The 144,179-nt window shown below is 38.6% G+C and overlaps 3 protein-coding genes across 3 annotated transcripts; 1 reads left to right on the top strand and 2 right to left on the bottom strand.

Annotated features, from left to right (window-relative positions):
- Nucleotides 1–40,872: 40,872 nt before the first annotated feature.
- LOC119262924 (snake venom serine protease pictobin-like) lies at nucleotides 40,873–48,243 on the bottom strand. Its single transcript, XM_037536378.1, has 5 exons — nucleotides 48,201–48,243; nucleotides 47,893–48,109; nucleotides 42,630–42,901; nucleotides 42,403–42,554; nucleotides 40,873–41,022 (listed from the first exon to the last, which is right to left on the bottom strand). The coding sequence occupies exons 1-5, from the start codon at nucleotides 48,241–48,243 to the stop codon at nucleotides 40,873–40,875; spliced, it is 834 nt and encodes a 277-aa protein (XP_037392275.1).
- Nucleotides 48,244–55,709: 7,466 nt separating this feature from the next.
- On the top strand, nucleotides 55,710–61,332 carry LOC119262922 (kallikrein-7-like). Its single transcript, XM_037536351.1, has 5 exons — nucleotides 55,710–55,775; nucleotides 56,314–56,470; nucleotides 57,866–58,107; nucleotides 60,287–60,444; nucleotides 61,052–61,332. Exons 1-5 carry the CDS (start codon nucleotides 55,730–55,732, stop codon nucleotides 61,214–61,216), a joined length of 768 nt encoding a protein of 255 aa, XP_037392248.1. The 5' UTR covers nucleotides 55,710–55,729; the 3' UTR covers nucleotides 61,217–61,332.
- Nucleotides 61,333–62,670: 1,338 nt separating this feature from the next.
- Nucleotides 62,671–114,656, bottom strand: LOC108424829. The gene is made up of 12 exons (XM_017693089.2): nucleotides 114,416–114,656; nucleotides 114,109–114,369; nucleotides 113,696–113,923; nucleotides 111,916–112,047; nucleotides 77,816–77,925; nucleotides 75,289–75,408; nucleotides 74,673–74,792; nucleotides 73,469–73,585; nucleotides 68,902–69,006; nucleotides 66,079–67,987; nucleotides 64,291–64,413; nucleotides 62,671–63,644 (listed from the first exon to the last, which is right to left on the bottom strand). The coding sequence occupies exons 1-12, from the start codon at nucleotides 114,654–114,656 to the stop codon at nucleotides 63,385–63,387; spliced, it is 3,726 nt and encodes a 1,241-aa protein (XP_017548578.2). The 3' UTR covers nucleotides 62,671–63,384.
- Nucleotides 114,657–144,179: the final 29,523 nt, after the last annotated feature.

The raw sequence follows: 144,179 nt of genomic DNA, 5'->3' as shown, positions 1-144,179 counted from the left end.
TCAATTCCACAGCTGTTGTGCAAATGGAACAGACAACAGGTGGAAATTATTGGTGATTAGCAAGACACACTCAATAAAGGAGTGGTTCTGCAGGTGGGGACCACAGACCACTTCTCAGTACCTTTCTGGCTGATGTTTTGGTCACTTTTGAATGTTGGTGGTTCTTTCACACTTGTGGTAGCATGAGACGGACTCTACAACCCACACAAGTGGCTCAGGTAGTGCAGCTCATCCAGGATGGCACATCAATGCGAGCTGTGGTAAGAAGGTTTGCTGTGTCTGTCAGTGTAGTGTCCAAAGCCTGGAGGCGCTACCAGGAGACAGGGCAGTACACCAGGAGACGTAGAGGAGGCCATAGGAGGTCATACAGGCACGTGGAGGCCACACACAATACTGAGCCTCATTTTGACTTGTTTTAGGGACATTACATCAAAGTTGGATCAGCCTGTCGTGTGTTTTTCCACTTTAATTTTGTGTGTGACTCCAAATCCAGTCCTCCATTGGTTAATAAATTAGATTTCCATTGATGATTTTTGTGTATTTTTGTTGTCAGCACATTCAACTTTGTACAGAACAAAGTATTCAATGAGACTGATATAAAACATAATGTAGTTGCAGAACAAAGGAAACCTTTTATCCACTCCCACAGCTAGAACTAGAGAAGATTATCTCTTCTGCCAATTGTACAACTTGCACACTTGATGCAATTCCATCAAAATTACTCAAAAAGTACTGCCAGTCATTATAAACCCTCTTTTAACTATAGTAAACACGTCCCTTAGCCTGGGCTATGTACCCAAAGCTTTTAAACTAGCAGTTATTAAACCTCTGTTCAAGAAACCAAATCTTGATGTTAGCATATTTTCTAATTACAGGCCTGTTTCTAAACTACCATTTATATTTAAGATCTTAGAAAAAGCTGTAGCCCCACAACTTCATATCTGCATAAGAACCACAATTATGAAAAATTCCAATCTGGATTCAGGCCACACCACAGCACTGAGATGGCTCTAGTTAAGATAACTAATGATCTTCTTCTTGCCTCTGATCAAGGCTACGTATCCCTGTTAGTGCTACTTGACCTCAGCGCAGTTTTCGATACGATAGACCACAATATTCTCCTAGAAAGGTTAGAAAGCATGGAGTCACAGGGACGGCCCTGTCGTGGTTCAAATCTTACTTAGTACAATGTTATCAGCTCGTAAAGGCAAATTATTTATCTTCCAATTATTCAAAGATAAGATTTGGGGTTCCTCAAGGCTCTATTTCAGGACCATTTCTATTTACACTATACATGTTACCGTTCAGTTATAAGTAACCATGGCATTAACTTTCATTGTTACGCAGACGATACGCAATTGTACATATTAGCCAAGCCTGATGACAAATACAGATAAAAGAAAATAGAGGACTGTGTAAAAGACGTGAAAGGCTGGATGTAACGTAATTTCCTCCTTCTAAACAGTAAAAAAAACCAGAGGTTCTCCTTCTGGGTCCAAAAGTGGCAAGAAATAAATTACTGGCTCAGCAGCTAAAAATCTTGGCATCATAACTGACTCAGATTTATCATTTGATCAACACATAGGCAGCATCACTAGGACAGCTTTTCTGCATCTTCACAACATTGCAGAGATAAGAAATGCCGTGTCCCTGCGTGATGCAGAAACACTAGTGCATGTCTTTATTACTTCTAGGCTAGACTACTGTAACGCACTACTGTCAGGATGTACGAGCAGGAATTTAAGTAAACTTCAACTAGTCCAAAACACCAGGGTCCTCACTAAAACTAGAACATTTGATTATTGTGTATTATTTGATTAAATTCCGTATTGATTACAAAATTCTTTTATTGACGTATAAAGCCCTACATGGGCTCATGAGTCCTGAAGACCTTATTTCCTATTACAAGCCACCACTATTACTCAGATCACAGAGTGCTGGCTTTTTAATAGTTCCCAGAATTCAGAAGGTTTCAGCTGGGGGAAGAGCTTTTCTTATAAAGCCCCCAAACTCTGGAATGATCTTCCAGAAAATGTTCGGGACTCAAATCTTCAAATCTAGGCTAAAAAAACTCACCTGCTCAGTTTAGCTTTCGGTAGTTAATTGTTCCCCCTTTGATAAAGGCAGCAGATCCAGGGGTCCATGGACACAGGGAATTATAGTAAACTGAGTGCTGTCGTCCCGCTGCTCGCACGCGATCACTCAGGTTTGTGGACGGTGGACTGGAGGGGTGCCAATTGTTTCAGGGTGCTCCTGTGTCTGTGTGTCCTTCTGGTTCTCTCCTTTTAGTTAAGCTGTTATTAGCTACAATCTGGAAATGTCCACATTCTCTGTTTTACATACACCCAAACAGAACAAAACTAATTCCATCTCCTTACCTTTTTTCCGAGTATACAACCGCTCACTTGTCCGGGCCGGACAAGATGAATGACTGACTGTTGAGCTCTCCTGCTACTCGCTTCAGACCAGCTGCCCACGCCCCAGCTACCGCCATTTGTCCTCTACTAGCTGTCCACCCCACATTGAAGTTTCTCATGAACTCCTAACTATTACTACTACTACTACTACTATTATTATTATTATCATTATTATTATAATTATCATCAACATCATTGCTTACATTATATATACTATGACTATATCAGTACACATGAGCATAACAGCAGACCTATGTGATGTATAGGGTCCTTCTTTTGTCAATAATGTGTAGGTAGTTTGACCAGAGGAGGATGGGTCCCCCCTGGTGAGCCTGGTTCCTCCCAAGGTTTCTTCCTCAGCTCTGAGGGAGTTTTTCCTTGCCACTGGTGCCCCAGGCTTGCTCACCTGGGGTTTTTACATTAATGTTAAAACTTTGTCTTTACTGGAATTCTGTGAAGCTGCTTTGCGATAATGTCAGTTGTAAAAAGTGCTACAAATAAATTTGATTTGATTCCTAAGAAAAAAATATAAATTCAGCAAAATTTTACATCTGATTAGAATGAATAATTAAGTGAAAATATGTTAGCACATCCTGTCAGTAAAAACAGTAATTAAAATGTGCAGGTTTTTTTCTTTTCTGCAGGGCCCCTGTGCTGCTGAACACCATGTCAGACACACTGTCCTGTGCCCTCACATACTGTGGTCAGTTAGTGAGATCCAGAATCCAGTTTGGTAGGTGGTGACCCCTGTGTTCTCCAACTTGTCCCTCAGGAACCTAGTCTTATGGTGTTAAAAACACAAAGGCTGAATAGTAGAAAACCACTATTAACACTCGGTGGCTCAACAAAACCAAAAAAGAACAATAAATAAAAAAGGAAAAGCAGCAGCGTACAGGCACCTTGGCCTTGAACCACTATAAGAAAAATGTAAAAAGCACAATACTTTAATCTTGAATGGCATTTACAAAATATTGAAAAATATTCATATTAATTCCAGCTATCCTTAATACATAGTACATATACAGGTTCAAACACATAAAAAATATTCAAATATAACTTCAATCAACTTCATTGTGCCCATACATGCTCTTTGGCAACTTTACACTCAAAATTCATAGTTTTAAGTTCATAGTAAAGCATCAAACACATACATTCACGCTGGCGTGTACCTAACTAATACACAGTGGTGCACACAATGGAGCAGTGCCTGGAATGTCAACACCAAACTCCTGAGCGTGTTGCTGTCCACAGAATGGCATCGCTTTCTCACAAGGATGGCTAAACATTTCCCAACGTTGCTTAATGCAATTCAAGCAATCTCGCAAAATATAACAGACAAAGTGAGTCACTTTCATTTACCACCACAAAAAGCAATCGTGATAACATGACGCCTACCAATAATCCAGCCTAGATGTCAGTATGTATTCCATCCACCGAGACAAGTACTCGTATAATAATCATCTGAAATGAACTTAAGAAACCTACTAGATTTCATTCCTCCTGTTTCAACCGCAACCACTGGCCAAACTAGACGACAGGTACATCCATCTCAGTACAGGGACTTATCTTCCTTGTCAAACTCTGTCCGGAAGGTAATTTCCTTATAATTCCACCAGATAGCAGCACTGATTCAATTTAGTCTTTCCCACCGACCCTATCACAGCACTAAATACATCCCACAGCAGTACGTTCCTTCAACGTATTATTAAGGACATTTTTGTGTGTTTTCAAAATAAATAAAACACATTTGTGTATCTCAAAGTGCACATAACCAGAAATGCAAACTATTTCATGTTCAAATTGGAACAACTCCAATTCCATGTGTTGTTGATAACTTATCAGGAAAATGAATATTTATTTCTAATTTTATTTGCGAGGCTATTGGAGGGTTCCCCAGGAAGAGTTGCCTGCGGTCCAACACCCCTGTGGGTTTATCTGTGGTTTTTAAACCTATATGTTCTAAATTAAACTCATTTACTTAAAACAATTTATTCTTCTTGCATTTTCTTACCTTTTCCATGACTTTCACCTAACACGTTAAAGCTGCACTTTGTATGTTTTTGGGATTTGCAGGCATGTCTGTTGGAAATGTGTAACTGCACACAAATTGCAGATGAACATTTAGTATTGTGGGTCATGCACCGGACCCCCTTGCTGAAAGAATAAATCTGATGATTGAAAGAATTCAAAGAGCGCGTGTGTCCTCTGAGAATTTGATTGTGTTCATATCTTTATCAGTATACTGTTATTGTTTCCTCCGGTTTCTCTGGTTTCCTCCCACAGTCCAAAGACATGCAGTCAGGCCAATTGGAGATGCTAAATTGCCCCTGAGTGTGAGTGACTGTCTGTGTCTGTCTGTCTGCCCTGCGATGGACTGGCGACCTGTCCAGGGTGTATCCTGCCTTCCGCCCGATGACCGCTGGGATAGGCTCCAGCACATCCCCCCCGCGACCCTGAGGGAGAAACGGCTTGGAAAAAGGATGGATGGGTTTCCTAGGTCTATCGAAATTGATCACAGATCTGCCCACTCAAATGGAAAAAGAATATTTGGTATGCTGAATATTTTAAAATAATTTTTTTCTGTGTGCTGCCATTTTATTATTCCCAAGGGAATCATTACACTCTCTGTCTGTTCTTTTGCTACAAAGAAATCATATGGGCTTTGTAAAAATGTGCAAGGGTCACATGGTAAGCAGACATACATGCTTTGCTGTTATGGGGGCTGCAGTATTGTCTGTGTTAATGTAAATCCAATATTCCAGTCAACTGCTATTGTTTTGTATCACCACAGAGTGCCAGTGTTGGAGTAGGTAGGGTGATGACTGCACTGCTGATAGACTGAGGGCATTTGGAAATTCTATCTATCAAGTTGGCCCTCACAGTGAAGGCCTTCACAACAATTTATTTCTGCCTAAACCACAGTTCCTTTGGTAACAATTGCAATTTTAACTCCAAAATGATGCATCTTTTCGTTTAGCAGCTGTAAAGCATATATAGACTATATATATATAGGCTATATATATAGGCTGCAAAACCACTAATAACTGTTGATTGCTAAACTACTCACTGCTACTATGCCCAATACATACTCAAATGGTGTGTTTTGAATACCAAAGGCTACAGATAATATGATATTTTGAAAAAGAAATGCCAGTAACTGCTTAAATGGTTTGCTTTTTGCCAACATTTATCTTGCTAACATTGCTTTCTGCATCCAAAGAAGCCTTGGGCACCGTCCCTGTGCTCCTTGTGGCTGTCCTCATTTTCCTGCCAATTCTTACAGCTGACATCCTCGTCCTGCTGTCACTCGTGGCCGTTGGTGGAGTTGGGCGACTGGCACAGATGGAAAATATCAAGATCTAAAAGATGGAGAAATCCAAACTGATTTCATTGGAGCTTATTCCAGTGCTCATGGGTTGGTTTCTGCAAGTTTGCACATTTTCATCATACAAGCCATCAGAGTTAAGTTGTTGTGTGTGTGTGTGTGTGTGTGTGTAACACATTTGTCAAACTGAGGCACATACATATTTTGCCTTTTGTGGATTGACAGCTGACATGTTTTCCTTTAATATTGTGAAAAATGTGAGCAGAAACCAAAGCTCAGGATGGTGATGTATGATTTGACCGCACACCAGGTGCTGGGTAAAGTAATGTGCTCTCAGGTATGACAGGAGCAAATCAGGCAGGGAGCACAGCTCAGGTAGCAACACCCCAGCACATTAGCTAATATGACAATTCATCTCAGACATTTCAAACTAAGCACAATGATGGACATTTTTTAACAGAAACACATGAATCTACACATTTTTTTTGATTGGACTACATATTCAAGCAAATGCCACCAAGGTTAGATGAAACAACTTTTCTTTCCAGTAGAGAAGTTTGTCAGCTACTTTCACATTCTTAACACACCGCATGCATTGCCCTGGAGACTTGGTGGGCAGACTTTGGCTGAGCTTGTTGTATGCTGTACTTGATGTGCATTCAACAGATACAGTGTTTTATGCACACACTTCAAAATCTGAGCCAGAGCACCCTTCACTCCAGATGTCTGGAGTGGAGCTCTGACTCCACCAACTCATTTCCACTCCTGACTGCTCACCTCAAACCATCCAGTGAAGTGATGTATTAATAACCCAGTTCCGCTTAAACTGAGGAGCTGACAACCAATTTTCTAAAGAACTAAAAGAAAGATGGCTAAATATTAAAGATATTACATAAATCCCACTATCTATAAGGTGACTATAAGGTTTCTGCACTAAACACTGTAATAGGATATGACAAATAACTAAAAGCTATTAAAATGAACTGATAGAAATTTCCAAGCAATGAGCATCTGACTGCTTTTGCCCTTCTTCAGCAAGTCATAGTGCTTGGTAACAATAGCCTAAAAACTGCATTTATTAGTGGAAGAAATATGTATTATTTATTCTAACAAACATTTATTGAAAATGGGTGATTTCTATGAACATTGCAGTTTTATAAACAAGCTGCTTGATGCTGTGGATTACAGTGACTATATATAATCATATTGCTTTGTTTTAATGTCATTTTTAACATGGGTCAGCCAGTTAGAAGTGCATGTTTATCAGGTGTTTATTAGGTGCTTTAAATAAAAGTCAGACCAAGCCTATTTATTAAGTTTATCTAATTTACTCATCTACAAAAAACTAAGCTTTAAGTACTGCGCTGCTGAAAAGAACAGATGACTTCATATTTTATGCCGTCTTAAGTATGGCATCGTGTAGAAGCAATAAATAATAAACAAACAAAAAATGACAATGATAATAATTTATAACTCATTAGTTCAAAATCAAACTAAAAAGACAAGGAAGACTCAGCAGGACTCTCGACTGTCTAAGAGTTCTCACAGTTTAATCTTAGCTGCAGGCATGTGTGTGTGGTAATTACCTTAATATAGATGGAGTGTGGTCCGCTTGTGTTGTCCTGTTATTAGTGACCATACAGCTTTGCTGCAATTGCAAATTCAAAATATACCCATCTTTGTACAGCATATAAAGACAAACTAGATCACAGATCATCATCATCATCACTTGTATTTATATAGCGCCTTTCCAATGCTCAAAGATCAAAGAGCATCAACACATTAAACATCAACACATTAAACAAAAGGACACACAGGTAAACAGTCAAGTATAACGATGACACAGTGAAAACAAGTAAGTCTTTAACAGAGACTGAATGTGGAATGTAATGTGCAGCCAGTGAAGACTGAAGAACAGGCGTGATGTGGTCATTCTTCTTGGAAAAAGGTGACAATCCTAGCAGCGTCATTTTGAACATAGTGTAACCTAGTGAGGGTTTTGACAGGGAGGCCAGAATAAAGAACACTGTGATGTGGAGCGAGGAGGTGGACGCATGTGCTGAGATAAGCGACTTTTCCTGTGGGCAAGTCCAGGGTCATAGTCATAACAGTCCAGGGTCAAACAGCCAACATGGAGAGAAGGAGGGACCGACGTGACAAAATGAAAACAGGATCAACAAACAATGGAGGCCGGAAGAAACAAACACCAAACAACATCAAAAACTTCAAACAGTACAACCATAACAGTACAAAGACCAGCACTAGACTAAGGAAAACACAGGGCTTAAATACAAGAGGGCTAACGAGGGTTCACAAAACACAGGTGGAAAACACAGGTGGGAACAATCAGGGGCGGAGTAACCAAACAAGGGGCCGGACTGGGATCAAAACAAAAAGCACATGGACTAAAACACAAACCAAACCAAAAACAAGGACAGAATTGCAGTGAATTTAAACCAGTTGTGTAGTCCTAAGGAAAAACAGATGAGTTTACTACAAATTAGTGCCAGCTTAAAACATATATCATTATGAGACACACTGTAATTTGCAGAGTTTGATGTATTGGAAGGAAACTAAACATAAAATGTGCCGTAACTTTTGCACAGGTCACATTTTATTGTTTTTTTTTTTTTTATCAATATGTTAAATTCAATAAATAAAGACTAATTGTGCATTAAACTGTGCAGAAGTGTGTTCTCTGTAGAGGACGTATTCTCTTATTTTCACTGAAAAATCAACAACAACATGGAATTGGACCATGAGTACCCAAATATTTGCATTCAACCTTATGCAAAATGTTCAAGACAGTTTCAACATTAGAATAAATACTAATGACCGTAAATACAGTAAAGTGGAATCTTTTTAAAAATAAATATGTGAACTATTGAGGAGAACAAAGGTTTGGCAACCCTGGCTATTACATTTGTCCAATGTCATCAACATTTTGACATCATGAAGAAACAGTGAATCAGTAAAACAGCAGAATTCCCAAATAAAGAAATGCTACGTTTGATTATGGAAATAATCTCCAATTCATTGGTTCAGTGTTCACCATGGACACTACAAAGCTAGACTGAACAGAGAAAGGAGATTCTTACCAGCTCAGCGGGTCTCATCTTTCCTTCTTTCACACCTGCAGGATTTGGTGTTTGTGCAGTAATCATTTTGAAACAGAACCTCTGTGATGTAGGGCACTGTTGTCATTGTCCTGTCATATTAATCAAAATGAAGCCTGGTCTCTCATGCAAATCTCACACAATTATAAATACACCCATCCTCATAAACAGGCCTGAAAATGACACAAAATATATTTAAAAAAAATAGAAGCACCCTATTGTGAAGTTCTTTCTTTTGTTGTTTGTTTGTTTCCACTGTCCATCAGAGGGACTTGGATATTCATTAGTCAAACACTGATATTTAGCAACTTTAAACCATAAAAAATGACCTTATATGCCAAAAAAGACAAAACAAGATGCCATACATCAAGTGATGGAGCTGGTTGAGGAGTGAGGCTGTTTAGGTGCTGTTGTGGCTTATATAACCACCAGACAGGTTTAAATACTATTGAGATTGTGTGGGACAGTGTAGGGAAATGTTCGGAGAAGGGAGATTGTAGCTACTATAGGAGGTCTGCGGACAGCAGCGAAGAATGTGTAGGAAACAGGCCATTTAGAACATTTTAATAAAACATGAAAATTTGATAAAGAGGTTTGAAGCAGACATCAAGGCGAGTGAAGGATGTACAAAATCCCAATAGACACTTCTGTTCTGTCTGTTTACAGTCTAACAGTAAGCAATTTGTTTTTGACTGCCAGTAAACTTCAAAGATATTCTGGCCATGTGTTTCATACTGGGCCATGACAAAGTAATACTGCACACAAGTGCATGCATCGGCCACAAATACGTTTTATGTGCTGACAAAGAAAACGCTTCATTCCTACAAGATGCACACTTGATCCACACATTTAAATGTTATTTAGACAACTGATTTTAATTATGGGGATGTAACCCAGACCACAGCTTCACAGCTCAGTAAAGCAGCTATTGTCTGATAGATCCAGGGTTTGTTTGTGTTTTTGACTTGACACATACATTTAATGATTCCAGTGTAGACATCTGTTGCGATGTGACGCAATACTAAATTTGTATGCTAGCTAGCTGTTAGGGCAGATTGTAAGTGGATACGGTGTTTAAAATCTCCAGCAGTGCTGCTGTCTGATCCACTTATACAGTGCAACACACCACCACAAGGTCAGTGTCCCTGCAGTGCTCAGAGTGGCCCACCACCCAAGTAATACCTGCTCTGTGGTGGTCCTGACTATTGATGAAAGTGTAAATATGGTCTAATTATTGTTTTTATAATTATATTAGATGGACTACAGTCTGTAATTGTAGAACTACAAAATGTATCTATATGGCAAGGTGAGCTGAAAAGAAAAGTGTAGACAAATGCAGATACATGGTAAGTGTATCTAATAAAGTGCCCAGTGACTGTATGTATTGTTTAACTGTGTTTTTTTTTTTTTTTTGTAAATATATGCTTATTCTTAAACTCATGCCTGCAACATATTTCAACAAAAGTTGGCACTAGAGCAGTTTTAGACTAGGAACATTTATAAACTGTTCAGAAAACATTTTAAAAGAGGCAACGTAATCATGATTGGGTATAAAATAGGCATCCAGAGAAGACAGAGTCCCTTATGAGCGAGGTTGGGTCGAGGTTCCCAAGACTCACTTTACCAAAAAAATACATCAGCAAATAGTCCACCTGTTTAAGAACAACAACCATTAGCAAGGATTATATTGTAGGTATTTCATCATCTACAATGCACAATGCTATCAAACGACACTTAGAATCTTGAGAAGTATCGGTACATAAAGGGTTACGTAAAACCACAACTGAATCCCATGACCTTCGATCCCTCAGATGGCTCTGCATAAAAAAATAGCATGTATATCATCGCATGAGCTCAGAAATACTTTGGCAAATTGTGCTGCATGCATAAAGTTGCAAGTTAAGACTGTATTGTGCATAGTGGAAGCCATATTATCGACAACGTCCAGAAAGGCTGCTGTCATCTGTGAACTCGTGCTTATTTGATATGGACTGATGGAAACATGTATTGAGGTCAAGTATGTAATGGCATGAAGTGGTATTAGTGGTTAATCTGCCGATCTTTGAAAGCACCATTGTTGCTTTTCTGGCGTACCACATGCTGCCTTTTAGATGCCGTCTTTTTCAGAACATCCTTTCTTACTTCAACATGACAATGGCCAAAGACATTCTCCACACATTACAACAGCAGTGCAGGTGCAAGTTCCTATTTAAATTGTGTGGCGCGCTGTGAATTTCAAAATATGTCAAAGAAATCCTTGCACAGATGAAAACTTTCAAAACTGGATCCGTTTGTGTCTTCAATCTGCAAGCAATTATTAAGCACTGTTTAAAGGAAAAGCGATGTAGCCCAATAGTAAACCTGCTTCTGTCCCAATTTTTTTGCTTTTTTGTGGCATCAACTTTGAAATGTACATATATTTGCAAAATACAAAGATCATAGATAAAACATCATATCATGTCCTTTTTTAATCATTTTCTGTGTTGCACCATGGGGTTCACCTGGAGTAAGAATCAAACTCATAACCCTTATTTTAGTAGTTGGCAGCACTGTGAGATGAACCACCTGGTGGACACTAGAGGACCTCAAGTGGAGAGCAGCTGAGAGTTGGGAGAAAGGTGCAACGCAGCTTGCCACTAAAGGGGATAATGGCTGTGCTCACTGAAGACTTAAAAGGATGACCCAAACTTAGAGCTCCCCAAAACTGAAAAAACTCCCTTCTTTAACCCTCCTGTCCTCTTCATCTCCCACCCCTTACTATAGTGTTCCTGGTCAAAATTGACCGGTCTGTTTTAACTGCTCTTAAATTAGCACAGAAAACATTTTTCACCACTATATTTTTATTCAACATTGTTTAGCTGTGAACAATGTCTCAAAGTAGTGTTTAACATGAATTTATAGAATTAGACATAAAATAACGAAAATACCAATAGAGTGAGTGAGTTGGGGGGGCGTGTATGAGGATGTTTTCTGTCTGATGGATGGATACAGACTGGATACCCATTCATTTCCTATGGTGGTCACGGGTGTAACAACTGATTGATTAAACACTCAAAATTCAATGAAAGAGGTGATCATTGCTTTTATATGTTCAAGTGCACAGTGTGGAGGAGATCATAAGGCCTTGAGGCGATCAGATGTAAAACACAATATTTATGAGTATTTTAAGTTGTAAATCGGTCAGATTTGACCCGAACACGACAGGAAGGTTAATTTTACCCTCACCTCTTCCTCTTCTAGTGTCCGGAGGTGGCCTAGTAGGTTGCCTGAACATTACAATTTTCAGTTTAATACACGTCAAAGAGAACGTTCTAATCACTGCTTTCTATTTTTATTACCGTTTCACAAACTGTCCCATCTTTTAAAATTGTAATTAATTACAAGAATCCCAGACTAGCCATAAACTCTGGATCTCATCCTTTTGGTCAGTGAAGCTCAATGGTTCACTGACCACACAAATGGTTCACTGACCATAGATTCAAGGTTTGCCATGGTCATCCCAGGCACCTGATGTAAACCCTATAGAAAACCTGTGAGATAAGCTGAAGTGGAGGGTCCCCAAGCGTGAACCTTGTAATCAGATGGATCTGAAGAGATTCTGGGTGAAGGAAAGTTCTCAGATCCCTTGTCATCTGTTCTCCAGTCTCATTATGCATAGCAGGAAAATACTCAGAGCTGTTAACTTTGCAAATGGAGGCTGCACAAGGGAGTGCCAACAATCATGGTACATATAGATTTGAGAAAACTCTTTATTTCATTTTTTTTTTGCTTTCAGTCAAAGTACCTCAAATAAATATAGATTTTTATTACTATTTGAAATCAAAGATCAAAAGCAAAAAACAAACAAACAATAAAAATTGCATAATTCAATTGGAAACCAACATTCTTGAATAGAACCATTTAAATTCTCTCCATTAGTAAAAATTGATTACTTTGGTTTGTTAAGCTTAGATGTAAGATATAGGCATAAGGCATAAAACAATTCAACTTTCAGACCTACCCAGAGCTGATACAACAGGTGGAGAAAGGTGGAGACTGTATTGAAGGCAGTTTACCAGCTCTGTGGAGCACATAGACTGGCTGCAAAAGCCCAATAATTATGTTGAGCGCCAGACTAGTTACTGCTACCATGGCAAATGCATTTTGAGGCACATTGTACTGAATAACAAAGGCTATACACAGTGGTATAGTTTGCAAAAGAAATGCCAGCAAATTAACAAAGACAACTTGAAAGGCCTTCTTTTTGGCAGCATTCATCTCTCCAACATCACTCTCCTTAGGTTTTGGACCTGGATGCTTCAGTTTTCTCAGGATTGACACACAACAGAAGACATCCACAGTCAAAATAATGATGTAAATGTAGAAGAAAACTGTGTAATACACATGACGGTCAATGCATGAGCAGGTAACGCCAATTGCCAGTGAAAGCATCCAGGCTGTGATGGAGCATGCGACCCGGTAACGGAGTGGTTTATACCTCAGGAAGGTTAGGGGGTGGACCACAGCCAGGTAACGCTCCAAACACGTGCAGGACTGGAACACACAGCGAGAGCACAAACTGACACCGAAGAAAAAGTCCAAAGCTGCAAAGATGCACAAGTTCTTGTTTATGCTACAGAGGCTGTGGAAAGGCCCCAAGAGCACAAAGAAAATGTCAGAAATTGCCTGGTTCCAGCTAAAAACATCAGAGGCCTCCATCGCACCACGGCAGGGGAAGAGGAGGACGATGACGTAGATGTTCAGTGTAAGGCTCAGAAAGAAATTGACAATATGGATGGATGTAATCACAAAGGGAATAAAATCCAAGCTGCTTGAGTTTGTGAGGGTGGTGTTCATTTTCAGGTCCTAACAAGAGGAAGAAAGAATGACAAAAAAATAAAGCAGTAAAGCACTTTAGACTTCATGTTGCAGTGATTGACGCATTTGTGCTTTTATTTTATAGAGCTAGGCCTTGAGTTTGGGCCAATACCACTTCTATGATAACGCCAAGTTCTTCTAGTGGCCTTATGGAAGTCTAGTACTATGTTAGCAGTAAACTAACAATGATTTGCATTAACATTTTTTTTCCATTCTAGATTAAACACAGACATTTAAAGCTTGTAGAAGACATTCCATACATTTTGCTTGAAGCTTGTAACAGATGTTACCATATATTCAAGCCTCAAGTGTCTCACTTTTACAGTGACGCTTTCAGTAAGGATTCCTGGCAACACCCAAGTGAAACGTTAGACTATATATTCAGTTACTTTCGTGTCTAGAACATCCAGAAGGACTAGAGTAATGATTTTTCAGAAAGTTGGTCTCACTTTCTTTATTATCTTGGTGGTTAACCTAACATTTAAGGCCTTTAGTACAGCTCCTGAATTCCTATTAATGGGAGAGCTTGATTGGCCTTATCTATCTAGACACCACAGAGATAATAATCCTGATTGGATAATTTTAGGTTTAACCTTGTGGTAATGAGGAGCGATGAGGAGGTGGACGCATATGCAGAGAAAAGCAAGATTTATTGGGCAAATCCAGAATCAGGGTCGAAATGGTCCAGGGTCAGAGAGCCAAAACGGAGAGCCGGAGGGACAGACATATTAAACAGAAACACAGAAATCCAAGCAATATATACACCTCAAACACCAAACAGCACAAACAAAAAAACAGCATGAGAATACAATAAACTTCAAACAATACAAAGACCAGCAAACTCACAGGGGAAAACACAGGGCTTAAATGCAGGGAAACCACAAGGGTTAACAAAAGTCTGAAAACAAGGGGGCAGGACCAGGAAGAACTCAATGAAAACAAGAGCACATGGACAGGACTAGAAGGTAAACAAAAGCACATGGAGGACAGGGAGGGGCCAATCGTGACACCTGAAACTTTTTATTTTGATGGTTCACTGCCCATCCGAAATAAAATTAGAGTATTACTATTTGCACAGTTTAAATACAAAATGCATGATGACTCTATTAAACAAAATAACTTTTTTTTGTCTCGTGGATTATTACTTTATTTTACTTTAACAGGTTTTTTAGCTTTAACTCTGAGCCTAAACAAGGCTTAACTAACTAAGTTAATCACAATAGCCCTGACTCTACACACTGCCCTCTCTCATCTGGACAAAAAGAACATGTATGTAATGCTGCTGCACTACAGCTCAGCATTCATCATCACCATACCCTCAAGGCTCGACATTATGCTTCGGGATCTGGGTCTGAACAGTTGAACAGCTCTGTGCAGCTGGATCCTCCTCCTCCTCACTGACCCTTTACACCGGAGCTCCTCTTGTACTCCCTGTATACCCACAACTGCTCAGTCAGACACAGCTCCAATATTATCATCATATTTTCAAATGATACCACAATTGTTGGCCTGATCTCCAATGACATCGAGGAGGCCTACAGAGATCAGCTTTCTGACACTCTGGTGCCAGGAGAACAACCTCTCTCTCAATGTCAACAAGAACAAGGAGCTCATACTGGACTTCAGGAAGCAAGAGAAAGTGCGTACTCCCCATCACCATCAACAAAGCCAGGGGCAGCAGCTTCAAGTTCCTCTGTGTTCACATCTCAGAGGAACTAACATGGAGCAAACACACACAAAACACAAAGCTGGAGGAGGTACAGAAGCATAAAGTCCAGAACCAGCCAGTTCTGAAACAATTTCTTCCCCTGGGCCACTAGGTTGCTGAACAGCCAGTAGTGCTGGTGTATTGGACTATAGGCCTGTCAGTGCATCTCCACGGACAATCATCACCTCATCCACACCTCAACAGACTCACTCTGATCCTCTGCCCCTTCAATTTAGCAAATCTGTATTTGCACATATAGATTGACTTCTTGTACATCTTCTATCTATATCCTGTACAATCTGGAAGATTTTTTATCAATATTATATCCCAGTGTACCTGCATTTCATTTATTATTTAACTCAAATTAACTGCACATACGGAATGTGAACAGCAGCACATTTCATATTTTTATTTCATAACTTATTACTGTTCAACTGTACATTGGAAAAGTGCAATACTAGTCTATACTGTGTATATTCAGAGTCAGTATATATATATATATATATATATATATATATATATTTCTGTTTCTTCTTAGAAATTTCTATATTTTTGGTACTTAAATTCTATAAGGGGGTTAGGCACCTAAGATTTTCCCCCACTTTCCACCTGTATAAATGTGATGTGAAAATAAAAATTATTTGATTTGAATTGCTGGTCATCCACATAAAAGGCTACATGCATCAGAAATGATTTATTTAAATCCACATGGAAAACAGAGCCAATTTCACATTTTTCAGATTTCATATACATACGTCTGACATCGCAGGCAAAATGTCAAATAATCAGACGCTACATTTGATGTGCCAATATTTCTGTAACTCATTAGTTACAGATTTTCAGACTGAAAAGAGAAAGGAAATTCTTACAGATTCAGCAGGAATATTGACTGTCCGGCGGTTCTTGCAGGCTTCTTTCTCAGCTGTGCGTGTGCTTGTGTCATAATTACCTTTATATAAATGGAACCTCGTCTACTCATGTTATTGTTGTCCTGTCACATCAGTGACCATATAACTTTGTCTTTAATGCAAATCTCACACAGTCAACATCTGCCTGTCCTTGTACAGCCTCTAAACACAAACTAAAGATTACTGATAAAAGAACAAATCCAACTCTCTAAATATTTATTTAGCGCTAATACTATCATTCAGGTGCTTTACCAACAATTCCAAGAAGAAATAAGCAATTATTTGTATTGATGAAATGTTCTGGTCATTTGTTGTATATTTGAGTGATGCATGTGAGATTGTTTTAATGCATGTGAGAGCAATAAATGTTTTACTGTTCTGATCTCTAAGCCTTACTCTATACATCACTATGACAACTGAAGACAACTGTAGTCAGTATTTGCAAAAACGTGCTTCAACATTTGAATTCTGTCTGACTTTGAATCCAGAGGATTGTTGTATTAAAGCGATGCAGTCTGATTGCTTTCTGTTACTTTTGGATCACTTGTCTTTTTAAACTTGTATAGTTAAGTACAGACAACTATAAATAACACAAGACAAACATTGTTGCACTATTTTACTTCTTCTAGGTGAGCAAACGCTGGCCTAGATGTCTGCTGCTGCTGCTCTTTAGTGTTTGTTTCTGTTAAAAATGTTTGTGTTGATGGATTGACACCATTTTTTGAGATCAAGCAGACAATGTATACTCTAGACGCCTATGAGCTGGACTACACAGCAGAATCTTTGAAATATTTACATGAATTTCAGAATTTCTTATTTGGTGGTGTGCCTCCCTTTTAAGATTAAAAGACCCTTATTAGTCCCACAACAGAGAAATTCCAGCTCCGCATTTAACCCATCCGTGAAGTGAAACACCACATAGACTCTAGTGAGCACACACACACTAGGGGCAGTGAGCACACTTGCCCGGAGCAGCGGGGATTATGTGTCTTGCTCAAGGACACCTCAGTCATGGGCTGTCAGCTCTGGGGATCAAACCGATGACCTTCCGGTCACGAGGCTTGTTCCATAACCTCCAGCCCACGACTGCCCCCACCTCATTTTGCGTACATGAGGTGGCATGTGCTCCATACGTTTGTGCAAAAGCCTCTGATGAGCAGATCAGATCCATCTGAAAGTCGTCTGAACGGAAGAGATAAGGAATCTGACTTTACAGTGTCAGTGTCATGAAGCTGCTTCAGTTTGAAGAGAGACCTATAAATGTTTTAAAATGTTCTCATTTTCCTCCTGCGGCTCTTTTCTGGGAAAGTTAGTAAAGATGAACACCATATTATGCATGACCAGTAGAGGGCAGCAGTAGTGTGTTGACTGTGTGCTTCAGCAGAAAATACATGTTCAGACAGTATCAATACAACTATCAGCTTTTATTGACTTGGTAGAGACTCTGAGTCATTAAACTGGCCGAGTAAATGCTGGAATATCACTGACAACAGTGTAAGATATTTGGCCATGTTCTACATTTTTCTTGTATTTTAGTTTTTTTCCCCAAGGTTAACAACATTTGTGTGTTTTATGTACTAATTAATAGGTGCACATCTGTAAAAATGTTACTTTTGTGACAAAAGCAATGAATTCAGAACAAACCGTTTCATTTAGTGTCCACAATAGGACAGTTTGGTCTGTGAAGAGTAAGTTTGGGAACAACGTTTGCATCAAACTCTAATATAATATAATATAAATATAAAATGAATGAGCCTTCTGATGATTTACTTCTTACAGAATTTTCTGATGTTTTGATTTTATGTAAATATTTAATGAATAGGCAAAAGTTTGAGCACTGCAGGTCAAATGACCCGTTTTGTTGATCTTCTAAGTGAAAATAAGTCGTAAACACATCCTGGAACAAACTTACATCTGGGCTTTTTCTGCAAGATCTCCTTCATAACTTTTCTTTATTTGTTGAGATTAACATATCAGAAAAAAATGTACCATAACCGTAAAATTTTACCACTGGATATTTTTATTCAAGCTTCATTAAAGCATCATTTTATTCTATTCGACACTAGATGGTGTAGTAGTCTAGTTTAAAAACCTTAAACCTGTCTTAAAAATCAGCCTCATATAAATAACAAGTTACTTATCTCGTTATCTTGAGATAACGGGTTAATTATCTTGTTACCTCAACAACAAAATTGTAACAGCTCATGGTTTCTCTGGACTTCCATAGAGGTGCCCAAACTTTTAAATATATTTATGTTCACCCGCTGCTTATTTCCTGTTTATCGTAAAGTTTTAAAGTGGTTTTGAAGCAACAGCCAGATCTCCTCCAGAACTCTCTCCACACCTTCTTCTCCATCTCCAGCCTCCATGGTAGAACAAATATTATCATTAAATCTACTTGACATAATCAGTCATTAATAATTGCAACACATTTTAACTACTCGTGTTTGGAATTGAAGACGTCTTAAAAAAGTAAAGAAATTAACTTCATTTCATTCCATTGAATCTGTTCAGCTTCAACGTTGTTTGTAACTGTGAATATTGTTTGTCTGTGGCCAGTCCTGATATTACTTTCTGTGGCTCATCCTTCTGTAATTTCAACAGTTCTTCTCTCAGATTATGTACATGTATCTATTTTGTTTATAAATCATTCTACTAAATGAATTCAAACTGCAGTCCAACTGTAAAAAAAACATAAAGAACCCAGTGAATTTTTCAGAGCTTCTGATTTATTTAAACCCAAGACATTATTAGAGATAGCAATAAGATTAATATATGCAAAATCATCTTTTATAGGCTTTCTTTAGGCATCTGTCCCAAATAATCATTTTGTTGATCCTTTCCAAAGTCGTGCTAATGCTCTTAGTGAGATCTGAGATCTCTTTATTATCACACAGCAGTAGACGTCACCCTGATCTCTGCGCTCACAGACCCGTGTTCTGCTTGATCCAGTTTCTGTACAATGGGTAACAGATATCCATGAAGTACCGTGGACTGCGATTAAGATATGGAGAGCCACCTCGAAGAACTCCATACAGCGTTTTATTCCAGACGAGGCTCCCACCAGAATCACCCTGTAAATACAACAAAAGAAGTAGTTTCTGGATCACCACCATATTAAAGTCAAAACACATGACTGATGTAAGATTGTGAGCAAACATACTGCATTGGTTGAAACATCTCGACGCCAAACACAAACACACTGATGAGCTATTAACGTGCTGTTAAATCTAGGGCATGTATTTAGTTCTCCATCTTGACACTCCACAACTTCGCTGTCTCCAAAACGAAGCCGTGTTGCAGTGAAGGATACTGTGGGTTGAAGATGAGATGTTGGTAATTTGGTTCTACAATCTGATTCATTTGAAAAGCACATCTAAGTGAATCTTACTCATCCTTTGTCCATCTGTTGCATTAAGCTTTGCATCCTTCCAGCCATAAAAACGAACTTCTGTGTTAGCAGGAGGTGCGTTGCACTTTTCAGGAGGGAGATGAATGGTGGTTAAGTTTTCGCGGTTCCCCTTTTTCAGTTTCAGTAACATGAGATCATGATATGTATTGTTATCACGAAGAATCTGTCGGTCATCGATCCCCCGCTCTTCTTCTTTTGTACGGTTGGGATGAGCGTTCACAAATACCTTTAAGCCCCTAACAGCACAGAATGAGAGAACAAGATGGATGATATCAGAATCATATCAGTATTGGCAGATAATGTAACTGAAATTTGACAGGGCAGGCATTTAGATTTAGCTGATATTTGATGATGTCATTACTCTGAAAGACCAGGATGTGTAGGTGATGCTGGACTACAACTGCAGTGTCAGCTGTTTTATTTTACAGTATTTGTTAAATGAATTAGTGAATGTAAACTAAATAAACATATAAATGTTATTTCTCTGTAATGCTAATCCAGTATATCCAGTATAATCCAATGTATTTAGATTCACTTTCTACATTTTAAAAATGTTCACACTACTGTACAAAAGTCAGAGGACCGTTCATTAATTCAGTTTCAAGTCAAAACAGCCACAAAGTAGAAATCATTTATTTTCCAGGAAATATTTGTGAGGAGATTAGATATAAAATAGTCCACTAAGTCACATAACGAAGGGAAAAGGCAGAGTGAAAATAAGTGAAAAAAACAAGAGCTTCCAAAAATTTAAATATACAGTTAAATATGTTTTGGTGAAAGTAAATAAACTTTCTTGCAAGTTTCTTCTTATTGAAAATTCTCACATCACAATACCATACAACTACAACATATACTAATACTGTAATTTAGTCGTAGAACCTCACACATATATATATATAGTCCTCCTGTTGTAGTTCATGCTTTTCATATGAGGACAATGCATAAATTAATTAATTAATTAATAGAGATAAATTAACAGATTAAAAATTCCAGTTAAGAACTTGCACAAAAATATTAAATACAAAAACTTAAATATATAAATAAATATAATTGTAAGCTAAAACAGTTAGAAGTCCTGACCTTCCAATAAAATTAGGTTGACACTTTCTCCATACGAAATCTATCTATCTATCTATCTATCTATCTATCTATCTATCTATCTATCTATCTATCTATCTATCTATCTATCTATCTATCTATCTATAATCACAAATGAGAAATCATTCTGTTGAGTAGAGAGAAGGGAGGGGGGTGTAAAGATCATACAAATGAAGTTTTATATGTAATGCTGCTCGTGCAACTGAGGGGACTCATTGTGATGGTGATGCTGTTAACAAGATCTTTAACCTTAACTAGTTTTTAACTCAAGGCAAGGGGGCTTTGTATGATTTTAGGGGTCCTCTCTCCAAAGCTTGCACATTTACATGTTTAAATAATTCAAGTTATCTGTAAAAATCAATCTAAGACTTGAAATGCTGAAATATCTCTGTAAAAAGATACTATATGATATCTCTCGTGTTAGAAATAGCTAAGTAAGCTAATAACTTACACAGTAACAGAAACAGCCTGTTTCATTGTAAGAGATAAGGACCATATTTGGTACAAAGCACCAGACAAATGCTGTGGACCTAAAGAGGAAAAAGCTAAAATACAAGAAACATGTGAGATTTGAGGCCTTTAACAGAGAAGACTGACACCAAGCAGAGCCGTCTGTAAGACTCTGAGTGACTCATGAATAATTCTTCTGTCTTCCAGAACCAGCCTGAGGCCTCCTGCCTTTCTGGGCACTAGCAGAACTTAGCATATAAGTAACATCCAGTTACAAAGCAAATTAAAGTATTTATTAAATATTGTTCTTACGGGCAGTCACAGTGAGCAGCAGTGATGACCCAGTCTTGATGAATCAGAGAACCTCCACAGAGCACTTCACCAGGACAGCCATGAAGTTCTAGAATCACATGATGCTGACCTTCATTGTTAGACGCATTACCTCCTGGAGCATTATGACCCACGTAAACCCTCTTCTGAACTTCCCCCAGTGCAGCACCTTACAGAGAATTACAGAGAATAAGAGTCAACTGGACTGGAACTTCATCTAAATATTGCTGTAGTAGATGCTTTGATCTGTTTGGACTGAACATCTTTGTAAACCTACATGATCAGGATTTCAGATCAGCACAAACTTCAGTAAACTTTGAGTAATAAATGCAAATGTAGCTGTTACAGATGAAGATCTTACTAACAGATTCCTCTCACACTTTCAACACACACTGAACTTACACCAGCCTCTTGAAGAAGAGTGAAGAGTGAAGAGGGAAGCGTGATCTGACATGCTGAGATTCTGATTACATGTTCAAACTGATTTTATTACAGCAGGTTTTAGCTTTTAATCCCTGTTTCTCAATTTACAGTGGAGTTCAATATTCACACGTGAAAATGACATTTCTATTTTTTTTCCAAGTCAAATCTGAATTTTTACTTCTCAATATTTAATATTTATTAGTGGAATTTTAATAATCTAAAATGATCATCAGAATTTCAGCACAGTGATTTAATTTGTGATTGTGTGAAGGAATGTTAAACTTTAATTAGTAAAATCATGGTCAACATTTTTTTAAAAAATGGTACGAGTGTTATAAAGAAGAAGCAATTGGAATAATTTCCAATGAAAAATGTAGTTTTACTTGCTAAATTATCATCAACATGTTATAATTAGCTTTTTATATACAAGCACAAACATTTTACAGTAAAGAAAGATGATAAAAGCATATTTATCAAACAGTTTTGCATTATTTTTTAGAAATTCTTTGCTTCAAATGAGTTTAAGTTATAGTGTTCATTTGGTCAGCCAATGGAAGCTTCACTTGGCGGGTCTTTAATATGTAGAGCACAGTTACATGTGGGCTTTGATCGACTCTTGTCTTCAACACAGATTAAATACTAGAGCTTTAAAAGACACTGAGACATGAATCGCCACCAGGGGCCTGGACATGTGGGCTACAGCCACTAATATTTTAACCAGCCCAGAACACACACACACACACACACACACACACACACACACACACACACACACACACACACACACAGATAGATTTTTTGATTACTAATAACCCTGTAGAGAATTTGACTTGCAGTGCTCTATTACAATTTATAATATTATCTTTCTCTTATGTGTTTCCTGTTAACGGCTTGGCAACAAAGCAACAAAGTGTATTTTATTACATTCATGCCAATAAAGCACTGTTCAACTGCACTGTGAGAGAGTGAGAGAGAGAGCGAGAGAGAGAGAGAGAGAGACAGAGAGAGAGAGACAGAGAGAGACAGAGAGAGAGAGAGAGAGAGAGAGAGAGAGAGAGAGAGACAGAGAGACAGACAGAGAGAGAGAGAGAGAGGGTGACAGAGAGAGAGAGAGAGAGAGAGAGAGAGAGAGAGAGAGACAGAGAGAGAGAGAGAGAGAGACAGAGAGAGGGTGACAGAGAGAGAGAGAGAGAGAGAGAGAGAGAGAGAGAGAGAGAGAGAGAGAGAGAGAGAGAGGGTGGCACAGAGAGAGAGAGAGAGAGAGAGAGAGAGAGAGAGAGAGAGAGAGACAGAGAGAGGGTGACAGAGAGAGAGAGAGAGAGAGACAGAGAGAGAGAGAGAGAGAGAGACAGAGAGAGAGAGAGAGAGAGAGAGAGACAGAGAGAGAGAGACACACAGAGAGAGAGACAGACAGAGAGACAGAGAGAGAGAGAGAGAGACAGAGAGAGAGAGACAGAGAGAGACAGAGAGAGAGAGAGAGACAGAGAGACAGAGAGAGAGAGAGAGAGAGAGACACAGAGAGAGGGTGACAGAGAGAGAGAGAGAGAGAGAGAGACAGAGAGAGAGAGAGAGAGAGAGAGAGAGAGACAGAGAGAGAGGGTGGCACAGAGAGAGAGAGAGACCGAGAGAGAGACAGAGAGAGGGTGACAGAGAGAGAGAGAGAGAGAGAGAGACAGAGAGAGAGAGAGAGAGAGAGACAGAGAGAGACAGAGAGAGAGAGAGAGAGACAGAGAGAGACAGAGAGAGAGAGAGAGAGACAGAGAGAGAGGGTGGCACAGAGAGAGAGAGAGACAGAGAGAGAGACAGAGAGAGGGTGACAGAGAGAGAGAGAGAGAGAGACAGAGAGAGAGAGAGAGAGAGAGAGAGAGAGACAGACAGAGAGACAGAGAGAGAGAGAGAGAGAGAGACAGAGAGAGAGAGAGAGAGAGAGAGAGAGAGAGAGAGAGAGAGAGAGAGAGAGAGACAGAGAGAGGGTGACAGAGAGAGAGAGAGAGAGACAGAGAGAGAGAGAGAGAGAGAGAGAGAGGGAGAGAGAGAGAGAGACAGAGAGAGAGAGAGACACAGAGAGAGAGACAGACAGAGAGACAGACAGAGAGACAGAGAGAGAGAGAGAGAGAGAGAGAGAGAGAGAGAGAGAGAGAGAGGAGAGAGATTTATGTAATAATATATATATTATGGCAAGCCAAACAGGAAATATTTAATGAACACTGATATATATGGAATGAACACTGATATATATGGAATGAACACTGATATATATGGAATGAACGTTGATATATATAGAATGAACACTGATATATATGGAATGAACACTGATATATATAGAATGAACACTGATATATATGGAATGAACACTGATATATATGGAATGAATGTTGATATATATGGAATGAACTCCGATATGTATAGAATGAACGTTGATATATATGGAATGAACACTGATATATATAGAATGAACACTGATATATATAGAATGAACATTGATATATATGGAATGAACATCGATATATATGGAATGAACACTGATATATATGGAATGAACTCCGATATGTATAGAATGAACGTTGATATATATGGAATGAACACTGATATATATGGAATGAACACCGATATATATGGAATGAACTCCGATATCTATTGAATGAACGTTGATATATATAGAATGAACACTCATATATATGGAATGAACACTGATATATATAGAATGAACACTGATATATATGGAATGAACGTTGATATATATGGAATGAACACTGATATATATGGAATGAACTCCGATATGTATAGAATGAACGTTGATATATATAGAATGAACACTGATATATATGGAATGAACACTGATATATATGGAATGAATGTTGATATATATAGAATGAACACCGATATATATGGAATGAACACCGATATATATGGAATGAACACTGATATATATGGAATGAACACTGATATATATGGAATGAACACCGATATATATGGAATAAACACTGATATATATGGAATGAACGTTGATATATATGGAATGAACGTTGATATATATGGAATAAACACTGATATATATGGAATGAACACTGATATATATGGAATGAACTCTGATATATATAGAATGAACATTGATATATATGGAATGAACACTGATATATATGGAATGAACTCTGATATGTATAGAATGAACACTGATATATATGGAATGAACACTGATATATATGGAATGAACATTGATATATATGGAATGAACGTTGATATATATGGAATGAACGTTGATATATGTAGAATGAACACTGATATATATGGAATGAACACTGATATATATAGAATGAACGTTGATATATATAGAATGAACACTGATATATATGGAATGAACACTGATATATATAGAATGAACACTGATATATATGGAATGAACACTGATATATATGGAATGAATGTTGATATATATGGAATGAACACCGATATATATGGAATGAACACCGATATATATGGAATAAACACTGATATATATGGAATGAACACTGATATATATGGAATGAACTCTGATATATATAGAATGAACATTGATATATATGGAATGAACACTGATATATATGGAATGAACTCTGATATGTATAGAATGAACACTGATATATATGGAATGAACACTGATATATATGGAATGAACGTTGATATATGTAGAATGAACGTTGATATATGTAGAATGAACACTGATATATATGGAATGAACACTGATATATATGGAATGAACTCTGATATATATAGAATGAACATTGATATATATGGAATGAACACTGATATATATGGAATGAACTCTGATATGTATAGAATGAACACTGATATATATGGAATGAACACTGATATATATGGAATGAACATTGATATATATGGAATGAACGTTGATATATATGGAATGAACGTTGATATATGTAGAATGAACACTGATATATATAGAATGAATGTTGATATATATGGAATGAACGTTGATATATATGGAATAAACACTGATATATATGGAATGAACACTGATATATATGGAATGAACTCTGATATATATAGAATGAACATTGATATATATGGAATGAACTCTGATATGTATAGAATGAACACTGATATATATGGAATGAACACTGATATATATGGAATGAACATTGATATATATGGAATGAACACTGATATATATAGAATGAACGTTGATATATATGGAATAAACACTGATATATATGGAATGAACACTGATATATATGGAATGAACTCTGATATATATAGAATGAACATTGATATATATGGAATGAACTCTGATATGTATAGAATGAACACTGATATATATGGAATGAACACTGATATATATGGAATGAACACCGATATATATGGAATAAACACTGATATATATGGAATGAACGTTGATATATATGGAATGAACGTTGATATATATGGAATAAACACTGATATATATGGAATGAACACTGATATATATGGAATGAACTCTGATATATATAGAATGAACATTGATATATATGGAATGAACACTGATATATATGGAATGAACTCTGATATGTATAGAATGAACACTGATATATATGGAATGAACACTGATATATATGGAATGAACATTGATATATATGGAATGAACGTTGATATATATGGAATGAACGTTGATATATGTAGAATGAACACTGATATATATGGAATGAACACTGATATATATAGAATGAACGTTGATATATATAGAATGAACACTGATATATATGGAATGAACACTGATATATATAGAATGAACACTGATATATATGGAATGAACACTGATATATATGGAATGAATGTTGATATATATGGAATGAACACCGATATATATGGAATGAACACCGATATATATGGAATAAACACTGATATATATGGAATGAACACTGATATATATGGAATGAACTCTGATATATATAGAATGAACATTGATATATATGGAATGAACACTGATATATATGGAATGAACTCTGATATGTATAGAATGAACACTGATATATATGGAATGAACACTGATATATATGGAATGAACGTTGATATATGTAGAATGAACGTTGATATATGTAGAATGAACACTGATATATATGGAATGAACACTGATATATATGGAATGAACTCTGATATATATAGAATGAACATTGATATATGGAATGAACACTGATATATATGGAATGAACTCTGATATGTATAGAATGAACACTGATATATATGGAATGAACACTGATATATATGGAATGAACATTGATATATATGGAATGAACGTTGATATATATGGAATGAACGTTGATATATGTAGAATGAACACTGATATATATAGAATGAATGTTGATATATATGGAATGAACGTTGATATATATGGAATAAACACTGATATATATGGAATGAACACTGATATATATGGAATGAACTCTGATATATATAGAATGAACATTGATATATATGGAATGAACTCTGATATGTATAGAATGAACACTGATATATATGGAATGAACACTGATATATATGGAATGAACATTGATATATATGGAATGAACACTGATATATATAGAATGAACGTTGATATATATAGAATGAACACTGATATATATAGAATGAACGTTGATATATATAGAATGAACACTGATATATATGGAATGAACGTTGATATATATGGAATGAACATTGATATATATGGAATGAACATTGATATATATGGAATGAACGTTGATATATGTAGAATGAACACTGATATATATGGAATGAACACTGATATATATAGAATGAACACTGATATATATAGAATGAATGTTGATATATATGGAATGAACGTTGATATATATAGAATGAACACTGATATATATGGAATGAACACTGATATATATGGAATGAACTCCGATATGTATAGAATGAACGTTGATATATATAGAATGAACACTGATATATATGGAATGAACGTTGATATATATGGAATGAACGTTGATATATGTAGAATGAACACTGATATATATGGAATGAACACTGATATATATAGAATGAACGTTGATATATATGGAATGAACACTGATATATATGGAATGAACGTTGATATATGTAGAATGAACATTGATATATATGGAATGAACACTGATATATATGGAATGAACATTGATATATATGGAATGAACGTTGATATATGTAGAATGAAAATATTAAATATTAACATTATAAATATTAACATGAAAGGCACATTTATATATACAATGAACGCTGACATATCTATTATGTGACAGACATATCTATTATCTGACAGCATTAAATATTTCCTGTTTGTTTATATATATGTATTTATATTTATATATATAATAATTATATACATAAAATGTTTTTATTCATCTGCAACAATGAATGTCATAATTACTATGGCTGATCTTGGTGTTTCTTTGTTGTTGTTTTTTTTTCTTTTTCTTTTTCTTTTTCTTGTCAGTAACCGATGCTGACAGTTTTTTCACAGACAGCTATTTGGTTCCAGCTATATGCTTAACGTTTTTCCAAATGAGTTCCTGCCTGATGAACTTCATTGCACCAAATTTATGATGAACTGGCTCACAATAAAGATGATTTGAACGTGCACTAAAGATTATTTGAGTGTACACTGGAAGTCATTTGAATTTACTCCAGACATTATTCAAAGGCATGGCAGCACTGGTCATCTGACAGCCTGGGTGTTCTCCAATTGAGTGGCATAAGTGTCTTTTTCATGGCTGACCTGTCCATATACCATTTAACAGTTCCTTCAAATAACTTGTAGATCTCTTGAAGCAGCAAAATGCCAGGGCTGATTTTTGTCCCAGTGCAGCCCTTTTACAGTGGTTGCTCAAGTGGTACAGGGGTCCAAAGTTATTTGAAAAAATAATATTTGTTTCTTAAACATAAAGATGAAGCTGCAGCAAATAAACACTGATTTCAGAGAAGAAGAGAGTTTTTGCAAAGGCATTTCACCACAGACTGAGGGTAGCAGGTGAGAATATGAATTGTGAAGAAGAGAGATGATGTTTTCCTTTCTACACTGGAACACGAGCCTCTTTAGATAATGCAGCTCCATACATAGTATAATAGAGTGCAAATGCATGTAAATTACATCACACACACACACTATTATTGCATAATCACATGAAGCATAACAGAACTAGAGTTCTATACAGCTGTTTTTAAAAACTGCATTTTTGAATAAAACTATTTGGAGTGGTCCTTTGAAGATGACTGATAAACTCTTAACAGATTATCAGTAACACATCAACAACATCTGTAACATCTGAATAGACTGAAGAAAATATCTTGTAGCTGCATTGTTGATACAGTACTTACATTAAGTAGATATGTTATTAATATTTAACATCTATTACACACAACCCATCTTTACCCAGCTTACCCAAAACCTAACCCTGACCCGAATCCTAACCCTGACTTAACCTCAACACAAAACCTAATCCTAACCATCACCCTGGCCCTAATCCTAACTCTAACCTTAAAGTCAACACAAAACCTAATCCTAATCCTAATCCTGACTTAACCTCAACACAAAACCTAATCCTATGTTCACAGGCAGCTATCCAGTTTGAGCTGTAAGCTTAAAGTTTTTGCAAACGTTTTTCCTGCCTCATAAACTTTATAATACCAATTTTATGATGAACTGGCTCACAACAGAGATGATTTAAACATGCACTAAAGATTATTTGAGTGTACACTGGGAGTCATTTGAATGCACTCCAGTGACTATTCAAACGCTTGGCTGGGCTGGCCATCTGTCAATCCACGTATATTCCAGATGAGCCATTGTGCTTTTGGACCAACAAAAGTGTGTTCAGACCATAAAACAGATAGATCAGCCAACTGGCCCAACCACGTGTTGAAACACCTCCCCCTTTAGGCTCAGATCTGGCTTCATTAAAAAAGAAAAAAGTTATAAGCTAAAAAGTCATAAGGTAAAAAGTCATAAGGTAAAAATTCATAGTAATTGAATAACTATTTGTCCATGATAGGGTTGCTGTGAAGAGCAGGTTATTGAGAAAGCTGCTCTTGTAGTCTAACAAGGTGAGATGAAATATATAAAATGATGATGAAAACAGTCATTTTAATGTAGCAGATCTCCATGTTTTTCTTTAATTTAAACCCAGCTCCAGGCAGGATGCCATCAATTGTTGATTCATAGGATTTCACTATTTTCTCTCTCGTTCTCCCTCACACACTCAGGAAGCCCTTTGTGGGAGCATGGAGATGGGCGGTGTGTGTTTAATTGTGGTGGGCCAGTCTGGGCCAAAATGCCAGGACCAATTTTTTGTGCCAGTGCCACCCTGTTCAAGTGTACAGTGGCTGTTCAAATGGTGCCATGTATAAAGGCATTTGGAAAAACATCACTTCAATTCTTAAAGATGAAGACAGCACTGCAGCAAATAAACAGTGGCTTGGCCGGAAACCTAACATCCTTCTTTACAATTCCATGTAGACTCTCCTCTTCTGTGGAAACATCAGTTGCAAAATTATGAAAATGTAAAATGTATGAAAACACAGTGCAACTGGGAGAAATGCATTTTGCAGAATCACAGACTGAGGGCAGCAGGAGAGAATATGTAAATGCAAAGGGGAGAGATGATGTTTTCCTATATACACTGGAATACTGGCCTCGTTTTAGATAATGCAATTCCACACACATTATAATAGAGTGCAAAGGCATGTATATTACATCACATACGCTATGATTAGTTGTATGAAGCATAACGGTGCAATTTTTTGTATGTAAATGAAATGTACCAGTGCAACAAATGGCATATTAAAATGGTAAAATTAAATTAGAATTTCCATTTTAAAAATAAAATTGAGTAGGAAATTTAAATGTAAACAAATACATACTAAATATCACAAATTTACATAATACATGCATTGTAATTTTGCCATTGATATGCTTCCATATTTCTCACTGTACTTCTACACGATCGTTCAATTAATTCCTCTCTAACGGTCAGAATAAACTACGTTAACTGCAAAGTTAATGTCATAGTGTGAAACTGAACTGAACGCAGTGATATATCTGACCAGTTGAGTGGTGGAGTTCATTATGTGCCAAGGCCACATCTAACTTAATGCATTTACCTGAATAAATGTTTCAGGTAGTGAAAGTAAAGTTCACTATCAGGTGGTAAAGATTAATTATTAACTTTGAGTTTCTGCTGAAGTATCAATTGGTCATCATTCCTTAGACATCCATTTGTGAATGTCTCCTCTGCTCGTGTAGCTGACAAACATGCTTGAAGCTGATTAGTTGTGGAAGTGGAGCAGATACAGAGTCTGGATGACAGCATGAGTTATCTGCTGGACAGTGGACAAGACCACAATGAAAAGCCTGTAATATATTGCCACTGGTAGATGTGATGCATTCACATTTTCAAAATGAACACTGATCATTTTATAACATTTCAAATGTAAAATGCAAGTAGAAGAATAAATAGAGCTAAAAATATTTGCCCTTTTTTATTATTGAGAAGATTCTACTAGAAATACTACTAGAAATACTGAATTAAAATGTGTCAAATGCTTGCAATTATATATAAACTGTTACATCAACACAATCACTGTCTTTGTGTTACTTTTGGAAATGACAGTGTTGGTGTAACATGTTTATTCCTGCAGAATATGAATGTTTGAAATTAAGTAAATACAATGCAGCACTGTTTTCATTCACCATAATGATTTTGATTCATTTCCAGTTAGTGTGCAGTTTAAGCTGCTAATTGTTGACTTCTGCTTAGTGTGTCTTAATGTCTGCTCAAGTAAATGTCAGTGAAAGTGAGGCCAGTCTGCTGATCTCTGAGCTGGTATCTCTGATAAATTCGTACTCAGATTGAGTGAAGTGCACAAAAACTCCAAACAATGGTTCATTCATTGTTAAATGACTGATATTCCAGCATAGCATTTAAATATAATTAAATGTTAGGTAACATGACATTTCATTGCAGTGCTAACGTTCAGAACTGTAGTTTTTATACAGCTGTTTTTAAAAGAGACACTATTTTGAGTGGTCCTTTGCAGATGATTTATAATCTCAACAGAAAATCAGTAACAAATCAACATATCAGTGAAGGAACAGTAGTGAAGCATCTGAATACACTAAGGTAAATATCTTGGTGTATTGGGTGTACTGATTCATTACATTAAGTAGATGTATTGTTAAAATGTTAAGTTTTGTGGAAGTAACCCTAATCCTGACCCTAACCTTAACCTCAACCACATTATCTAAGCTGCTCATCCTCCTGGGTCAATTGGGTGGTTGAGGCCAAACAAAAGAAACACCACAGCTGCATCTTCAAGCTAAAAAGTTAAAAAAAAAAAAAAAAGAACACAATCACCAATTTTAGTAATTAGGCTGAGAGATACTCCACAAACCAGAACTCAAGAGAAGAACTAATACCAAAGTTACCAGCTTAGTCTGAAACATGCACATAGCAGTGTGACCTCAAGACTTAGCAGAAAGCAGCATGTGAGCACCCCTTATGTAGGGTGCCCACAGCTGTTACCGCTCAGCATTAATTACCCCTTAGTGGTGCCTTGTCTCTCCCTAGTGGCTGGAGGCGGCCTAGCACAAGCCTGAGACATTAGATAAAGTAGTACCATTTGGGCAGAATAAGCCTTTAAAATCATAAGTATAGTTATATAGTTAATGTATATAATGTAGTATTATTTGGGTGGAATAACCTTTAAAACCATAAGTAGTTAGATGAAGTGGTAGTATTTGGGTGGAGTGATGTAAGATGCCATACAGCCAGTAAGAGCTTTATAGATAAAAAATAAGCCAATGTGTCTCCCGTATCCAGGTGTATTAGTCTCACTTTCTGCTTTTTAAAAATGTTTATGATACAGAGACCACCCTTCATTTTTTTTTCATTTTCAGTCGAAACGGCTGATAAGTATCAATATAAAAATAACCCACCTCCAGAAGAAAAGAGGAAGTTAAAGTGGGAAAACGTATCACTCCCTCACATGACTCAGGACGCACCAAGATCCACACCTATCATCGTTCGGTCTCTCCAGACGTCTAATCACGTTCACATGTTCCCATGTGTATTTGTCCTGTCTTGCATCTGTTCATTGCAAAGTATCGTCACCATTTGCTGTGCATACTGAGCCTCTCTCCATGTCTTGTGTGTGACCCATTTTCTGGTTTTCGACTGTGTTTTTGGATTGCCTCTTTGATAAAGATCAAAAAACTAGCCTTATCTGCAAGCGTCTGGCTCAGTCTATAAGTGTTACAGAGGATAGGTGGCTTAGAAGATGAATGAAAGAGTACACCACTGTGTGGCTGAAGGAGCTCATTGTGACAGTGACTGCTTTCTTCTAACCAGCATCTAAAAGTGGACAAAAGGGATAAAACTAAAATACAAGACCAATGTCCGAAATGGGCCTAGAGGTGGGTAGTAACTAGTTACATTTTCTCAAGTACATGTACTTCAGTAAAATACTGATGGATTTGTACTCTTCTGAGTATTTTTAAATTGCAGTACTTCTGCTCAAGTTTATTAGTGAGTAAATGAATCTACTATTTACAAAGTTATATTTTAGCCAAAAAACAAAAACAGAGTTGTACCAAATTCTTTTTCCTATACTCAGAGATGTTGGATTTACGAAGAAGTTCCATTGCCGTTCTATAAGTTGCTCAGTGACACGCATTGGGAGGACTCATGGAAGGAAATGGACTTCATTTCCCAGACTCCACTGGGAGATCACATGACCTCAGACCTATCAGCGCTAACAATCTCCCGATTACTAAGGCTGTCCACCTGTGTATGTTATCATAAGACTAGGCCACTTTAGAAGCCCAGGCTCTAGTTAGAAACAGTGTGAGGTATTGTTTCTTTGAGAACTTGCTGAATGTTATATTTTCTGATTGCGTTTCTGACCTTGGCTTTGTTTCCCTGACTCTGCCTTTTGCTTAACCCTTTTTTGTACTTTCGCCCTTCGTTTTGGAGTTTTTGAACCTTTTGGCTTGTTTTTTGATGTCTTTTGCATTATACCTTTTGTACCTGTCCACCTGGTGTTATGATCACTATTGTGATCTTACTGTGTTTTTACTGTGATCTTACACAAACGTTATTTGACCACGCCTTTGCCTGACAATAATAAAACCACTGTTGCCCTTTTTATCCGTGGGCGTCTGAATTCTGTCGATCCATCACACTCACGCCGTTGTACACAGTAGTCAGCACAGCAGTTTTTCTGACCCCGTAGTTTTGTATTTCCACTTGAATTGTTTTTCGGCAAGGTACTTTTACTTTTACTAAAAGGTACTTTTACTTGCGTACTTATCTTACCCAAGTATAAATACTTTAAAAGGAGTCTGGGCTCATAGGCTACTCTACCCACCTCTGTATGGGCCTTTTAAAAGTCTGACGCCCAGACTCTTTGGCAGTACTCATGAATAAATACATTTCTCTTTTCCAAAATCAGCCTGAGGCCTCCTCCCTTTCTGGGCACTAGTGGAATTTAGCATTATTGTAGAGGTGGAAATAGAATAAGTAACAGCTGCATACAAAGCATTTTAAATACAAAGTATTTTGAATTTATTTTTGTTAAATTTTGTTCTTACTTGCAGTTACAGTGAGTGGCAGTGATGACCCAGTCTTGATTAGTCAGAGAACCTCCACAGTGCACTAAAGGAGAACAGCTAACACGGTGTAAAATCACATGATGCTGACCATGGTGCTGATCAGCAACTGGTCCATTATGGTCAGGTGCATTACCTCCAAGTTTGCGATAAGCAGAATCCACATAAACACTCTTCTGAACTTCCTCCAGTGCAGCACCTTACAGAGAATTACAGAGAATAACGCTTAAAACAAATGAACCACCAGCGAACCGGAACCTCATTACATTATTCAATGCAATTTCCATTCCATGCAAAACTTGCGTTAAATGTATTAATCACAGAAATGGTGAAAACATTTGACAGGAGACAGAATCATAAACCACAGTGCCAGATTTAGCTTAAGGTTAAGAGGGAATAGCTGATTTATAAATGAGGATTACTGGTGTGTTTTACCGTTGCGATGTGAGCTGTGGGCGTGCATTTAATTCATTTAAAAATGGCAGTAGTGATTCATAACAGGACACAACCATGTTAAAACAGCACCTGATCCACTCTGATTGCAGAATTAAATGGCCAGTTGCTCTTTCATTCACTAAGCGAGATGCAGTGAATTAAACATCTAATTTAACACAAATACAGTGGTGCTTGAAAGGCTGTGAACCCATCAGCATTTTCTATATTCCTGCATAAAATTTGACCTGAAGCTTCATCAGATTTTTTTCACCCAAGCCCTAACAGTAGATAATGAGAACCAAAATAAACAAAAAACACAAAAGTAGTAAACTTTGCTTTCAGTATCTTGTGTGACCTGCTTTCCGGTAACTGTTGATTAGTCCTGTGCATCGGCTTGGTTGGGTTTTAGCCCATTTCTCCATAGAAAAATGGCTTCAACCCTGATGTTGGTCGGTTTCCTCCCGTAAACCACTTGCTTCAGGTCTTTCTACAACACTTCTGTAGGGTTAAGGTCAGGACTTTGGCCATTCCAAAACATTAACTTTACTCTTCTTTAACTGTTCTTTGGTAGAACCCCTTGTGTGTTTAGGGTCGTTGTCTTGCTGCATGACCCACGTCCTCTTGAATTACAGCTCAAGGACAGATGTCCTGACATTTTCCTTTAGAATTTTCTGGCATATTCAGGAGTTAACTGGATCAACAGTGGCAAGTCGCCCTGACCCAAATGTAGCAAAACAGGCCTATATCAAGGTACTACCACCACCTTGTTTCACAGATGGGATAATGTTTTTATGCTGGAATGCAGTGTCCAAAAATAATGCTTCTCATTTAAACTAAAAAGATCTATTTGGTCTCATCTATTCACAAAACTTTGTTCCATTAGCCTTTTTGCTTGTCCATGTGATCTTTAGCAAACCACAGACAGGCAGCAGTGTTCTTTTGGACAGCAGAGTTTTTTCCTTGTAACCTCGCCATGCATACCATTGTTGTTCGTGTTCTTGTGATGATGGACTCATGAACATTAACATTAGCCACTGTGAAACTGGCCTTTAGTTGCTTAGCTCACCCTGGGTTCCTCTGTGACCTTTTAGGCTATTACATGCCTAACCACTCCTGGGGAGGGAAACAATGGTCTTGAATTACCTCCATTTGTACTCAATCTGTCTGACTGGATTGGTGAAGTCCAAAATCTTTAGAGATGGTTTTTCGGAGGTCCTCAGAAATCTCCTTTGTTTGTGTCAAGATGCACGTTCACAAACGTGTTGTGAAGAACAGACTTTGATTGTTCCCTGTTCTTTAAATAAAACAGGGTGGCCACTCGCACCTGATTGCCATCCCATTGATTGAAAACACCTGAGTCTAATATAACCTTCACATTATCTGCTAATCCTAAAGGTTCACATGCATGTGCCACTACCAGATCTGTAATATTGAATCATTTTCCTAAATAAATAAATGACCAAGTCTAATGTTTTTGACCCATTTGTCTTATTTGGTTCTCTTTATTTGTTTCAGGTCAAATATATGCAGAAATATAGAAAATTCCAAAGGGTTCACAAACTTTCAAGCTGCACTGAATATCATTTAGCCTTTCCAACTGTAGCTACAGCAGGGCATTTCCCAAGAGAAAAACTTTTTTGATCATCTTATTTTCCATAGAACTGAGTCCAGTGAAGCCACCTGATATCATTGTGTGACAACATATTGGAAGAGGGATTTTACCTTTTTTTTAAATAATAAATAATAATACAGTATTGAACATGTACATTCGTGTGTACTCACAATTGTTACGACCATTAAAAGCTTAATATTTTGCCAATCTGGGCCCATTTTCCCCCAGGAATGTATAATGTCTTAAAGGGAATCCTGACTTGTATGAATTAACAATCTGTACTACAACTCTTTACAGGGAAAAAGAAAATATGGACCATTTGACAGGAAGTTACACAAAACATCCCAATTTCTGGCTAAAAGTTGTTTAATGTAAGCGCCACAGCTCACCTGCCAAAAGGAGGAGAAAGAGGCTCTTTATATCGCCCATTATTATGGTCTTCCTCACTGTGTCTCTTGCTGAGAGACCTTAAACCCTCCATATCACTCAGGACCCAGAATTAAGCCATCAGGCTCTCACCCTGTACCTCAAACAACCACGACGTACCAACGATCCACTGAGGATGCTTTTATCTTCATTCCAGAGACTTTCTCAAGTCACACTAAGCCCCCTTGATTTCAAATATGAAATGAAAATCTTGCAATTTTCTTTGAGATATCTGACCTGTGTGAGTGGTGGAGTTTGTTATGTGCCAAAGCCACGTCAAACTTCATGCATTTTCCTATTTAAATGTTCACTAACAGTTAAGATCAGATAGTGATGATGAATTATTAACTTGCAGCTACTGCAGAAGTAACATTTGGGTATCACTCCTTAGACTTATGAATGTTATTTCTGTGTGCTCTTCTGCTGGTGTAACTGAGAAACGTGCTTGAAGCTGATTGGTTGTGGAAGTGGAGCAGATAAAGAGTCTGAATTACAGCTTGAGTTATCAGACCTGCAGCAGAGTAAAGAAGACCACGTGATGAGCCTGATGAGTTGTTCTTTTTTTCTATTGCCATTGACAGATGAGACACATTCACAGTTTTAAAATTCACCGCTCTCATTTTACATTTCAAATGCAAAATGTAAAAAGATATATTAGCTATATTTATTACTCCTTTCATCAAATACACTGGATTAATGAGTCAAATGATTGCAACTATGTAAAAATTGTTACATCAACGCAATCAACGTCTTTCAGTGTTACTTATGGAAATGACTGTGTTGGCATAACATGTTTGTTCTTGCAGACATTGTGAATATTTGAAATTAAATAAATACAACACAACACTTTTTCGTTGTATACAATGATTTTGCTTCATCTGCCATTAGTGTGCAGTTAAGCTGCCAACTGCATGTTTAAATTTTAACATCTTTAACAGCTTTGTGTGTCTGAATTTCTGCAAAAGTAAAGGTCAGTGAAAGTGAGGTCAGTCTGGTGGTCTCTCTGAGCCGATATCTCTGATAAATTCATACTCAGATTGAGTGAAGTGCAGAAACACCTATGAATATGAAATATGAAACCCAAAGCCAAAGGCTCTTGTAAGTAGTCCATAGCTTTCCACTCAGGAACCAACAGGGAAAATAGTCTACCTTGGGGAGGACCGGTACCCAGGAGAAATCTATGGCACAACCATATGACCAATGGACAGCCAGAAGGTGGGCCTTCAGTATGCCCAACACCTCCGGTAAGTCAAAGTACTCCGGAGGGACATAATAGGTCAAGACCACCTTAGAGGGAGAAGGGAACTTGTGGACTTCAGGATAGGGTGAACTACACTGCAGCCCTGGCACTAAGGCTCCCGATTCTTATTGTCACCCAGACAACATGGGGGTTTAGATGCTGCAGCCAAGAGAAGACCAGGACCAGCTACAATCGGGAAGCACTGATCAGAAACAAGGTGATCAGTGTGGTATTATACTCTGTTTACTCTGTCTACTCTGTTTCTCGTTGAAGACGCTGTTTAGCCAATCTTGCTTAATGCTGCAGCTACACTATTTCAAGCCACAGCCACTTTCATGTTGCAGACACCCTGCGAAAACACTGTAAACACTGTAAACCCTCTGTAACATCAGTGTCTTCAGACAAGCTTACAGGTAAGCATAGACATATACTCCTGTCAGCCAATTCAAAGTGTATTACAGTGGAGACTGTGAACTGTATCACTCCATCTTTATGATTATTCTATGCAGCCAACAGACATAGTGGACAAGGCAGATGTGTAGCAAAAGAGGTGTCTAAAGCCTAGAGCTAAGCACCGCTACCTAGCCTGCTGCTAGCTAATGTTCGCTCCCTTGAAAACAAGTTGGATGAGCTGAAGCAATGACTTCAGAAAAAAAAAACACATTGGGCAGTGGCATCTGCACCTATGTGAACAACAAGTGGTGATCAGAAGTACAGACTGTGGAAAAACTTTGTTCAGCTGATGCCAAAGTGCAGTGTTAACTGCAGTGACCAAGTCTACAAGGCTGTGCCCCAGCCGCACTTTGGACAGCGTGACCACATTTCCATGTTCCTCTATCTATTTTACAGGCAATTCCTCAAGCAAACTCCCCCAGGAAGTAAAATTTGTGTGGAATGGAGAAACTGATATGGTGCTTCAGGACTGCTTTGAAAATACAAACTGAGTCACAACGAGCTGAATGAGTTCTACACTTGCTTCTGTGCTCACCTTCAAGTCCACTACCATTATGCCCCTCCCAAAGTAAAGCACTAGGACCTGTCCAAATGACTATGGCCCCATTGCACTCACTCCAATCATGATGAAGCGTTTCGAAAGGATAGTTATGACTCACATCCAGGAGACCATTCTGTACACCTTGGATATGGTCAGAACTGGACCACTGATGATGCAGTCAGCACTGTCATTTACACAGCCCTCACGCTCCTAGAGGGCAAGGACACCTATTAGATTGCTATTTATCAACAACAGTGCAGCATTCAACATGGTCATCCACACACATTGGACTGGTGTGGATGAGACAATGTACAGGAGGGAGGTAGCAGATCTGGTGGCCTTGCGTCAGGACAATAATCTTCCCATCTCCCGCTCAGGAGCAGCCTTCCCTCACTACAGACACTTGTTTAGTGTTAAGTTCACACAAGTTTAATGCATTCGTAGTACTGTGGAGAGAACTTTTACCTCACTACAAACATTTGTTTGTGTACATTTTAAAAAAACAAACTTGCCACAAAAAATATTGCTTAGCTATAGTAAAAAACTGTAATTAATCACACACGTTTTAAGGCTTCAAGATGTTTTAGCTATGATGTATATTTGTCTATGTTTACAGGTAACAGCACAACATCTAGGTCATGTTCTTCACAACTATTGCAATAAAAGTCCTCAAAAGATCCTCCACGCCTGCATGTAAGACAGGATGTGCATTTCAGTGTAAGCTTTTGAACCTAACATCACCGTCTACGCTGTGTACCAAGTAATCTGCTCTCATTGTTAAAAGATTGAACTTGAACATACACGAAAGCAAAAACTGAGATTCACTAGGATTCACACTCATAATGTCTTATACTTGGGCAGTTAGCAAGTTGCCACTTTAAGCACAGCCAGCCTTCTCTTTGAGTATAAAGAACTATTTAAAAGGGAATTACAAGGATTTTTTATGCATTCTTCAATGTACACAGAGTGATTCATAGTAGTTTGGCGCAAAATGGTTCAGATGTCTTTACAGTGGTGGTGATAGGAACCAGGGGTCGCCATGACTACAACACAAATATAGACATTTTATTTACTATCCAAAATAACCAGTGAACCTCATGTTCTCAGACATCAGGCAGTAATGCATGTATTCATAACCATTTTGTAGAATAACCTTCTGTGTGGGTGCTTTTAGAGGTGGACGTCTGGTTCCTATCATCACCACTGTTACTTGGTAAGTTTCTTTAGAATGGAGCATTTCACACCAAACCTCTCTGAATGACTCTGTTTACATGTTATCTACTTAATTATGCAGAAAATGTTCAAATATATCAGTGGAATGCACCTTTTTCTGCTCTGAGTTAGAAGGTGAGTGGCACTGCCCATTTTAAGCAAGAGAACATGAAATTGATTCCCAAATTCATTTTAAAGCCACAATTAAGGAGACAGAGACGTGTTTATACTCTTAGGGAGACCTTAAATCTCTTTATTATCGTACAGTTCAGTTACGTGGAATTCTGCAGTTACAGCTGTGCAATCTTTTTGATCCAGTTTCTGTAGAGTGAGTAACAGATGTCCTTGAAGCGTGATGGACTCTCATCGAAATACCAAAAGCGAGACTTATACACGCCATACAGTCTTCCATTCCAGACAAAGCTTCCACCAGAATCACCCTATACATGGAAAGAAGAAGTTTGCAGATCACCACTATGAATTAAAGGGCCCATACTGTGGAAAACCGAATTTTACCCTAAGTTAAAAGAAAAACAAAATCATAAAAAACAACTAAAACAGGCTGTTTAGATTCAATGTTTTTGTGATTTCACAAGATCCAACTCATTTACATATATTCACCTTTTCAGCCTACAGCAGCTTAGCCCCACACATTCATCCCTAATCAGACAAAATGCCCTCATACCCTTTTAAAAACCCCACGCAACAACAGCAAATCAGATCATTCTCTTTCAAATAAGGGTAATTGATATAGACATTAATTTGATTGGCTATAGCTGTGTCGTTCACTCCACAGGCCACGTAGTCCACATTTGTAAGCAAGCAAGCAAGCAAAGTTGATTTGTGTAGTGCTTTTTACAACAGGTGTTGCAGCTTTACAGAACAATCAGCGTTACCAAAAGAAAAGGAAGAGAAAATCTGGGTCCAAGCCCCCACAGGCTAGCCAGTGGGGACAGTGGCAAGGAAAAACTCCCTAAGAGCAAGAGGAAAAAACCTTGAGAGGAATCAAGACTCAGAATCCTCTTCTGGTCAACAGCAAACATTGTTAGTATAAAGTATTATAGTACAAAGCGGGAAAACAGGTGGGGCGGTGGTTAATTAGATCAGTCTATGATTATGCAGCGGCAGCAGCAGCATCTGAGCGTGAGGACTACTGTACAGCAAGAAGCTCAAGCTGGTCCAGAAGGCTGGCGAGCAGCCACACCCGATCAAGGCAGAAGAGGCAACAGCATCAGATGCACAGATTGGGCAGCTGTTCTACTCAGCGAAGAAAGTAAAGAAAAACACAGAGTCGGTTCTGTAATGAGCGACTGACCACAGATTACAGTGTTAACAGAGCAGCAGAGACTCCGGCAGGTCTAGATCTGACAGGGAAGACTAATTACCAAAGGCTTGTCTGTACAAGTTTTTAGCCTAGACTTTAAAACTGAGGCTGGAACTATGGAAACTAAGCTGCACAAACTGCAGTGTTGGCATGGTTATCATCAAAAAACAATAAATACATATACTAAATGTCCACCCACAGCAGTTTAGCTCTGCCCACTCATGATTAATTTTTGAACAAGGCAAAATACAAATTAGCCAATCAGAACAGAACTCAATTGCATATATTAGTCCTAAAGACACAATTAAAACAGCGTGTTTAATTCTAAAGCTTGGTTAGAAAATGATCCAGTAAAATTGAAATATGATCACTTTTGATGATAAAACCACTCAAATAAGAAGAACTTGAGAAACAAAAACATGAAATACAAGCAAAATGTAGGTTATGGGCTCTTTAAAGTCAGTATACATGACAGATATAAGATAAGCAAACATACTTTATTGGTTGCAACACCTGGAAACTGAGCACAAACACATTGACCAGGGATGTAGTGGCTATGCAGGGTTGGGGGACAGTCATTTTGTGCTCCATGATGGCAGTTAACAACTCTGGAGACCCCAAAGCGAAGCCCATGTGCCATAAAGGGCTCTGTGGATTGAAAAAGAGATGTTGGCAATTTGGCTCTACAAGCTCAGCCGTTTGAACAGCACATCTGTATCTTACCCATCTTCCGCAGGCCTCCAAAGGAACGATCTGGTGGACCAAGACGTGCGTCCATCCAGCCATAAAAATACACCTCCTCATTAAGACCCGGTGCAGTGCAGGGCTGGGCAGGTAGCTGAATGGTGGGTAACTGACCGCGCTGCCCATGTTTCAGTTTTAGCAGCATGAGGTCGTGCTCTTCTCCATTGTCACAACAATAATGTTTTTCAGCAATCTTCCACATTTGTCTGTGAGCATAGGTGGGATGAGCGTTCAGAACTGTCCTTAAGAACCTAAGAGGGTAAAATAAGAGAACAAGAAAAGAACAGAGTTTAGAACATGAGTGTACTAGACTAACTGAACAATGCGCATCAGTGTTTACTATGTAAGGCAGTGTTCTCATCTGCTTTACGCTGTCACTCTGAGGAAAAAAGAGAAAGAAAACTTCACTGTAAAACTTCCGTCTTAAAAATATTGATTTAAATTTAGAAATAAATAAAATTGGTAGTGCCAAACAGTCTTGAGTCTAATTGAAACACATACAATATTTTAGAAAATGGAAATATCCAAGGTTTGCAAAAAAAATCTGATCTAAAATGTTTGTTATTTGAACAACAAATAGGAAGACAATAAAATAACAATCTGTGTCCTACAACTTTCTATGTAAACGTTTGATCTGATGTTCAATAAACATAGAATTTAAAGTTGGCCACATTCATTTTAATATTACAGCATTTGTTAAAGCTGAACTAGGTAGGTTTTAGAGATTTGGAGAGGGATTGGGTGAGAACTTAGTGAAAAGTTGAATAAAGTGTCTTCCAAGGACGGGAGTGGATTAAATACTATTGTCATTAGATCTTCATCAGTATAAATGCTTCTAATTCTTCTGATAAAAACTTTGGATACAGTATCAAGATTAAACAAACTGTCGAATGACAGTGTTCAACAAAAAAAATGTAAGAAAATTGTGGTGCCCCTCGGAGGAAGAGTCAGGTGCAGCCGTGCTCTACTTAGAAAAGGTTTCTTTATTAAACAAGCAGAATAAGAGGCACACACCAAAATACTAAAAATAAAGGGAAGGTCACTCAGCCCTGTTCTTTCCTCCAGTGGTATCCTATAACAAATAACATTTAGTTTTATTGTTACATTTTAAATTGTCCTCTCCATGGATCACCACCTTATCGTGGTGGAGGGGTTTGCATGCTTGAATGATCCTAGGAGCTATGTTGTCTGGAGCAAAAGCTCCTGGTAGGGTCTCCCATGGCAAACTGGTCCTAGGTGACAGGCCAGACAAAGTGTGATCCATAACCACCCCTATGAGGACAACAAAGCAGGACTTGTGTACCCTGCCCGGATCAGGGTAACCGGGGCCCTCCCTGGAGCCAGGCATGGGGGAGGGGCTCGCCAGCGAGCGTCTGGTGGCCGGGCATTCACTCATGGTGCCCGGCCGGGCCCAGCCCGAAGGAGTTACATGAGTCCCCCCTCCCATCGACCCACCACCGATGGGAGGGGCAGTAGTAGGGGTTCGGTGCGTTGTGGATCGTGCAGTGTCCGAAGGCGTGGGCCTTGGCGTTCTGATCCTCGGTTGCTGAAACTGGCTTTTGGAACTTGGAACGTTACCTCACTGGCGGGGAAGGAGCCTGAGTTGGTGCGCGAGGTTGAGAGATACCGGCTAGATATAGTCGGGCTCACCTCAACACACAGCTTGGGCTCTGGGTCCAATCTCCTTGAGAGGGGCTGGACTTTATTCTTTTCTGGAGTTGCCCATGGTGAGAGGCGACGGGCAGGTGTGGGCTTTCTCATAGCCCCTCGACTCGGCGCCTGTATGTTGGGGTTTTCCCCGGTGGATGAAGGGTAGCTTCCCTACGCCTTCGGGTTGGGGAACGGGTCCTGACTGTTGTCTGTGCTTATGCACCGAACAGCAGTTCAGAGTACCCAGCCTTCCTAGAGTCCTTGGGAAGGGTGCTTGAAAGTGCTCCTCCTGGAGACTCGATTGTCCTACTGGGGGACTTCAACGCTCACGTGGGCAACGACAGGACCTGGAGGGGTGTGATTGGGAGGAATGGCCTCTCTGATCTGAACCCGAGTGGTGTTCAGTTTTTGGACTTCTGTGCAAACCACAGTTTGTCCATAACGATAATAGCCAATATCCATGTAAATCTGAATAATAATAATAATAATTTCTAAATGATACAAATATTAAAAATCATTCTTTTTTCCCAAAAAATCTGAAAAACTGTCACAGAACCAGCCTAAACCACAGCACGGTAAAGCTAGCTGTGGTGTATGATGCTATTATACGATATTAAATTTAAATACATGCCGATCAAAAGACTAAGCTGGATTTCTGTATGACAGTAAGTCTACTGTTAAAGCCTCTGACCTACAGTGTCACAATGGACAGAGCTTGCTGGTTTATCTGGGGTAACAGTCATATTATTACTCCTTAATGACAATTCAGAAAAAACACACACAGATCTAAACACACCAGATCTGCAGCCATTTTAAGAACTTTTATTTTTCCATAGAGAGAAAACCAGCTTAGAACAGTAGCTTCTCATATGTGCATGACACTGCTTACAGAGTGATGACCGACTACATGATGACTATGATGACCATTCGCCTAGCGTGCCTCTCTAGGTCATTTCATTTGCATGAGCCCTCACAGAAGCCCTAGTTATGGTTTAATTGTTCATCAATGCATGACTTTTCATTTATTAAAAGCTATTTTTAAATAGTGAAGAATATAATTATTCAGCTGTCATCAACAAACCGGTTTCATGGGCCTCTCAAACACATGAAAGCAAAACAGAATTGAGCCACTGGGGTATTGGGGAAACTTCCAGTCAGCTTGCTCCACAGTGATAAAGCAGTATTCAGCCTCCTTCAAATATAGTTTCCTTCAAACTGAACATTTCTACTCCCTATGGTTTGGAATCTCCCTACACATGGTCTGAATATCCTGTGTAGTCTATGTAGCATGATTGGAATTCACCCCTTATTAATCTCAGTGTTACTGAGCTCTGCTAAAGCCTGAGTAGACTGATAAATCAATGTGATCAGTTATTAATCTCAGCGTTACTGAGCTCTGCTAAAGTCTGAGTAGACTGATAAATCAATGTGATTGGTTATTAATCTCAGCGTTACTGAGCTCTGCTAAAGTCTGAGTAGACTGATAAATCAATGTGATTGGTTATTAATCTCAGTGTTACTGAGCTCTGCTAAAGCCTGAGTAGACTGATAAATCAATGTGATCGGTTATTAATCTCAGCGTTACTGAGCTCTGCTAAAGCCTGAGTAGACTGATAAATCAATGTGATTGGTTATTAATCTCAGTGTTACTGAGCTCTGCTAAAGCCTGAGTAGACTGATAAATCAATGTGATCGGTTATTAATCTCAGCGTTACTGAGCTCTGCTAAAGCCTGAGTAGACTGATAAATCAATGTGATCGGTTATTAATCTCAGTGTTACTGAGCTCTGCTAAAGCCTGAGTAGACTGATAAATCAATGTGATTGGTTATTAATCTCAGTGTTACTGAGCTCTGCTAAAGCCTGAGTAGACTGATAAATCAATGTGATCGGTTATTAATCTCAGCGTTACTGAGCTCTGCTAAAGCCTGAGTAGACTGATAAATCAATGTGATCGGTTATTAATCTCAGTGTTACTGAGCTCTGCTAAAGCCTGAGTAGACTGATAAATCAATGTGATCGGTTATTAATCTCAGTGTTACTGAGCTCTGCTAAAGCCTGAGTGGACTGATAAATCAATGTGATCAGTTATTAATCTCAGTGTTACTGAGCTCTGCTAAAGCCTGAGTAGACTGATAAATCAATGTGATCAGTTGTTAATCTCAGTGTTACTGAGCTCTGCTAAAGCCTGAGTAGACTGATAAATCAATGTGATCAGTTATTAATCTCAGTGTTACTGAGCTCTGCTAAAGCCTGAGTAGACTGATAAATCAATGTGATCAGTTATTAATCTCAGTGTTACTGAGCTCTGCTAAAGCCTGAGTAGACTGATAAATCAATGTGATCAGTTATTAATCTCAGTGTTACTGAGCTCTGCTAAAGTCTGAGTAGACTGATAAATCAATGTGATCAGTTATTAATCTCAGCGTTACTGAGCTCTGCTAAAGCCTGAGTAGACTGATAAATCAATGTGATCAGTTATTAATCTCAGTGTTACTGAGCTCTGCTAAAGCCTGAGTAGACTGATAAATCAATGTGATCAGTTATTAATCTCAGCGTTACTGAGCTCTGCTAAAGCCTGAGTAGACTGATAAATCAATGTGATCGGTTATTAATCTCAGTGTTACTGAGCTCTGCTAAAGCCTGAGTAGACTGATAAATCAATGTGATCGGTTATTAATCTCAGTGTTACTGAGCTCTGCTAAAGCCTGAGTAGACTGATAAATCAATGTGATCAGTTATTAATCTCAGTGTTACTGAGCTCTGCTAAAGCCTGAGTAGACTGATAAATCAATGTGATCAGTTATTAATCTCAGTGTTACTGAGCTCTGCTAAAGCCTGAGTAGACTGATAAATCAATGTGATCAGTTATTAATCTCAGTGTTACTGAGCTCTGCTAAAGTCTGAGTAGACTGATAAATCAATGTGATCAGTTATTAATCTCAGCGTTACTGAGCTCTGCTAAAGCCTGAGTAGACTGATAAATCAATGTGATCAGTTATTAATCTCAGTGTTACTGAGCTCTGCTAAAGCCTGAGTAGACTGATAAATCAATGTGATCAGTTATTAATCTCAGTGTTACTGAGCTCTGCTAAAGCCTGAGTAGCCTGATAAATCAATGTGATCAGTTATTAATCTCAGTGTTACTGAGCTCTCCTAAAGCCTGAGTAGACTGATAAACCAATGTGATCAGTTATTAATCTCAGTGTTACTGAGCTCTGCTAAAGCCTGAGTAGACTGATAAATCAATGTGATCAGTTATTAATCTCAGTGTTACTGAGCTCTCCTTCAAATATAGTTTCCTTCAAACTGAACATTTCTACTCCCTATGGTTTGGAATCTCCCTACACGTGGTCTGAATATCCTGTGTAGTCTATGTAGCATGATTGGAATTCACCCTTGATATGGCTTAGAGGAAGGCAGAACCCGACTGTACGCACAGAACTGATTCAAATGACAGATAAGAAAAACATTCACATTTAATTTATGAAATTACATTGTTAGAGCCACATCAATAAGACTGTATAAGAAACGGTCAATAAAGTTAATATAACGTTCTGACTTCACAGAAATTAGGGTACACCTTGATCTTACCAGCAGTCACAGTGAGCAGCAGTGATGACCCAGTCTGCATGAATCAGAGAACCTCCACAATGTGGAGCCAAGCTCCAGGCTGGACGGTTCACAATCACATGATGCTGACCATGATGTTGACCTGGAACTGGTCCGTTATTTTCACTTGCGTATCCTCCTTGTTTGGGATGAGCAGGATCCACATAAATCCTCTTCTGAACTTCCGCCAGGGCAGCATCTTACGGAGAATTACAGAGAGAAACATCTCAGTTTGTTTGCCAACTTCAACAACAGTCCTTACTTTAATATAAAGTATAGAAGCAACTCACCTGCCAACACCGAGAGAAAGAAAGCCTTTATCAATCTCTTCATTATGGTGTTCCTCACTGTGCAGTGATGATAAGAGTTTATAAACCCTACAGATCACTCAACAACCAGTCCAACCAATCAGATTCTCACACCGTAGATCAAACTGCCAGCACTTACCAACAGTCCACTGAGGATGCTTTGAATGTAGGTTAAGATAACTAAATAATGACACACAGTAATGCTTGAGAGTTTAAAGGCTTTTTAATCTCCAATATGCAAAGTAACATTTGTATCCTGCCTTCCACCCAATGAACTCCAGCAACAACCCCCCCCAGACCTTTTCTTTAAACTGTTCTTTGCATGGCAAAAGTGTTCTTCAGACTGAAGGATAATGTGCTCTAGGTGGCTCTTTATAGAACCTTGTTCTATTTAGTTCTAACAGCTATTTTTATACTGTTTATGTATTTCAGAACTGGTTATTTAACATCAACACATAGACTGTCTTATTGGTATTTTCATGGTGCCTCTTGTTTATAGGGGCCCAAGGCCGCAGTCTACATTTGCCTAGTGCAAAGACTAGGAGTCATGTAGTTTTATGAAAGCTGCCCCTCATGTGTTACCAGAAAAAAGCAGAGCAACTTTAGATGAGAAAATTAAATGATTACATGAAAACGTAAAGGTGCAGAACATTTAGTTCATAATGTCACAGGGTTATAGGCAAATCCACAATACTGTGTATTAGAAAAGGGCAATAAAGGTAATAACATGCTCATCGGGGCCCATACAAGACTTCTGAAACAAACTGTGCTTTAAGTAAAAGTCAACAAAACAGCAGTAAAACAATTAAGCATTGATGCTAGCAGACTGTTTAGATGCAATGTCTAAATTCCTCAAGTGAGTGTAATCTTTAAACAGATGTTCCATCTTCGTTTTATCAGTGATGATGACAATGTATTTACTCATTAACAATGAATTATAGAGATTACTCATTGCTCTTTCAGTGTGATCGGTTATTAATCTCAGTGTTACTGAGCTCTGCTAAAGCCTGAGTAGACTGATAAATCAATGTGATCGGTTATTAATCTCAGTGTTACTGAGCTCTGCTAAAGCCTGAGTAGACTGATAAATCAATGTGATCAGTTATTAATCTCAGTGTTACTGAGCTCTGCTAAAGCCTGAGTAGACTGATAAATCAATGTGATCAGTTATTAATCTCAGTGTTACTGAGCTCTGCTAAAGCCTGAGTAGACTGATAAATCAATGGTATCGGTTATTAATCTCAGTGTTACTGAGCTCTGCTAAAGCCTGAGTAGACTGATAAATCAATGTGATCAGTTATTAATCTCAGTGTTACTGAGCTCTGCTAAAGCCTGAGCAGACTGATAAATCAATGTGATCAGTTATTAATCTCAGTGTTACTGAGCTCTGCTAAAGCCTGAGTAGACTGATAAATCAATGTGATCAGTTATTAATCTCAGTGTTACTGAGCTCTGCTAAAGCCTGAGTAGACTGATAAATCAATGTGATCAGTTATTAATCTCAGTGTTACTGAGCTCTGCTAAAGCCTGAGTAGACTGATAAATCAATGTGATCAGTTATTAATCTCAGTGTTACTGAGCTCTGCTAAAGCCTGAGTAGACTAATAAATCAATGTGATCAGTTATTAATCTCAGTGTTACTGAGCTTTGAAATGTTTCATATATATGGTTCTTGTGTAGATATGAACTAAGTTGTTGGGCCACAGCTTTCTCTAAGATCTTAGATATAAACAGTAAGTTAGAAACAGGCCTGTAATTAGACAAAACGGTGACATCAAGATTTGGTTTCTTGATCAGAGGTTTGATAACTGCTAGTTTAAAAACTTTGGGTACATGGCCCAGACTAAGGGACGAGTTTACAACAGTTGATATAGGGTTTATAATAACTGGCAGTACTTCTTTGAGTAATTTTGATGGAATTGCATCGAGTGTGCAGGTTGTGCAATTTGCAGAAGAGATAATCTTCTCTAGCTCCAGCTGTGGGAGGGGGTGAAAGGTTTCCAGGCTCTTTTCTACAGCTGTGTTTTGTTCTATATCAGCCAAGTCAGATGACTGCCAAGCTGGATTTGAATTTGATACTGTGGGTTGAATTTGTTGTCTAATATTATCAATTTTATTATTAAAGAAGTCCATAAAAACTTCACTAGTGAGAGTTGCTGGGATTTCTGGTTCATTTCTTGCCTGATTTTGTGTGATTTGGGAAATCACATTAAACAGTATTCTAGGATTATACTTATTATTCTCGATCAGCGAGGCCAGATATGCTGAGTGAGCTTCAGTGAGAGCATTTCTATACTCTATAAGGCCGTCCTTCCAGGCAGTGTGGAACACTTCTAGTTTGGTATGACGCCATTTCCGCCCTCTAATTTCCGAGCTGTTTGTTTTAAGGTCCGGGTTTTATCGTTGTACCACGGGGTGAGCTTTTTCTGCCTTATTCTTTTTATTTTAAGTGGGGCCACCTTTTCTAAAGTGGATCGTAAGGTATTTTCTAAGTAATCGGTTAGTAAATCTAGTTCCATTGGGTCTGATGGAGTGGAGACTGGGGTTGATAGCGCTGGGAGATTTTCTATAAATTGTAGGGCGGTAGATGGTTTTATTATGCGCTTTGTTGAATAACGAGGGGACGTATATATATTATGGCTAAATCGTAGCTCATATGAAATTAAGAAATGGTCGGAGATTGCTGTGGTTTGCGGTAAGATATTAAGCTTGTCTATGTTAAGACCTCGTGTCAAAACTAAATCTAACGTATGACTACAGTAGTGTGTCGGCCCGGTTACATTTTGGGTAAAACCAACAGAGTCTAGGATTGAGGTAAATGCCCTTTTTAATGGGTCGTCTACCTTCTCAAAGTGAATATTAACATCCCCTACAATTATTACTTTATCATTACACACAGCCAGGTTTGCAGCGAAGTCACTAAATTCTTTTATAAATTCAGAGTCGCCCCCTGGTGGTCTGTAAATGTTAAATAATGAAAACGCCTTCTTTTTTGTGACCGGATTTGTGACGTGAATTGAGAGGACCTCAAAGGAAGTGAAAGTGTCGCATTGTTTCTGACTAATATCGAGAGTATTTTGGTATATTATACAGACTCCACCTCCCTTGCCTGATAGTCTTGGCCTATGTGCATAATTATAGCCTACAGGCGTGGCTTCATTTAAAGCTAAATATTCATCTGGTCTAAGCCACGTTTCAGTAAGACAGAAAAAGTCAAATTTATGATCGCTTATAATTTCATTTATGACGACTGCTTTAGAGTTTAATGATCTTATATTAAGTAGTCCAAGTTTTAGATCTAAGGTGTTAGTGCCATCATCAGAACATGGATATATGTTAATAAGATTATTTAAGCGGACTGATTGAGTTTTTCTGTGATTAAATTTAGTTTTAATTCGGGGCAAAGATACAGTCTCAATAAGGTTAATCTTGGGTGACGCCTCAAGGCGGATCGCAGACGGTCGGTTTAGCCTGTCTGTCTGCGGCCTGATCCCGGCTCTGGACTGTCAGCAGCGGTTTACGCTACTCTGCCGACTAACTAAAAGACTATGTGCTATGCTGCACGAAAGTAAGGCAGCACCCTCCCGCGTGGGGTGGACACCATCCCTACCTATAAAACCAGGCTTGCCCTCAAATCGTAACCAATTATCTATAAAGCCCACTTGATTTTCGGAACACCACTTGGACATCCAGCGGTTTAACGCCGTAAGCCTGCTGTAGGCCTCAGCGCCGCGTCGCATTGGGATGGGGCCAGAGCAGATTACGGCATCGGACATCGTCTGGGCCTGTTTAATCACCTCTCTAATGTTAGCCTTAGTTATCTCAGACTGCGGCAGACGGATATCGTTGGCCCCTACATGAATGACTATCCTCGAATATCTCTTATCAGCTAATCTAAGGTTGCCACTAATGTCCGGCGCTCTGGCTCCCGATAAGCATCTAACTGTAACCGCTGGCGCCCCTAACAGAGTAGCTAACTTCACATGTCGAACAATCGAGTCTCCTATGACCAGAGTGCTTTTAACAGGCTTCACAGTGGGCGCTTCACTGAGCGGGGCAAACCTGTTTGACACGAGAATGGGAGGAGCGTGGTGTTCCGGTGGGCTAGCTTTGGCCTCAGCGTTAGCATTAGCCTTAGCTTTCTGGCTAGACCGCCGAGTCGTCACCCATTCGCCCCGCTGTGAGGGCTCTGACGCCGGAGTCGAGGGGGTGCTAACTCTCCCTAGGGTTGCTAACGCTGCCTCTGGCTGCCTATCCCTTAATAATCCCCGGATACGCACTTCTAACTGGTCGACCTTCTCCACCAAACAGCTAACTAGCTGGCACTTAGTACAAACGCTATCGCTATCACTAGAGGCGGAAAAGGGCGTTAAGCTAAACATGCCACACTCTGAGCAGACGAAACAACCAGCAGAAGCCATGATATTTAGCCACTTACCGCTTCTTGTTGATTTTAAATGCTGATAGCACAAAAAACTTTACCGCAGTGACGCGCTATCAGTCGCTATCAGTCGCTCGCAGACTCATCAAATTAAAACCAAGCAGTCTTCGGGCCAACCTCTTCTTTAACTGAGCTTATAAAAGAGAAAAAGCGCCACTGGCAGGACCACCAGCAGTGCTGAGCGGATAAAGCCTGAGTAGACTGATAAATCAATGTGATCAGTTATTAATCTCAGTGTTACTGAGCTCTGCTAAAGCCTGAGTAGACTGATAAATCAATGTGATCAGTTATTAATCTCAGTGTTACTGAGCTCTGCTAAAGCCTGAGTAGACTGATAAATCAATGTAATGATCAGTTATTAATCTCAGTGTTACTGAGCTCTGCTAAAGCCTGAGTAGACTGATAAATCAATGTGATCAGTTATTAATCTCAGCGTTATTGAGCTCTGCTAAAGCCTGAGTAGACTGATAAATCAATGTGATCAGTTATTAATCTCAGTGTTACTGAGCTCTGCTAAAGCCTGAGTAGACTGATAAATCAATGTGATCAGTTATTAATCTCAGTGTCACTGAGCTCTGCTAAAGCCTGAGTAGACTGATAAATCAATGTGATCGGTTATTAATCTCAGGGTTACTGAGCTCTGCTAAAGCCTGAGTGGACTGATAAATCAATGTGATCAGTTATTGATCTCAGTGTTACTGAGCTCTGCTAAAGCCTGAGTAGACTGATAAATCAATGTGATCGGTTATTAATCTCAGTGTTACTGAGCTCTGCTAAAGCCTGAGTAGACTGATAAATCAATGTGATCAGTTATTAATCTCAGTGTTACTGAGCTCTGCTAAAGCCTGAGTAGACTGATAAACCAATGTGATCAGTTATTAATCTCAGGGTTACTGAGCTCTGCTAAAGCCTGAGTGGACTGATAAATCAATGTGATCAGTTATTAATCTCAGGGTTACTGAGCTCTGCTAAAGCCTGAGTGGACTGATCAATCAATGTGATGATCAGTTATTAATCTCAGTGTTACTGAGCTCTGCTAAAGCCTGAGTAGACTGATAAATCAATGTGATCAGTTATTAATCTCAGTGTTACTGAGCTCTGCTAAAGCCTGAGTAGACTGATAAACCAATGTGATCAGTTATTAATCTCAGGGTTACTGAGCTCTGCTAAAGCCTGAGTGGACTGATAAATCAATGTGATCAGTTATTAATCTCAGGGTTACTGAGCTCTGCTAAAGCCTGAGTGGACTGATCAATCAATGTGATGATCAGTTATTAATCTCAGCGTTACTGAGCTCTGCTAAAGCCTGAGTAGACTGATAAATCAATGTGATCAGTTATTAATCTGAGCGTTACTGAGCTCTGCTAAAGCCTGAGTAGACTGATAAATCAATGTGATCGGTTATTAATCTCAGTGTTACTGAGCTCTGCTAAAGCCTGAGTAGACTGATAAATCAATGTGATCAGTTATTAATCTCAGTGTTACTGAGCTCTGCTAAAGCCTGAGTAGACTGATAAATCAATGTGATCAGTTATTAATCTCAGTGTTACTGAGCTCTGCTAAAGCCTGAGTAGACTGATAAACCAATGTGATCAGTTATTAATCTCAGTGTTACTGAGCTCTGCTAAAGCCTGAGTAGACTGATAAATCAATGTGATCAGTTATTAATCTCAGTGTTACTGAGCTCTGCTAAAGCCTGAGTAGACTGATAAATCAATGTGATCAGTTATTAATCTCAGTGTTACTGAGCTCTGCTAAAGCCTGAGTAGACTGATAAATCAATGTGATCAGTTATTAATCTCAGTGTTACTGAGCTCTGCTAAAGCCTGAGTAGACTGATAAATCAATGTGATCAGTTATTAATCTCAGTGTTACTGAGCTCTGCTAAAGCCTGAGTAGACTGATAAATCAATGTGATCAGTTATTAATCTCAGTGTTACTGAGCTCTGCTAAAGCCTGAGTAGACTGATAAATCAATGTGATCAGTTATTAATCTCAGTGTTACTGAGCTCTGCTAAAGCCTGAGTAGACTGATAAATCAATGTGATGATCAGTTGTTAATCTCAGTGTTGATGAGTAAATGTTTAATAATTGTTAAATAAAATGTAAAGAAGAATTATATGAAGAATGTAAACATGAATGCCAACCAGTTAGTGAATTACGTAAAAATGACTAGAGCAGTTTTTCCCTTGTGCCTTATCAATATGTTTTCTAAGTGTATCATGAATACCAGCATAATGTGATTGCATTAAAGAAAATGGTTTGATGCATCTGAAATACTCAAAGCCATAACTACTGTTAACTACTGTATTTAGTGTTGTGTGTCACTCTTTCCCTTTATTCCAGCTTCCATTCTTTTCAGAGACTCAGTTTTTCAAAGAAATCAGCGGACACACCTCCAAAGTTCAGTCTTAAAAGTTGGTTGATCATTTTCTGAAGTAATCCAACACATTCCATGATGTTGAAGTCTGGAAGTCTGTGTGGGCATTCCACTGTTCTGAGAACACCATTAGCTTGTTTGTTTGATAAATACGTCCATATCGTCTCAGCAGAGTGCAGAGAAGCGAATTCTATAAAAAATGTCTTTTAGGTTCTAATTGTAGGCTCAAATTTATCTGATGAATGTAATTCCATCAAATGGATTTATGAATGTCATACTAAAGACAACTTCAATGTACACCATACATGATTTAAATGTTCTCCTAAGATGATTTGAATGCATAGTACATGTAAATGTTACCTCATGTGAAACCATTATGTGAAATATCTGATCAGTTGCGCGCGTTATGTCTTGAGGACATGCCAAACTTGCATTTTCCTAAATACATATGTGCTATAGTGAAGATAAAGGTGAAGTTTAGAGTACCATTTGGCTATCAGTCCTTATTGCTTATATGTTCACTTGTGAATGGTTATGGCAGTAAGCTCCTCAGCTGGTGTATGTTGCGCAGGTGTTGTAACTGAGAAATGTGCTCGAAGCTGATTGGTTGGCAGAACAGGAGCAGATATGGAGGGTTTATGAACGACCTGGATTACAGCTCAAGCTTGCTGCCCGGGGAATAAGACCGTGATGAAGAGTCTGATGAGTTGTTCTTTTTTCCTTTTGGCACTGGAAGGTGAGATACACTCTAATTTAACAGATTTTTTTATGTGCAGGAACATAATTAATACATTTGTAATTTGTAAATAAGGTGGTCAGTCTATTGTTATGAGAACACCAGTAGCTTCTTTGTTGGAAGTCCATCTTGAACTTTTCCGCAGAATACTTGGGATCATTACCTTGCTGCAGCATTCATTTTTCCAATTAAACACTGTCCAAAAATTTGTTTAAGCTTATGAGCATTCATGATGCCTTCAATCAAAAACAATAACCAATACAGATGGTGTAATACATCTGGCACTGATCATCCACCATGGCTGGATTGGTGACAGTAATCTTTCATTGCTTGAAATGTACATTTGAATACAGTAAATTCAGTGTTTGTGGTGGTTTTGAGTCATTTGCAAGTAAATTCATTATTTTTTGTTTTTTATAAGTCATTTGTGCCGTTCTCTTATTTATTTATTTCCAGCTTCGTTTCCAGCCCATTTGAGCTCATGTGGTAACATTTTTATTCTTCAAGGACAAGAATTTGAAAATATTCTCTCTGTCAGGTGCTGTGTTAGGTGTCCCTCAGAAAATGACTGACAGTGGACCTACAGAAGGTTTGCACCATGTGCTGTTAACAGTTTCTGGTGATGTTCTCGGGCACTGTGGTGGATCTCTGATCAGTCCTGAGTGGGTCCTCACTGCAGCCTACTGCGATCGACCGTAAGAGCTCTCACAATGTGAATAATTACTGTTACAGCAATGTAAATATTGAAATAAATGCTCAAACATCAGAAATCAGCTTTTATTTATTTAATTCCCAGTTGAGCTGTCCTTTAAGTACAAGTTATTCATTTTTTAAGAGACAGACTTTCAGTTTTTAAAAGAAATCTGCAGTTCAGTCCCAGAACTTGGTTTATCATTTTCTGAAAGATTCCCCAACACACTGGGCGATGTTGAGGTCTGGACCCTGGGGTGGGCAGTCTGTTCTTCTGAGAGCACCAGCACCTTTTCTGTTTGATAAGTTTGTCTAGATCTCAGCAGTGTGCTTGGGGTCATTGTTTTGGTGTAAAATTAATGACTTTGAAGACAAAGTAGGTACTAATATATGCATTTAGCAGCTTGTAAATTCAATTAAAACCATTATAAAATTGAAAAAGTTGGTGCACTAAATTTACTGAACTGAAATGTACATTTCAGTCGAGGATGATTTGTCTACCACCATCAGTCAAGCATAATAGATGTTCGGTGTAAGTTTGGAAATTACAAAGTTTGAAGTCAGTCATTTGTTATTGACTGAAGGCTGACAAGTGCAAACAAACTTTAATACAGTATACAGTACCTTCTGGATACCATTTGATTGAAAAGTATTAAAATTTCTTTGTACTTTAGTTCCTAGTTTAATCTTTTTCAGGTTTTAGGCTATTTTTCCTAGTTTTGGTTTTATGCAGTATTTCTACATTTGTCAAACACTAACATTTAACTGTATAGTGGCATTTCTTTCAATTTACCTTAATAAAAAAAGCTAGATGACATTAATATAGTAGATTAGATATCATAACCCTGATGATGGAAAAAATCTTCAAAATAATAAATTTACAGGAAAAGGAAAAAGACCTACTTTACTTTTAATATAAGTCAAAGGAACCAGACTTCTGTCCAAGTAATTTTGGGCCATATCTTTGGGTCCATTCTTCATGAAATTACAAACAATGTATAGAGCACCAGGCATTTTTAAATTATGTCACAAACTGAAAAATGGAAATACAGTGACAAATTATATGAATATTCATGCAAGTAATGCAAGTCTATGTAATGTTATTGATGTCTAAGTAATGTCATTGATGTATTATCTCTCCAGCACAGTTATCCACAAGTGAATGCATAAAATTACTCCATTATTATCCATTATTTTTCCAACTTCACTCCAATCTCAAGGTCAAAACTTCATTTCATCTTTTTTGTTTATTTTTTGGCCTTGAGCCTGGAGGAGTGAAGTTGGAAAAAGTTAGTCCTGATGACTGAATCTTTCTCCATAACAGTGACATTGGAGATTATTTCATTAAAAAGCATGATACTTTCATCGATAGTCTAAGATCATGTTCACTCTTTTATTAGGGACTTGGAAGTGATTTTGGGCCACCATCCAGGTCTACAAGGAGAACGGAGGAAAGTTACTACAAGAAAAACGTTCACCAACAAGAAAAACCTTCACAACATCATGTTGTTGAAAGTGGAAACAAAATCTAAAGACAAGTTCACCACTGTTGCTCTACCTGACGAAAACTGCCAGTCACCCTCCGAAAACACTGTAGTTCACTTTTATGGATGGATTAATGCAGCATATAATTTTGCAAAAGGTGAGTTTGTTAATATTAAGCAATTAGAGACCCATTTTAATATTCACAGATATCAAAGCAAGGTCCACCCTTACACTGCTGATATTAAATTAATGGCTCAACAGCGCTGTGGGTGTGAAAGGACGTACAGATGTCAAGAAGCCGTCACTGAGACATCAGAATAAGAATCAATCAATCTTGGTGAGTCACACATGTATGACATGTAACACAGTTGAGTGGGGGCAGAAGTGAGACAGCCAGGCTGGGGGAGGAGTGCAGGGGACTGGCAGAGAGAGGATCATCCTTTGTGTGAGGATCTCTCACTTTTGCATGGGATTGTATTCAATCTTTCCTTTTTTTGGAGCTGTAACAGCCTTCACTCTTCTGTGAAGCTCTCCACAAGGTTTTGAAGTGTACCTGTGAGAATATGTCCCCATTCAGTCAAAAGAGCATTTGTGAGCTCAGACACTGATCTTGGATGAAAAGGTCTTGGCTCACATGTTACTCCAGTTGTCCCAAAAGTGTTCAGCGGGGTTGAGGTCAGGGCTCTGTGCAGGCCAGTGGGGTTCCTCCACATCAAACTCTGGTCTAGATTAAGATCTGTTGTTAAAGATCAAGACCAACTGAACGAGTGCAGACAAGCTTGTTTGGAATAAAAACATGCACCCACTCCATTCCTTTGCAAATAACCCAAGTTAGTTATTTTTTTATGAGATGCATGTCACGACTGAATTAGTATTTTCTGCTTTCATTCTCTATATGTAAGCCCTGAATTAGTAGATGATGAGTAATAGGACAGCGACTCACTTACTCAGGGATACAGCACCACCTTCCGTTTGCTTAAGTGACATTATGTATGTTTCTTCAGTGAATATCAATCAGTCAGACAGTCAGCCTTCAGTCAGTCAATGACTAAATGAGAGACAGTGACTCTTGCAGGGTGGTCCAGCAAAAAGAGTCTTGTCTAGCTTCACCTTACAAAGAAAAGCAAAAAAAACCAATGACGACTGCAGCACAGACGCCCAAAATATGTTCCCTATTGCTGTCAGGACCAAAGGCTCCAAAGGGCCCTTCAACCCCAGGCCTCCAACATAATATTAGGAGTGAAAAAAGAAATCTTTTAATACCGGCTAAACACTTACAATAATAACTGTTTTAAATCTAAGTTCTCAAAAGATGTCAAAAAGGGAAGAGTCCTCATACGCTGAGTTTGTGGAAGAGGGAAAAAGGATTCCTCATTTCAGCATCAGGTGGCACGAGAGAACCAACTGCGCAAATACAGTGTTCCAAACAACAGTTTATATACCACTTATCTGGGGTAATATGATATCTCCCCTTCTCAAATTTTGATATTAGCTCATTCTCTAAAAGGTGCATCTCTTCATCCATAAACTTGGCCATGGCATGATGAGCTCACTAAAAACTGGCTTCCTCCGGTTTTTACGAGTCTGCTTTACTTTTCAAGGTCAACTTGCCCCTCTCTTCACTGGGTCAGGAAGTACACACAGGCTTCCCAGTGACAATGAGTACCTCCTAAATGTGAGATATCGAGATATCAAGTCTACTATTCTGTAATACTCTCTAGTACTGAGCACCAAAACATACAGGTCATCTTATATTTAGGTTCACAAGAGGACGAGGTTGAAGTTGGTTTTCTATTCACCAGCTTCTTGTTCGAATTTCCCCGCTCTACTTTAAATGGTGGCTGTATTAACTCAAACATCGCCATAGTTAGAACAGTGAAAGAACCGTTTTCCAGCATCTCATGGAGCATCTGCGACAGGCAACACAAAACAGCAGGAAGTATGGGAGGTGATCTCGCAAAGGCGTGTTCGGCTTCGCACAGCCCTCAAGAATTATGTTTCGCACGAAGTATGCTGAGGCCTTAAGGCCTACCCTTTGGGAACTTCATATGACCTGTTAGCCAGTACTACCTATTTGGTTACTGATTACTGGCTAAGAGAATACTTATTCAAAATCTCTGTCATTACTACGCCTAACACCACTGGATCAAAAAAACCTAAAGGCTTTTCCTTCAGGGATTTTCTGTAAGAGCGCCATGTAGTTTCACTCTTGTAGCGTATGAAAAGAATTCCTAGAGCATTACAGGGTCAGCTTATGTCCATGATGGATTGTTCAGGCGAACACTGTTACCTCACTTGACCACAGTCCAGCAGGCTAAAAACCTCTCTTTCTGCAGACCGAGACGAGCCTCAGAATCTGCAGAAAGGAGAACTCTCAGTCTCCGCCTGCAAAGACGTCCCTAAACGAGAGAAACAGCCGGTGCCAAAGGACCTGCAACATGACAAGCAAACACTTCTGTGTGCAGCCCACCCCCCTGGTGTGGAAGACTGTGAGGTACACCTGCTCTTTCTGCTCAGAAACTCATGAAAGAGGCTGTTATGCTACAGGTACCCTGTGGAATAAAGAACTTTTACTGTCAAAGTACTGTGAAATTTAAAGATCAATACCCGTTTTTTGGGAAAAAAGGTTAGTGCATATAAAAAAAAACACATTGAAGTTTAACACTGCGGTCATTGATTTTCAGAAATAAAGGTTAAAATTCACAAAACAAATCACCTTTAATTCCCACACGTGTTTGTTTTGATTATTTTGGTTATTGCTATGACGATGGTAAAAGACTATGTCAGGGACCCAAGTTAAAGTGTAGAATTTGAATCAAGCTTTATTGGCCAGGTGTTCTATGAATACAAGGAATTTGGTTTTGGTTACAGGAGCTCACAGTGTACAGTATCAGACAGACATTCACATGTAGAGAATAAGATAAAATAAACATAAAATATGATGATATATACAAAAAAAAGATGAAATAACATTTTTTTATTATTGAGAAAACACACTTCAGCTGTTAATTAACAGGTTTTGTATGGCAGCCCTGCTGCAGATTCCTTCAACAGTGCAACAACATGAAATATGACTAATACAGCGTCTTTTGCTCTTACAGGTCTACGCTGGAACGGGTTTGATGCACAATGGTGTCCTGCATGGAGTGCTTGTTAATTACGACTTCCTTTGTAAGAAACAGGTGGAATTCATGGACGTCTGTGCTTACAGAGACTGGATCAAAGATGCATTCACAAAAATGAAATTGCTTTGTTGTGGATTGTAATCAGTTTCATATCACTGTTAAATAATATCTCAGAACCAAGACTGACAACTTAAACCTAAGGAAAAAAACCTCATTAAATTATGATATCCAGGAGGATATGCAACCTATGAACAAAACCACTCATCTTATTTGTGCTTATTACATTGTTGTCTTTGCCTGCAGGTTTTGTCTCGCAGTCATCGCTACAATGCTGCTCTGCACTGGTGTCAGACTATCTCTTCAAATACAGAGCCTTTAACTACGCAATAACCATTTTATTCTTCCTCTTTTCTTCAAACGGTGCATTTACTGCATGCAGCACGTACGTTCAGTGTTTACTATCATGTGTCTTTATTTGAGGTTTGTTCTCTTTAAACCAAGAGCTCCAAAAGTGTGGTTACATACATATATCACTGTTGTCGGAATAAAACAGCATCTCCAAAATGACATCTATCACTAATATATATATAATATATATATATATATATATATATATATATATATATATAATATATAATATATATATATATATATATATATATACACACACACACACACACACACACACACACATACGTATATACACAAACCTTTTCATAGATACACACACACACACACACACACACAGACATTTTATATACGTATATACACAAACAAACCTTTTAATAGATACATATACACACACAAACAGATACATACATATACACACACACATAGTTGCTGTCACAAGGAACTTTACACTTTATATTGTGTGTAAATTTCATGAAGAATGGACCAAAACAAACGACACAAAATTACTTGGAAAGCAGTCTGGTTTCATTGCCTCACATCAAAACTAAAGTTGTATTTTTTCACTCTTCCTGTAAAGTTTTGGACTTTTTTTCTGAGAACAATGAGATATATATATATATATATATATATATATATATATATATATGGTGCTGTTTTAAGCAATTACCTGTACTTACCAAAAATCCTGGAGTTGTTGGCAAATGAATGTCTGCATGTTTAAGTGGTTATGATAAACAAAGTCATTCAGAGTTTGGTGTGAAATGCTCTGTTCTAGAGAAACTTACTCAGGCAGAACTGTTCACAGTGATGGTGATAGGAACCAGACGTCCACTTCTAGAAGCTCCCTCACACAAAGTTATTAAACAAAAAAACGTTTTCCAAAGAAAATAACACCTGGTTCCCATCTTCACTGGTGCAAGCAAATCTGCACGTTTCTCTACAATAACCACTTCACATCAAGGCATATTATTTACAATCTCAACTATCAAATAATGCATCCTTTTACTCTGACTAGGATAAAATGAGTTAAGCCAAAAACCAAAACCTGAAATCCCATCAGCCCGTTAAATCTGAATCTGGGTCTATACTTTCACTTAAACATATTCTTACAGCAGTTTAAATAACAAATGTGAAAAAAATGAGCTCTATAAACAACACAGTAAAAATAATACACATAAATCTACTTTTAGTGAAGTAACAATATTTTTTTATTGAACGTCAGACACATATGACAAGTTTGAATATTACACCAATCCATCAACACAAACATCTCTAAATAAGCTGTAATGAAATCACACAGACCGATTTAGACTTTATTAGCCACTTTGTGGTGTAGTATCGTCCTACAGACTAACTCACGGACGGAGGATAAAGTCCCACTGCAGACTCTCTGCTGCTCTGTGGAAACAGCAGGGAAACATGGAATGAACAGAAGCATGAACAGGAGCATAAATGTACATTAACTGGGTACGAAAGAGTGGAAGGTGGGGAACATAACCAGCTGCTGGATAAAAGAGGAAGCTGATTTCAGACCAGCATGTGCCACAATCACCCTACTCGTATCACGTGAATGGGGTAAGATGTGCACTGCTGGACTAATGTAGAGTTGAACTCTAAAATTAGAAGCTTAGTTTATGGCCCAATGGTGCCAAACGCTCTTTGTAGTCTCGGGTTCATAAGAGGACCATCCACCTCTAGAAATGGACTCGTTTCTCCCAGTGGGTCGAAATGAACTCCAATCTTCCCTGCTAGCTCAGAGCAGTTCGCACTTAGCAGGTTGACGAGTTGACCTCCCCCACAACGCCGCATGGGCAGAACATCTTATAGAGACAGCACATGCAGTTTTCGCTTTCCAAAGTTGTAAAAATGGTAAAAAGGAAGAGAGAAAAGAAAATCCTTCATACTTTGTGACCTCCGTCTCTCTTCTGAGCCATAATGCGGTTGTAGACGTAAAACTTGACGCTTTGCCAGTCTCTGTTCTTGAGGGCCAGAGGTTCGGCCCTAATGCAGTTTTCACACGGTGTCTTGCCCGGAACGCGACAGGAAGTGATGAAATCCTTCATGTGTCTCTCCACGGCCTGAACTTCACTCATACTCCAGGTTTTCCTCTTCTTCTGTTCCTTTCTTTTCTGGCCTGGAGGAGAGACTGGAAATGCACCTGCATTAAAAATAAACAAGACAGTTCATGTATTACAACAAGACTTGGGTCAATGATTCTAATGCATTTCTGAATCAGGAAACTATCAGAGAAGATGACAGATATAAAGATTTGGTTATTACAGATGTAAAAATTTCCCCTTTAACAGAAATAATATCAGGAGATTTGAGCAAATGTTTAAGTGTTTTGTTAAATGTTCAAAGTCACTTTTATTATGACTTCATTATGACAGCAGTGACTATTCTACCCCTAGAACATCAGTAAAAAGTGAAAAATAAAACATCTGATGTAAAAAATGCTGGCATTCAATCACTATGATGAAGACTAACCATTTGCAAAGAGACCTTTATAAATTCCAATAATGAAAACTGACCCGTTTCTTTAGTGAAATAATCATCATTTCATATCTTCTTATTCCCAAAATAACCTCAAATACTGAACAAATGGTCTAACTGACAATATTTAATATACATTGTTTAAAAAATATGGTATATAAAACCAAAAATTACTTCAAATAAGGCAATTAAATCTTTTGTAATGAACGAGCGATTAAACTTTTGCACCAGTAAAGTTTTCTTGTCCAAAATATATTACAGTACCAGTATATATGCTATAGTTTTTATTATTACAAATGTAACTGACTCACTTGAACCTGTGACATTGCACAGTACAGTGTCCTCTACCGCACTTTCATTTACACTCTGCGTACCTCCGGGTGCTGGGCATTCCCAGTTTTTCCTTCCTCTGTCATTGCAGAGCTCAAGCTCCTCTACAGAAGACAGAAAACAGCAGCAAGTTTAATTTCTGTCCACAGGATGGGGTTTATTTTGGGCAACTTCCACCACTTTTTCAAAATTCTTCCATAATTCAGTGTTTAAGATGGAAACAGCCATGCAGAGTGAGTTGGTGCAAAATGGCTCAGATGTCTTCACAGTGGTGGTGATAGGAACCAGAGGTCACCATGAATACAACACAAATATAGCCATTATATTTACAATCTAAAACCACCAGTGAAGTTTTAATATGGAATGCTGATGATGGGAAAATAGCGCAAAGTTTCTCTAGAACAGAGCATTTCACACCAAAACAAACCATGAATGACTTCATCTTACAACTGAACTACTTTTTTGTTTTTATTGGTGGAATTCCCCTTCAAAATGGATCTTTTTCTTGAATGCAATGTTCATGTAATTGTCTCCAGACAGCAGCAGATGAAAAGACCTTTAATCAACACAAGTGACACTGAATTTCAACATGAACAACATGCAGTAAACAAGTAACAGGTAACCCATCAAAAAATAAATAAAATTATAAAAATAACAAAAACAGCATGCAAGGCTTAAATGTTGTAGTTCGGCAAAAAAAGAATTTACACAAATTCCTCACAGTGTCAGAGACCACATAAACAAGAATATCTGATATATCTTCACATCGTAGGTAGTGATTTACCCCCCTGACAATATCTGTTTTAACAAACCCTCGTGCACTTGAACTAACCATTTCACCTGGAGGGACTCTCCAGCACCATCTTATGGGCTGCTCCATTATTTTATTAGTTGAAGTGATGGGTGTTAAATTAATCTTCTTTCAGGCGACTGGTCAAGCAAACACCAGTGTACCAGAACGTGCCTGGAAATCATTACAACCTGTTGCATTTCCCTTTTACCCAAAAAATAACAGCTGACAAAGCTGTTTTGAGCTACAGGAATAAACAACATACTGTAACTACCAACTATTCTATTTCTATTCTATATCTATTATACACAACCACTGGTACAACTTCATCACTTTCTAGCTGGATTGTTAGCGTGATAACGGCTAATTGGCCAACAAAAACAAAAAGAAAGGTGTTACACCACGGTTCTACAGAAAGTGTGTAGCTGGACAAGGCAGTTACTTACACGTTATACTCTAACTTTGAAATCAAAACTTGCACGGCTAGCCGATTAGCTCACTGAGGCTAACTAGTCAAAAATGAGTGTGTTCCTTTTTAATAATCTGCTCCTCACTGTTGCACGTGGTCATTCGTGTAATGCAGAAGTGATGAGCATCCAAGTGGTAAGTCAAAGTGGCCGAGGGTAATTAAACAAAAATAAATAAATAAATAAATAACATATGCTAACTGGTGGGGCATACTCTTCCATTAATTACTACCGACATGAGCCTTATAGCTCCAGCAAATCTGAGACCTTGAATGTGTTTTGGTGGGTCAACTACATTTAGTGTTAAGGGAAAATTGCATAAATTTGATTTTTGGCCGAACTCTTAACACAGATAGATGGTATGAGAAAGCCTCAAATGTAGGTTGACACATGCTTTCATTGGCACACTTGTACATTAGCAAACCTGTGAATGAGTGAGCGAGTGAGGTAAGCAACGAGTGACAGAAGGTTGAAGAGTAAGCAAGATAGAGACAGAGAGACATCATATATACCATTAGGCTGAACACTGATGTCAGAGAAGTTCTTGCCCATAAACTCCATCATTCTCCCTTGTTCCATTGCTGTAAGAACCTTGTAGACCTTTGCCAACTGCAGGGTCCTCTCAGGCAAAGGATAGTATTCCTCATGTACGATCAGCTCATGCCCAAGAAAGTTTGCCAACTGGTTTATCTCTGGATCCCCCAGATTCAGGACTGTGGACAGCGTCGCAATTCGCTTTCTCAGCTTTCCACAAGTGAGGGCGTAAGCGTCCTTTGCGCCACAGGCTGAAGCAGCCACACGGACACAATCCGAGCTTCTGTAGTGCGTGTTAGATGAAGGCCGGGCAAACACGTAAGGATTCTCTTTGAGGACTCCACAAACCTCTCGCTTCTCGGCCAGGAGCTGCAAGCCACGAAGCATTTTGAGGGTGAGCAGGATGGGCACTGGACGGGCACCTTCAGGCCTGATTACTATTTTGTAGAAGTGTCTGCACAGCTGTTTCTCAACTTCAGTGAGGGCCCAGTCTATGTCAGTAGGGGGATCAGCAGAGTCCCTGGACAAGAACGTGGTCAGGGTCATGCTGGACACTTCCCCTTCTCTGCTGCGGTTGAACAGAACAACTTGAGTCAGACAGACCTTTGCCAGATCAGACCAGTATTTTGTAGAAGGGTCCGCTGTCAGCTGAGCCATGCGTTCATCCTGTGTCTTGTTCAAGAAGGTGTGAAGTTTCTGGACGTCTTCCGTGAAGGCCAACAACGTGGGCGTCTTGAACTTTACATCCTCAGTGTTTTTTGCCACCGACGTCCAGAGCAGATCGTTCCATCTATCCTCATGGATTTTTTGGAAGTCCCGCAGCTTTTGTGCCAAGCCACTGTCTTTTGGGATCACAACTTTGGCCCTCACGAGTCGACTAAGCTGGACGAGCCAGATTGAGAGTTTCTTGGCCAAAGATGGGATTTTGTAAGTGTTGGTTTCACTGTTGTATTCACATGCCTGCCTCACGGCTTCTACAACTTGCATGCAGTTGTATGGGTCAAGGAAATCCTCCAGCTTCTTCAGTGATGCAACTTTCCTCCCGGTGACCAGCAGTTTACCCAGCTCTCGTAACTTCTGCCGGATGATGCAGCCCTGGTTTTGTTGAGGCGCACCACTTTTGTTAAGCCAATATTCCCCCATCTGAAGGATGCAATTGTCATTTTTGACAGCATCTGTGACTTCATCAGGGACCATGAAGCTTAATATAGTCCATAATGCTGGGCTTACATTAGCAGGCACAGGCTGTGAAGCTGCTACAATAGACAAGGTGCGGTTCTTTCCAGGTTTTGGAACATATGTTTTATTAGGGCTTAGTTTACAGACCTTCATATGCCTCCATAGAACCCTTTTGTTGAACAGTCCTTGGCAATGTGCACAATGCATGAAGTCACTGGCTTTGACCACTCCTCGTGGCCGTTTGCAAGGAACCAGGTCACCTTTGCCTGACTTCAGCACGGCTATATTGTGTTTGTAGTTCCCCCGAAGACGAAGTTCATCCAACTGTAGTCTCCTCTCCTTTGAACCCTTCGGAAAGCCACGGGCTTTTGCAACCTCTTCTTCTTTGGCATGCACATCTTCCAGATGTCTCGCCATCTTGCTAAATGGTTTCGAACAAAAAAGGCAATAATGTTTCTTATTATACACTCTCTTCCCATCCATTTTTCTTTGGCTTCTGTTGACAGCCACAGCTCCTCTGGTTTTGATATTGTTGCTGCGTAAATTGGCCTTTGGCTTCCTCTTCGAACTGGAGCTGGGTTTGGGCGACTTGCAACCTTCTGAGCAGCTGTCACGACTTTCATCTTTAGAGTTCGAAGGAAGTTCCTTTCCGCTGTCTGAAGCAGAATCCAATAGCTCGTTTGAATCCTCAGAAAATAACTCTTCCAGCTAAAATCAGAATTGATAACATGTTACTTAAATACTGTGAAATGAAGTATCCTACTTAAACTTAAAACCTCTGATCTAGTCTTGAATGAATTAATCAACCACACAGTACTGTGCAAATGTCAGAGACTCTTAATTTTTTTTATTTGAAGCCAAAATGGACCATATATTTTGCCGTTTTCAACAGGAGACAAAAACTTTTAAATATTTAAAAGTAAACTACACAAAAGCCCCAACTAAATACAACACCACTTTTTCCTCCCAATATTTAGCATGTCCGCCCTTTACCTTTATCATCTTCTTCCATGTTTTCCAGGAGACTTGCTTTCAGGTTTTCAAAGAAAAAGTCCAGGAATATTTCAACATGTTCCAAGTTTAGTCTCAAATATTGGGTACATTTTCTGCTCTTAACCGAAGTAATCCTAAACAATAGAGGTGGGCTATATGACTATTTTTTATTGCTATTGTCAAAAAGGAAAGATTATGTCACAATACGCTGGTCTCGTTATATTGTGGATATCGTTAGCGAACAGTTTGAGTGTCCAGTTTTGGGGTCTACCAGAGAAAATGGAGCGCCGTTATTTTTTATACTCATACTGTTTTTTCCAATTTCCTTTTACTTCTTTCTTTGTTTTGCAAAGTGATACATCTAATCTTGGCAGGTTTTAGTGGAAATTAAATGAAGGATGATCGCTGATTTGCACAGTACTGTATAACCATTGTAAACTTCTTTACAGGCCAAGTAGTTCCACAGGCTGGATTTTGCTGTTTCGTGTGATCAGTTACTATAAAGTGTGAGAGAAAAATAGCAATTTTAAAATGGACATTACAGAATTATGCCTGTCGATTGTACTATTCCTACAACAAATTCTGAGACAGATTAAATGTTTGGTAGATACTATAGACGAAAAACTTACTATGCTTCTAGTCTTCTTCAGTCTTGATGTACAAACGTCCTCATCACTGTCTTCAGAGGAATAAATGTTCAATCCTGAATAGGGGTTCTGAGTGTTCCTTGCATTCTATAAAAACAAATAATTTAATACATTTTAAAACACAATTTAATGACAAAAAAAAAAAAACAGGGCTCCAAAGAAAACCAAATGGTGATATTTTGGGAAAGCTGTTGGTGATCTACCCAGCAGCTATGAGCCCAACCCACAACCTATCTTGTCCAAATGATATTTTCTGTGGATTTATCAGTTATTGTCAAAAATACCACCAATTAGGTGGTTTCTTTTACATTGTAAAGAATTATATAGTATTGGACATACAACAAAAAACGTGATTTTTTTATTTTATGAAAAACGAACAAAATTACTAAGAATTCCACATTGGTACAATATTTTCATTAATGACACATAAGCATTGTCATGTATGTATTTTTGATTGTCATATATATGTTAGAATATTTAGCTCCTTAAAATTGGTTCAATTGACAATTTGTGCAATTAGTTGGTTCAATTGACAATCAAGTGACTAGGTGCGACGTCGGATATTAGTTTCAACACGCACAGAAACTTTTGAGAAGCACCTGAAGGCCATGATAGGCCAGTTAAATGTTCTACATCTCTCAATAAATAAGTTCACTTAGGATTTTACCTTTTAGTTGTTTGTCCAATTTGAAAATGTAGAATATGTAGAATTTCAGCAGAAATATAAACAATTTAAAATAGATTTACAATTTCTATTTTAAAATAGAAATTTGGAGCCTTTTATATCAGGCTATAAAAACAATAAAAACAAAGAAATCACAACTACTTCACTAACAGAAATTCTGAGCCACATTCACAAATACCTGAGCAGAGTTTATCCAAATGGCACATTTAAAGCACTGCTGTGGTAACTTAATCACCAGCCTGAATTCCCATTGAGCCTATATAAGCCCAGATGTACAGCAATCACAAGACTAAAGTAACAACTTTGGCTTCTAAATACAACATACAGTAAGATTAGTAGGTTTTTAAAGCCTGATATCATGAATAGATTGTCACCTTTTTATTAAATGATAGACACAGTATGTAAAGACTGCTAAAAAAAAAAAAAAAAACAAACAAAAACATACTGTTCACCCTCCAGTCCATATATGGAAACTGAGCTGCAAAAACAGCCAGTTTTGATTTAATAGCTTTCGCAAGGTCAAGAATATACAGTATATACAGTACTGTGCAAAAAACTATATGGTCAATAATAGAAAAAAAACATTTTAAAATAAATACAAATAACACTAGTGTAACAAGCAGTGATTTTATGGATGACTGTTTTTTTAACCATTTCCAAACCTCTCCTTGTGGAAACCCTGTACTATTTAGGGTTATCAATACTTGGTTTGGCTAATCAACATTATGTTAAATCAAGTGTCTAATGAGGAACCAAACTCTGTTCTTTACACTAGCTTTCAAGATTTCAACCACTTTTTGAAATAAACTTGTTACTTTTACTGTATTTATATTTATTTCCATTTATTCTTATGACATACAGATTACTAACACAAACATGCTCATTGCCAAGATGAATGATAAAAAATATGCTTAAAAGGGAATTCCAAAATTCCAATGATTTTTCCAAATTTTGGCAAATTTCAGACATTGCAACATAAACAAAGACATTCAGAGTGGTTTGATGTGAAATAGTTAATTGTAGAACAATTTACAGACTCAGATTTTCTTGACAGTTGTGCTGGTGGGAACCAGGGGTAAATGTCTACAGCACAGATATATCCATTTATTCACTATCCAAAACTACCAGTAAACCTACACATCCTCTGAGTTTTTACATGTAATGTTGATGATGGTAAAATAGTGGAAAATCTCAAAAAGGTCTACTTTGGGGACTATTTTGCCTTAGAACACCCTGCATGTATCCCTCCACCAGGAATGGATTAAAATAAGTTGATAAATATGACCTTTTAGGCAAAATCGTCATCACAAAACCTCCTTAAACAACGCCTCAGGTATCAGAGTTCCTCTTTCCACGCTCAACACTTCTGAACAATAATGTATATGTACCTATTCAGCCTACAGCAGCTTAGCCCTGCCTACTCAGAAGCCCAGAAGCTGTAAGAAATGTTTCAACCTGGTCCGTGTTCATTTTATTTATTTTTATATAGGACAATTTTATACAGGACAATACAGGACAGCAATACAGGACAGCAAATCAGAACTGTTTAATTCAAAGGGATAAAGAGAGGTTGGAAAACGGTCATGAACAATTGAAATAGTGGCAAGTTTACTAAAAGATACCCTCGTAAATATTTTAATGATAACAAAAATGAGAAACAGATTAAAAATGCCCTTTATTTCTTCGCTCTCCTGTGCCGCTTAACACAGACATGTTCAAACAATCCGATCAGATAAAAACTAAAAACATTGGCTGACAAACTACTTCAGAGGTTCTATTTGGGCGGCACAATATGGACATAAAATGCAGTGTTTGATGAAGCTGTCTGATGAGCAACTGGCTAGATGTGATGAAAGTACAGATTTTTTTGGGATCTGTAAAGAGAAATCTAACTAGCTTTCAATTAAACAATTATATTTATATATATATATATATATATATATATATATATATATATATATATATATATATATATATATATATATATATATATGTGTGTGTGTGTGTGTGTGTGTGTGTGTGTGTGTGTGTGCGCGCACATATACATACATACACACACACAGAATTGTTGTAATTCAGCCACATTGGAGGGTTTCCGAGCATGAACCACCTTTTTAAGGTCATACCACCGCATCTCAATCGGATTCAGGTTAGGCAAAAACATGGAACAGTGGTGAACCTTCCCAGGAAGGGCCGGCCAACCAAAATTACCCCAAGAGCGCAGTGACGACTCATCCAAGAGGTCACAAAAGACCCCACAACAACATCCAAAGAACTGTAGGCCTCACTTGCCTCAGTTAAGGTCAGTGTTCATGTGTCCACCATAAGAAAGAAACTGGGCAAAAATGGCAGAGTTCCAAGAAGAAAACCACTGAGCAAAAAGAGCATAAAGGCTCATCTCAGTTTTGCCAGAAAACATCTTGATGATCCCCAAGACTTTTGCAAGAATACTCTGTGGACTGACGAGACAAAAGTTGAACTTTTTGGAAGGTGTATGTCCCATTACATCTGGTGTAGAAGCAACACAGCATTTCAGAAAAGGAACATCATACCAACAGTAAAATATGGTGGTGGGACTGTGATGGTCTGGGGCTGTTTTACTGCTTCAGGACCTGGAAGACTTGCTAGGAATCATGAATTCTGCTGTCTACCAAAAAATCCTGAAAGAGAATGTCCCGCCATCTGTTCATCACTTCAAGCTGAAGCGCACTTGGGTTGTGCAGCAGGACAATGATCCAAAACACACCAGCAAGTCCACCTCTGAATGGCTTAAGAAAAGCAAAATTAAGACTTGAGTGGCCTAGTCAAAGTCCTGAATCCAATTGAGATGCTGTGGTACGACCTTAAAAAGGCGGTTCAAGCTCAGAAATCCTCCAATGTGGCTGAATTACAACAATCCAGCATAGATGAGTGGGCCAAAATTCCTCCACAGCGCTGTAAAAGACTCACTGTCAGTTATCGCAAATGCTTGATTGCAGTTGTTGCTGCTCAGGGTGGCCGAACCAGTTATCAGGTTTAGGGGGCAATCACTTGTTCACACAAGGCCCTGTAGGTTTGGTTTTCTTTTTCCCTTAATAATAAAGACCTTATTTATAAACTGCATTTTGTGTTTACTTGTGTTATCTTTGTCTAATATTTAAATTTGTTTGGTGATCTGAAACATTTAAGCGTGACAAACATGCAAAAGAATAAGAAATCAGGAAGGGGCAAACACTTTTTCACACCAGTGTGTGTGTGCGGGGGTGTATATATATATATATATATATATATATATATATATATATATATATATATATATATATATATATATATATATATATATATATACACACATACACACACACACAATTACATATAGCTATTCATTTATTTCTATTTCTTTAGTAGAAATATGGAATGAAATGTGTGTTGGGACAGTAGCTTTGCATAATTAAAAACAATACTGCGTTTTTGTAATTGGCTGTTTAGCCTAATGGTTAAGTCACTCATTCCATCTCAGAGAAGGTCTTATTAGGATTCTAGCGATTGGTGCCAGCAATGATATGACGTCTCTGGCGCTGTGTGTGTTAGGTAACCTGATGCGTTCCGTCATCTCCACTCTTAAAGTGTTTATCATGGAAATTTGCATTTCAATACTGACACCAAAAATGATTTATTCATTTTAAACTTTCTAACCACCTGCAACCGTTTACTTGATTTTCATTATTATTATTATTATTATTTAAATTTTTGACACTGGATTCTCATTTTAGGGCACTGATAATAAATATGCATGAGCTTTGTTTCAGTTACTGATACTTTAAACTGAGTTACAGTTTTCCAAATCATAAGACACATATGGAATGTTTTAAAAAGAAGGCTTACCTGTTGATTAGGCGCCTCTGAACTGGCAGGTTCATGATTATCCATTACACTCTTTGACTGGCACGATGGAAAGCCGTCCGCTGAACTCATCTCAGCAGAAGTGCTGTTTTCGGTTACCTGTAAATGTATGTCATGTTTGATTAACCGAATTTGGGTTTAGAATCAAAAATAAACACAAAAATCACTGGTTGCCTTTAAAAAGCAGCGGTCGTGTTTATGTCACAGACTTCTGGTGGGCAAAAACTGCATAAATAAACAGACATTTCCCTCAACCTCCGCCAGTCCTACATACGATTTATTTTTTTCTTGCAACACGGATCTAAAAATATTCAAGTTCCAGCAGTCAGCAGAACTTGCCTGCTGAGTTTCCTTCCAAGAATCTGACATCATCTACTCTTCAGTTAATAGCTACAATTAGGCCACTGTGCTTTTCAAAATAAGTTTACTTTCATTTCTTTATTTATAGATTAACTGCCAAGCAGACAGCTGGCATAATTTGCTGTTTGTAAACTCTTCCTCATTTCCATTTTTGCTGTAAACTTCAGATTGTAAGTCAAATGACCATTTTTCCTGGTTGTCAGGAGTTTGACCATTGTGAAATTCTCTTAAACTGTAACCTATACAGTTACTCATAGAAAAATGCCATGACGGAATACCTTGGAATTCCTATGGAATGCCATAATGCACTGACATTCAAGGACTCCCTAAGGATCATAGTCAGTTATATACAGCACAAATTCTTCACTTCTTGAATGCATTTTCCTACTTAGAACCATTGATTTATTTCACAGTAGTGTAAATTTTAGAATATATGAATTAGAATTTAAGGCTTTTAAAAAGGAAGAATAATCTTTGTATTTTTAATTTGCTAAATGTTAAATTAAAAATAACTAATGTTAAATGAAAGATTTTGGTCTGGCAATAATTTAAAGCTTTTGTTTACCAACTACTCAAATAATCAAAGTGAAACTAAGGCAAATAACTGAAAAACTAAGTGACTTATTAATTAAAAAATGGTCTTCAGCTGCAGCCCTACAGCATAGTAACAAAAGTAGCAGCCTGGTGGCGTATATTTGAAGTATTTACTTGACACCAACACATTCTTTAACTTGCTTTTTCATTTAAAAACAACTGGTATTCGACTGAATACTTTTTACTAATTTTTACATTTTTTTTTAATTGTAAAAAGCAGGACTTACAGTACCTGCTGTTTGGGAGACTTTGAGCTGGTAGCACTGTAATCCAATGGAGGTGGAGGTTTCCACTGGGTTGCCGGATATGAATTCTGGGAATTAACCTCAGCAGGTGAATGATACTCCATTACCTGAAAATACAGATCCATAAGACTTTTGTTTCTTTTTTTTTTTACTTACTAAGTTCGTATCAGTATCTGTTCCTATGAGTTTAATATCTAAACAGGGAACGCATAATGGATCAGTTTGTAGAAACATTTGAGTGAGTGAGGTGAACCATCAACTAGAAGGCTGCAGGTTAAAATCTTAAAGTGTATTGAAGCTGAAACAATCTCTGATTTTAAAAAATAGTCTTTTTTTTTTTTAAACGGAACAATATCTATATAAATCTCTGAAGTATTACTGTGCAGTTATAGATTGTTCTGGGATTTGATGATCCTCACAATTCAGCTGATACCTTCAAAGTTCTGATAATAAGAAGGCCATTGGGTGAATGACAACATGCTAATAGTGATGTTAGCCTTGCTCATCTTTCTTGAATACAGCATGCATTCTCCATCCGTCATTTTCTCCATCTATAATGCTGATGCTGACTTTAAGCTCTACATAAATGTAAATGAAACTTACATTAATTGGCTGTTTGGGGGGCTTTGTGCTGGTCGCACTGTAATCCAATGGAGGTTTCCAGTGGCCTGACTGATAGGAATCCTGTGAATTACCTTCAGCAGGTGTGCGGTACTCCATTACCTGTAAATATATTTCATAGTGTGTCTGGCTTAATGAAATAACACAAGAAACTAGCATTTTCCCTGTTGATTCATGGTTGTTTCAACTCATTAGCTTGCGTAACAAGTCAATGATAAGCAGAAGAGCAGAGAAAAGATTACATTGGAGGAAGAAGGGCCAAACCATGTATGAAAAAACAACAACTCTAAGATATTCACATACTTTTAGTCTTCACAAAGGACAGATGTACATGGTACTAAACGCAGAAGTGCTAATGATTGAATAAATACGTATAAGAAAAAATCTTCATAGTGATTTTATTTCACTTTTAAATCATTTTATTTACGGATTAGCTGTATTTTAATGTTGATGATGGTAACTTTTTTATCCAGGTCCTAACTGAATGTAGTATGAGGAGATAAAATGACGCACAGCTTGCTCTGATTGACAGATATTTAACTGATCTAAGTAACTGTCATGACTTTTTGACCATCAAATGTCCGGATCAAATTCTGGTCTGCAAATTAGCAGCTGTGTGTTTGTTTATTTAGCTCCTACACTTTAGACGCTTGTGGAGTTTTTTTCTTTGGCCTTTTTTCATTTTAAAATAAGTTCATTTAATATAACTTGGGTTTTCTTTTATTTTAAAAAGGCAATGTGACACTTTTGATTCATCAATCACATCAAAAGTTGACTTTAACAGAATATTTATTTGAGCTCAATACAATAAATAAACAAAGATATGATCAGGGATAACAAATATAATACAACCTTCCAGTCTAACATTATATCTCTATGGGAGAAATGCTTCTCCCAGGCTCTTATTATGCATAGTAGTTATTAATTTAAACTGATCTGTGGCTATTTATGTTTTTATTATTTATTCTTTTATTCACAAGGTGTATTCAACTGGATCTCTCTTAATATCTATATTCACTACAATTTCTCCAACCCAAACTTAGTATCCAAGGACCAACCGAGTCCTTAGCATAACCCTAACTCTGGAATAAACCCATATAAAATAAGACAGCCTCATGTGACCAAACACTGAATCTGATGAGAAATTAAGAAATAAAAACATGTTTTTAGCCTTAAGGTGCGGTCAATTTGAAACATTTCCTCAGAGAACATACGGACCAAAGGAAACTTACAGTTTCAGATGGGAACATTAATGAGCCTGGATGAGTGAAAGCCATTTCACACTGAAGTGACTCCTAATGAAGATGACCAGCCTGGGGAAAGATGTGTTTATCACCCTCTATTTTGTTGTGAGCACCTTATTTAATGCGCAAACTGCATAAGTAAAGAAATGTGGAGCTCCTTCAATCACACACAGTCCTGTATTGAATTTAAAATGATAAAATTCATTTTATATATATATATATATATATATATATATATATATATATATATATATATACACACACACACACACACAGACAATAATACACACACACACACACAGACACACACACAGACACACACACACATTATATATATATATATAGTTACAGGCTTGACATTATCACAATAGAAGAACCCTTTCGGTGCTATTCACAACCCTTTTCAAAAACGTTCTAAACAGAACCATCCACAGGACGTTCTGCATCAATCTGAAGAACCCTTTAACAACGCAAAGGGTTCGTTGAACGTTCATGGTTCTATATAGAACCATTTTGTTTACCAAAGAAGCCTTGAAGAACCTTCTTTTTTAAGTGTGTACAAGCTTCTTAACAATAACAGAACCCTTTTTGGTGCTACATACAACCAAAAAGGTTCTATACAGAACTGTATGCAACATTCTCCATTTATGTAAAGAACAATTTTAACATGAAATGGTTCTAAATAGAACTCTTGGTCGAAAGAGAACCACTCCTTTCAGTAAAGAACGCCTGAAGGACCATCTTTTTATCCGTGTAAATGTATGCAGGCTATCCAGAACGTACGAAGCTGAAGTTAGCGTCTTGTTCCAATTCTCCGTTCCACCTTAAAACATGCAGCAGTTACATCCTGCTGCTGGCAGGCGCCACACTGCAACCGCTGCATTTAAGGTGGAATGGGCAATTCAAAAAACAGAAGCTGGCGAACAGAAGGTTAACCAGCTCTGTAGAGAGTGTGCGGACCTACACTGCGTTTTTAAAACAGCACAATGTCCCCAGTGGCACAAACATGAGAAATGAACCCAAAAGAGAGACGAGCTCGGCCGCTGTGTTGTTGTTTTGTGTTGACTGTGTCGCCCCTGCAGTCGGCTAGTCTGCTAAAGGCCATTCCTGCAGCCCTACACTCAGTTCGCCTCGTTTCCTCCCGATTTCCACATCAGACCATATCTGGGACTCTCCTTTACCTTTTATTCGAACTATATCCCTCTTTCTTTGTCCGTGGGTCCTTCAGAGGCCGCAAAGAAAAAACCTCTAAGAAAAAAACTCACTTTTTCCACCATCCGATGGATTCGCCTCCTTCCTGTGTGGCCTGTGCCGCTGTAACCCGCGTCAGCGCCGCCTGCTGGTGCTGGAGTCTCTCCGTGTTGTTTCCACTGGGCTTGAAATGAAATGGAATGAGTTTTTTCTTTTCTTTCTTTCTCTTTCTTATGCCTTTTTCCATTTTTTAACCCTTGTTGTATCTTTGGGGTCAGTTTGACCCCATTCAACGTTTAATGTCGCTTAATTCATGATTAACATTTTTTTCTGCTTCACATTTAAATGACTTTTTGTAATCAAATGGGGGCAGCAGAGTAAAATCATCAGTGCTCTCTGGAGTTTTAGCTGCATGGAACATATGAAATATAAAGATTTTACTTGGTTGTTCTGGATGACATTGAGGCCACTATTAAATAAAATGTTATAATAAAAATAAAAAAAAACTTAAGAGCCTTAATCGAACCATGTACAACACAGGGGAGGAGATTTTTTAAAACTGTTATGTTCCGAGACAAGGCATAACAACACCCTTAGTTTATGTTTACGTTGTATATACGAAATGAAATGAACATAAACATGTCCATAACAGGAGGGTCAGCTGGGTCGTCCAAACACCTCGAGGCTCTTTTTTCATGGGGGCGATGTGACTGACGCTGCTAAAGCGCTTTGACTGGTCGCCGTGACAGATCTTGTGTGTGATTGGTCGGCCGTGACAGATCTTGTGTGTGATTGGTCGGCCGTGACAGATCTTGTGTGTGATTGGTCGGCCGTGACAGATCTTGTGTGTGATTGGTCGGCCACATCAGTTATTAGTTTATTTGGAACTGAATATTAATCTGAGCTTGATATAATGATTAAATAAAGATACAGTCAGGATTAACAAATAAATCCCAAATCTCCCAGTCTAGCAGGACACTTCCATGGGAGAAATGTTTTTCCGTTTTTTTGTCACTGTGTATAGTATATATATATATATATTAACATAGATCAGTGGCTATTTGTTATATTTCTATCCTCTATTTAGGTCCAAATGACAATGGAATTTTGTTGCACTTATTTATTTAAATTTTACTTAGTAAAGAAATTTCTTTTTATATATTTTGCAAACTGTTTATTGCATTTGTAAACTCAACCAAAGAAGTCATAGAATCAAAACTATGAGTCAGATAATTTAATTAATTACTTTTTTTTTTGGAAAATAATTGAGTTACAAAATTATGATTGACACGCCTCTCAGCCTTCTAAAAAAACTTCTAAAAAAAGACAACCTTTATCTGGCGTACTGTATCTAGCAAAAACCGTTTTAATATTATGTCTAACGATTACAGAAAGACGTTTAGCTCAGTAACTGGTTAGCTTTTCTTAGCTTAGCTGCTGACAGTTATATTGATAAATCAGCCAGATTGAACAGGACTGTACAGCTCTCACATCAGCGATTAAAACAGTCTGTGTATATGTAACCCACCTGGCTTCATCGTGTATTCTTATTATTTTATTATTATTTATTTTATTTACACAGGACTGCTCATTTGTTTTCAGACCCTTCTCTCTACCCACCGTCATACAGTTCCTAAAGCTCAACCGCAGCACCCTCATGTTTATTATGCAGTGTGGCATCAGAAGAGTAGTAAGGTCAAGACTCACGCCCAGCATGAATATTATCTATATTCATTGCTTTCTTCAGCAAGCCTACTCACTGTGCCTGAAATCATATTATTCTTCATATTAGGTAAGAATTTTTTTGTAAAACTACACTTTATTCTTCACTGACGCTGTGAGTAATGCTCTGTGCTAACTGTGAGGGGTCTGCTATTTGGCAGCGAGCACTAAATAAAGTCATGGTCGAAACATGTTCTCTTTTTCTTGCTCTTTATTTATTATGTATATGCTGTAAGCTTCATTTTGTACTGCCAGGTATAATAGTTAATGCTGAAAAAATCATGTAGTAGTTTCTTTCCTGACTCAGGACGCAGATTGAACTGAACGAATGTGGTCCAAACTCAAACAAAGAAACCTAAGCTGCAGCAATGCTTTGTTGCCATGGCCATACATGCTTTTATTCAGGCTATATTCGTGTTGCCACAGTTTGTGTGTAATTTTAGTGTTTGTTACAATTTTATTATCTATTTCTTATTGATAATAACTTTACAGTTTGAACCTTAACCTTGTATGTTATCATGCAATTTAGAAGTCTCTGCCTAATTAACAGTCAATTTAATTAATAGTCATCCTATCCATCCATCCATTTTCTAAGCCGCTTCTCTGTCAGGGTTGCGGGGTGGGGTGGGGGGTGCTGGAGCCTATCCCAGCAGTCTTTGGGCGGAAGGGAGGATACACCCTGGACAGGTCGCCAGTCCATCGCAGGGCAGACAAGCACAGACAGTCACACACACCCAGGGCCTGACTGCATGTCTTTGGACTGTGGGAGGAAACCGGAGAACCCGGACACGGGGAGAACATGCAAACTACACACAGAGAGGACACCTCTTCATGACTGCCACACTTTCATGTCTCTGACCACCTGATCTGCGGATGGGAGATTGGTTCCTTGCTCCTTCGCATATGTGAGCAAGAAAGGTAACTGGCTGATTACATGGTGGAGTCACAGTAGCTGTTGAAAGCAGCTGAAATTCAGCAGCACTAATGGTTGCTTTCTATGAAGGTCTGAGCAAGGAGCTCAAGGACAAACTGACTGCTCATGATCAATCCTTGACCTTAGATGAGTTGATTGAGGTAACCCTTACACTGGACAATAGGTTGCAGAAATGAAACAGGACTTGGGAGGCTGGGTGCCTCTTGCACCCATTATGCCCTACCCCAATGGGAATCCTCCCATGATGGGGTTCAACATATGCAGTTGAAGCACATCAAGAGACTTACATCAGAGCGGGTCAGTGCCTCTGTTGCAGTAACCCAGGACACCCTTGCTCCTCCTGTCCTGAGGTCACAGGAAAAGACCATGTCCATCACAAGAAAGCAGACCTATAACAGAGTGATTTACTTTACCTCTGAGTTCTGGGGTGTTTCTGAGTGCCTATTTTTTATGTGGGCAAAGCAAGGAGGACTGCCTCAGTATCTTCGTTGACCTAAGGGTGGCAGGGAATTTCATTGACCCCACTCTAGCTATGAATCTGGGGTTGCCATTTCGTTGGACCACCCCTTGCCCATATCTGCCATTGAAAGGTGCTTCCTTGGGTCTGTGTTTGAGTCTTTAGACTAGGCCACTCTTGCTGCAGATTGGGCAGCACAGAGAACAAATATACATTTTTCTGATCAATACTCCTGATCTGCAATTAGTATTAGGTTTTCCTTTGCTCCGCCATCATAATCTAATGTAAAATCTTTTTGTGGAGCTCCCACTGCCAGACCTCCTGCTTGCATCCCAACAATTGTGCAGTGGGTCCTACATCTTCTGATCTTGAGAGGACCCTCCAATATCTGGCTGTCCACCTGGTCTGAACATCTTATGTGAATGGAGTACACCCAAAACACCTTATGGCACTCGTCCTCTGGGCTACTTAAGGCCTGAGGTAGAGACTTATGTTGCTGAGTCTTCATTTCAGAGTTCTGCCAAACTGCCTGGTCATTGCAGGTAGAAGCTCTATAGTGTTTCTCTCAAGCTTCTTTTTCTTGAGCCTATTCTCTTTCTTGAACCTCAGGAAAAGAAAATTCTTGAATGTTTTTCATGTTGTAATTTTTCCTTAAACTTTCTGAAAAATGTTCATTTGCTTGAAAACACTGTTGTAGCATTTCCTTAGTTTGGCCCTTGCTTCCCCTTTGTTTTCTGTGGATTATTGCATTACAAGTTTAAAAGATTAATGTATATATTTTACATGGCTAGTGATAGGAGGAAGCACAGCACTACACAACACTATCATTTACATGAAAATTTAATACTACAATTTTGAGAGTTTCTCTTCAATATATAATGTAAAAAACACTGGCCTAAGGAGAGAGCCCTGTGGAACCCCATTAACAATGTCCAGGAATTGTGATTGCTTTCTAGGAGTCCTGTTAATTACATAATTATGGAACCAAATGAGTTATGATAAAATCGATCAGATTGGTCCACAACATAGATATGATTTGCGTTCATATTAACCAAAGCATTCAATTCATCAACAGCATCTGGTTATACAAACTTCAGTGTACACACTCTGTCCATGGTTTGGCCATCAGTGGAATCATGCAAATCCACTGTTGTCTAAAACAAAACCATCATCCAAAACCAAAATCATTTACACAGTCATCAAGATGAGATGCCGAGATAACCTCACAAATTGATTCCCTATCACAAAAAAAAAAAACAGGCCATAACACAGAAATTTCTTAAGTCTGAAATCTTATCTACTTAGTCACCATGACAACTTCAGTTAGAACTGAATTTAGGACAGAAGCTATTACAGAGCAACAGTTCTTAAGTTCATAATCTTAACCTAACAGTTTTACAGAAACATTTCCTTAATTCTGTAGGACTGACCAAGAGCTGTCTTAACCTCTGTTTTAACTCTGTTTCTATTGTTTTGTGCTCTGTTAGGTAGCATAGTTTACTACAACTGACATAATGATGTTACGTTTATTTACAATCGAAAAAGATATTTGTCTTCTGAGGTTTTTTGTTTCTAATAGTGTTTTTAAAAACCCAGACGCTGCATAAACAATCTCCATCTGTCTTAATACCTTTGAGTGGTAATGTTTGAATGTTCGTTTGCGACTCTGAGTTAAGCCTACTAGTAAGGGCTGATCAACGCTTGAGGCCAGCGCATGACCGTTTGCTCGAACTGTCTGCGGCTCAGTCAGGATTGCACAGTCGCTGCCAGCCTGGTTAATGACCATGTTCTGTGGTTCAGATTTTGTGTGGGTTGCCTGAAGTCTGTAGCAAAATTATAGCATAAATTATTGTTAAAGGTACACAAAAATTTGTACTGACTACAGCTATTAGTTACATTTCATAAAAGTGTAACAGCTACGAGCTACAAGAAATTGTGGTTAACTACAAAAAATAGTGCACTACTTAACTACTTCTCCATCCCGCATAAAGACTAATATCATCCCTAAAGCAGCCTATGTCACACCTTTTCATAGGATGTTAATGGGTTTTAGACCAGGTCCTAGTACTACTTCTATAGCAAATCTTTATGTAAATTATATTATTTGCACTCCTGAGAAAAAGCAACATTGTGTCACTCTATTCATCAAAATGTTCTGGTACAGTTGACCATGTTTTGCTCATACAAGGGCTCCTTTCTATTGGCAGGCCCTCAAATGGTTCAACACTAATGTAATTAATAGAACTTAATGTAGAACACAATCCTGGAAATTGTTAATGGAGTTCCACAAGTCTCTGTCCTTGGGCCAGTATTTTTCACTTTATATAGTAATGAGAAAATTTAACTAATGAAAAAAATCAGTACAATATTTAATCAAAAACATAAAAATGAACACATCGTAGTGTCATAAAATTACAGAGCTATTTTCTCAGCATGAGTAACAGGTTTGCAATTCAGGAACACCTTGTAAATTACATTTTACCAGCTTCCATCAGTTTCATATCATCAGTTTTATATAATTTTATTACTACAAATTACTACTACAACTACAGACCTACAACTCCAATTCCAATGAAGTTGGGATGTTGTGTAAAACAAATAAAAACAGAATACTTTTCAACCCATATACAATTGAATACACTACAAAGACAAGATATTTAATGTTCAAACGGATAAACTTTATTGTTTTTTGCAAATATGCACTCATTTTGAATTTGATGTCTGCAACACGTTCCAAAGAAGTTGGGACAGGGGCGTGTTTACCACTGTGTTACATCACCTTTCCTTTTAACAACACTCAATAAGCGTTTGGGAACTGAGAACACTGATTGTTGAAGCTTTGTAGGTAGAATTCTTTCCCATTCTTGCTTGATGTACAACTTCAGTTGCTCAACAGTCCGGGGTCTCCGTCGTCGTATTTTGCGCTTCATAATGCGCCACACATTTTCAATGGGAGACAGGTCTGGACTGCAGGCAGGCCAGTCTAGTACCCGCACTCTTTTACTATGAAGCCACGCTGTTGTAACATGTGCAGAATGTGGCTTGGTATCGTCTTGCTGAAATAAGCAGGACGTCCCTGAAAAAGACGTTGCTTGGATGGCAGCAGATCCAAAACCTGTATGTAGCTTTCAGCATTAATGGTGCCTTCACAGATGTGCAAGTTACCCACGCCATGGGCACTAACACACCCCCACACCATCAGAGATGCTGGCTTTTGAACTTTGTGCTGATAACAATCCGGATAGTCCATTTTCTCTTTGGCCCGGAGGACACGACATCCATGATTTCCAAAAACAGTTTGAAATGTGGACTCGTCAGACCACAGGACACTTTTCCACTCTGCGTCAGTCCATCTCAGATGAGCTCGGGCCCAGAGAAGCCGGCGGCGTTTCTGGGTGGTGTTGATATCTGGTTTTCGCTTTGCATGGCAGAGTTTTAACTTGCACTTGTAGATGGAGCGACGAACTGAGTTCACTGACAGTGGTTTTCTGAAGTGTTCCTGAGCCCATGTGGGAATATCCGTTACAGAATGATGTCGGTTTTTAATGCAGTGCTGCCTGAGGGATCGAAGGTCACGGGCGTTCAATGTTGGTTTTCTGCCTGGCCGCTTACTTGCAGAGATTTCTCCAGATTCTCTGAATCTTTTGATGATATTATGGACTGTAGATGATGAAATCCCTAAATTTCTTGCAATTGCATGTTGAGAAACGTTGCTCTTAAACTGTTGGACTGCTCACGCAGTTGTTCACAAAGTGGTGAACCTCGCCCCGTCCTTGCTTGTGAATGACTGAGTCTTTCAGGGATGCTCCCTTTATACCCAATCATGACACTCACCTGTTTCCAATTAACCTGTTCACCTATGGAAAGTTCCAAACAGGTGTTTTTTGAGCATTCCTCAACTTTCCCAGTCTTTTGTTGCCCCTGTCCCAACTTCTTTGGAACGTGTTGCAGGCATCAAATTCAAAATGAGGGAATATTTGCAAAAAACAATAAAGTTTATCCGTTTGAACATTAAATATCTTGTCTTTGTAGTGTATTCAATTGAATATAGGTTGAAAAGCATTTTCACATTTGCAAATCATCGTATTCTGTTTTTATTTATGTTTTACACAACGTCCCAACTTCATTGGAATTGGGGTTGTAATTGCATGCATTACAGGTGTGGCATTGTAAGGAACAGAAGGAAAATAAGGGCAAGGGAAGTTTATATATATATATATAAATTTATATAGCACATTTAACACACAAAGGCAATTCAAATAAATCAAAAAGAAAAAAATTCAAATGATACATAAAAAATAAAACTAAAAGGAAGTACAGAATACATTAAAGATTAAAAAGTAGTTATAAATGAAAATAAACAATAACATTTAACAGAATAATGAATTTGTTTATGTAATAGGCACATGAGATGTTTTTTAAAATTGCTAAATTTGGAGCAAATCATCATTTTACTGCACTTGATTAAGTCAACTGAATACATTGTTGAATAATGTGAATAACATGTTTTATTGTGCTTCTTTGAACTGTGGTATATAGATACTATATTTCTATTGTTATGTTTATGCCTGTATAGAATATAGAAATATAGCATCTGTAAATTTCTCAGTAACAAATTACTGAGTAACACTTACTGGAACTGATAAGTGGAATCTTACAGCACAAGAGTGTACGTTTGTAAGTTTGATCAATTTGGGTCATTTTACCTCACACTTCACTAAAGACATGCATGAGCAGTCAGGAGTATTTAATATTGGTGCAGTAAAAATTTTCATCTCATTGTAGAATTATATACTGAGAGGGATCTACTGATACTGGAGCTACTGATCATGCACAGTCCTATCTGATGTTCAAATGTGAATTCTATTCTTCCATTCTAAACTTTAGCATTTTAACTCATTGTACTAAGATTAAAAAAAAAAAAAAGGTTACTATGTATAATGCTTTGCAATGATCTTAAATCATACTAACATAACAGTTACTTAATATAATTTCTAGTAATTATTAGCGAAAAGAAATCTCACAAAGTTCTGTATTTTAATAGCTTAGGGAAAAAGATGGTTCTTTGTAGAAATTCATTTGAAAGATCACAAAGCTGTTTCTAACAGAAACATCTTAAAGCACACATTAAACATTTTCTAAGGTACAGTCAATATCCACACAGTACAATCAGTAGCAACACGTTTACCCATTTATAGTCAAGCAAGGTAACTACAAATAGACTAAGGTAAGATATAGAGATGTTTGACCAACACATTCAGGAACCATTCAGGAACACTTTATGAATGAAATTTCACCAGCTTGAAGACTGAAGACAGAATGAAGACTGGCTGGACAAACCCTGCAAAAATGTTGATTGTTGTAGAAATGACTTCTGCTATGTGAAATTCATTTGAAGACAGAACGTCTTCAAGGATATATGATACAACTGTTGGGATGTTTTGAGTCAAACATGTCATCAAGTTGATGAAGACTATCTGAAATGCCTTCTTTTTGACAGCACTCATCTCAGCCTGCTCACGCTCCAAAACCCTCGGTCCTGGATGCCTCAGCTGTTTCAGAATTGACACACAACAGAAGAGCTCGACAACCAAAATGATGATACTCACAAATGACAAAAGTTTATAGGGAGAAAGTGGTGAAGTACATACACTAATGCCCAGCCCGAGTGCACATATCCAACCCAAAACTGAACAAGCTACCCGATACCTGAGTGGTTTAAACCTCAAGAAAGTCACAGGGTGGACCACGGCCAGGTAACGCTCTAAACACACACAGCACTGGAACAGCAGACGAGCGCACAAAGTGGTTGTAAAGAGAAAAGTCAGGAGTGTAATAACAAAAGAATTTAGTGAAATACAGTTTTCTACAAAGATAACATACAGAAGTGACAATATGGAGAAGATGATTTCCGCAGCAGTGTTATTCAGTGCAAAAAAGACAAATGCCTCTACTTTTCCCGCTTTGGAGAAAAAGAGGAAAATGATGTAACAGTTCAGAGAAAATCCCAACAAGAAATGAACAGCCATGATGGATGTTATTAAGACAGAGAAGTTGTTGCTGAATTCAGAAATTGTTACATTTATCAAAGTTGAATTCATCATTGTTTTATGGTGTAAAACAATGACCTGTAGAAAGAAAACAAAAAGGGAAGGTGTGACAGATCATTATAAAGGAAAGTAATTAATAAAGAAAATAATCTTTGGTAAGCCATGGAAACAAATAACAAAACATTTCAAAATATCATGTACCTTTACATTTCCACTGCAGTATCAGATGTGTTCATATGTGGTAATTACCTCAAGGTTTATATCCAGCTTGTCAAATCAATCATCATTTTGTGCGTCGCTTTTCATGCAAATTTCATATATTTTAAACTTCATTCATCCATCTAGTCTTTCACTGACTATATACACAGAGGGAAAAGCATTAGCTAAATCAAAATTGTGATTAATTAGCTGATTACTATGGCTTTGCATATTATAAACAAGTTGACTTCATATCAAAATTGATTTACCATCTGTTGAAAAAATAAGCATATAGGTACACCATACGGCAAGTTATATTTCATGCAAATTTAATATATTTTTCATCTCATTTATCCTTCTATTCTTTCACTAATTGTTTCATTGTTTCATTGTTTATAGGGACATTTTAGAAACAAGATCATTAATGTGAAAAACAAGAAAGTACTTTCTCACAATACTGCCTTATTTTTAGGAAATATGTTGTAAAAGAAATTGTTTTCCTACAGAGAAAGAAAACTCTTAACATGATGTAGTTTTTCAAAAATGACACATTCTGAATAAACACATGTTCTAATAGTTAAGACTACTTTTAATTTTAACATATAATCTTATAAGTGCCTGGTTTCAGAGTTGTGCCCCTCTCTGCAGGTGGTGTCTGGAAGAACAGGTTCACAGCATATTGGTATGCATGACACGAATAGACCGGCCCCCATTTCAAGGATCAGCGTGCCTGGTAAAGAAGACCCTGGTGTGCATTCTCACGGCCCTGGGTTGTTGGATCCACTACCCAGTCACGTCATAACAACAAGAGAAACAAAAGAGTTTTCTTGGGTAAGTGGGAAACTGTATTTGCTGCACACAAGGAGGAAATTTTGGTTGTACTTGATTAGAGTGACCTTAGATCAACACAGGTAAGGTGCCCAGAAGGAGATAAAGATATTGCCCTGTACTTAGAGGTATTTTCTTAAGAAGAGATATTGGTCAGTGAGTTGCTCTGGGAAAGGGCTCCTCTTTGGGTTGCACCAATAGTTTTGGTCAAAAAGAAGAACATGTCAGGACGAATTTTGTGTGGACAACCGGAGGATGAATTCAATGCCACATAAGGAGGGAGAAGACTGCACTTACTGCCCCTTACTCCCGTATGACCTCACAGTGGGTAGTGCTGTTGCCTCACAACAAGGAGGCCTGGGTTCGATTTCTGCAACATCAAGGCCTTTCATCAAAGTCACCTTTATCAAATTCAGTTATAATACTTAACCTTTAAATCCATCCATCCATCCATCCATCCATTTTCTAATCCGCTTCTCCGTCAGGGTCGCGGGGGGGTGCTGGAGCCTATCCCAGCAGTCTTCGGGCGGAAGGCAGGATACAGCCTGGACAGGTCGCCAAGCCATCGCAGGGCAGACAGACAGACAGACACAGACAGTCACTCACACACTCACACCTAGGGGTAATTTAGCACGTCCAATTGGCCTGATTGCATGTCTTTGGACTGTGGGAGGAAACCGGAGAACCCGGAGGAAACCCACACAGACACGGGGAGAACATGCAAACTCCACACAGAGAGGACCCTGGTCACCCGGCCGGGGAATCGAACCCAGGCCCTCTTTGCTGTGAGGCGGCGGCGCTACCCACCACGCCACCGTGCCGCCTAACCTTTAAATGATCAGTTTAATATAATTTTATTATGACAATGTAATGACTTGTATTGCAGTTGTGATATTGCAAGGAACACAATAGAAATGATGGGTTACACAAATTAAATGCATTTGCACTTTTGAATAAAACAACTGTTAAATCTTTAACAGCTTGCTGTAATGCAGCTGTGACAAGCTAGATGCTAGATGATATGAAATAGAAATGGGCTTTAATGTTAAAAGTTAAATAACCAAATTCAGGCCAGATCAAAATTGTGAGTAGAATAAGCAAGAATAAGACAAACGAAGGGGTGAACACAGGTGAATGATATCAGAATTCAGGCGAGTTGCTTCTGAGAATATGGTCAGGAGTACATGTGTCTATGATATGTTGGCCAGGTTAATAATGGGAAGTGGAGTCCAGAGGGTCATTAGGAATGGAGGATGAATTAGGAAGTCGGACAGCACCCCCCCCCCAAGTTGACCAACCATATTTGCCATGGTGCTGGACCAAAGAGCTTCGTCTTGGGTGACCACTGGATGACCACTGCGCTGACCAGTAGGAGGGCTGGATGATTGATGTCTGGGGCTGTCCCTAGGCCTAGGAACAGGCTTTTCCAGATGACACAGATGGAAGTCCTCCATCAATCCCAGATTGAGGATATCCGTTGGCCAAACCCAGCATCATTCTTCAGGATCTCACAATTCATGAGGTAATATACCACAGGCTTTAGATGAGAGATATGAAATTAATTGGAGACACGGTACTGAGCAGGTAAATCGAGCTTATATGTAAACTCATTTAATTCCTTGCATAACCCTGAGGGGACCTATGTACTTAGGCTATGGGTTCTTATTCCGCTCAGCAAACCTGAAATCCCTGGTTGACAGTCAAACCCAGTCTCCAGGAAGGTAGCTAGGCATGTCACCCCTACAATGATCAGCCAGCCTCTTAGGTTGGTATGTTCCCAGACCTGCTCACTCCATTGCATCCAGTTGTCGACAGCCCATCAGAGGGCATAGCTGACCAAGACATTAGAGGGGTTGATAACCTTACCTAGGAATCATACCAGTAGCAGAACTAACCAGTGCACTGTCGGCCCAGGGCAAGTATTGTGACCAGTCTAATTGACTATCATGACAATAAATTCTTGAAAACTTTTTAATTCCTGATTCACTCTTTCACATTGACCATTAGACTGAGGGTGATACCTGGCATGAGACTAACATTAAGACCTAACCTTTCAAAAAATGCAGAATGAGATATAAATTGTGGTCTGCAATCAGAGAAAATATCTTTGGGGAAATCAAAGAAACGAAACACAGGGTTAAAAATTCTCTCAGGAATCTGGAATGGAATGAGAAGGCCATGGAACGGAATGAATTATTTTTAAAATGACAGGGAGGCAGATCAGTGGCAAAGTCAACAGCTAAATGGGACCATGGACAAAACAAAACAGGCAAGGGTATGAGTTTGCCAGCAGGAAGAGTTTTGTTGCTTTTACATTGACAGCATGTAGTACTAGATGAAATGATCTTGCAGATATCTGCCAGCATATGCTCCCACCAATACCTGGTGGCCAGAGGTTAGCAAAGAATGAGTGCATGCATTTATCTCTACATGGCTTGAGTACATATTTTTTACCCTCTGGACAGGGCTCTGGGACATTAGTGTTATTTAACATTTGGTAAATCTTCTCATCTACGCCCCATCTAATGGCACAAAGGATGAAGATAGCACATTTTCGGGGCTATGATACATATGTGACAAAGCTTCAGCTTTAGTATTAGTGGAGCCTGGACAATATGCAATAGTGAAGTTGAAGCAATAGAAGAATAGTGACCAATGAGCTTGATGGATAAGTACTCGAGATTTTTGTGATTGGTTAAAACAAAGAGGTAGTGATTAGATCCCTCTAGCCAGTGGTGTAACTTTTGGGGACTGCCAACATGTTGGGACAATATCGCCCCAATGGCTACTTCAGAGGCATCCGCCCCTACTATGAAAAGGTGAGTAGGTAAGGGATGCTCAAGTATAGGTGCAGAAGTAAATGCTCCCTTGAGAGTCTCAAAGGTCTACTGTGCCCAAGGTGTCTGAGTCAACTTTTTAGCATTACCCGTCAGTAAAGCAGTAAGAGGGGTTCCAATTCTGCTGTAAATGTAAATTAACCTACAATAAAAATTTCTGAAACCAAGGAAATATTGGAGCGCCTGCAGGGAGGTGGGGATTGGCCAGTTTACTACCACTTCTACCCTTTTGTCATCCACAACGACACCATTAGGGCTAATTAAGTAGCTCAGGAAAGGGACAGAATTGAGGTTAAATGCAAGTTAAATGCACATTTCTCACCTTTTACACACAAGTGATTTTCAAGTAGGTGGGTGAGAAAAGAACTGACACATTGAACATGAGTTTTTCAATTAGTGGAATAGATCAGGATATCATCAATATGAGCAATGACATATTGCCTAAGCAATGTCTCAGAACATCATTTACGAATGCTTGAATCACCGACAGGGCATTATGAAGCCCAAAGGGCATCATCAAGTATTCATTGTGCCCCCTGTTGGTGAGAAATGCTGTTTTCCATTCTTCTCCTTCTTTTATTCTGACCAAGTTGTAAGTTCATCTGACATCTAATCTGATGAAAACTGAGTTGCTCTAGCGCTACTGGAACTAATGGCAAGTGGTAAAAATAGGGCTTAATAATCTGATTAAGACCACGACGGTCAATATAGGGTCAAAATCTGTATGGGGGGCATATGAATCCTTGTTTCTCCTCAGCTTTGAGTGGAGTGGTACATCAAACAGTTGAATCACACAGTCATATATTCTATGGGGTGCTAATATGGTGGCTTTTTTTTATTGAATACTTCTAATAGACCCATATACTCTGAAGGAATGTGCATAGAAAATTAGATTTGGGACATCCAATGATGGTTGACTGTACAACTAAGCTGAAGTTCAAATCTCAAATCTGTGCACTCCTCATCCTCCCACTGCAGTAAAATATCTGTTTCTCCTCGCCAGCAATCCGATGGTCCCTTGGGTCTCATCAACTGCTATAATAACACACTCTTCTCATGCCTTGATGAGAAGCTGGCTTCCCCTAAAACCAAAACAGTCTCATTCACACACTCAGCTCCCTGGTATATACCTGAACTGAACATATCATCTCATATCATTCATACCAGCATATCATCAGTTTTATATCATCTTACTACTACAACTTGCAACTACAGACCTAATTGCATGCATTACAGGTGTGGTATTGTAAGGAGCAGAAGAGAAATTAAGGCGAAGCAAGTTTATTTATATAGCACATATAACAGACAAAGGTAATTCAATGTGCTTAACATTAATAAAAGTAAAAGGAACACCAAAGGGAAAATAAAGGCAAATGTCAAAAGATACAAAGTAAAAAAAACTTAAAACTAAAATTACAGGAAGTACAAAGTACATTAAAGATTTAAAAGACGTAATAAAAAGATGGAAAAGATCACATAAAGCTGCTTCTAAAAGCACACATTTGAAAGTTTCTAAGATACGGTCGTCATCCACGCAGTACAATCAGTAGCAACAACTCATTTATAGTCAAGCAGGCAAACTACAAATAGACTTGCATACATTGTTATAGAGACGTTTGACCAACACATTCAGTAACCATTCAGGAACATTTGAATGAGTGATAGTTTACCAGCTTTGAGGAGAATTAAGACTGGCTTGGACAAAGCATGCAAAAATGATGATTGCTGTACAAATGAGATCTGCTATGCTAAAGTCATTTATAGACAGAACATCTTCAAGGATATACAAAACAACTGTCAGGATGTTTCGAGTCAAACATGTCATCAAGTTGATGAAGACTATCTGAAATGCCTTCTTTTTGACAGCACTCATCTCAGCCTGCTCACGCTCCATATCCCTCGGTCCTAGATGCCTTAACTGCTTCATAACTGACACACAACAGAAGAACTCGACAGCCAAAATGATGATACTCACAGTTAACAAAAATTTATTACGTGAAACTGGCAAAGTACATGCATTAATGCCTAGCCCTAGTGCACAAATCCAGCCCAAAAATGCACACACTGCCCGGTACCTGATTGGCTTAAACCTCAGGAAAGTCACAGGGTGGACCACGGCCAGGTAACGCTCCAAACACACACAGCACTGGAACAGGAGACAAGCGGACGTGCTGGTCACAAAGAGGAACATCAGCAATGTAAAAATGAAATAACTGAAGTTTTCTGCAAACACAACATACAGAAGTGAGAATATGGAGAAGATGATTTCCGCAGAAAATCCCAACAAGAAATGAATAGCCAGAATGGGTGTAAATAAGACAGAAAACTCGCTGAAACCAAAAATAGTTACATTTAAGTTGAATTGATCATTGTTTTATGGTGTAAAACAATAACCTGTAGGAAGAAAACAAAAAGGGAAGGTGTGATAGATCATTATAAAGGAAAGTAATTAATAAAGTAAATAATCTCTGATAAACCATGAAAACAAATAACATTGCGTCTCCACTGCAGTATCAGATGTGTTCATATGTGATCATTATCTCAGGATTTATATCCCGCTTGTCAAATCAATCATCATTTTGTGCGTCGCATTTCATGCAAATTTCATATATTTTAAAGTTCATTCATCCATCTAGTCTTTCACTGACTATATACACAGAGGGAAAAGCATTAGCTAAATCAAAATTTTGATTAATTAGCTGATTACTATGGCTTTGCATATTATAAACAAGTTGACTTAATATAAAAATAATGATTTAATATCTAATGAAAACATAAACATAAGCATACCATGCAATGAGTCATATTTTATATATATCAGATATATTTGTTCTCATTTATCCTTCTATTCTTTCATCGATTATTTCATTGTTTATAGGGACATTTAGAAATAAGATCATTAATGTGAAATCAAAGTACTGTCTCACAATACTGCCTTATTATTTAAGAAATATGTAACTCAAATAAAATTTGTATTTCTATAGAAAAGGAAAACTCTTAACATGATGTAATTTTTTTAAAAATGTGAAATTGTTTCTGTCAGTCAGTTTCTACATTGACTGATAAATGGGCTTTAAAAATGGGCTACTGCTGTTTAGTGTAGCATACAGCAACTGACTTATGAACTTACTTATGTCTTCTCTACAATAAACTGTTCAATCCAAATGTTAATATTTCTTCATCATTCACACTTAACAAGTGCAATTCTTTCCTCTCATTCCTACAAACTAAAACTGACATAGTAACCTGACCACCTTACTTACCATATCCACCACCCAACTAATTTCTCATTCATTTACTACTCTGTCCTTGTCTCAGTTCTTCCACGCACATGGTGGAGCTGTCCAATTACAAAAGAGGAACGAGAAGCTCCAGTTATGTTTTTGAACCCATCTCATCTAATCTGGCTAAGGATTGTCTTCCAGCTATATCTTTAGTCACCATAGAAATCAACTCATCTCTCAGCTCTGGTCCAGTCCCCCTAACACTCAAACTGGCTGCTGTCACTCTCATTTTCCAAAAACCTGGTCTAAACTCTCACATCATGAACAATTTTCAGCCCATCTCCAACCTCCCCTTTCTAGCAAATGTAAAACATGTTGTCACAACAATCTGAATTTCGTTTACAATATAGCACAGTTACCAGTTATTCAAAGTCACCAATGACTTCCTCCTCTCCTCTGACTCAGGCCACCTCAGCATTCTCATCCTTTTGGATCTCACTGCAGCTTTTGACATGATTAACCACTCCATTCATCTCTTGTGCCTTGAATCTCCCTCAACATCCCTGGTACTGTCCTCTCCTGGCACACATAATTCCTCACTACTATGCAACAGTTCATCAGCATCAAAAGCTGAGCCTCCTGCACTGCTCCTCTGTCCCAAGGTGCCCCCTGGGTTCAGTGCTTGGTCCCCTTCTCTTCATCGTCCACGTGCTTCCCCTTGCAGATATCATATATTGTCAGAGTCCCCACTTCCGCTGCCACACTGAAGACATCTAGCTCTACATCGATCTAAATTGATCACCACTACAATTTGCTTCACTCTGACAACTTATCTTTCTTCCTCGCCATTTATAACTTTACCTCCTTATATATCTGTAAATTTGGAGTCACTTTTAACAGCAACCCATCCTTTGAACATTGTCAATCAAGTTACCAGAACTGCCTTTTTTACCTTAAAGAACATACCTTCTCTCCACCTATCACTGTCCTTCTCTCCTGCTGAAACTAATCTATGCCTTCATGCAGACTCAGCTATTATTACAGCAATCCTTCATCCAAAATCCAAAAGAAACTCCAGTGCATCCAGAACTGCTACATGCCTGCTCATTCACTCTCGCTATCATGATCACTCCTGTCCTCTAGAAACTCCACTGGATCCCTTTCCCACAATGAATCAAACTTAAAGTTTCCTACTTACTTATAAAGCTCTCCACAACCAGATGTCTCAATGATCTGCTCCATCGCCACTCTCCTTCCCTGCTCCACTGATGCTAACCTCCTGTCTCCATCACTAAGGACTAAATATCAACCCTGGGGTGACCCCCACCCACTGGAATCCTCTCCCCAAGCACATCTGAGACTACCCCAATCTCCCAATCCCCCAATTTCAGAACTCAGATGTGCTTTTTTAAATTCAAGTAAAATGTAAAACAAGGAAAAAACATTGAAAAAATATTGCCTACATAAGGCATATCTGAATGACAGCAGCACATACCTAAAGAAAACTGCCTTCTGCAACATTTGCATTTTTTTTGTTTCAGATTCATGCAAGATACCTAGCTGCATGCAAACGCTGAGGAGATTCAGTCCTGCACTGATAGCATCAACACCAAGAGCTTTTATGTTGCACTCAAGTGGAGATAAATCAGTTCTTTGCTGCTCCACCTCCCATTGAAAAAAGCCATAAGCCTCCTCTCACCAGGCAAAGCTCCAGGGTCTGGTGCCAGGGTTTGAGAAAGCCTCTACTAGAGGAAAGACAATTGGCAGGCACACAACAACCACAACCTATTATCAATTAGTTGGAAAATCTTGGCAAGAATCCTACTGCACTGTTCAGTTTTACAGTTTTAGACCTGAGAGTCAGTGGGGTTCAGAAATAACTACAGAACCAATGATTCCCTGCACAGCAGGAGAAATGATGTGAACAAAATGTTGATCTATATATGGCATTCATTGATCTAACAAAATATTTGACACAGTCAGCTGGAATGGTCTATGGAAGATCATGGAATGTTTACTGATGACTGTGATTTGGCTAATGGCTCAAATGAATAATTACAGGCTAGTATGGACCACTTGGCCTCAGCTGGCAAAAACTCTGGCATAATAATCAGCACAAACAAGGTTAAAGTCCTGGATCAAAATGCTCCTGGGAAGTCCTACACTGAATCCCCCATCTTTGAGAATGACCAACAACTTTTGTCAAAAACATGTGACAGGATTACTTACTTTGGAAGTAATCAGTCTCATGTTATGCACCTAGATAATCAAATTAATATCAATATTACCAAGGCCAGTGCAGCCTTTGGATGCCTACATGAAGCCTATGCGAAACATGGACCGTTTTCATCTGAGCTGTCTGAGGAAACCGCTGAGGATCAAGTGGCAGGACATAATCCCTGACACAGAAATAATGTTCTGGGAATACTTCCCAGTATCTCCACCTTGCTGGCAATAGCACAGCTCACATGTACTGGACATGTAATTAGAATGTCCTTCATGAGACTGCCAAAACAAATCAAAATGAGCACAAGGTGGCCCCAAAAAGCACTACAGGGATAGCCTGAAAGCCTCGTCAAAAGAGCTTTAGATTTGGCATGAAATCCCAGAAATCCCTAACTTAGGTTCGACCTACCTGTAGAGGAAAAGTAGCAAAACAGCAGGCAAAGCTCCTGTGCTATGGTAAAAAGGCAGCACTATAAACATGTCAGGTAGGTTCTGTGACTTCACATCAGAGATGTGTCTCCCCGCCTTTAGGTTGGCCTCTGAGCCTCCTCTGAGTCCTCCACCCTCCTGGTCATTTTCAGAGTCTCCCACCTTCAGTCATGGGGCAGTCATGGGCTGGCAGTTAGGGAACCAGCCTAGTGCCTGGAAGGTCGCTGGTTTGATCCCCATAGCTGACAGCACATGACTGAGGTGTCCTTGAGCAAGATACCTAATACCCAACTGCTCCCCGGGCGCTGCGGATTGGGCTGCCCACCGCTCTGGGCAAGTGTGCTCACTGCCCCCTAGTGCGTGTGTGCTCACTAGAGTGTATGTGGTGTTTCACTTTATGGATGGGTTAAATGCAGAGGTGAAATGTCCCCGTTGTGGGACTAATAAGGGTCTCTTCTCAGTCAATCTCAGAGTCTTCCACACCCCTCGCCCCCAATCCCATTGCACTACTGGCCAGCCTCTGAGTCTCCCAACCTAATATTCAATCTCTGCGATTCCGGCCCTTACCCTTACATTTGAACAACAAATCTTGTGTCCCCTTGCTCGGCATCTGGGTATCCTGCTCTTCCTACTGACCCTACTTCCTACTGAAGTTTTCCACCCTGCCAGCCAGGCTTCCAGTTCCCCACTCTCAGTTTGTCCCTGCACCTTTCTCAGTTTCTAGTCTATTTCTTGTCTTTGTCACCACCTCTTCTCCTTGTCATTCTCTCGGTCCCTGACCTGGTTCTAGCCCCTGAACATATTTCTATTCTTGTCTCTGCACTTGTGCTAGTCCCTACCACTGTTCCTGTTAGGGGCACTTACATTTATGGCAACTCACGTACACTGTAATAGGAAGAGACTTACAGTTTAATCATTTTGCAAAGGATGTGTGTAGCTGTAGAAATTCTTTCAGAATTGAAATACTGTTTACATATAGACTTGTAGCAGGAGTAGAACTATGAACTGGTCTAAAGCCAGTTTTCACCTGCTTCTATGAAGAGGTGTGATACAGGCTGCTTTCCAAGCTTTAGGGATGATATCAGTCTTTATAGTAAGATTGAATATTTCAATAATAGCTTCAAATATCAAATGCACAGACAGCTGTAAGAAAAATGTATCAAATTTATCCGCAACACAGAACTGGTTTGTATTCATATTAACCAAAACATTCAAAACATCAGTAGCATCTAGTTATACAACCTTCAATGTATCCACTCTGTCTGCCATTTTGCCATCAATGGAATCGTGCAAATCACCTGTGTGGTCTAAAATAAAGCCATTATCATCATTTACACTGTCATAAAGATGAGATGCTGAGATGACTTTACAAACTGATTCCCTTTTACGAAAGAACACAATTTAAAAACAGTGTATTTAGAAAGAACTCAATGTTCCTTTAAACACCTTTATCAGGAAGTTGCAGGACAATTTCATCATGGTATTTAAGTCAATCAATCATGGAGCTGCCAGGTAGAAGGAGAAGAGGTAGATCTCAGAGAAGGTTTATGGATGTAGTGAAGGTGGACATGGAGATGGTTGGTGTGAAAGAAGAGGAGAGAGTGGATAGGGCAAGATGGAGGCAGATGATCCACTGTGGCGACCCCTAAAGGGAGCAGCCGAAAGAAGAAGAAGATTTAAGTCAATCAATCAATTAAACTTTATTTCAAATCAGAAGCGCATTGAGGGTGCCCCTCATTTACAGTGTAGCCGAGTAAGATAAGTAGTTAAAAGTTAAAGTTAAGTTTAAGAAAACTAAACTAACCAATATTGACAAGACTTGATAAATAAAGCTCCCAATGAAAATAAAACAAATAATTATTGCTTGTATCATGTGTTGTGTGCATTTCTGGTGATCTCACACAACAGGACGTTTGAATGTTTAGAGTCAAGCCTGTGAAAAAAGCATCTGAGCAGACTGACTCATTTCCCTTAATCATGCTACCAGATCAATGAAAATACCTTCTGATTTAGATTTTGACCTGAAAATTTACTTGTGACTGTGAAAATTAGTTGAAATGGCTGAATTGGGATTAAAATTGTACTTAAAATCATACGGTGGCTTAAAATCACCTGACTTTAGCTTTTCTAAAATCAAGCAACATCTACTGACCTTCTAGCCTTTGCCCAGGCAGCACTCCTCTTTAACAGATGTACTCTTATGTTTGAAGTAAACAAAGCATTAGACTTTTATTATGTTAACATCTCTATTAAATATTCTAGACCTAGTTAAGGACCATGAATCATGGTTCAGAAAAGTTAGATACACTTAAATGTATAAAATTCCTCTTGTTAGTACTATGGGGGACAGATGTTTTTGTAACCCAAACAATCAGACAGTGATCACTTGTATTTTGTGACAATAGGCCAGTGAGGGTATATTTTTTGAGGTCTCTTAGTGGCATTGTGTTAATAAAAGTAAATTTACCAGAATGTCCTCTGTGCAGACATAAAGGCTTAAGTATTAACTGTGTCAGGGTTAAATCAACAGAGCTGTCTATAATGAATCTGCCAGTTCAAATAAAAATCACTCATAAACAACATTTCTTAAGATACAAAAGAAGGTAATATCCATTAATAAGATTCTCCAAAATTCATTCATTCTTTCATTTCTCCAATATGAGTAGCAGAATTTAGTGAAAGTTGTCAGAATTTAATTAATTCTTCACTTTTTTTTATGTGTTGCTGACATTAAATTCAATATGGGCATATTTTTCTTACAAAACTATAAAATTTCTCAATTAGATTGGATTTATTGTCTTTGTACTATTGTCACTATTGTCTGTTCCATTTTAACAAGCAATCTTATTTCAATGATAAACCTAATTATTGCTTAATATATATAAGTAATAAGAAACATTTGTGATTATTATTACATTTTATATAATTTTGAGGAACTTTTGTATTTATTTCTAATTCATCATTTATATGAGACACCCTGCAATCATTGCAATTTAAATGCATAACTTACAGTTGCAGTATTGTGGTTAGTATAGTGTAGTGGGTAACACACGCTACACTATAGACTAGGATTCGATCCCCCACCTGGGCAAGCACCCTACACTGTACCAATAAGAGTCCATGGGCAATACTCTACCTTCACACTACCTTCGCTTATCCATGTTAAATTATTAAATTGTAATTAGCTCTGGATAAGAGCATCTGGCAAATGCCAAAAATGTAAGTGATAATGTCAGGCACATTTATGCCTAGTAATAATAGTATTGGATACAATATCTGTGAATCATAGCTGCCTGTAAGTCTTCCTTGGAAGTTTCTACTTATAGCTTTGGAGGTTGTAAATAAGACATGATTTGTGTTCAAGTGGTTTTGGTCAGATACAAGATAGACACATTGGTTACATATACAATATGTAAGTAATATTCATAGTTTACTTTTATTTTTCTGTCATTATAAAGAGTCTGTTTATTTTGCATTGCTGTAACAAAGTGAAGCATGGAAGTTGATTATGAATAATATTTTTATACAGATATGTTTTATATAGCATGATTGTCTTTGTAAGTTGGCAGTGCTCATGTCTGTGGCTACTGAAGACCTGAAATACAAAAGTTTAACAGTGTTTACTTCTGCTTCTTTATAAAAAACATATTTCTGACACAACTTGAGCATAATTATTTTTTGTGGTTCTCCAAAGAAGATCATTAAATGTACTTATCTATACATACTCTCAATAATGATTGGTTTCCTTTGGTCATCATTTGGGCTACTATACCCAAAAGGCTTCTTGTTTTAGTCATAGTTAGCAAAGAAAAACTGAAAAAAATCAGGAATTTTATTGAGTTGAAGAAACAGAACTATAGAAAAACAACTGAAGTTGTTCATGAAGGACACATTATTTGCAACAGAAGTCACAACTGAGCACAGTACATAAAATAACTAGCAACAACTGAAGCTGCAGAAGTTAAATCTGGAGACCATGCTTTTCTGCAGACACAGAGAGTTGTAAAAATATGTTACAGAGGTACTTTATCCAACTCCGTTCAAGAGCACTTTATGAATGGCAGTTTACCTGTTTTGTGGAGAACAAAGATTGGTTGGACAAACCCTACAAAAGTGCTGATGTTTGTACAAATGATTGCTCCCATTTTGAAGTCATGAGAGGAAAGAATGTGTTCAAGGCTATATGAGATAGCTACTGGGATGTTTTGAGTCAAACATGTGAGCAGGTTGATGGAGACTATTTGAAATGCATTCTTTTTGACAGCATTCATCTCATGCTCCGCATCCCTCAGTCCTGGATGCCTTAAGTTTTTCAGAATTGAAACACAGCAAAATAACTCAACCACCAAAATAAGGATGTTCACAATAACCAAAACCGTATACGTAGAATGTAGTGAACATGCAATAGTGCCTAATATTAGTGCACATATCCAGGCTGAGACTGAACAAGCTACCCGATACCTGAGTGGTTTAAACCTCAAGAAAGTCACAGGGTGGACCACGGCCAGGTAACGCTCCAAACACACACAGCACTGGAACAGGAGACGAGCGGTCATGCTAGTCCCAAATATAAACAGTAGCAGGGTATCAAGAAAGGAAGGGCGATTTTCAAAAAAGACAAAATACAACAGTGACAAGATAGAGAGGAGAATTTCAGCCAGAGCATTATCCAATGCAAAAACCACAGAAACATGGCTTCCTCCACCTTTGGAGAGAAGAAGTAAAATTATGCAGCAGTTCAAAGAAAAGCCCAGAGAGAATTGCAGGGTGAAGTTGAATTTTACAAGGGTTAACAAGACAAATTGTTTTTCACTGTTTTCAAGAAGTGTTGCATTTGTGAAGGTTGAATTCATCTTCCTTTTTCCGTAGAAAATGACCTGTGAAAAAAAGAACAGACATCAAGATTCAATGCAAAATATATCAAAACGAACAGCAATGCACTTCAAAACTTCATATTATAGTTGGAGGAAACAAGCCTACACAACCATATGACATACAGAGAAAATGGGAAAAGACAGCTTAAAAATCCAGTTCAAATGATGGCTAACTGCATTGGAAAAAACACACTTCTTTGTTGCTCCATGTACCTCTGCTCTCTCGGCACAGTATCATGTATGTGTTTATATATGGCAGTTACCTCAGAGTCAAATCAGTCACTAAATAGTAACTTGCATTTCATGCAAATTTGACATATTTGTAAGCTCATTTATCCATCTCTTCTTTCATTGGAAAAAGAATATTTAAATTCCAAACTTAGTACTGGTATTGCAAAACACTACATTATCACCACATTTCCAGGAACAAACTCATACAGTATGAAGTGGCTCTGCTGGAGATGGAAGAAAAATAAAGATCAAATGTTGAATGCACAACAAAAGTTGGACGGACATATGCCCTCATGATCCCAGGTGAGAGTATATTTCTTAAAATTTCAATCAGGAGCTTACTGCCTAAATTGAGGCTTAGGAAGAGGAAGGTCTAAAGATGGAAGCGAAGAGACACTTCCATGCACTACTATCTAATGATCAAAAAGCCAAGGTCTGTTGCAGACAGGGAAATCTGTGTCCTAAATTCATCCCAAAGCACATCCAGACTGTTTCTCACAGTAACCTTCTCATGGGGACAGGAACCCGAGAGGCATCTTCAACCTTTTGTTGATTTAGGGGGAAGCCAATAATTTTACTGACACCTCCTCAGCCAAGACCCTTAATCTGCCCCTGGTTAACTTGGAGGAACCAATTTCTGCATATGCTATTGACAGTCATCCCTTGGGTGCTGGGTGGTTTCCCAACAGACCCGCCCAGTCAGTCTTCGGGTAGGACAGCACCATAAACTAGTTGCTTATTCAGGTGCCAGAGTTGCAGCTAGTCTTAGCGTTCCTCTGGCTGCAATGACATAGTCGATTGGCTAACATGATCTGTGGCTGACTGGCGACCCCAGTGTAAGGGCTCTTGCTTCGAGGTTCCCGCATCAATCCCAACCCGTCTAAGGTTTTCTCTACCTGCTCTGACCTGACCAAGGTGATTACCATGACCCAGTAAAGGTATTTAGTAAAGACAAAGCCCAGTAATGCCTCCACACAGGTCATATGACTGTGGACTTGATCCCCTCCCTGGCATGACCTCAGGGAAGCCTGTTTTCCATTTTGGGGCCTGAGAAAACAGCCATGACTAAACTAGATCAAGGAGGCACCAACTCTGGGCTTCATTTACTCCACTGGCTGGAGGGTGCCAGACACCACTTCCTTATCTGGACCACAAGAACTTGTACCCCCATCAGGCCAGGTGGCCATTGTTTTCAGTTGGTTCCATTTTGTTCTTTTTTACCAACTGTTTTCAGAGAACATCAATACACTTTCCAGACAGTGGCCTATGATATCTGTCAACCCCTGTCCATTCTGGAGGCCTGAATCGTTGCCCCAGTATGCTGGGGGCTGGAAACCGCCATCCAGGATGGCCTTCAGGCTAAACTAGACATGGGTATGTCCACTTCTTCAATTAGAGCCCAGGTTCTTCAATGGGGCTATTCCTCCTCTGGAGTTACTAAAAAGATGCTTTTGATAGCCTAACACGAAGAGGGATGTATGCGGTTATGTAGCAGCTTGCCAAGTGTGTGCCCCGAACAAAGAATTTCCATAGACCTTCCAAGGATTTCCACAGACTTTATCACCAGGTTGCCAGCCTCCCAGGACAACGTGGTGATCATGGTCATGGTAGACCACTTCTCCAAGGCCTAAAAGTTCATCACTCTGGCAAAGCTGGCCTCGGCTAGAGAAACCACCATATTGTTATTACAACACATGATGAGAGTTCATGGTTTTCCTTCAGATGTCATTTCTGACCGTGGACCCCATTTCTTTAGTCACTCCTGGAAAGCATTTTGTCAATTAATTGAGGCCTTCAATAGTCTGACTGTAACGATTATTTCATTGTAGCGACTGCTTCAGGTGGTGTCTAAGAGAAGGTGGCTGCAAGTAGAACAAGAACAGAGAGGTCCTCACTTTGGAGATTGGTAATGAAGACATCCTAACATTCCAATCACTCAGGCTAAGAAATTGTGTTTGATGCCTGGAAACAGCGTAGTATTGTTCAATTCACCACCCTATGACAACGATTGGATGGTGGGTTGTGTTTTGTACACGATAGCCCGATTCTTATTTAGGATTTGATTCTGAGCCCCTTTAAAGGCCTGAGCCACTAGGGGACCCCCCCTTTTACCATTATGAGTGGTATTCCAGTTTGTATCTAGCCACTGTGTACTGTAGTTATGTCATTATTTGAGCCTACAAGTGGTTGTCAAATGTTTTTGATCAATCACATTTCAGTAACCATACATATGAACAGTCTTCAGTATTATTAAATATATTAAAATAAAATAAATATATGTAAAAATATTAAAATGGTGTTCATCCCTTCTTAGAAGTGTTGAAAGTAAGTCTGCAGCTGTTGTTGGTTCATGTGAAATTAATGGTGGGGGATATTGCAAAAATATTATATCAGAATACTTCAAGACATTTTCACGATACACAATATACATCACAATATTAAGTTTTGTCTGAGATTTAATAGGCTGGAATAAACAGAATAGAACATTAAATGCTGTGTCTAAAAATACTGTAATAGTAATAATAACAACAACAACAATAATAATAACAACAACAAAAACAATAATAACTCTGCATTCCATTAAATCCAATTAAACAGGGCTAATTATGCTCCACTCTACACTCATACAAAACAACTTTTTACAGAGAAAGAAATGTATCATAAGATTCAGCATATTTTAAAATAGTTCATTGTGAAAGTAAGGAGTGTCGTTGAGTAGAGGAAACAAACATTAGACTTTTACCTGAAACTTAAGAAAACACCCATTTAATAACAAGAAAAGTAATTAAAGCAATGCCATAAGCTGCGCAGGAAACATTGGTAGTGAATTCAAGTTAATCTAACTTAAATTATCTTAAGAGAAGGAGAATTTCTTTAATTAACTCTAAAGATTTTATTTACTATAGATATGATAGTCATTTATAGTCGAGTGAGTATAGCCAACTCAGTAGCAAAAAGTACATTCATTTACATACATTACATACATTTACCAGCTTTGTGGAGACTCAAGACTGGTTGTACAAACCCTAAACAACATTAACTGCTAAACAAATGTTCACTGCCATATAGGTGTCACGTTTAGACAGAACATCAAGAAATGAAAGACCAGTTGGGAGGTTTTGAAGCAAAAATGTTAGCAAGTGGATGCAGACTATCTGAAATGTCTTCTTTTTGACATTCATCACGCTCTGCCCAACCTCCATATTTCCTGGGCCTGGATGGCTCAGCTTTTTCAGAACTGAAGCACAACAGAAGTTAACAGAAGGTTGGTGTAGTGTAGTGGTTAACACCTCTGCCTTCTACACTGTAGACTGGGGTTCAATCCCCCACCTGGGTAAACACCCTACACTATACCAATAAGAGTCCTTGGGCAAGACTCCTAACAGCACCTTCGCCTACCTGTATAAAATGATCAAATTGTAAGTCACTCTGGATAAGAGCGTCAGCCAAATGCCGTAAATGTAAATGTAACCGCCAAAATGCTGAGGCACGACTGCCAAAACTGGATGAGAAAATCTTAATGTATATGTGCTAATGCCCAGCCTGAGTGCACAAATCCAGAATGAAACTGAACAAGCAATCCGATACGTAAGGGGTTTAAACCTCTAGAAAGTCATAGGGTGGACCACGGCCAGGTAACGCTCCAAACACACACAGCACTAGAACAGGAGACGAGCAGACATGCTGATCCCAAAGAGAAGCAGTTTCAAAACAAAATAAGTGAAATTTTCCATTAACACACCTTGCAGAAGGGATCAGATGGAGTAGAGGATTGCAGTAGCAGCAGTAATCAGCACAAAAACGACAGATACAGCCATTCCTCTGACTTTGAAGAGAAGGAGGAAAATTATGTAGCAGTTCAGAGAAAAAAAACAATGAGAACTGGACAGCCAGGATGGATTGTATAAAGGTTATAATGGAATTGTCCAAATATCCAAATATAGTTACATTTGTAAAAGTTGAATTCATCATTTTCTTCTGTAAAAGACTGAACTACAGTAAAACTATATATACGTACATGTAGATTAAGAGCAAATATGGAAAGAGATCATATAAAAAGGAAGGAATTCATGAAGAAAAGGATGTATAGCATCTCAAAACAGCATGTACCATTGCTCTCTCCCTACAGTAACAGGTGGGTGATCACATGTGACAATGACTTCAGGGTTTATATGGAGCTTTTCAATCATATCAGTCACATTTGATGAGCCACATTTCATGCAAATCTCTTCGATTATCCTTCTTTGTCCGTGTTTATTGGAAAATTGGAAGAAAAACATTCATCATTTTAACCATACATCAATGATTTTATATAAAAAAACTTGCAGTTATATAATCATGCAGTGAATCACATTTCATGTAAATCTCATCATATTTATGCCTCTAGTCAGTTTATTCAGTTGGAAACAAGGTAGCATCTCTCCATTTTGAGAAACAAGCTCATTAAAAACAATAAAGAATATTTTCAAATGACTGTGTTTGTATTCAAGAGAAATGAAAGTATATGAAAGATTTTACATTGTTTCAGAGACTCTTATTAGAACGTTCAGAAATATAGTGAAAGCGAAGACATTTCAATTAATATTGTCCTTTTAAATATAAGCTCAATTATTAATATGTGTCTAAATAATTGAAAATTTGTCAAGAGTTCATTAGAAAAGGGATGGAAATGACAGATAATCAGAAATATGCAAATCTTTGCAAATTAAGTCATATACAGTCGTTTCCCTCTCCTGTGCACTCTAAAGTCACCTCTTTAGTGCTGTCATCTCATTAGTGTTTTCCAGCTGTCTATAGATGGTTAGCTCTCATTCCCAGGTGTTTCTAGTCTTTGAGTCTCCCACCTTCCAGTCTGCTTCCAAGTCTCCCACCCGCCTGGCCAGCCTCTAAGACTACCACCCTTCCAGTCTGCTTCCAAGTCTCCCATCCTTCTGGCCAGCCTATTAATCTCCAACGCTTTAATTCTCCCACCCTCCTGGTCAGCCTCTGAGTCTTCTGCCTTCCTGTTCAGTCTCTGAGCATCTCCACCTCCTGGTTGAGCTGTAGGTTTTCCAGCCTGCCAGCCAACCTCCTAGTTCCTTGCTCTGCTCCTTATCCCAGTTCCAGGCCTTGAACTTGTTTCTATTCTTGTCTCTCTCTCTACTTGGTCCCAACTACTATTCCAATTCCTGTCTTGGAACCTGCTCTTGGTCCCCTGTCTATCTCAGCTCTCACTGTTACTTAGTACAGGTCTACTTCTCAGGGGCTGCGTTTGAGTGTGGGGGGTGTTCTGTCCTGATTTGCCTGGACTTGATTCCTTCTATTCAACAAAAATGAGAGAGAGACTTACACCTATTTGTTTTTGGAATTGTTTATTTCACTTTCCATAAATGTGTCACTTCAGTCCACAAAGACAGGTTCTTACTACAGTTTCTATGCCATAATCAGCAATGTAAAACTTAAAAACACTGACAAGAAGAGGGTTCATTGTTAAAATCAGGAATATTATTGATAAGTGGAAACAGTTTTAAAAGGCAAACTGCACCTTTCATACATTAAAATAATGGCAAGAAATGAAGTTGGAAACCATGCGAATGTTTGCTCTGGAGATTTAGCTTTTTTCTGCAAAGTTATAGAGTTACAATGATAAATTATAGCGGTGCTTTTTAAAATTCTGAAGCAAAGAGTCCATTCAGGAACACTTGAACGACAATTTACCAACTTTGTGGAGAATAAAGACTGGCTGCATAAACCCAACAAAAGTATTGATTGCTATACAAATGGCTGTCACCATAGAAAAGTCATAATAAGAGAGAAGGTTTTCAAGGCTACATGATACAGCCACTGGGGCGCTCTGAGTCAAGCTTGTCAGCAGGTTGATGGAGACTATCTGAAAGGCCTTCTTTTTGATGGCACTCATCTCTCTGTGGTTATGTTCTGTATCTCTCGGTCCTGGATGTCTCAACTTTTTCAGAATTGACACACAACAGAAGAACTCGACTGCCAAAACAATGATGTTCTCCGCTACCAAAAGTGTATAAGCAGAAAGTAAAGTACATGCGCTAACACCCAGTACTAGTGCACATATCCAGGCTGAGACTGAACAAGCTACATGATACCTGAGTGGTTTAAACCTCAAGAAAGTCACAGGGTGGACCACGGCCAGGTAACGCTCCAAAGACACACAGCACTGGAACAGGACACGAGCGGTCATGCTGGCCCCAAAGAGAAACGTGAATAGTTTAAACAAAGTGGAAAAAATATGTTCATAAAGGACAAAAGACAGAAGTGACGAGATGCAGAAGAGAATTTCAGCAGCAGCGTTATTCAGCACAAAAAAAGCAAATCCGTCCACGGCTCCACCTTTGAAGAAAATAATGCAGCAGTTCAGAGAAAATCCCACCGTGAAATGCAAGATGAGGATGCATTTCACAAGATTTATTAAGACAAAAGATTTTTCACTGTATCCAATATAAGATGAATTAGCCAAAGTTGAATTCATCTTTCTGTAAAACACTGGCCTGTGGAAAAAGAATACAAACATGCAGATTAAGGGCAAATGTGTAAAGTAGGAGAAATTATGCACAAAAATATTTAGTTAGACTCTCAATATTTAGTTTAGATTCTCAAAACAAATAGTGAATTATTTCAAAACATATTTACAGAAGTGTTTGAAGACACAATCCCACATGTACACACCGCACCGCAGTTCTTCTCTGCTCTCTCGCTGCAGTTATCAGGTGGGGTTGTATGTGGTAATCACCTCAGATCTTATATCCAGATAGTAAAATCAATCACCATGTTTTCTCTCATATTTCATGCAAATGTGATATATTTGTATGTTCATTTATCTGTCTAATCTTCCATTTATCCATTTACAGGAACTTTTCCAGGTGGAAAAACAATTTAGTGTCTCTGCACTTCAGCAAAGCTCATTAATATGACTGTATTTAATCACAGCAAGAAAGTCAACTGGGTATAAATGTTTTGAATATTATTAGATTATACGTCAATCAGAAGAGGATCATCTAGTAATGATATAATTCATGCCCAATATCATTGAACAATAAGCTTTACATTAAACCTGCCAGAAGTGCAAGCAGGATTCAGGAAAGGCAGAGGAACAAGATTCATCACTGCTCTGATGATAGATAGATAGATAGATAGATAGATAGATAGATAGATAGATAGATAGATAGATAGATAGATAGATAGATAGATAGATAGATAGATAGATAGATAGATAGATAGCACATAAAAATAGAGCCATATGAAATATAACATTTTAAAGACATTGAAGTCCATGCTAAAACACTAAAATGTATGTGGAAATATTACACATAGAAACGTGCCATATAAATATAAATGTATGTAAATATGTTTATCTACTCCATTTGAAAATGTATGAAAACAGCCAAAATCCTATCTAATGCACTTTACTGTTTGCTACCTTAATTTTAAATATGATCAAATGAACATTTAACATGACAAAAGCGAGTGTTGTAGGTGCTGATACTGTGAAAATGCAGTTATGATTTGATATTTTGTTTATTTTTTAATACATTGTGTGTGAGTGTCTTACTGCATACACACATGGTTAATGTAAAGTACAGTGCAGATCATAGGATTCAGAACCATTTTGTTACATCTGTAACCTTTATTACAACTACACACAACTGAACACACAGAATAACATATACAAATAAATGGATTTTTAGAAAAATATATGAAGAAATGCATTTTTGGTCGCTTTCACACATTGCAAAAATGTATTTGATCAATACATTTTAAATGTATTTAAAAATATATTTAACATACATGTTTAGACATTGCAAAATAGATTTGATAAATACATTTGGAATATATTGTTTTCTATATAGAGACAGAAATTATGACTGGATAAGAATATATTTATATCTATTAACATATTGACAAAAGCATACAAGAGAGATTTGTTGCATTTACATGAGAGCAGATGTTGCACTAAATTGAAAAGTTAAAAAGCCAAGAATGAAAGTGAACTGTTTTGAAGATACAGTCATTTGTAATGACAGCAACAATGCGTGCATTTAAATTGCATGCATTAAAAACATTAAATGCAGAAATATGTGACTGAAGATAATGAAAACCTCCATTCCAAATACAGGCTAACTGAATTAGTAACCCGACCCCAGTCTACTGTGCTCCTCCTCATTTAGCTTTGAGCTCTCTGCACAGTGTCAGGTATTTATACGTGATAATTACCTCAAGGCTTTTATCCAGCCTATCAAATCAATCACCATGTATTCACTCACATTTCATGCAAATCTGACAGATTTGTAAGTCCAATTATATTTCTTTTATTTCATTGACCAAATGTACAGGAGGCCGGCAGGAGCCTGACAAAAGATGGTTCTTCAAGGAAATGTTTCTAAATAGCTCCGAAAAATTGTTACAACACCAGAACCCTTTTTGGTGCTATGTAGAACTGTTTTCAAAATTATTCTATACAGAACCATCTACAACACATTCTCCATCAATCTGAAGAACCCTTTAAACATTGGGACCAACGGCGCTTCTCCATTTTGCAATTTTTTAATCATTGTATCTACACTTAAGCCGCTCTTTACTTTGTGTGAAAGTTATACTATGAATCTGATAACAATATTTGCCTGTGTAGTGAAAATGTCATTTAGTCAGTTTAAAACAAGCAAATTTATCTGCAAATATAGTCAGAATTTCACAGACTAAAACTACTTCTAAAAAGCAAATAAAAGGTCTAGTAAAAAGTTAAAATATCTGACAAGATTTGAATCTCAAATATTAGATGTTTTCAGTAGATTTAATATGATTTTACCTGCCTTTTTTGCATTTTTATCTCCCTTTTTATTTTGTAATGTAAAACAATTTGACATGGCTGATGATTTGATAACAATGGTATCCTTTATGGCAGGCTAGCACGTTTAATCAGTTAATCAGCACAGTTAATCTTGCAGGAGCTTTTACAGATCCACTAAACCTATGTTAGTCTTCCTGAGAAGACTTGCTGTTTGTCATGATTATAATGTTGAGAACAAGAATCTTCTAAGCAACTAAATGTTTTCTCACTCGTGGCTAAATCGGTCAACCAGTTTCAAGTCTATAGTAAATTTACAGACTTTAGAGGGTCAACACTGGAGACTGGATAAGCCACTGTTTTCAGGATTTCTCTGTGGAAAAAATGTCTTCTTTTTAACATCCATCTCACTCTGCCCAAGCTCCATATTTTCCATTCCTGGATGCCTCAGCTTTTCAGAATTGAAACACAACAGAATGCTGAGGAACACGACTGCCAAAACTAAGGAAATCTTAATATATATGTGCTAATGCCACCCCAAGTGCATACATCCAGACTTAAACTGAACAAGCAATAAGATACTTGAGGGGTTTAAACGTTCAGAGAAAAGACCATTAATACATTTTATAAGGGTTATAAAGAAATGATCCAAAAATCTAAATGTAGTTAAAGCCACAGTTGAATTCATCATTCTCTTCTGTAAAAGACTGAGCTACAGAAGGAAAATATATACATGCAGATTAAGTGCAAATATACAAAGCAGGCAAAATCATGCAAAGCGAAAGTTATTCATGAAGAAAAGGAACTATAGCATCTCAAAACAGCATGTGCCTTTGCTCTCTCCAAACAGTAACAGGTGTGGGATCATATGTAGTAATTACCTAAGGGTTTGTATACAAGCCTTTCAAATCAATCACTTTTGGTGAGCCACATTTCATGCAAAGCTGTTTGTTTATCCTCCAGCCAGGCTGAGACTACACTATTTCCCAGAACTCCTCACTCCGTCATGTGACTCAGGACTCTAACCAATCCACCTATCATTGCTCAGCTTCTCCAGACTTCTGATCATTCAAGGCAGTCTTAGATCTTCCTCTGGCCCAGCTGATACTACAGCCTCATGTGACTCATTCTGTCATGTGACTTAGGACTCTAACCAACCCACCTATCATCACTCACCTTCAGAGTACTGATCATTCACACCTGTTCCTTGTTTCACCTGGTTGTTATTTTAGTATACAAGCCTGGGCTTTATCTTAGATTTCTTGCGAAGTATTGTCACACTATGTGCAAACCGAGCATTTCTCCTGTGTTCCTGACTGATTTCCTCTATATGACCCATTTTCTGTTTCTGACTTTGATTCTCTCTGTACCGTGTAGTTCTGTGTTGGTTTTGTGGTTTTTGACTTCCTGCTTTGGTTTATTGACTGTGATTTTGGACAACCCCTTTGGCATGGAAGATCTTAACCCAAGCCTCTGCTGTGAGTGTCTGGTTCCACCTGACACTGTTACAGGAAGAAAAACATTAAATTATTCTAAACATAATACTTTTCTCATGTTTTTTTTTGGAATGTCTTCACATGTGGAGAAACAAGCTGAATTAAAAATAAAAACAATGACATAGTAATGACTTACTGAGACACTCATCAGAATGATCAGAAATGTAATAATAGCAAAGACATTTTAAGTAACCTTGTCATTTTAATAATGAGCTCATAATTATTAATGTGTCTAAGGATTCCTGGGTATCAGGAATATGCAAACATATGCAAATTAAGTCATATGGTTTTCCTCTACTCTCTCGTGCTGCCATTTCATTAGTTTTTTCCACCTGTCTATAAATTGTTAGCTCTCATTCCCAGCTGTTTCTAGTCTTGTCTTGGTTATGTGTAATCCTCGTGCTTCCCTGACGCCTTTGTTTTTGTTTATGCTCCATTATGCTACACATTTATGTTTAATTTTTTAGAGTATAGTTTGAACTTAAGCCCTTCTGTTGCTGGTCAGCCAGAATTCATGTCTCTAATAGGGATGGTCAAAGGCAACAACGTGGGCACAGAGCTTCTGTTGAAGTGGCATGCTGGGAAAATTGACTACACTGTAAAAAATTAGGTCAGCTCAATTCAGAATGATATAGTAACTGATTACATGGCTTTTCTTGAGTTAACTCAACTTGAGGACACACAACTCAGATTTCTTAGTTTAGTCAAAAATTCTCTTAATGCTTTTAGTACTGCATCTCAGTTATGTAAAAAAATGAACTTTTTTTTATGCTCAACTTATTCACCAGCCAAGGCTCTCTCCATCACACCATCTTGCAAGACATTGAGTACACACTCATGGATGGTTATGGCATCGCCGTGGCTCAAACTCACAACCTCCTGTTGGGTTGACTGCTCAGTCCACTGCACCACTCATGAACACATGAAGCCACTCAGATTTTGTGTCTACAAATGTTTAACACGCTGGAGAAAATATTTGTTGTTTTGACTTGCAGCTGTGTAATAATTCATCCCAACATCAGGAGGTTGTGAGTTTGAATCCCAACAATACCACAGCAGTCCATTATGCGCAAACCCAAGAGGAGAATATGCCAGATCAGACTGTGTGATAGGAGTGCCAGCTAGTGGGGAAACTGTGTAAAAAAGTCACATTCAGTTTAGTTTATCTAACTGAGATGTAGATCTAGAAACAGTAGCTTGGAGAATTTTTGACTCAACTTAGACCTTTGAGTTGTGTGAACTCTGGTGTCCTCAAGTTGACTCAACTCAAGAAAAGCCATCTAATCAGTTACTAAATCATTTTAAGTTGACCTGACCTTTCTTTATTTACAGTGTAGCAAAGAAGACAATTCCATTTGCATTTAGAAGTACCATTTTCAGAGAGGTTCACCTGTTTGAAAACCCCCAGTCTCCCACCCTGTCAGTCATCCTCTGGGTTTCTCACCCTTCGACTTGCCCACCCTCCTGGTCAGCCTATGAGTCTTCGACCCTTTGAGTCTGCCTGCAAGTCTCCCACCCTTCTGGCAACCTTTTAATTTTCCCACCCTTTGAGTCTGCCACCCTCCTGATCAGCTTATGAACCTCCCACCTTACTGTCTCCCTCTAAGTATCCCACCCATAGTCCCATAGTCCATGATCAGGATATAAGGCCTACCTGTCAGGTAAAAACGTAGCTCCTTGTTGGCCCATTTGATGGCCAGGACTTCCCACTCCAGGGTGACGTAGCGTTGTTCAGCAGGAGTGAGCTTGCAGCTGATGAACAAGACGGGGTGCTCCTCTCCATCAAAATCCTGCACAAGGACCGCCCCGAGACCCTGCTTGGATGCGTCTGTCTGGACCCGGAATGCCCTGTCGAAATCTGGGCTCCGCATGATGGCCTTTCCTAGTGAGGTCAGACAGGGGGGAGGCTATGGAGGAGAAGTTATGGACAAACCGCCGATAGTATCCAGCCAACCCCAAAAAGGCACGTACCTGTTTTTTGGTGTTGGGCCTTGAGCAGTTAAGTATGGCCTTCACCTTTTTCCCTGGGGCCGTAAGAGCCCTCTCCCTATACGGTATCCCAGGTACTGGGCCTCTGTGAGCCCAAGGTGGCACTTCTTGGGGTTGGCCGTGAGTCTCCGTGAGACTCAATACCCTCCTCAGATGTCTCAGAATGCTCAGACCACGTTTCCGAGTGGACGATGACATCATCCAGGTAGGCCACTGCAAAGGCCACCGCAAAGGCCTGGAGCGGCCTTAGGACCACATCCATGAGACGCTGGAAGGTGGCCGGGGCCCCATGCAGGCCGAACGGGAGAACCCGATAGCCTGGGGGCCGGCTCAACCCATCTTTTGAGCAGGTTGATGTAGTAGACCTGTTGGGACTTCCTCCTACTGGGTTGGTCGAGACGGTAGTTGACGGGCCCCACTTTCTCTCTAATGGTGTAGGGACCCTGCCAGGTGGCCAGGAACTTACAGGTGGTTGTGGGGACCAAAACCAGGACATGATCTCTCAGTTGGAATTCCCGGGGTTGGGCAGGCCAGTTGTAGGCTTGCTGTTGGGCCTGCTGAGCCTCCTCAGCCTCCTCCATATGTTCGTGGACAATGGGGGCCACCGCATCAATCCGCTGCTGCATCTCTCACACATACTCAATGAAAAAAAATTAATTTGTGTTCTGATATCTTCATTTTAAATATTAGCAAATGAACTTTTAATACGACAAGAGCAAGTGTTGTTGCCAGTATTGATACTCTGTGAAAATGCAGTTATGATTTGATATCTCATAAAATACATTTTGTGTGTCTTACCAAATATGTAGACAGATTAATGCAAAGTCAGTACTATTTATTCAGGTAATGTATATTTAGTTAACTGTAACTTTCTTAAAGCTGCATACAATTGAAAAAATGTAATAACTAATACAAATAAAGGCATTTAAAAAATCCATTTTGGTCATTTTCATACATTGGAAAAATGATTTGATAAATACATTCGGAATATTCTTTTTTTCCATATGGGAACCTAAGTTGCAGTACAGTATGAGACAATAGGCAAAAATATATCTAGTAAGATATTTACATAAGCAAATAAGACAGATTTGTTGCATTTACAAAAGAGAAGGTATTACAATAAATTGAGGAGTAAAAAAAGGCAGAGGAGTAAAAGTTGTATATCATTCACTTCAGCAAAAGTTATGGATCTTAAATAAATCAACATCATCAAACCCATCTATCCACAGAAATAAGGCACTAAAAATAATAAAAACCTCCATGCAGGAGCCTGACTACTCTCTGAAAAAAAGATGGTTCTTTAAGGGTCCATCAGTAAAGAAAATGGTTTTGTATAGAACAATGAACACTCAAAGAACCCTTTGCATGATTAAATGGTTCTTTGCATCATGAAAGTGTTCTTCAGAATGAGATGTATATGGTTCTATATAGAATCTTTTTTAAATAGGTTCTCTCTAGCATGAAAAAATGGTTCTTCTATTGTTACAAGCTCATATCATAACAATAGCAGAATACTTTTTGGTGCTTTAAAGAACCATTTTCTTTACTAAAAAACCATTGAAGAACCATCTTTTCTTAAAAATAAGGGCTGTGCTATTGGGCTATATCTCCACATTTGCTGTTTTTTAACATATGTGAACACCAACTGCCCTTTACATTGTGTGAAAGCTTTACAATTAATAAATAATTAATACAAATTTTCACTTCACTGGCAACTAATTTTTCTTTATTCAAGCATAATTTTTAAAACAATCAGCTTTATCTGTCAATACAGTGAGATATAATTCACTGAATAAAATCACTTATTTTGAGACATCTTTTGTATTTTATATAAATTAAACAATCTGATAATAACTTGTTGATGTTTTATCTAGATTTAGGATGCTTTTACCTGCCAAGACACATTTTTTTGTGTAAAACAACTCAACGGAGGATTTGAGGATGATAGTATTTATAGCAGGATAGCACATTTACATTGAATCCTGTAGAACCTTTATAGATTCACCAAACATACGGCTAAATCTGTCAACCAATTTCAAATCTATAGTAAATTTACTCTTTACTTTATAGGGTCAACACTGGAGATTTAACTCTTCGCACAGGTGGATTAAAAATAGTTTTCAGGGACTTTTTTCTGTGGACTTTGAAAGAAGGATGTGACCGTGTAGACTGAATAATTCTGATATTCTGTCCTCAAAAAATCACCTGTATGCTCTCTCAGTATGGGTTCCACTCTGCTTGCAAATCACAATGTAGATAATCATGCAAATTTGATTGAAGTGTAACCTATCCTGTCATTCAGATAACCTAAATTAGTGGTTAAAAGGCACACTCACATGCTCAGACCTGTGGTAAAATAAGATAGAAGCTCTACTAGGCAGGGCCCAAGAATTATGCAACAAACTCATTAGATAGCCCTACCACATATCTGCATTTATTAGCTATTTTATAATACCATACAGGTGCACTTTGGCCTCTTCTACCCCACTCATCAATGTAAAGAGCCCATAATAAGACCAACAATGTTAGAGGATATTAGGCATGGTACGCTGTGTTTACATTGGTAATTCCCTGTGAAATCAGTCTGTAATTGAAGTCTTGCTAAGTCAATATTAATTTTATATATATCATTGCTGTCAGGACAAAACCTTATATCTCCATTTCTGTTGTTTTCTATTTTTTCCAAAATTTCATAATGAATGTACCAACATAAATGGTCCAAAATCTTTTTTTTCTCCATTTACTAAGGTAAAAGGTGTGTTCAGAGTGTATCATTACTAATTGTTTCCAAAATTTTCAATAGGTCACTTTGGTCTTTTGAGAAACAATGTTTTTATATTGCTAGCTTAAAACATCATTGGACAGCTCAGCAAAGTAGAGAGAATGCTATCTGCTAATTCTACCCAGAGAGAACATTGACAAATGTCTTGATTTCTTGCTTGTGGATGACTGTGGCATTGCCAGGTATCAAACTTGCATTGTCTGAATGATGAAGCCAATGCTTAGATGGTTACACCACTTGGAAGCTCTAATACCTGAGTTTTTAAGGCTGTTCTTCCACATTTGAAAAGCTGAACGAATGTTTAATACACTGTGAACAGCAACCATGCAAACAGAAAGTGCAGAGGACAAGAAGACAATTTTTGAAGTTGCCACTGTCAAAACAAATGCATATATTTTATGCAAATGCTTGCAATGTCAACCGTATTTAAATGGGCAAGCCAGATCATTTCTCACAGAAAAATGATATCCATTAATATCAGGTTACATTTTGAATGTCAGAACAGAAGTTCAAGATCAGGCTTATTCTGCATCTTTTGACCAGACACTGTAATGCCCCAGTTTATGCAATTCATGTGATGCTGCACACAGTGAGAGGCATTTGAAGTGCTTCAGATTTACTTAATCCAAAGTGATTGGCTTGCCATGCAAAAATATGCCGTTTACGCCCTTGCTTTACCACCCCAACCCCACTATCATATTCTTTGCTCCGTTATGGGATTGGTTGAGTTCCACATGTGATCACATACAAATCTTGTTTGTGCAGCTTGAAATTAGTGAATTCAGCTTCTTCAAGGTGCACTCACAAGGTGTGGCCTAGAGGGGTATAAAGCCAAACTCACTATTAATACCCTTCATTACAGCCTTTAATTACAAACTAATAAATCTAGACATATTTACAATTTAAAGAAATTGATACCATTTTACTGTCTAATTAAATGTATTTTCTGCCATCTTTAATTATGAATGTATTGTATTTTCCTTGGGCAGTAGGTGTTGCATGTTAGATCCAATGGGAGCAATGGACACCAGTGGTGGACGAAGTGCACAAACCATGTACTTGAGTGAAAGCAGAGATACCCAAGGTAAAATATTACTCCAGTAAAAGTAGAAGTTCCTCCCTTTAGACCTCCCCTCGAATAAAAGTACAAAAGTATTTACCTTCAAATGTACTTAAGTATCGAATGTAAAAGTACTAAAAGAATAATTATGACTTTAATGAACTATTATCATTTTTGTAACAAGACCCTTGCTTCATTAACTCATTTTATGTGAAATACTCTAGTGTCACTTTTGGTAAACACATCTTTTAAAAGAATGCCATTAATTCATTAATTTTTAATTAGGCACTGAAAGCAAACAATTTCAATAGAACTGAGTTGCTGCAGCTTCGAAGGTGTGTGTGTGTGTGTGTGTGTGTGTGTGTGTGTGTGTGTGTGTGTGTGTGTGTGTGTGTGTGTGTGTTGCTGTAAAATAACTTTTTGCACACAAGCAAAGTTTCAAAAGTTTCAGTTTAAGATTTATTTGCAACTTGGTTACAAGTTTAAGTTTAATAAAAACTGGCTTTAAACTGGCGTTTTCCTTTACTAGCCTCATCCAAAAGGGGACAATCCTGGATATAGTGGGAATTTACAGAAAGATCTGTGCAGACCTGCATTTTCGGATGGAGCATGACGTCATCCGGTGGGGGTATCATGCAGCGAAGGAAAGGTGGAGGGACCTTCTGGAGCTGTAAGACCCCCCAGACAGAGTTTTTTGGTGCGGCTCCATCCAGGGGTTCTGTGAACCCTTTCTTTGAATTTTAACATTTTATGGTAATTTCTGTCAGTTTTATTTAAGGGGTTTTAAACCTTTTTAGCCCAAGTACAGCTTAGGCAGTTAGAACAGGTTTTAATGTAGTTCTTTTATTTTTTATTTTATTTTATTATTTTTATTTTTTTTATTTTTTAAAGTGGAAAAAAAAGCCATTTTTAAATTTCTTTTTTTTTTTTTCTTCCACTTTCTTCTGAATTTAATTTTATTTATTTACTTGGTGTTGTTGCTATTATTATTATTATTATTATTACACTCCTTTTCTCTGCTCTCCCAACTGCTTCCGCGACCCTGTCTGGACTAGCAGTCAACGATGATGGATGGATTTTTTAGTTTAGAATGCAACATTACTGAGCATTATTAACTTGATTTTATAATAAAAACTAGCCTATCAGTTTTATCCACATACAAAATAAATATAATTTAAAATGAACAATTCGCTCTAAATGTAGGTATTGTGATATAAACTGAGTCTGTTCTACAGTTTCTCATTAGACTGAATGAATAACTGGCTCTAAATGTAGGTATTGTGATATAAACTGAATCTTTTCTACAGTTTCTCATTAGGATGAATGAATAACTGGCTCTAAATGTAGGTATTGTGATATAAACTGAGTCTGTTCTACAGTTTCTCATTAGGATGAATGAATAACTGACTCTAAATGTAGGTATTGTGATATAAACTGAGTCTGTTCTACAGTTTCTCATTAGACTGAATGAATAACTGGCTCTAAATGTAGGTATTGTGATATAAACTGAGTCTGTTCTACAGTTTCTCATTAGGATGAATGAATAACTGACTCTAAATGTAGGTATTGTGATATAAACTGAGTCTGTTCTACAGTTTCTCATTAGACTGAATGAATAACTGGCTCTAAATGTAGGTATTGTGATATAAACTGAGTCTGTTCTACAGTTTCTCATTAGGATGAATGAATAACTGACTCTAAATGTAGGTATTGTGATATAAACTGAGTCTGTTCTACAGTTTCTCATTAGGCTGAATGAATAACCGACTCTAAATGTAGGTATTGTGATATAAACCGAGTCTGTTCTACAGTTTCTCATTAGGCTGAATGAATAACTGACTCTAAATGTAGGTATTGTGATATAAACTGAGTCTGTTCTACAGTTTCTCATTAGGCTGAATGAATAACCGGCTCTAAATGTAGGTATTGTGATATAAACCGAGTCTGTTCTACAGTTTCTCATTAGGCTGAATGAATAACTGACTCTAAATGTAGGTATTGTGATATAAACTGAGTCTGTTCTACAGTTTCTCATTAGACTGAATGAATAACCGACTCTAAATGTAGGTATTGTGATATAAACTGAGTCTGTTCTACAGTTTCTCATTAGACTGAATGAATAACCGGCTCTAAATGTAGGTATTGTGATATAAACTGAGTCTGTTCTACAGTTTCTCATTAGGCTGAATGAATAACTGGCTCTAAATGGAGGTATTGTGATATAAACTGAGTCTGTTCTACAGTTTCTCATTAGACTGAATGAATAACTGGCTCTAAATGTAGGTATTGTGATATAAACTGTCCTAGAGAGTCATGTCCTATAGATGGTCTCCATTATAACTAGAGTTTTACCTCTTAGCTTTAGTTGTAGCTCACCTACTGATTTCTCTTTTTTGAATTATAAAACATGTTTTGAAATGGATTTCTCTGTGTGATGCTAAATCATTGTGCAACACCAATTTTGTCACAAAAAAGGTAAAGCACAGCTCTACTTTCATTACAGCCAAAATCTCTTTTTTCTTTCTTGTTTTGGCATTGTTTTTTTTCCTTCTCCTTGACTAATGAGATGTCCATTCATTAACACTAACAGTTAAATTAAAACAAAATTTGTCTGAATGCTCATTCCTACTATTAAACAGTGGCAATTGATTTCCAGCCAAACTCACCGTAATGTTTTATTCATTTATTTATTTATTTATTTATTCATTCATCACTCCATTACAGAAAAAGGTGAACCAGTAGCCTTTAAAATAAAACTGTACAACTACAAGTGCTAACTCCAATAATTAATGATAACTCCAAAAACGTGCTTATTTAACTTAGCTCTCTGTGAAATTCCCATGAGGATTTTCCTATTCATGCAACTCATGCAGACACATTTCCAAAAGCAAACAAAAAAGCCAAGGAGCTTTTGGTAGTCAATGGCATGTCAATGGCCTAGTCAATAAAATATCACAATAACAAGTTTAAGTTAAAGTTAAGACTGTTTACATAATCAGCTTGAGCGATCATACGCTCTCAAAAAAATAGTTCTGCAAAGGTCCTACAGTCATGAGAATGATTCTATATAGAACCCTTTCATGCCTAAATGATTCCTTGCATGGTGAAAATGTTCTACAGATTGATTGAGATTGTGTTGTATATGATTATATGTACAACCTTTTTGAAAATGGTTCTTTATAGCACCAAAAAAGGTTTGTCTTCTGTTATAAGACTGACATCACAAAAAGAGAACAACAATTTTCAAAAACAGCATGTTCTCAATCAATACGAAGAAACATTTACCCAGCCACGGAACCGTGTAAGCACGAAATGCTTCTATACAGAACTCAGGGTTTGAATAGAACCATTGCCTTTACTAAAGAACCCTTGAAGAACCATCTTTTTAAGACTGAATTGCAACAACAATGACCTCACTTATAATTCTCACAACTTCCCAGACTGTCTCTGTAGTTTAGCACTTAATAAATGAGAGTTTACCAGCTTTATGGAGAATAAAGATCGGATGGACAAACCCTGCAGCGATATTGATTGTCATTCCAATGGCTACTGCCAAGTGAAAGTGATCTGGGAGCAAAATGTCTTGAAGGCCAAAGGAAAAAATGATTGGGATGGTCTGAATCAAAAATGTCAGAAGGTTCATGCAGACTACTTTAAATGCCTTCTTTTTGGCAGCATTCATCTCCCCATCCTCCCTTTCCCTGTCTCCTGGCCCGGGACGCAGCAGACCTTTCAGAATCATGATGCAACAGAAGGAGTCGATAAGAAAAATGATGAGATATAGAACTCCGAAGGCAGTGTAGGGCAGAAGTGGAAAAGTGCACATTGAGCTAATGCCCATTGCCAGAGCCAATATCCAGGCAACGGTGGCGCATGCCACCCTATATCTGATTGGTTTGAACCTCAGGAAGGTCACAGGGTGGATTACCGCCATGTAGCGCTCCATGCACACCCAGCACTGGAACAGGTATCGGGCAGGCATGCAGGTACCAATCCAGAGACCCAGCAATGGGCCAACACAGAGTTCTAAGCTAATAATGCACACAATGTACAAAGGTGCAACAAGACAGTAGATAATTTCGGCTGCAGTGTGGTTCAGAGGGAAAACCACAGAAACGTCCACTCCTCCACCTTTTGAGAGCAGCAGTCTGATGATGTAGCAGTTCAGAGGCAGGCCTATGGAGAAGTTAATGATCTGGATTGATATGATACAGCCAATCGCAGCATTCATTAACCTGCTGTCCATAACGTAAATGCTTGAGTTTGTGTGAGACGTATTCATCTTCTTGAGGAAAAATGACCTACAGGAAAAATTGTATGTTCAGATATTACAAGCAAACAGCAGATGAGTCCACACTGGTATTTTGACAAGTGAAATGATCTTAAAATGAGTTGATGTGGTTTACATTTCTCATGTTGAAATTGCTTATTGTTAAATTTGCTTTATTAAGTTTTAAAATGAGCAAATTTTCTGCCATCATAGTTAGAATCTTAATTACTTTACATAAAATGAGTCAAAACAAGTAAAAATGTGGAAATGATATAATCCTATAACAAGCTTAAAACATCAACATTAAACATTGGAATTATTAGAGATATTAGAGGTTCAAAATCATTTGACTTGAAATGATACCATCTTTGTAGTGCATAAAAAAGTTCATTACATTATTCATTTACACCAAATGCACATGCATAACGCTTTATTCTTCATAAAAAATGGTATGGTGACAGCAGCACATGTAAGTTCAAATTTAAGTTACAATTGTCCAACAACAAACCTGAAGTAGTGCTGTTCTTGCCTCCTCTCAGAGAAAGGTATGTGTTTCTATACTGTATTAGACTGTATTGATCTTAAAGCAGATTCCACTGCCTGTGTGCTGTTTTTATTTTGTCATGTCATTGTTCAAGGTCATATTTCATGCAAATCTGATGCATTTGTAAGCGCATCCTCCTTTGAGTGGGACAGCCCTCAAGCCCAGATTAATACATTTAGATATTTGTTTATATAAAAATGGACACTTCGTTCGTATAAATGCTTGCGCCCATTTAAACTCTAGAGGTTGGTCAAAATAACGAAAACGGCACTTTTTTTTTAAAGGACTTTTGAAATAAGTGCAACCGCTGCAACATCGGTTGTGTTGGCAGAGTAGTTTTCAAAGCAGCATAATAGTCTCTATATAGATGTTATCTCTATATAGATGCTATATAATAGTTATACTTTCCCGCGCTGCAGCCCACATGCCCAGTCTCATTTATTTGAAAATCAAAATTTAACGGTCATAACGGTCATAACTCAAAGGGTCCAACCATCACTTACCTCAGTAGGAATTGCTATTGGGGGGACAAAAGCAGGGTTTCATTTTATTGTAACTTTGTTGTTATTCAGTGTTATTATATTGATAAACAATATTAAGAGACCCCTCATGATGAATTTTGGGTTATTCTGACAACTTCTGCTCATTTTGATTTATTGGGAGGTAAGTTAAGGACCCAAAAGTTAGCATTAGCTGTTCTTTGATATCTTAGTTAACTAGCTAGCCTAGCTATCATATTAATTTCCATAATGAGGCAGAAAAAACAATTGATAATACCTGTTATTTATTTATTATTTGAGTGTTTAAATTATAATTTTTCTAATGATAGAAGTGATGAGACAGGAGTGTACCACAATCTCGCTAGAGAGTAAATGGTAGAGAAACTTGTCCTTTCTGAAACCTCAAAATATCTCATAATTTTATTAATTAGCTTTAGAGTTATGGGCATTTGTTTGGCACTAGGCACAGAAAACTGCCCCATTCACTCCTGTGTAAATTTCTCAAAATCAGAATCTGCTTATTTCAAGATTTTCTCTGTGTTTAACTCGTCATAACTCAGACAGGGGTTTTATCTCACATCATCCATCTGGTTAAGCGATAGAGTAAACATTTCCCGAGTTATGACTGTTTGTTCAGAGGGTGCAAATCGGACTCAAACAAGGCTTCTCCACTAAGAGCTGCATAACAGAGTGACGGTTCATTTGAATGACTCCGTAATGAATGTAATGAAGGGCCGCTGTGGCTGCAGGTTTTCATTCCAACAAAGCACGAGATCACATGATTATTTGTTTGAAGGCTGAGCCATTGATTGAAATATTGGAATCAGATGTGCTTCTGCTTGTTTGGAATGAAAACTTGCAGCCAAACAGCCCTTTGCAGATAAGATTGCACACCCCTGGTGTGAGGGCTGGCTATAGGGCTGTGGCACTTCCAGCTGCCAGAGGGAGACGACACACACCTCCTGAGGTCAGTCAAGCCCAATGTCCTACAACTGGGCAGCAGGCTTTATAAGGGCAGAGAATGAGTCCTGCTTTGCTGTGTCTTTGTTTTTAGTTTGAGTCACCAGAAGCAGTAGTTTAGGTAAGAGATCTGAGAGTCCCCCTCACTTTTTGTGTTGCTCCAGCTTTCTATCGAAGTTCTCTTCTCTGTTTTCTGAGAAGAAAGGAAAAAAAACTAAATCTGCAAGAGTTTTTTTAAATTAGATTAATGTTGGTCTTTAGTATATGCACAACTTGCCCACACTAAATGGACTCTACGAATCATTTTACAGTGTCTACACAAACAATGCCAAAAGTTCTCACTTTTCAGTGTAAACCTTGGGTAAAGCTTGCAACACCAGTCACAAGACTGCTGTCCTATGTTGCTTTTTCTGAAACAATGCGTTCCTTTTTTTATAACCTTTAAGTCTAAGCAACCTAGCAAAGACTAAAGTATTAAGTGTATCCTAATGTGATAATTCAGTCACCACTCGGGTTATCTGGAGGTGGATGTTACATCCAAATCTGCATTACAATGTTTGAACCTGCAGGACAGAATAGTCTTGATTCTTAGCCTGTAGCGTTGTGTATGTACTTCTACTACAGCAGCTTAGTAGCAGGCTTGGGAGGCCTGGCCAGAGGGATTATATTATTAACTGGGCTTTCTCATTAGAATTTTAGGACCAGTTCTCAGATGGATATGATCAGTGATCAATGGGTGACGACTCGGCGGTCTAGCCGGAAAGCTAAGGCTAATGCTAATGCTGAGGCCAAAGCTAGCCCACCGGAACACCACGCTCCTCCCATTCGCGTGTCAAACAGGTTTGCCCCGCTCAGTGAAGCACCCACTGTGAAGCCTGTTAAAAGCACTCTGGTCATAGGAGACTCGATTGTTCGACACGTGAAGTTAGCTACTCCGTTAGGGGCGCCAGCGGTCACAGTTAGATGCTTATCGGGAGCCAGAGCGCCGGACATTAGTGGCAACCTTAGATTAGCTGATAGGAGATATTCGAGGATAGTTATTCATGTAGGGGCCAATGATATCCGTCTGCGGCAGTCTGAGGTAACTAAGGCTAATATTAGAGAGGTGGTTAAACAGGCCCAGACGATGTCCGATGCCGTAATCTGCTCTGGCCCCATCCCAATGCGGCGCGGCGCTGAGGCCTACAGCAGGCTTACGGCGTTAAACCGCTGGATGTCCAAGTGGTGTTCCGAAAATCAAGTGGGCTTTATAGATAATTGGTTACGATTTGAGGGCAAGCCTGGTCTTATAGGTAGGGATGGTGTCCACCCCACGCGGGAGGGTGCTGCCTTACTTTCGTGCAGCATAGCACATAGTCTTTTAGTTAGTCGGCAGAGTAGCGTAAACCGCTGCTGACAATCCAGAGCCGGGATCACCGCCCGTCTGCGATCCGCCTTGAGGCGTCACCCAAGATTAACCTTATTGAGACTGTGTCTTTGCCCCGAATTAAAACTAAATTTAATCACAGAAAAACTCAATTAGTCCGCTTAAATAACCTTATCAACATATATCCATGTTATGATGATGGCACTAAGACCTTCAATCTAAAACTTGGACTACTTAATATAAGATCATTAAACTCTAAAGCAGTCGTCGTAAATGAAATTATAAGCGATCATAAATTTGACTTTTTCTGTCTTACTGAAACGTGGGTTAGACCAGATGAATATTTAGCTTTAAATGAAGCCACGCCTGTAGGCTATAATTATGCACATAGGCCAAGACTAACAGGCAAGGGAGGTGGAGTCTGTGTAATATACCAAAATACTCTCGATATTAGTCAGAAACAATGCGACACTTTTACTTCCTTTGAGGTCCTCTCTATTCACGTCACAAATCCGGTCACAAAAAAGAAGGCGTTTTCATTATTTAACATTTACAGACCACCAGGGGGCGACTCTGAATTTATAAAAGAATTTAGTGACTTCGCTGCAAACCTGGCTGTGTGTAATGATAAAGTAATAATTGTAGGAGATTTTAATATTCACTTTGAGAAGGTAGACGACCCATTAAAAAGGGCATTTACCTCAATCCTAGAATCTGTTTTACCCAAAATGTAACCGGGCCGACACACTACTGTAGTCATACGTTAGATTTAGTTTTGACACGAGGTCTTAACATAGACAAGCTTAATATCTTACCGCAAACCACAGTGATCTCCGACCATTACTTAATTTCATATGAGCTACGATTTAGCCATAATATATATACGTCCCCTCGTTATTCAACAAAGCGCACAATAAAACCATCTACCGCCCTACAATTTATAGAAAATCTCCCAGAGTTATCAACCCCAGTCTCCACTCCATCAGATCCAATTGAACTAGATTTACTAACCGATTATTTAGAAAATACCTTACGATCCACCTTAGAAAATGTGGCCCCACTTAAAATAAAAAGAATAAGGCAGAAAAAGTTCGCCCCGTGGTACAACGATAAAACCCGGACCTTAAAACAAACAGCTCGGAAATTAGAGCGGAAATGGCGTCATACCAAACTAGAAGTGTTCCACACTGCCTGGAAGGACGGCCTTATAGAGTATAGAAATGCTCTCACTGAAGCTCGCTCAGCATATCTGGCCTTGCTGATCGAGAATAATAAGTATAATCCTAGAGTTCTGTTTAATGTGATTTCCCAAATCACACAAAATCAGGCAGGTAATGAACCAGAAATCCCAGCAACTCTCACCAGTGAAGTTTTTATGGACTTCTTTAATAATAAAATTGATAATATTAGACAACAAATTCAACCCACAGTATCAAATTCAAATCCAGCTTTGCTGCCATCTGACTTGGCTGATATAGAACAAAACACAGCTGTAGAAAAGAGTCTGGAAACCTTTCACCCCCTCCCACAGCTGGAGCTAGAGAAGATGATCTCTTCTGCAAATTGCACAACCTGCACACTCGATGCAATTCCATCAAAATTACTCAAAGAAGTACTGCCAGTTATTATAAACCCTATCTCAACTATTGTAAACTCATCCCTTAGTCTGGGCCATGTACCCAAAGCTTTTAAACTAGCAGTTATCAAACCCCTGATCAAGAAACCAAATCTTGATGTCGCCGTTTTGTCCAATTACAGGCCTGTTTCTAACTTACCGTTTATATCTAAGATCTTAGAAAAAGCTGTGGCCCAACAACTTAGTTCATATCTACACAAGAACCATATATATGAAAAATTCCAGTCTGGATTCAGGCCACACCATAGCACTGAGACGGCTCTAGTTAAGATAACTAATGATCTTCTTCTTGCCTCTGATCAAGGTTACATATCTCTCTTAGTGCTACTTGACCTCAGTGCGGCTTTCGATACAATAGACCACAATATTCTCCTAGAAAGGTTAGAAAACATGGTTGGAGTCACAGGGACGGCCCTATCATGGTTCAGATCTTACCTATCAGAACGTTATCAGTTTGTTAGGGTAAACAATTTATCTTCCAATTATTCAAAAGTGAGATTTGGAATTCCGCAGGGGTCTATATTAGGACCATTACTATTTACACTATACATGTTACCGTTAGGCACAGTTATAAGTAATCATGGCGTAAACTTTCATTGTTATGCAGACGATACTCAACTGTACATATCAGCCAAGCCTGATGACCAACACAGGTTAAAGAAAATGGAGGACTGTGTAAAAGACGTGAAAGGCTGGATGTCACGCAACTTCCTCCTATTAAACAGTAACAAAACAGAGGTTCTCCTTCTGGGTCCAAAATTAGCAAGAAGTAAATCACCAGATTTAATCTTAAATCTCGCCGACTTTCCAGCCACACCTGGCTCAGCAGCAAAAAATCTCGGCGTTATAATAGATTCAGATTTATCATTCGATCAACACATAGGCAGCATCACTAGGACAGCTTTTCTACATCTTCGCAACATCGCCAAGATCAGAAATGCCCTGTCCCTGCGTGATGCAGAAACACTAGTACATGCCTTTATTACTTCTAGGCTAGACTACTGTAACGCACTACTGTCAGGATGCACGAGCAGGAATTTAAACAAACTCCAACTAGTCCAAAACGCCGCAGCCAGGGTCCTCACTAAAACTAGAAAATTTGAGCATATTAGTCCAGCGCTATCATCACTTCATTGGCTACCTATTAAATTCCGTATTGATTATAAAATCCTTTTACTGACTTATAAAGCCCTACATGGTCTTGCTCCTGAATACCTGCAAGACCTTATTTCTCATTATGAGCCATCACGACCACTCAGATCCCAGAGCGCTGGCTTATTAATAGTTCCTAGAATTCAGAAGGTTTCAGCTGGGGGAAGAGCTTTTTCTTATAAAGCCCCCAAACTCTGGAATGATCTTCCAGAAACTGTTCGGGACTCAGACACAGTCTCAATCTTTAAGACTAGGCTGAAAACACACTTGTTCAGTTTAGCTTTTGGTAGGTAATGTTCCCCCCTAGATAAAGGCAGCAGATCCAGGGGTCCATGGACACAGGGAATTATAGTAAACTGAGACGCTGGTGCTGTCGTCCCGCTGCTCGCACGCGGTCACTCAAGTTTGTGGACGGTGGAGTGGAGGGATGCCGAACTGTTTCAGAGTGCTGCCGTGTCTGTGTGTCCTTCCGGTTCTCTCCTTTTAGTTAAGCTGTCATAGTCAGATCTGCCGGAGTCGTTAGCCACACTCTGGGAATGTTTACATTCCCTGTTTATATACAAACGGATAGAACAAAACTAATCCCATTTACCTGCTTTTTTTTCCGAGTATACAACTGCCCACATGTCCGGCTGGACACTGAAGGACGACTGACTGCCGAGCCCCCCTGCTACCCACTTCAGACCAGCTGCCCACGCCTACCACCATCCACCTTGGATGAGCTGCCCACCCTACCCTGATGTTCTCATAGACTCCTAGATATTCCTAATATCAATATTACTGCTGTTAATATTAGTAATATAATCACTTGTAGGTAGTTTGACCAGAGGAGGATGGGTCCCCCCTGGTGAGCCTGGTTCCTCCCAAGGTTTCTTCCTCAGTTCTGAGGGAGTTTTTCCTTGCCACTGTTGCCCCTGGCTTGCCCACTGGGGGGTTTCTGAACATTCTGTACATTCTTTCAGTTCTGTGGAAACTTTTCTGAAACTGTCTTTTCTGAAATCCTGTAAAGCTGCTTTGTGACAACATCCGTTGTAAAAAGCGCTATACAAATAAATTTGATTTGATTTGATTTGATCAGTAAATTTAGTTGGCCTTTACCAGTGTTTGATCACATTTGTCTTGCTTTAATTTTTTTCATTCCATCTGTTCTGGATGCTTACGATAACGCTGAAGTTTGGTATTGTAAAACTTATAATATAAAACATAATATTCACTTTAAAGCTGAAGAGAAAGAGATGTTGGGAACAATGCACTGTAATTATTTATTAATATATACAATTTTATTCATTTTTAATATTTGGATTATTTAGATGCAAAACAGTATGAACCTAAAAACATTTCATTACAGAAAATAATTAGTAATAAATAATTAATTTAATACATGTTTCTTTTCTGATGCTCTGGGGTTTCACTGTTCTTGCCCAGCATTAACTGCAGAAACCACAAGGCTTGCTGTGTCTACTGATACTGGAAAATCTCATGCTTGTTTTCGTGCTGTCATTATCAAAGTAAATACACAAAACCTTTCATGCAAATTCTTTCAGTACCATAGCCATATTCAAATTGACCAATCAGATGACCTTTCAGTGGTAGTTGATATTCATTTATATCAGCTTGCCTTTTGAATGGCAGGTGATCATGAGATTTATTCATTCATTCATTTACTTATTTTGCTTTTTATTTGTAATAGGAACCCATGAGCAATCACGGAGAAGGTTAAAATCCAATATAATTCTGTAAGAAAGAGAGAGTACAGTCAAACATGAAAGCTCTTGCTCTGAGATTGAGTGTTGTCAAATGAAGATGAATGTACGGAACCAAAAGTACACTTGATTGAAGGTTGAAAAGTATCTACATTGAATCCTACTCAAGTATTAAGAAGCTAAAAAGTAACATATGACAGATAACATATGAGGACACTTATTTATTAAAGTACCTTTAATACATTACTGCTGGCGTGAGCTGCTCACGCTGTATCAGACCTGCACAGTGCCAGTTTTAAATGTGATTAAAATACATTCTGTGTGATGACAAATATTAATTCACTCCATGTGTTATGGTTTGCTTTGCTATCACTGAGTTTATCTTAATCAGCAAAATAAACTTTACGTAAGAACGCTGCTGCAAGGGACAATATACTATCCAACTTACTGTACATTGTGTTACTGTCCTGCTACAAAGCATAAGAGCCTTAATACTAGCTCGTTGCAAGAATGTGTAGTCCACAGTCATCTCACACTGGCTGAGCTTTTGGGGCCATTATATACCTAAGATGGGAAACAAACTGAGGAACTGAAGTTAAGATTAATTAAGCCAAGGCAAAACTAATACAGTTGAACCAAAGAGGCGAGGCAGTGAAAGCTTAGATCTGTCTCGCAGCCTTTGCAACTCAACATAGAAGGTATCTTGAAAGGCACAGCCAAATGGAAATAGAGCAATGGCTCCACCTAGGGGAAAGTCAGACAATGCAAGGGGCAATCCAGTGGAGCAGCTACCAAAGCGGCTGCCAAACCTTTTTTGCCAGTAGCTTTGGAGTAGCTTTAGTAGCTTTAGTATTAATGAAATTATCTGTACCATTGCCTTCATCTCACAAGCTCCCAAGAAATGATGGGAGCTGAAGCTGAATCCACAAGACGATGAAAGTGAGAGAGAGAGAGAGAGAGAGAGAGAGAGAGAGAGAGACCAAAACTGTGACTAAAGAAAAAGCAAAATGCAACTTTAGGGTATTATCCTGTTAATTGAGTACTGAAACCATTAACTGAGTACTGGAAAAGTTAAGACTGATGAAGATTAGATGGAAAATATGGTTCTGTATAAAACCTTTTTGAACAGAGTTCAATATAGCACTAAAAAGGGTTCTGCTATTGTGACCATGACAAGCCTTTATCTCATATCTCAGACAGGAACTGTCATGGCTCTCTACACCCTTTTCAGCTTGTGTTGGATTGTGAAGCGTTAAAAGAAGCCTCTATGTCTCCCTATCAGAATTTTGCCACCTCTGCTGTTGCTGGAAAGAATGCTGGCGGTTGGTGGTCCAGCTAAAAATGTACTAATAATAGAAAGGCCGGTCATATCTCCCCTCTAAATGGGTGGGCTTTGTTATCTCTAAATTTTTGAAAGTTCCGCTCGCTGTGGGGACACGCAGGCTTTGGAGACCCAAAGCTAGTGAATAAAAAGGAAGCTAGCTTGTTGGTTCATGGTGGAAACCAAGACTAACATTACCACTAGTGAGGGAGACATCACTGCAAATTTATTGTCCATACCGTTTTCTAGATGAACTTTTAATGAAAAGTTGGATGAAAAGGACGACCTACACCAGAGATTAATTTGGTGCAGAAAAGCCTTTTGAGAGGAATTTCAACTCCAGCAGTTATACCATGACTGGACTGACAAAGGAGTGAAGCTGTACTGCTGGGACTGCTTGCTGTTTGGTCCAGAGGGGGGGGGTCTCGGGCCAAAGATGGTTTTTTTTTTTTTGTTAGTTTATCCAAGTCAGCCCATCGCAATCAGAATGCTTGAGAAGTAATTGTTGATGAATTTAAAAGCAAAAGATCAGTTGCATGACCTCACCATCAACCACTTTATCCAGAAGGTCAAGAGGATGGGCTTTTTCACATTATTTCCTAATCAAAGTGAGGTTACTTAAAATCTTATATGCCCGCTGATTATATTCTTGGTGCCACTGATAGTTTGCCATGGAACACAACTATATTAAGCCTGGGGAAAATGGAGCTGAATAGTAATTTTAGGGCTGTAGTATTATTTATGAGTTTGTTGCACTGTAACTGTTTCAAAATATTTAAAATTAAAATGCTAGTTTGCTATTATATTTTTAAAAGAAATGAATGTGTCCTTGTTCATGTCATTTAGTCAATGGTTAGGCTACTAATCAATTCCTAGTTTACTTTGGAGTGTTGGAGAATTGTTATTGCCACCTGCTGACCGTTCTTGGTATGGCTGTAGTATCTGTGGTCTCCTATGCTATAGAAGCAATAAGGTATGGATTCCTGAACAGGCCTGCTAGTCCCAAGAGTTCTGGTAATCTGCACAAGCTTCTGAAATATAGGCTTATATTGGGTTTGTTTATCTCATGTCTGAATGTTGTTCATGTATTTCAACAAAATTCAACACAATCTATCATTGAAGGGACTAATTCAAAAGCAAAAATTCTTTGACAGTAATGAAGATCAGGGTTATACATAGACGTATATCTGCCCCCAGGAGCCAACAAGTTATGTGTTAAGTGTGTCGCATACATAGCACCCCCACCCTGCTCACCTCCCGAGCAGAGAAAAAAAGTTCAGGCTCAGGAATTTTTCCCACTATCACCCCTGTTGTTACCACATGAAGTTATTTTGCAAAGTAAATCTGATGAGCCATTTTTCAGTGAGTACCTTCTGAGCAGATGTATAAATGAAGGAATAAAACTGCATTGTAATCTAGAAGTGGCAGAAGTACATACATTCCTCACTTGAGAAAAAGTACAAAGAACTCTGGTTATAAAAAAAAAATACTTCAGTACAAGTTTAATTACGGCTTACTTTTTTGTGCTTCAGTTAAAGTCTACATCTACACCTAGATGTGCTTAAATAAAAAATGTAGAATTATTTAAAAGATGTTTCTGATCCATTGTTTATCTTATTATGCTAAATTAAGAAATGACATTTTTTCAAATGTGAAGAAATGTTTTTTGAATCAAGTAGTTCTTATAAGTAGGGCCTTCAATGGGTTCTTGGTAGCTGTACACACAGCCAATCGTAGGTGACCTACAGAAATGTGCAGATCTCGAGTGTTAGTTCCCTTCCCCCAGTTCTTGTTTCACTAGATCTCCAGCTTCTGCCTTCAGCCTGCACCAACAGAAGTGAGCTGCTTAGACACAAGGGGACCGTTTGGGAGATGCTCTCCAATCACTTTTGTTCATTTTAGGCTGTTTTCAGTTAAATAATAAAGACACGTGAGTTATTCCAGCTCACCAATACATATATAAATCATAAAAGTTCAAAAAAATTGCCCACACCCTGTCACCTTTTCTCTTTCACATTTGCCTTCCCCTCTCAGAATCTTCTCCACCTGCCACAACTCCCCTTGCACAGTCACATTGCCACCCTGCTGAAACTCTGTGCCACTCCCAGGAAACTTTTCTGGAGACACCGCTGACTACATATACTACTGTTGCAAAAACTTGGAATGACTTGTCATAATAATTTAGGTTATTTTACTTAGGAATGATTTTCATAATGTAGAAAGATAACACAGCTGATCACTTCTCAAACACAATGCATTCAGAATATCAGTTTTACTATGCGATCATCCTTAATATTTCGTATCTTTCTCAATCATTATGGAACATATGGAGTCGCACAATTGTACCATCGAATCAGAATCAGTTTATGCAACAAAACTGGTTTTATATAGGCTTATTTCATGCGGGTGTCTTTTTGAAAAGTTCCTTTGCAAAATCGAGGCTGTGGCTGGAGGAAGTTCAGAAGGGTTGTTATAACATGTGGAGCAGTGCTTATATTAAGTAGAAAAAATGAGTTGAGGCGGTGATGCTAGTGTGGCATACTGAGTACTAGGCTGCACATCTTATCAGCCCTGTCTCCCCATCCCTATACACCTACCAATAAACAAGCCCTTTCTCCCCATCCCCAAGCTCCTACAATTGAACAAGCTCTGTCTCCCCATCCCCAAGCTCCTACAATTGAACAAGCTCTCTCTCCCCACCCCCATACTTGTACCACTGAACAAGCTCTGTCACCAGGGGACTGTATTAGCTCCATTAGCTGCACTGGATAAACAGAGAAGCACATTCAGTGGCAGAATGTGTTACAGCTGTGTTAAAGAGCGCCACGTGAGGTCTTTCTTACCCTCTACTAAAGCTCTACAACGAGTCTCCTTACTGCAGAGATGGTACTGATCCTCTGCTGTCTGAACTGAGCTGATACACATCACTATATCACCTCTCATGTTAATACACACTATACAATATATCATTACTGCGACTCTAATGCCACACGTACTGCACACTTTATATTGTAATATTGCTGCAACTCCTAGTTATGTCTATACTCACTGTGTTTTTAGACTACTTCATACCACTTACTTGTACTGGACAGACCCCAGGGGACCTTATTAGCTCCATTCCTGTTCAACCTTTACACCTTTGACTTCAGGTACTACACAAAGTCATGTCATGTACAAAAATTCTTGGATGACTTTGCCATTGTGGGGTACATAAGGAATGGACAGGAGGAGGAATACAGAAAGCTGGTGAAGGATTTTGTTGACTGGTGTAACCTGAACCAACTTCAGGTAAATATCAGTAAGACTAAGAAGATGGTGCTGGACTTTAGGAATTTCAAACCTGCCTTTTCACCAGTCACCACTGATGGAGTAGACGTGGAGGTGGTGGGGATCTACAAGTATCTGGATGTGCACTTGGACAACAAGCTGGAAAGGAGTTGTAACACTCAGTGTACAAGAGAGGCCAAAGCTGCTTATAGTTCCTGAGGAGGCCGAGGTCTTTTGGTGTGTGCACTAAGCTCCTATAGACATTCTACCAGTCTGTTTAGCAAGTGCTTTATGATATGCTGTTAAGTGCAGGGGCAGCAGCGTTAAAAAAAGAGCTCTGAACAAATTAAATAAATTTATTAGAAAGGTTGGCTCTGTTTTAGGAGTCAAGCTGGGCTCTTTGGAGGTTGTGGAAAAACAAAGGACGGCCAACAAGCTTTTAACTATCTTGGACAACACCTCACACCCCCTGCATGCTATGCTGGATAAACAGAGAAGCACATTCAGTGGTAGACTGTTACAGCTGTGCTGTGTTAAACAGCAGCACATGAGATCTATCTTACCCATTTTTATAAGGCTCTACAACGAGTACTATTCTGCTGTCTGAACTAAGCTGATACACATCACTATATCACCTCTTATGTTAATACACACTGTGCAATATATCAATACTGCTACTGTAATGCCACGCTCACTCCACACTTTGCATTGTAATATTGCTGCAATTCCAATTCCTGTATCCCTATCCCCATACCCCTACCAATAAACAAGCCCTTTCTCCCCATCCCCATACCCCTACCAATAAACAAGCCCTTTCTCCCCATCCCCATACCCCTACCAATAAACAAGCCCTTTCTCCCCATCCCCATACCCCTACCAATAAACAAGCCCTTTCTCCCCATCCCCATACCCCTACCAATAAACAAGCCCTTTCTCCCCATCCCCATACCCCCATCAATGAACAAGCCCTTTCTCCCCATCTCCATACCCCTACCAATAAACAAGCCCTTTCTCCCCATCCCCATACCCCTACCAATAAACAAGCCCTTTCTCCCCATCCCCATACCCCTACCAATAAACAAGCCTTTCTCCCCATCCCCATACCCCTACCAATAAACAAGCCTTTCTCCCCATCCCCATACCCCTACCAATAAACAAGCCCTTTCTCCCCATCCCCATACCCCTACCAATAAACAAGCCCTTTCTCCCCATCCCCATACCCCTACCAATAAACAAGCCCTTTCTTCTCATCCCCATACCCCTACCAATGAACAATATGATATGTTTAAATGGGATCAAAAATCCTGGTGGCACCCCTACTAGAGGATGTGCCCTCTTGGCTAATATGCACATGGCCAGCCATTCCACCATTACTCCTACCACCTTTATGCCCATGTGCACCTAAACCAGGGCTCAGATTTGAAATATGGATTTCATGTCCAGCCTTCATACATCTTTTACATTTTCTAACTATATAAATGTTGTTATAAAATAATGCCATCACATTTGTTTCCCAAATCTAAAGTTAGTTTTTTTACACTGGGGTTCCATAAATTTAGTCAATACAGAGTTTCTTACATAATTATTACACATGTCTATTACACATATGAAACACTTATTTTGATCAAATTTGAGGTATGTTTGGTTTCTTTGGATCTTTTTTATGTTTACATTTTTTGACAGAAGTGCCACTGGAGTTTTCAAATGCTCACTGCCCACTAGGGGTGCAGGAAAAAACTTGATTCTTAGATGCATCGCGAGGCGGACATGAACGATTCTGAATCGATTCATAAATGTCAGAAATCGATTTTTGAAATATTTCATTTCTAATATAATGTTGACAGAACGTAACTGGGAAGTGGGTAAGTGTAGCGCCCCAACAGTCTGTGATGGCAACATAACAAAAACACTACAGGAGGAGCAAGAAATGTGACTGGCTCCCTACATTAAAGCCATGTTACCCAAATGTTAAGAAGAGACATTTTGTCCTTTCAACAAAGTCAAAACACCTTAGGAGCCACAACATTTAGTGTCCAATATTTCTCAGTGTGTGCTAGTGCTCTGTTTTAAGCTTTAGCTCAGCCAGTGGCAGTTCTAGGAGGGGCAGACGGGGGCCAGTGTCCCTCCCACAACACGCTTGGCCCCTATGGCCCCCCCTAAATTAGGCGTGCGTGAGTCTCTTCACTTTAGCGAGCACACAGCGACAAGACGGCACACTAATGTAAAAACAAAATTTTCCAGTTGGACCTTTTTAGGCGGCGGACCGGGTCTCCCACCTGAATGTGTCTAAAACGAGAAACAAAGTTCTGTAAAATGTTCTGAATAAAACTAGGTTCTGTTAGTTCTGTAATTAGGACAGCGTTTCTGAGAATGTGTTGCATATTAAGTGCTTTATATACTAAGATATATGTATAACGCTAGCTTGCTAATGTAACCCTCCTCTCTCTACATGGCTCCCCAGCTGGGCTCTGCGGTGTTTTGATGGTAATGAAAAGGACCAGGAAGCGCAGGAATGTGGTGTGATCAACTTGTGGCGCTGTTTTATTGTCAGGCTCAGACAGCAGCTTGGCATTTCTTCAAGGAAGCACACAATACTGTGTCTTAAACAGTTTTTCCACTTCTAACTTTCACAGTTTCTTCCATTGAAAATGTACATAGCACTCAATGGCATTCACTGCTCACATTAAATAAAAAAAAGATGTTCTTAAACAGTTTAAATTGCCAAGCCTACATGTAAAACAGGCCACACCAAACCAAAACTGACAAAACACATGAGCTTAGCAACTAGTTTTACACCAGCTTTTCGCACAAAAAATTGCTTGAAAATATGCACTAATTTGGACCACTAACTGAACATAACATGTTATCCAGTGGTAATCTGTCCAAAACATTGATGGATGTCAGATATTTTTAATTGATTAATTAGGATTAATCACAGAGCACAGTCAGCATGTCTCAGCACACGCTACTGTGTCTTCCTCGCTAAATAGCAACAATAAAGAGAAACAACGCATAGCGCATGTAGTTCCACCTAGTGGCCACGACTTACCAACACCTTACCCTGACGCAGCAGTTGCTCCGTAGTGGTGGACGGACACTTGTTTTTTTTTTTGCTCTGTAGTTATTTTCAAAATGAAGAGGAAAAGTGACATTTCACACTTTTTCCAAAAAAAGAAAGAAGCTTGTGCAGAAAGTCAGGTAGAGCCAGAGAATTCAAGTGAGGGACGAGCCAAGAAACCTACACATAATGAGCAGCAAGAGCAGGAAGACAGTCGAGCTGGAGAAAGCGGCTCAGAGAGACATTAGAACAGGGAGAGACAGATGAACATCATGGGAGTGAGGCTGAGTGTGAGGACCAGAGAAAAGAGCCGTTTGCGTCCACAACACACAAGCACCATTAGGTTTGTGCTGTCAAAATGAGTCAGTTCATCTGTGAGGTTTTTGTACATTTGTGTAGGTTTTTGGTGTGTTAGAAGTTATTACAGTGTTACATGGCATCTCAGTGGTGTTTCTCAAATGGATTTTTGTTTAAATATTGTTTTTTTTTTTTTACAGATATCAGAAAATGCAGAGATGATTCACCAGTGCAGCCACTGCTGAAAATATATCCAAGGACTCAGATGGGAGACAGGAGGAGGAGTTTCAAGGCAGCCTGGTACAATATCCACCCCTGGCTTGAATATTCTAAACATGCAGACTCTGCATATTGCTTTGCATGCAGACACTTCAGTCCTCCCAAAAGCTCAGAGACAGTATTTGACTCAATAGCTGGATTCCGCAATTGGAAGAAGGCGACTTACAAAGAGGGGGGATTTGCAATCCATGCAAGATCTGAGCGGCACAAACAAGCCATGATTGCATGGAGAGACTATCAGAAAGCTGTAAAAAATGATGCAACGCTCTTAAATGCCCTAAACAAGGAACACAACAAACAGATTAAAGAAAATTGGGACTATATTAAAACAATTGCTGAGGTTCTACTGCTTACAGCCACGCAGAACATTGCACAGAAGGGACACAATGAGTCTGCAGATTCAGATAATAAAGGGAATTTTATGCCAATTTTAGAAACAATAGCTAAGCATGACAAAAAGATTGACTTCCATTCATAATGCAAAATACACAAGCAAAGTAATTCAGAATGAGGTTCTGAGCTGTTTGGCAGACATGGTTCGTACCAAAATTATAGAAGAAGTGAAAGACAGCGAGGTCTTTAGCATCATGGTTGATGAGACCAAAGATGTAAAAAAAAAAAAAAAAGAACGGATATTTTTAGTAGTCCAGTACTATTTCAGCGGAACGGTCCATGAGAGTTTTCTCCACGTTGAATCTGCTGATCGACTAGATGCAGCAGGGCTTACTGACAAAATTATACACATTCTACAAAGTCATGGTCTTGAGTACAGAGACAATCTAGTAGGCCAAGCATATAATGGAGCTTCTGTCATGAGTGGCAAGTACACAGGGGTCCAGGCGCGGATTAAAGAGCAAGAAAAGCATGCAGTTTATGTCCACTGCAGTGCTCATTGTCTTAATTTAGTTTTAGTAGACACTGTCAAAACTGTTCCTGAGGCAGACCAATTCTTCTCCTTGCTAGAAAGACTATATGTCTTTACATCTGGATCATACGTGCATCAAAAATGGCTTAGTGTACAAAAAGAGACGTATGAAGGTGCACCCAGAGAACTCCAGAGATTAAGTGATACCCGCTGGGCATGTCTCTACATAACATTATTGATCGATTGCCTGCCATTAAGCGAGTCCTTCAGGAGATAGCCCATGAACACAATGGTGACCGATCTGTTGAGGCACGAGGTCTGCTTGTGCAAATAGATCTACAAATCATTGTTTATCTTGTTACGTTCTGTGAAGTGTTTGGAGAATCGAAACTTCTCTCTGATATGCTACAGTCTCCATCTCTTGACCTCTCAAAGGCTGTTGATTTAGTTGAAGCCTTAATTCAGACTTTGAATGACTACAGGAATGAGTCTTTTTTTGATAGCCTATGGAATGAAGTGTTGACTACTGCTGAGCAGTGTGATACTGCAGTACAGCCAACAGCAAAACGACAAAAAAAAAGCTAAGCTCTAAACTTGGTGGACACTGTGTACTCTCCACCTTAGGTCAGAAAAGGTCGGATTCAGAACTAGAGAAAGAGAGTTTTCGCACAGGCTTTTAGATCATATACTCTCTGAACTTAGCAGGTGGTTGTCCAGCAGAAACTGTGACCTAATGAATGGCATTCAAACTCTTAATCCTAAAAGTGATGGATTCCTCAAAGAGGATGCTCTGTTCTCATTTGTTAAAATGTATGAGTCAAACATTGAGGACTTGGGACATGAACTACATCAATTCAGGAGGATTTTGGAAAGGGAAATACAAACTGGTACGCCAAGACCCTTTAGTGTTGTAGAACTGGCATCATTTATGAAGCCTTATAAAGAGCAGTAGCTGTTTCAATTCCTGTTACTACTGCTTCTTGTGAGCGAAGTTTTTCTACACTAAAGCTGGTGAAAACCTATCTAAGGTCCACTATGACAGATGAGAGATTGAGTAATTTGGGTGTACTGAGTATTGAGTCAACGAGGGCAAAGACCTTGAACCTAGAAGAATTTGTAGATCTGTTTGCAAGAAACCATAAGAACCGTAGAATGCAGTTGATGTAATGGAACTGGTATGAATGCACCTTATGAGGTTTTTGCACTAAAGTCTGGGTCCTCTTTGACTGTAAATGTACTCTTTTAGTTGAGGATAGCAAAGGCCTTTGACCTGTGAGAATTCTGTGAGAATTTGAGTTTGTATAAAACATGAGAAATATATAATTAAGCTGCAAATTGTGTAACTGAAAACTATTTTGCCCCTCTAAAATAACCACTGGTCCTACACTGGCCCCCACTGGTGAAATGGTCTAGAAAAGTTTCTATGGGCCAGACATGTATGTCAGTATAAGAAATTGTTCCAATTTCTAATAGGTTTTATATGTAGTTTGCATAAATAAGTACATATATGTTTTTACTTCATATGGGCATATATATAAGAAAATCTTATATATGTATATATATTTTGCGTATGGGGAAACAACCAGTGAACTTCATCTCAGTGCTTTGCTCGTCATTAGAGCCCTAGAAATCATATCAGACCATCAGAACAGCCAATTCTACTGCTCAGCTCAGTTCATCCACTTGGTGAAGAACTTCATACATACCAGTCACCTCTCCCAAGAAGACCACCTATCAATGCATAACCCAACCTGATCAGCAGCTGGCGGGAAGGTGAAAGAAGCGATTTGATTCCTGGAACTGGAGCTGAATGTTGGTCATTCACAGAGCTTGTAGAGAACTGGCTCAGTGTGTCTGTGGTGGTGTTTAGTGCTCTGATGGGACCAGTGCAGTGTAACCTGCTCTCCCACCAATTCTCAGCCTCAGTGCTCTATGATCTTCATTTGAGATCGTCCAGTGTGGAGCTGTTCCTGCTTTCTGTCTCTTTGTTTAGTCTGGGAATTGTTGATGTTGTGTTTCATGGCTTTAAGCAGGGATGGGGAGGAGCTACGCAGCGCTACTGTGCTTTTGTAGTCAGCTACAGTTTTTTGTAGCTAGTAGCTGGAGCCTCTACAGGGTTATGATTTGTAGTTAAGAGCTGTAGCGCTTACATATTTTTGTGTAGCTACAGCGATAATTTTCACTACAATTTCACTACAGGCTTCAGGCAGCCCGCCAAAACTCTGAACCACAGAGCGCGGTCGTTAACTGGGCTGGTGGTCCACTGTACAGTCTGTACAAACAGGCTCGCGCTGACCACCCCTTACTAGGAGGCTTTGCTCAGGCCCAAACAGAAATGTAATATATGACATGTCACTATATCAAGAAGGGTTTTTCCATATAGGTTACCTATAATGTGATATATTATTCACACATTTATACATCCTCTGGTTATATGTAAATATAAGTTCACAACATATGAAATTCCCATAATACATTGTGTATGTCCATAAATGACAAGCATGCTTAGGATTAATATTTATATGGTATTATATGTTGCATCCATACATGTGAGCCATATATATTTAATTTATATATGCATATATATATGTAAATCTAAGTTTAGGACATATATTAAATTTCCTCTAAAAACATCTATATGTAGAAAGCGTCACAATCTGAAAGCAGCAAAGCAGGCGTGTAAGTGGAGTCATTTTAAAGACAGCTGGCAGCTTGTGATTGGTCCAAATAATTAGTGACATAGCACTGGCATTCAGTTCTCCTTCAGCTCAGTGTAAGTTCACCTAAGGAGCCGTCAGTAGGATCAGATATGTGTGTATAAGAACAGTAAACGATGTATATACAGATATACACTTTACAGAAAACCATACAAGCAGACATTTACCTTCATGTTTTAAAGTTGTTTTAATTTCAATTAAACAACAATTAAATCAACACCAGCGGAGCTCAACACCAGCGGAGCTCAACACCAGCGGAGCCCAACACCAGCGGAGCTCAACACCAGCGGAGCCCAACACCAGTGGAGCTCAACACTCCTTTACTGTAGAGATGTTCTCCTGCACAGGTGTGTCTTCAGCGCTGGTTCAGTAGAAAAGGTATTTAGACAGCGCATGAAGTTTATATAACAAAAGAAAACAATAAAGTATCATAAACAGACTGAAGACCAGGAGATGTCCATCTGATGCAGTTGGGAGATTGTCAACATCGTCCTCTTCGGTCAGCTTCCCGCTGCCAGAGGATTCTGTCCTGGTAGGAAGCATGGGGGTGTCGGTGTGGGACGGTCCAGGTCTCGGTTTGCGCAGGTTAGGAGTGACAGCTGGGTTCTGTCCTTTGTCCTGCCTCTGTTCTCTTTCTAGTGTCTTGTTCAGGTCATGCACATGTCTTTCAAGTGACTCCAACAATCTGGCCGTGCTGTGGAGGTCATCATGGTTGGACGGTCCAGGAATGGGGTGCAGCTCAGTTGCGAAAGTTACTGTCCTGCGTCTTTCTGTTCTGTTCTCAACAGAGCTTATGGACGCCCCCTTGTGGCCATTAGTGGACATCTGAGAAGGTGGAGAGGAACTGGGCCCAGTAACTACAGTTTGCACTGTATCATCGTTTGGGCCAGTAACGTCCTGTCCATTCCCTTTATACACCTGGGTTTGCACATCTGTGTCTTCATGCTGCCCACAACTGTCCTGTCCGTTCTCTTCCCAAACCTGGGATTGCATACCTGTGTTTTCATGTTCTCCACTAGTATCCTGTCCGTTCTCTCCGCAAACCTGGAACTGCATGCCTATGTCGTTATCCCGTCCACTTTTTTCAGCTCCTGATTTCCGAAACAGTCCAAGGGCTCCACTGAAGAGCGATTTCTTGGGTTTCTTCTTGATTTTCAGGGTTCGTGTTCGGTTCCGGTCATGCAGGATTTTATCCCGGTCCTCCACACGTTCTGAAGCCCCACCTCTGTAGCAGCCCAGGAGGAGAACCATGCGCAGCAGGCTGACCACCGCTTGACCCTTCTTCTTCTTCCCCTTCTTCCGCTCTGTCATTGTTCTCGAATGGTTGGTTCAGGAGAAGCTTGTGAATTGATGTGCGCAGCTCGAGCGTCAAACTGGAAATGGAATCGAATGCACGAGTTCTGGCTTTTATAGACTTCGGTCATTGTGACATCATCATCGCCGTGGCGATTCACGCATTGTGATGTCATCGCGTTCTGATTGGCTGAGGAAAAATGACACATCAACAGTTTAATATGAGGGAAAGTTCTAGTTAACTTTATCACTGTAAGACAGCTGGACACATTAGGCTCAGCTTAAAAATGCAGGAATAACAGTCGAGCAGAATGTGAGTCACAAGCAGCTAAAGAAATTATTATATTATATTTGTATGTATATTATGTATTATATGTATATTTACTGTTATAGGTCTTAAGTTGGCTTGAAAAAGTCAACTTACTGTTCTTCGTAATCTTATTATTATTAATAATAATAATATTATTATTATACGCTCAAAATTTTTAATGTTTTTCGTCCCACAGTTTTCGAGCTAGAGCCACAAAAACCCGATTAGGTTGCTTGTGCTTTTCTAAGCGATCCGACATACGGTTTCCGGAATATTAACGTTCAAAGTGGATTTTTTTTCCCATAGGGAATGAATGGGGAGGCTGTTGGCAGACTGCCAGACATGATGTCACAATGCATCGTTCTCTCACACAACACCTTCAAACCACGCACGGAGCTCAATGTCTCACCAACTCCCAGCCTGATTCTCAGCAGCTCTGTTAAGGGTTAACTGCTTTTAAGGTGGAACTGCACCAAGATAGCACAGAATTTTAAGGTGGAACTTCAATTTAAGGTGGAACTACCAATAGCATAACAATAAAATTAAGGTGGAACTTCAATTAACATAGCGCTATGTTTAAGGTGGTATGGCTATTAACTTGTCACTGACTTTAAGGTGAGACCTCATTTAACATAGCAAAAAAATTAAGGTGGAACTGCTATTAACATAACACTAAATATGGCACAGTGTTTAAGGTGGAACATTAATTAACATAGAAACAAAATTAAGGTGGGACACAACTTAAGGTGGAACTTCTCTTAAGGTGGCA

The sequence above is a fragment of the Pygocentrus nattereri genome, chromosome 30 (genome assembly GCF_015220715.1).
Source record: "Pygocentrus nattereri isolate fPygNat1 chromosome 30, fPygNat1.pri, whole genome shotgun sequence".
Lineage (NCBI taxonomy): Eukaryota > Metazoa > Chordata > Actinopteri > Characiformes > Serrasalmidae > Pygocentrus > Pygocentrus nattereri.
This window is presented reverse-complemented; position numbering and strand designations above follow the sequence as displayed.

Bases quoted from the DNA above. Each gene is read 5' to 3' on its own strand.
- LOC119262924 (XM_037536378.1), bottom strand. From the start codon at position 48,243: ATGAAGAGATTGATAAAGGCTTTCTTTCTCTCGGTGTTGGCAG. The intron at 48,110-48,200 runs GTGAGTTGCTTC...ATTCTCCGTAAG, and splicing joins CTTTCTCTCGGTGTTGGCAG to ATGCTGCCCTGGCGGAAGTT. The intron at 42,902-47,892 runs GTAAGATCAAGG...TTACCCTCTTAG, and splicing joins GCTGCTCACTGTGACTGCTG to GTTCTTAAGGACAGTTCTGA.
- LOC119262922 (XM_037536351.1), top strand. From the start codon at position 55,730: ATGAAGAGTCTGATGAGTTGTTCTTTTTTCCTTTTGGCACTGGAAG. The intron at 58,108-60,286 runs GTGAGTTTGTTA...CTCTTTCTGCAG, and splicing joins AGCATATAATTTTGCAAAAG to ACCGAGACGAGCCTCAGAAT. The intron at 60,445-61,051 runs GTACACCTGCTC...TTGCTCTTACAG, and splicing joins CTGGTGTGGAAGACTGTGAG to GTCTACGCTGGAACGGGTTT.
- LOC108424829 (XM_017693089.2), bottom strand. From the start codon at position 114,656: ATGCAGCAGCGGATTGATGCGGTGGCCCCCATTGTCCACGAACATATG. The intron at 114,370-114,415 runs GTAGGAGGAAGT...CCTGCTCAAAAG, and splicing joins CTACCGTCTCGACCAACCCA to ATGGGTTGAGCCGGCCCCCA. The intron at 113,924-114,108 runs GTACCTGGGATA...TGACCTCACTAG, and splicing joins CTTGGGCTCACAGAGGCCCA to GAAAGGCCATCATGCGGAGC.